Source organism: Wyeomyia smithii, chromosome 1 (assembly GCF_029784165.1).
Source record: "Wyeomyia smithii strain HCP4-BCI-WySm-NY-G18 chromosome 1, ASM2978416v1, whole genome shotgun sequence".
NCBI lineage: Eukaryota > Metazoa > Arthropoda > Insecta > Diptera > Culicidae > Wyeomyia > Wyeomyia smithii.
The window spans coordinates 60066707-60172476 of NC_073694.1; the positions used below are offsets into that span (position 1 = coordinate 60066707).

The 105770-nt window shown below is 40.0% G+C and overlaps 6 protein-coding genes and 1 long non-coding RNA gene across 14 annotated transcripts; 3 read left to right on the plus strand and 4 right to left on the minus strand.

Moving 5' to 3' along the window:
* Nucleotides 1-15832: 15832 nt before the first annotated feature.
* LOC129716774 (uncharacterized) lies at nucleotides 15833-19726 on the minus strand. The gene has a single exon (XM_055666611.1). It carries the CDS (start codon nucleotides 19724-19726, stop codon nucleotides 15833-15835), a length of 3894 nt encoding a protein of 1297 aa, XP_055522586.1.
* Nucleotides 19727-23677: 3951 nt separating this feature from the next.
* LOC129725037 (tetratricopeptide repeat protein 17) lies at nucleotides 23678-26840 on the minus strand. Its single transcript, XM_055680423.1, has 4 exons — nucleotides 26430-26840; nucleotides 25433-26340; nucleotides 24190-24280; nucleotides 23678-24120 (listed from the first exon to the last, which is right to left on the minus strand). The coding sequence occupies exons 1-4, from the start codon at nucleotides 26547-26549 to the stop codon at nucleotides 23851-23853; spliced, it is 1389 nt and encodes a 462-aa protein (XP_055536398.1). The 5' UTR covers nucleotides 26550-26840; the 3' UTR covers nucleotides 23678-23850.
* Nucleotides 26841-39282: 12442 nt separating this feature from the next.
* On the plus strand, nucleotides 39283-55137 carry LOC129722514 (ubiquitin carboxyl-terminal hydrolase Usp2). 6 transcript variants are annotated; one of them, XM_055676012.1, is made up of 11 exons: nucleotides 41604-41810; nucleotides 43748-43842; nucleotides 48109-50537; nucleotides 51577-51775; nucleotides 51837-51983; nucleotides 52044-52266; nucleotides 52328-52480; nucleotides 52543-52715; nucleotides 52785-52937; nucleotides 52993-53071; nucleotides 53132-55137. In XM_055676012.1, exons 3-11 carry the CDS (start codon nucleotides 48138-48140, stop codon nucleotides 53199-53201), a joined length of 3597 nt encoding a protein of 1198 aa, XP_055531987.1. In that variant the 5' UTR covers nucleotides 41604-41810; nucleotides 43748-43842; nucleotides 48109-48137; the 3' UTR covers nucleotides 53202-55137. The 6 variants fall into 6 exon arrangements, with proteins under 6 accessions (XP_055531958.1, XP_055531993.1, XP_055531977.1 ...); XM_055675983.1 differs by lacking the exons at nucleotides 41604-41810; nucleotides 43748-43842 and adding an exon at nucleotides 39283-39982; XM_055676018.1 differs by lacking the exons at nucleotides 41604-41810; nucleotides 43748-43842 and adding an exon at nucleotides 39288-39982 and having other exon boundaries at nucleotides 48109-48806.
* A 7643-nt stretch (nucleotides 55138-62780) lies between these two features.
* Nucleotides 62781-65247, minus strand: LOC129716775 (ras guanine nucleotide exchange factor R-like). The gene is made up of 2 exons (XM_055666612.1): nucleotides 64304-65247; nucleotides 62781-64261 (listed from the first exon to the last, which is right to left on the minus strand). Exons 1-2 carry the CDS (start codon nucleotides 65245-65247, stop codon nucleotides 63124-63126), a joined length of 2082 nt encoding a protein of 693 aa, XP_055522587.1. The 3' UTR covers nucleotides 62781-63123.
* A 10252-nt stretch (nucleotides 65248-75499) lies between these two features.
* Nucleotides 75500-78020, plus strand: LOC129730806 (uncharacterized). The gene is made up of 2 exons (XR_008728924.1): nucleotides 75500-75862; nucleotides 75925-78020. It is a non-coding gene; the product is annotated as an uncharacterized LOC129730806 (long non-coding RNA).
* On the minus strand, nucleotides 77711-82987 carry LOC129730799 (transcription initiation factor TFIID subunit 3). The gene is made up of 3 exons (XM_055690378.1): nucleotides 82609-82987; nucleotides 79219-82553; nucleotides 77711-79157 (listed from the first exon to the last, which is right to left on the minus strand). The coding sequence occupies exons 2-3, from the start codon at nucleotides 82551-82553 to the stop codon at nucleotides 78011-78013; spliced, it is 4482 nt and encodes a 1493-aa protein (XP_055546353.1). The 5' UTR covers nucleotides 82609-82987; the 3' UTR covers nucleotides 77711-78010.
* Nucleotides 82988-88565: 5578 nt separating this feature from the next.
* Nucleotides 88566-96907, plus strand: LOC129727895 (3-hydroxyacyl-CoA dehydrogenase type-2). Of its 3 annotated transcripts, none has more exons than XM_055686179.1 (3): nucleotides 88566-88981; nucleotides 95854-96018; nucleotides 96087-96907. In XM_055686179.1, the coding sequence occupies exons 1-3, from the start codon at nucleotides 88973-88975 to the stop codon at nucleotides 96678-96680; spliced, it is 768 nt and encodes a 255-aa protein (XP_055542154.1). In that variant the 5' UTR covers nucleotides 88566-88972; the 3' UTR covers nucleotides 96681-96907. The 3 variants fall into 3 exon arrangements, with proteins under 3 accessions (XP_055542154.1, XP_055542137.1, XP_055542146.1); XM_055686162.1 differs by lacking the exon at nucleotides 88566-88981 and adding an exon at nucleotides 92654-93214; XM_055686171.1 differs by lacking the exon at nucleotides 88566-88981 and adding an exon at nucleotides 93271-95417.
* The last annotated feature ends 8863 nt before the right edge of the window (nucleotides 96908-105770 follow it).

Genomic DNA, 105770 nt, shown 5'->3' on the forward strand with positions numbered 1-105770 from the left:
TAGCCCAATCGCATTAACTAATAAACAATTAATTAAACAATAATAGCCTCAATGACCAGCGGAACAAACACAAAAAGAACATTCATTCGGGTGCATTTTTCCGGTAGTTTTCAATTTTACTATGTCTTCTTCGGAAATGACCCCGTTCCCCGCACTTCCTATCCCAGACGGGTTTCGGCCTGCTTCTTCAAATCGTACAACACGCTATCGCGGGACACACCAGCCGATTAGGAGAATTGCATGTTCCTCAATTCCCCTCCCTTACGAGGTGGGCTCATATCAGGCTGTTGAAGGCTGCCGTGCGGCCACAACTCGGGCATATCATATTTCTCGCTGGCTTTCTTTTATTTTATTTTCGGAATGGGATTTGAGGAATAACTGACGACGGTTCCCTCGGTGCGGCGAACATCCTCAAGGGAACAGGTGATTTTCTAATGATATGGAAACGACTGTCAATCGATATGCTTTGGTAAAGCTTGGACGGGGAAAGGAGCTCACGAAATTTTATCGCTGGTCGTTGGCCTTTGAAATGAACTGAATATGTCCTAGAAAAAAGTGTGGTACTCCACCAGCACGGTGCATGACTGGAATTAGGTTGCAGGAGACTACTTTCAACGTCAAATAGCACGGTTTGAATGTACACTGCATCCTGCTGCGTGAGGATCAACTGAAACGTAAACTCTACTGATCTCATCCTACCAAAGCAGTGCTAATACAAAGTTTTTCTACCAAATGTTTTATCGTTTTTGTTTTCTAGATGGAACAATCAACCAGTAAGACGAGTATATTATCGATATTAAATTAAGGGTTGAAACACACATATAACTATGCAGGACAGTTACTCAAACCCCGTCATGTGTAAGTTTTTCCCGAGAGTGGAGTCTCATTTTCACCAGGTTTCCCTTTCCAGTGGAAATCAGGCAAGCAAGTCTCGGGTGCATTCTACCCGTAGACAAGTTGCCGGTTACTTGGGTCGTATTATCAGGCCGAGAGGGCCTTAGCGGAACCTTCAGTCAGTGGTAGGTTTTCGTTACGCGTCGTCGTCGTCGTCGTCGTCATTGTAGGTGGCTTTTGGGAGGCTTCCTTCACCTGAACCTATTTCGATGAAGGTGAGCGCTCCGGGTATAGGGCAGAGAGAGAAAAAAAGGGGGCACACATGGTCGCTAGCTGCAGAGGACACTTCGGCTGGCGGTGCGTCCCTTGCTGAGGCATATGCTTTTCTATGTTTTCCCTGCATGCAATTATAAAAAGAAGGAACCACGGAATTTCAATACCCAGTGGTCGTTTGGACGTTTTCATGTGATAACCGGATTCTCTGGACCGTTTGGAGTACTACTCTACCAGCGGAAAGGATAGTATCCTTCGCAGTCATTCGCCTAGCTGCCAGAGACCTGACAGGATCGGTAGAAGAACGCCGAGCAGCGACAATCGAAGTGGTGTGACTTCAAACCACATTCATTAAACTTTCAACGGAACCGATTGTGAGTGAAGTGTGTTTAAAGTGTTGCATTGGGCATTTTGCATATTTAAATATTACCGCCCCGGCAAGTGGTTATCGAGAAAATGTTTGTGTTTCCCGCGTGTGGATCGATTTCTAAACGCTGCCATATCCGAGATCCAGATGTCGTTTCTTACAGCATTAATTATGCAATTATGACGAGGCTGAAGCTCCATGTTTGAGCTTAGAAAGTGATACGTATATCCATCGTTTTGAGTTCTTGCTCTATAGTCCCTTTCCTTCGCCCGGTGTTCCAGTTTTAAATAATCATCAACATTCTATCAACGAGTACGAAGAAGAATCCACTCTAAAATCAAGTACCGCATTCAACGGAGTGAAGAAGTGCAGCGAAGGTGTAGAACTTGTAGAGGTGTAGAGAAAAAAAACAGTGAATGCGTTGAACCTGAATCTCATTGCAGCTGCTGACCACTGCACAAGATTAGATTATGACTCTTGTGCGTGTGACAACGGCTATTGTGGGCATTCCTAATCGTCCATGTCCTTTGAGGCAAAGAAAACGTTCATCAACTGCCAAAATAATGGAGTAGAACTGAAAGAAATTCTATGGAATGGAGTGGACCTCCGGTTGAGTCTAAAATAGTAGTCGGTAGCTGCAATCAATGTTATCAAGTCTTTCCAAGTATGTACCTCTTAAAGCTTTGTCGTTACAGAATGTCCATATGATTGGGTCATTCTACATCTGATTATTGACGAAAAGAGCAATTGCGATACTATGATTGGTGTATTGTTAATGAGGTAAATAAAATGAATAAAAAGTTAGGTTGAAATTGCAATAGAACCGACGATGTAATATACACATTTTTTTACATCACCTGAACACTGCGAAGGAAGAAAAATGAAGTACTGATTAGGAGCGCGAAAAGTCAGAATTCGAACTTAAATAATAATAATAATGCGCTGAGTAAAACAATGGTTCGCAATGAAAAACTGAAAAACAAAATCATCAAAAAACAGAAACTTAAAAAGCATCAGTCCTCCAAACTTGATCAATCGAAATATTAGGCTTAAAATTGTTGATATTCGATACTCTAAAATCTCCAAGTTTACTTATGTTTCCTTAATATAAGTCGTTTAAACAGCGGATTCTAGGTTCAACGTTAGTTCTCTATAAAATAAAATTAATCTAGTCTAATAACTTCACGAGAGAAATAGAAAAAATCGAATCTTTATCGAAATTATCGAAATCAGAGAAAAAAGGAATAAGGGGCCATCCACATTCCACGTGGACAGATTTTTAGCAATTTCGACCCCCATCCTTTTCCGTGGACAACTACCCATAAATTATAAAAAAATTGTATAGACCGTGTACATTACGCAGAAAACTCATTCAAGGCCAAAAGGAATTGAATCCACAAATGGCCGACTTCGAGCCACCATTTTGAATTTTCAGAAGCACAAGACTCGGTAACAGTTAATGCTTTTTTTTTAACAGTTAATGCGTCACCTGAAAAAACGCTATTTTACGTTTGCTGCGGTGAAGCAAACATAAAATGTGCTTGTGAAAATTCGAAGTGGTGACTCGAAGTTGACCGTTTATGCTTTCAATACCGTTTTACCTTAACCATTTCTGGGAATGGTGTTAGTGCGTCAGAGTGTCGCATAGTAATTGCTCGCCGGGTTCATCGCTATAACGTTATGTTCACGAGAAAACTCATCTAAGTCTCTGAAAAAGTTATCTGTTCTAGGGGCACCAAAATTCACAGGAATGGTTATGAAGCTATAATCTTTCTTTTTTTTTTAATTTAAGCGCTAAGGCTAAACCTGTGTTATCTTGAAAAATTTTGGGTGAATAACTTACTTTTTTTTCGATCCATTTTGATAGCATCGGATTTGGTTTCTTTTTCCTAAAGTTGTCACTTTAGATATATAATAAACAGATTCATTTTAATTCTTGTTGCCGATTCCGGAATATATGTGGTTTTAGAGCAGATTTCCAAGAAAAAGTCGTGTTTTACTAGGATGTTTCTTTACCTTAGGCGTTTGTTCAGATTGTCCATTAAATATCAGACAGATCGGATTTAATTTCCATCTAAATGCTCGATTATATCATTTTCGAGGAAAAAACAGACCTTACCTTACAAATACGCTTTGCTAGGAACTGAAATCGAGCGCGTAAACCAAGTCTTTAGACTTAGGGGTTATTATGGATTCCCAGCTAACATTCAAGCCTCACATTTCGTTTACCATCGACAAAGCCTCTAGAGTTCTGGGATTCATCTTCAGGACCGCTAAGGAATTTACAGATATTTACTGCCTCAAATCGTTGTATTGCGCAATATCTCGCTCTATATTAGAGTACTGCTCGGTTGTCTGGACCCCTTATTACAACAATGGCGTGGAAAGAATAGAATCAGTTCAACAGCGCTTTTTGAGATTTGCTCTTCGTAAACTGTCATGGACGGATCGTTTCCGCCTACCAAGCTATGAAAGTCGCTGCTTACTAATACGTTTGGAGCCTTTGTCTGTCCGTAGAGACACGGCCAGGGCGTTGTTTACCACAGACCCGCATAGACTGCCCCGCTCTTTTGAAACAAGTGAATATAAACGTGCAACCTCGTGCTCTGCGAAACAACTTGATGCTGCGATTACCTGCTCAACGAACTAACTACAGCATTTTTGGCGCAATAGTTGGTCTCCAAAGATTATTTAACAGAGTATCCGCTCTATTCGACTTCAATTTATCTCGAACGCTTTTTCGTCGGCGATATCGTTTATATTTTTCAAGATCTGACTAGTTGTAATGTCATATTGTTGTATTCCCGTTTCGTTATATGCAGAGTGAATAGATAGAGTGGCGCAGAGAGAAATTCAGTCAAAACAGCAACACGTTTTTTTTATGTATCCACCAAAATATTTTTCTGGCAGCCCCTTTTTGCGCAAGTTTCAGTTGACTTCAACGGTGTGTTGTTATTGTCAGAGCGAATAGATAGTTATTGTATTCAGTGCTGATAAAAGTCATTTTCCCCAGCAAAATTCTTCGAAAATTACAGCCAATCATTTTCAATTTTCACTTTCAATGATCGCAGCACTCCTTCAGATACACTAGATTTTCGTTCTAGTAACGTGCTGTTATACTCAGATGAAATAGATCGCTCGCATCGTTCACGGTTACGGAATAAAATTTGACGACAAATCCAACCAAATGATCTTCACTTCAAATCGAAAAAGAAAAACAAACAGTCCACTCAACCAAAATGAACCTCACCGAAACACTTTTTCACTGACACTGACCGATGCCTTGACAATCTTCGTTAACTGATAAACTGATTTTGTTGTCTTACTTCCATCGCATGAAATACAATGAGGTGTTTTGACAGTTCACTTCCATGCAAAAAGCGGGAAGAGAGAACTCAGAAAGGATTGTAAAAGAATAATGTTGAAGGATGCTTTTTTTCAGTTTCACTCAAGAGTGTCAACAAATAGCAACCCTGATTGTATTTAAATTTAAAACAAGTTCATTTGATAAAGTTCGATAGAGATAGATAAAATAAAGTGCGTTTTGTGTAATAACAAAAAACAAAAAAAAGTAAGGAATGTGAGTTTTTTTCGGTTCCCGAAGAATCCGATTGTGAGGAAACAGTGGTTGGATTTCTGTTGTCCCAGCAGACTATTTCATTGACGAAAACACCCGACTTTGCAGTGTAAGTAAATTAGAAAATAATTACAAGTGATGAATAAATAGTTTTTTTTTGTCGTTCTGAACAGCTTCACTTCAATTACGAGCAAGACCTGTACGTGGCCACAGCCGGCGGGAGGCTAAGAGCTATGCCGAGTGTGCTCCCGGTTTTCCAAATTGTGCCGGATTTCAGTGAAACAAACCAGGACGATTGCATGGAAGAGGTTTGTTTTACTTTATGTGTGTTTATGTGTTGTTTTTTCGTACTTTTGTCTAATTGTTACCAGGAAACGATTCAATCAAATAAACAAAATGAAAAAAAAAATTCAATTTATGAATAACTTTTTTTTAATGATTACCAATGTTTGTTTACTTTGCTCGTTAGGTACAGCGTTTGACGGTTCGTTTGGTTTTTCTGGTTTCAGACTCTGCGTCACTCTATCTTTTCACTCTGGTTAAATGTATTGACTCTCTAAAGATATTTTTTTTATTGTTACACAGTAAAAAAATAACATTTCTTTCAATGTACATAAATGGAGCATTGGAAACCATGTAATATTCCGTGTGGCATTATATTCACATGCAATGTAAATGAATATATTGTTAATTTGCATGCATATTTATATTAAAAGCTATAAGTTTATACCACTTAACGTACAAATTTACATTTTTTTAAACGATTCTGTATTGTGCATTATTAACGGTGTGAAATTACATAAGTTTTTCACTTTATGTGCTAGAAATCCTTATGTGCTTGCAGTTGTATTAGTTGTAAATTTCATATTTTGGTACTGTGTAGCTTTAAGTTACACCATTGAGGCACTTGCTCGCCTGTTGGTAAATAGACCAAATAAATAAATAAATAAATTTATTTTTTTTACCGATTGTCAATCTTGGTTCGCAGGTGAAATTAACCCCGCTATTAAATACTTTTCGAAAGTATTCAAAAGACACATATTTAACATTCAAAGGTTGTTTCATGCGTATATCGGAATGTATGTTATTTTTACGCGAAATTCAAGATGCATGCCGAACGATTTTGTTTACGTTTTTGACAGTAGCACCAGGTTACAAAGCTGTATGCCTTGTTCAGACTACGCCGAATATCATCTGATATCGCCAGATGATATCGGATATCACCTGAGGTGTTCACAATACAGTCAGATGATATAGTTTGACATTTGCTTTGGAGACTAAAAAGAGAAGAAAACAACAACAGGTCAAAGCAAAAACAAGAAAACAAGAGCAATGCAATTAAGATAAAGATGTCAGCTAGTTGGCTCGCACCAACGCGAACTCTCATATGCAATTGTCAAAATGTGCGGGATGAAAAACGCAAAAGTAATTCCTTCCTTCTTACTCGCATGCAACGCGAATTACGAAATTTGTAGGGTTGCGTCAAATGACTTTTTGCCGTGTTGCCGGCTGCTGCAAATCTGGTTCTTATGGGTTTTCGAACATGATATTTGCGATATCATGTAGCCGAGGTGATATCCGATGACAGCTCGATTGTATGGGATATCAGGTAATATGGATGGTGATATAGACCGTTCCGATAATTATAAATACACTTACGATCAACCGTCATTTCAAATAACGTGCAGTATTTAACCAAACGTTGGCTACGTCCTGTTGTTTACATCCAAAAGAAACAGATGCTGTCATTTTTTTTAACATTTAGTGCGAAATTTTGAAAATGCGTGGCCTTTCTCCCGAGCAAAGAAAGCGAATTGTGCACAAATGGGGCACCGTGAATAGTCTTTCTATAAGAAAATTAGCCAGAGAAGAAGGTATTAGTATCCATGATAACTTGACTATAAGAGTCTGCCAGGACCGCAATTTTATACATCACCGAAGGGAAAGGATGTCCCTGGACCAGTGAAAGCCATTTACACCGAAAAATTCGGCAAGAAGGTAATGGTTGGCAGGCCATTTGGGAATGTGGGAAAATATCTCGTCCATTCATTACGAATGACACAATGAATGGTAAAATTTACGTGAAAGAGTGTATGCAGAAAAGGTTGTTACCCATGGTTAAGCAGCATAACAATCCTCCAATCTTTTGGCCCGATCTTGCTTCCTGCCATTACACTAAGGATGCACTAGGGTGGTATAAAACAAATCACATATGTCCCAAAGGAGATAAATTCTCCAAACTGCCCTGAAATTCGGCCTATTGAAACTTTTTGGGCTTTGACCGAGGCAAAGCTGAGTAAATATGTCAAACCAGCGGACAATGTTGAAAAATTTAAAAAAGATTGGCTTGAAGTGGTAAAAATGGTTGGAGAACACACTGTGCAAAAGCTTATGAGTAGTGTTAAGAGAAAAGTTAGAGTACTCGCGTATCCTACGAAAAATAATCCCAACTCGAATTGAAACTGGAAAGAAAACACTTATTATATATATATATATTTCAGAATAAAATGACCCGAAAAATCCTGTATATTTTGTTTTATTCAAGAAAGAAGATGTATTTATAATTTTCGGAACAGTCTATATGACCTCGATAGCATGAATTACCTGATATCAGGTGATATGCGGTGTAGTGTGAACAGGGTAGTAATTGCATTTGACCTAGTGCCGTGCTACCATAAAACTTATGGGTTTTTCAAAACACATAAAGCGCAGATCAAGAGTAGGATTTCTGGTTTCAGTTTTGTTAAGGTATCGTGATAAAGAAAGTATTCTAGAGAGGCCGTAATAAAACCAGCGCATTAATTTTTGAGCTTTAAGAGTTTAAGAACTGCCGTGATATAACATTATGACGTACATCCATTGGTTCAGTTTTTTAATACGGCCCAGAAACGAACGGGTTACTTGTCACTTTTGTATTGAAATGGTGCATACGTCATTTTGTTTTCTTGATTTTTTGCAACGTACGAATAAGTAACAACTAAAAGAAAGAACCCAAAAGATGGGTCTTCGACTAACAAACAAATTGGCATAAAAACCCCATATTTGAAAAAATGGCGCTTACGTCAGTCTGCGAGATTACGGCAGTAAAGAACTTACCACAGTAGAATCCATTATCATCAGGAAATGTGTAAGTCGCCGAGATACTGCTCGATACACCATGTCATATTCTAGAATCGAAATTTCACGTAAAATTCCCCTAAAATCCTAAAATAAGAGGCGTAGTGCTAGTTGCACTAGATGATGTTCAAACCTAGCACTAGATAAAAAGATGCAATGGCCAATCACTTGGTGCTTGGTCAACCTTTTTTTGTACAAAATTTAATATAATTCCACCATATTATCAAGGCGCTTGTTTCCTTTGGAACTTTTATAGTAAAATTCACCCAATATTATTAGAAAAATGATATTCATTCATGGAAGTAAGAGAATATTTCATATACATGGTATGGGCGCCGAATTCATAGAATTATTGGGGGCGGGGTGGGGCAAAAGAGTTTTGAAAAAAAAAATTTATCTGATTCTAGATATATATTGCCTGAAAGTTTTGCATGCGATGCGTCTTTACGTTATGGGGTTGTATACCTTTTTATTGTTCGAAAATCAAAAATTTTTCTATTGCATTATATTTAAATGCAACTTCTTGAGAACATTTTCACAAATTTTCGTAAAGATCTGAGCAATAGGAAAAAAGTTACCGCTATTTGAAGCGCGCCTCGTCACGGCCACATAAGCTAAACTTGAAACTTTATACACGTGATACACAAAGTTTAACCACAGACAGACAGACGTCCAAGAAAGAAAAAATTTATCGAAAATTCCGTGTAAAATTTCAAAGAGAATTGCGTTAAATACTAGCGCCGCCTGGTGACCTTATCGCTACAATACATTTTTTTCGCCGGTGTAAAAGGCTGGTAGCGCTATCTGGTTACGAATTGTTTCTACGCAAATCTTTACACAAGTTTGGAACTCTGCTTGGACGTCTGTCTGCGGCTCAACTTTGCCGGAAAATGTTTTTTAATGCAATTTTTAGCGCTCGAAACATGTTTTTTTCGGGAAAAACGCTCCCGTTTGCACTGAAAACAAAATACTTATGAAAATGATCGTTCAGATACCCGGCACACTTCTAAACTAATGAAATATTATGGGGTGTTTGATTTTAGTTGATCTGCTGGGTCTCAATCGCGAACACCGCAAACCTCTGCAAAAAACAGCGTTTCGGGGAAACGGTCATTACTCTACACATAACTGGTGGTTTTTGTCGTTGTTTAACAGAACTTTCAGAAAGGTTTTTTCTTTTAAAAAATAAAAAAGGTGCTAAACGCTTAAAAAATTTTTCAAACTTTTTTTTTTTTCTCGAGCAAAAAGGTATATAACCCCTTAAGTGATGGGAATGGCAGTTTTGAAAGCAACTATCAAAGACCAAAGTTTTGCAAAATGGTGTGAAGATTGTGAAGTTTAAAAATAACAAATAAAACTATCAGGTAAACCGAAAACAGAGGCGCCAACTTTCTAGAAATATTGAGGGGGCAAAATGATGCATTGCCCCTCGAACAAAATATTGTGGGGAGGGGAAAAAAGGGCTATGCCCCCTGAAGTTGGGGCATATGTGTACATGAATTGACCTCAAATGGTTTAATGATGGTTTCAAGTTCTATCAAAGATTGAATTCATACAATTTATATTCACATTTTTTGTTTCTGTGCTCGTGATTACCTGCATACAAACGCAGGTTTTTTATAACCTCAAGTGATTCTTTGAATGACATCTTAAAATTTCTTTTATGCCATTAAAGTTCTCATTCTGTGTTAAGTTCTGTGTTAAGTGTTATTCGATTTCAATAATTCGAACACCATTAAACTGGAAAACTTCTGAAGTTTTATTTTCTGATTACAAATGTGGCCTAGGTCACCGGGATTAGGAAATATTCCTGAGTTCCGGTAGGCATGTCAAACCTGCTAATTTTTTGATGGATTTGGTAATGGGTTGGCTGATATTTATTTGCATCATTGGCATAGATGACAAAACACCTTCCGAAACGATTGGTTCATCAAGATTCGGAATCGGCCAAGAACTCATCGAGAAATGGCTATTTTCCTTCCGGAATTCCGTCTGACACATCTATTTTCTGGATTTTTCATCGGGAATCTTTCAAAAGGCATATTTTTAAATATAGGCTCCATTGGCCACTTCCGGAACAACCTGTGTGCCCTGGAGGAACCCGTAGTGGGAGAATTTACATTTATGCAACGGAATATAGCATGCGACACCTCCATCTAAAGAATTTTTCATCAGAAATCATCCAAAAAACATATACCTGAATACAGACGGCATTGGCAACTACCGGAACAATTTAAATGCCCCGGAGGAACCTGGAATGGGGACAATTATATTTCTAAATCAAATGTAGCGTGCGACACCTCTATCTTTAGGATTTTTCACCAGGAATTTTTCATAAGACATGTTTCTGAATACAGGCTGCATTGGCCACTTCCAGAACAACCCAGATGCCCCCATGGAACCCGTAATGGAAGAATTTACATTTCTTCATCAAAACATAAGCATGCGAAACCTCTATCTCCAGCATATTTCATCAGAAATCATCCAAAAAAATTTTAATACAGACTGCGTTGGCCACTCCCGGAACGATCCACATGCCCCGTAGGAACCAATAGTGGGGACATTCACGATTCTGCATCAAACATAGTATGCGACACTTCTATCTGCAAGATTTTCCATCGGGAATGTTTCAAAAGCCATAATTCTGGATATAGGCTTCATTCGCCACTTCCAGAGCAATCTTAATGTCCCGGAGGAACCCGGAATGGGGACCTTTATATTTCTGCAAAAATACTACAAGGTATACAGCTCTAGGGTTGTATGAAATTGTGACGTGGGACTAAACACTGTAATTAGAGGATTTTTTGTTACAACATATACAGTGTCTGCAGACAAAATCAATGTGTTTGCTCAGCGACTGGAAATAAATTTTTGAGATATATTCAACAACACTCGAATATTATGATATATTTGACAATATTTGACAATATTTGACGATATTAAGCCTGTAGTATTTTTTTGTGCAAACAACATGTATTTGACAAGGCACAAGCATATCGTGCTTGTTGAAAAAGCACCAAGAATTTCTCGTAATGCGTCAAAGTCAGAATTAACTCTATATCCTCAAAATCCAAATCCAATAATACTTACGTTATCATAACGAATGGTTTTGTCTTATTTAACTCTGATTTAATCAAATATATAATATGGATCTTACTTTCAAAATAATATGGAAGCCCTTACAAAGCTTCATTAATTGGCAAGCATAAGAAGATATTTTAAACAAAATTATTAACAAGTTCCAGCAAAAAATCGTAGCAATCACTATTTCCATTTTTGTTTTTTGCTTGACAATTTCTCTATTTGCCTACAACTGCATTCGCGTATGACGATGACAACTTATATACGTTTATTATGGTAAAGCTTGGAATAATAATATATCATCTAACAATTTTGAAATGTAAAAAGAGATTCTTAATGAATCTAAGTAAATAAACCAAAAACTCACAAGCATTTGCAAGTTCTTACTCTTCTAGAAATGTGTATACTTTGGAATTTACTCCCTCGATACTATCCGGTCACGATTATAAGTAAATATCAAAGATAAAATTAAATAAATATTCGTTGCAAAAATGTACAATTCTTGTTGAGTAATTTATTTATGAGATAAACTTCCAATCACCATCAACAGCAGCATTGCAGTTTTTCCTCGATTGCACACGAATAGAAATGTACGAACAAAAGTGTACCACTGCAATACGAATAGTACCGCTGCAGTACGAACAGTACCGCTGCAGTACGAATAGAAGTGTACCGCTGAAATGTACGAATAGAAGAGTACCGCTGCAATCATAGACGAAGAGAGACCTGCGGTTCTTTACTCCACTGGTACTGTTGCTTTTACCGGCATGTTTTCTTTCGAGACATCAGTTTTTATTAGATTCTGGAAGCAGGTTTAGAAATTGCTCAAGAATAGGGATTGTTTCAAACATTTCGAAAAACTTTTACCTTCGAAACATCATATTAGTCTAAGCTCATGGAAGCAGAAATAAATTAACCTATTGGGACGGGGACATTTTAACCGAATCTTCTAGCTGTGCCTTCTAGTGAAGAATGTAGTCGATCGCCGCCTTCGGCTGCGTACTTGACTGCCTTCCGTCGCCTTCTTTTGGCGAAGGCGCTGGCAACGCCGTGTTGTATCATTTTCCGCTTGCTGGTGATTCTAGAAGTGTGTTGCTTTATCTTTTCTTCCAACAAACATAAACAAACATGAATTGGGTGGCATAACGACAAGAAGATTAGCACACGGCGGTGTTCGAGACGGCGTGATTGCGCCTTTCGTGTAGACGAGCGGAAGGTGGTAGATGCTAGAAGGCACATTAAAAGGTTTCAAGAAGGTACAGACAATTTTCGTCAGGAAGGCGTTGCCACGCCGTGCGTGTATTCGGGCCTTAAGTTTGGCAATGCAATAGCAACGAACCGATCCGTTGCTATTGGACCAAGTGTTGCTTTGTTTGTGCCGTTATCCAAGACAGCAGCCAAAGTGAAAACAAACTGCGAATTCGTTTATCAGACGTTATTGATTCGATACCGTCCAGTAGCTATCGTCCTTGGCAATGACGCTAATGTCTGAAGACGTTAGCGACATCGTCGATAACTATAGCAGACAGTATCGTTATCGGCGTTTACGATAAGTTATCGATTAACAACCCCTGTATATTACATATGTAACCTAACACAAAGAACGCGTAGATTCAGTCCAAAACAATTCCTTTTATACGCTCTTCGCAACCTGAATTGGATTGCATTTCCTCTGCCATCCTATGAAGCACATTGCATGCTCAAAAATCAACAAACACTTAAACCACAGAGAACAGACGTTCATCTTATTTTCAAAAGATGCGTCAAAACTTGCAACCGTCATTTAACAGTAAGTAGTAATGCCCCCGCTATGTGGCGCTCGCATCACTTAAAAACCAAGCACAGATATCGATAAAATATAATATAATATATAATGCAGTGCAACTGTGGCACCATAAGACAGATGTCGTTAGTATAATAATGTATTTGAATTAAAATTTGTACACACGCTTTTCAAATTCCTTTATATAAACATGAATGTCTGTTCTCTGTGCTCAAACTAAGTCGCGAATTTGCAATGCTATTCTTCGTATAGACTCAGCTGCATTAATATCACAAATCAGCTTTTATGGGGCCGTTCCTAAACCACGTGGTCATAAAGAGGGGGACGGGGGGTTTGTAAAAAGACCACGGGAGACCACGCACGAGGGTGGGGGGGTTAACGAAATGACCACGTGGTCTTTTTTCCTGACTTATAATTTATTGTTACCACCAAGTCAAGAATGAAGTTCATGCATTTTAGAAATATAGAATGTACTGAAAGTTTAATATTAGAAATGTAAAAAATTTAAGCGAATTTTTGGCACTTGACAAATGAAAAGACCACGTGGTTAAAGTCGCAAGGGGGGGTGGTTGGTCAAAACACCACGAAAGACCACGGAGGGGTACGGGGGGTATAAAAAGTGATTAAAATATGACCACGTGGTTTAGGAACGGCCCCTATACACCCTCACGACATCTCAGAACAAGAAAACTTTTTTCCGAAGAACAAAGCATAACAAACTATGCAAATTATAAGTAACAATCGTAATGAAATATGGTATGCAGTCTACATTTGCTTCATGTTTTCCTTAATTTGTGTAAAGCTACCGAATCTTTGTTTAAATGATATTTTTGTGATACAGTTGAGCAAAATCATTTCAAATCGCCTGGAAATACGCGAAAATTTAATCGATCATTTTTGATCTGAATGAAACTTTGCACACGTATTTGGCTTAGCAAACTGAGCATTTTTCACAGGTGGAGAGATTTTTTACACCCATGAGTTACATTCTAAAAGGGCGTATGCCTTTTGGCATAGGTTTTATTCGAAGCATTGTAGCCCAGAAACCGTTGGTTGTATAGAAAAACTGTCTGAGAATGAGTTGCAGGGAATTAAAAATGCATCATAAAAAAATTAAAAATAAACATTAAATTTCAATTTAAAACAAAAAAAGTGTATTTTTTTTTATTTTTTTTACAGAAACTTGACGTTGATACGCAACTTTTTAAAAAAAGTCCAGGATGGAGAAATGAAAAATAATTTTTTTATGGTAGATTAATTTTTTTATAAAAATTCTAATTCAAACATTTTTCAAAATATTTGTATTCTGATGATTTTAAAAGATGCAGAGAGTCATTTTGAATCAAAAAGCTCTTGGTAGTTAACATTCCAAAGACATTGGTTTTCGAGTTATTTCTAATTTAAGCTCAAAAAATTATAATAAATACACGTTTTTCTTAATTTGTCCATGGTTCTCCAGCAAAAACCATACGTTCATTGGAATGCTTGATCAAAAATACACAATTCATTCTTTGACAACAAAACGATTAGGCGAACGGTTCTCAAGAAAAGAGTTAAATGTTCTAAGTGATATAAATATATATGTTAACGAAAATGTTCAAATGGACTGTATTATCACGAGTAGTATAAAAACACATCCGAGCGCGTTCAATACTCATCTACTTCTGATTTATTCATCCTCTCTCTCTCTCTGTCGCATTAATGATCTTACACTCTAAGTTGAATAACTCTAAAAACTCTAAATTAAATTAATGAAAACGCTCCAACATCTTCCCGGCCATTGAAATGAGAACATTTCAATTAAACCCTTTCTTCTCCATCCATAGGTAACAAACATATATTCTTTACAGCTCGTTTAATCGTCGAATCTTTTGTACGCAAACTAACAACTCGAACGTGACCATCCCTGCCAGGATGTAGTTCAGTAATTCGCGCCAAATTCCACTGCAATGGTGGCAGATTGTCGTCTACAAGTAATACCAAAGAACCCACTTGAAATTTGTGAATCTTGAAGTCCTTCTGTCGCTGTTGCATTTCCTGAAGATAATCATTTGACCAAGTTTTCCAAAATGACTGTTTGATGTTCTGCAGCATTTGCCATCGCGAAAGTCTACCAATGTTGAGATGTGCGTAAGATGGCTCAGCAATGGCTTGGAATTCCCGTCCAATAATAAAGTGCCCAGGTGTTAAAGCGGTAATGTCATTAGGATCATCTGAAGAAGGCGTCAATGGTCTCGAGTTGAGAATCGCCTCTATCTGCACTAAGACCGTGCTGAACTCTTCGTATGTTAAATTATGTGCAGCTAAAATTGGTCGTAGATGAAACTTTACCGACTTTACCCCAGCTTCCCATATCCCTCCAAAATGAGGGCTTCGGGGAGGGATAAAAGACCATTCAATGTTTCGTAATACGCAAAACTCGTTTAATTTTCTCTTATGCACTTCTGTACCGAACAAATTTGCCAAATGATTTAACTCATTATTGGCACCGGTGAAATTGGTTGCATTGTCCGAAAGTATTTTTCGTGGCAAACCTCTTCTTCCTACAAATCTTTGCAGTGCTCCCAAAAACGCCTCCGTAGAAAGACTCGAAACGGCTTCAAGGTGAATAGCTCTTACGGCCATACACACAAATAAACACACATATCCCTTCGTCAACACCGGCTTTCTAATAGAGGCCAACGATTTTAAATTAAAAGGTCCAGCGAAATCAATTCCAACAACTTCAAAAACATGACTTGGCTGCACTCTATACTCCGGTAAATCACCCATCAACTGCGTGGCTCGTTTTGGACATAATTTATAACATGGTGTACACTGGTGTATAATCTTCCGAATCGTAGCCTTTGCCCGTAACGGCCAAAATTGCTGTCGAATTACTGCAAGTAATGAACGTTGTCCAATTACTTCTATGCAGGTAACGAATTAAAGCCAGCGTGACAGGATGTTTCTGTGGAAGCAACATTTGATGCTTGCTATCGTAGCTAATAGCAGCATTTTTAATGCGTCCACCTACACGGAGAATCTTATCATTTTCGTCGAAAAAAGGATTTAGGCATTTCAGTGGATGTTCAAAATATTTCTCTTCCTTCAAAGCCCTTATTTCAGCAGCGAAGCATTCATTTTGAACCAGTCGTACAATAAGTAACATCGCTCGGTTCATTTCGTCAGCTGTAAGTAACCCCTTTGTAAGGACTTCTCTTCCGCTCCTGATATAATCGGTATAACGAACAACGTAGGCCATGCTGCGCTGCATAATCGAAAATCTGCTGATTGTGTCAAACATTTTCATTCTCTTTGGCTGTCTCGAACATACAACTGTTTTTCGAAGCTCTGGTAAATCTACATCGGAAACTAAGGGAGGCAACGATAGCTCACAATCAGCCTGATTCAAGATCGATGGACCGCTCCACCACATCTCAAGATTCGGTAACAATTGCGGTTGAACACCACGCGAAATCATGTCTGCGGGATTCGATTTGGAAGGAATGTAACGCCAAATGTACTCATCAGTCAGAGATTGAATCAACTTCACGCGGTTAGCAACAAAAACCTGTAATGCTTCCGGAGATTTTTGTATCCAGCACAGGACGATTTGTGAATCACTCCAGAGAATAATGGAGGAAAACTTCACTTCCAGCGCTTCAACTATTTTTGCAACTAAGCGGGACAACATCAATGCTGCCTGCAACTCCGCTCTCGGTGTTGTAAATTCTTTTCCACTCTTCTGTTTTTTCGGTAAGGTACGTGACTTACTACAAATTAGTTTCATTTTAGCTTGGCCGTCATTCATAATTGAACGTGCGTAGAGGCAAGCACCGTATGCCAGATCAGACGCGTCTGCGAAACCGTGCAGCTCTAAATTCAAAGGTTTTCCACTCAGTACACAACGTGGTATCTTGATGCCTTCAACATGTTCCAGTTGATCACGAAACTCTAACCAGAAGCTCGCAAGTGCGTGTGGAAGCACTTCATCCCATTTTAAGTGAAGCATCCAAACTTCCCGCATCACTAGTTTCGCCGTCGTCAAAACTGGACCTAAAAAGCCGAGTGGATCAAAAATCCTCGAAATTTCGCTAAGCAAAATTCTTTTAGTTAACTGCGATGGCTGCGACACCTGCATCTTGGGCAAAGAAATCGTAAAGTTGTCGGTCGTTGGCTCCCAAGCGATTCCCAACGTCTTCATTAACATATTGATTTCTGGATCGTTGATTTTATTAATTGTTTCTCGTTTGTCCTCAGGTACCACTTGGAGTACAGCAGAAGAATTCGAGCACACCTTATGAACATCGAATCCACCACTATGCAGCATATCCCTAACCTGCTGCAATAGTTCGATTGCTTCTTCTTCCGAATCAGCCCCTGAAAGCATATCGTCGATGTAGAAAGAATTTTTTACTGCCTTTGCCGCCAGCGGATATAGTTGTTCCTCGTCATCAGCAAGCTGTCGTAATGCCATTGTTGCCAGAAACGGCGATGAAGCTAGTCCGTATGTGACCGTTCGCAGATTATAAATCTTCAATTGGTGGTCTCTAGATTCCCTCCAGAAAATCCTTTGGAAACAAGTATCATTAGGATGGACCTCTACCTGTCGATACATTTTTGGTATATCAGCACTCAACGCATATCGAAACGAACGAAATTTCAGAAGGATAGATATTAAATCATTCTGTATGGTAGGACCAACAATTTGCGCTTGATTAATTGAAACACCACTCGATGATTCAGCTGAGACGTCAAAAACTACCCGTAACTTTGTTGTAGTACTCGTTGGCTTTAGCACACACTGGTGTGGGAGGTAAAATGCATCTGAAGGCATTTCGTCAACCGAAGGTGTAATTTCTGCCATATGATTCATCTGTTTGTACTCTCTCATAAAGGCAATGTACTGCGTCTTGAGAGATAAATCTCTGTCCAATCGTCGTTCCACAGCCAAAAACCTTCTCTTGGCCATCTCTCGAGAATTGCCTAACTGTTCTTTAGCCGAGTTGAAAGGCAGTCGAACAACGAATCTGCCATGATCATCACGTCGATGTGTATCCAAAAAATGTGCAACACAAGCATCTTCCGAGGAATATTCATTTACCGGCCTCTCATCGTAAGAGTCGAAATGCCAAAATTGTTCAAGCAACTTACCCACATCGTTTTCTGTTAAAGTTCCACATAAAGCTTGCCCAACACCAACGTGATTGGTTGGAATGACGCCGCTAACAATCCAACCGAGCTGAGTTTCCTGCACTGCCGGCATATGATCTTCCAGATTCAACTGTCCACCTTTGATCAACTTGAAGAACAAACCAGATCCAATCAGGATTTCGACCTGACCGGGCACATTAAACGATGGATCCGCTAACTCGATGTTATCAGGAATCTTCAGTCGCGTTGGATCGATGCATTGTACTGGAAGTTTTCCTGTTATTTTATTCACCACCAAAAATTCCAAGCATGGTGAAACATATTCATTTATTCTGGATTTGATTCGAGCGTGTACCTTGAACTGAATCGTCATTCGATTACCACCAATTCCGATAATAGTGTAATTGCTTCGCTTCTGTTTTAATCCAAGTTTCAACACAAGTGCCTCGGTGATGAAATGCTTATGTGAAGCTGAATCTAGCACAGCCCTGCATGTTGATGATTTAGTACCAGGGCCAATGATAGTCGCTACCGCCGTGGCCAGTAATGTATCCTGTTCATCTTCAACGCTCGAACATAAAACAGAACCGGTAGTGTTTGATGATGCTGATGACGTATTGGCTTCAGAATTAGCTTTGGGAGCTTCTTTTTTCGTTGTAGGATTTGTCTTAGGTTCAGTTTCAGTAGATTGTGCGTCTTCGGGATGTAGTATCGTGTGATGACGTTTAGCACATTTTTTACAGTTATGCTCTGATTTACATTTACCGGTTATATGGCCCTTCTCAAGGCAATTGAAGCAGGAACCACTCTTGCGAAGGGATGCATATTTATCGCTAAGATTTGCGCCTTTGAATAATTTACACCTCCACAACTCATGATCTTCTCTACAATGCGAACACTTCCCAGTGGCAGCCACAAGACTATGTATCTTAGGCTCAGCCTTCCCTATAGGACGAATTTGTTTCACAATTTCGGTTGGTTTACTGCATCGGCTAATCTTCTCATAAACACGGCACCGCTCTTTTAAGAAATCCATTGTAGAACTGTACTTCGCCAAATCTCCCTTAGTCTGACTAAGTTCCCAAGCCTTTCGCGTCTCGATGTCGAGTTTTTTCGATAAAATGTTTAGCAGCATTACCTCACCAAGACCCTGAACAGGAAGCTCTAAGTTTTTCAGGGCGTCAACATGTTTACAACACGTATCAATAATTTTGCGCAATGCGTTCGCATTTTCTTTGATCATTGCTGGCATGTTAAAAATCGCGTCGATATGCTTGTCGACTATGACCTGTTTATCCTCATATCTCTCTTTCAGCGTTTCCCAGGCAGCATTATAATCGTTATTGTTTATGATGTCCTGGTCGATAATGCCAGCTGCAGCTCCCACCAATGCGTTCCGTAAATGGTACAGCTTGATGGCTGGTGTTTCGGTGTGATAGCGATCCATTACGTTCTCAAACATATTTTTGAAAGCAAACCAGTTTTCGTATTTACCGTCGAAAGTTGGTAACGGAGCCTTCAATGGTGGAATATACGGCTGAACATTAGCTGGTAACATAGCGGCTTTGTCGATTTCACTCTTCACCGCCGCTACTTCAATTTTTTCTGTTAACTGCACAACAACATCGCAATAAAGTTTTTCAAATTCAATGAATCTCATTTCTTCTGAAGCTCGGGTATCTGCAGTAACATTAAGACTATATATCTGATCCTGTAATGCGTTATATTCGATATATGCACTTTCCACCATTTTCAAATGTAATTGCAGTAAATGCCTGTTTTTCGGTTCGTCCATTTCTGCGAGCGCCACTAATACACGCTGGACTTTCCTTTCAACTGTTTCTTTTTTAATAATAAGCACTTTTAAGCCGTCTTCCATTTTTTTTCGATTGTCCTTTTCTTTTTGTTGGTTTAACTGGTCACTAACTGATAACGTTACCGATGCTCCAGCTCCGTTTTAACCGTTGTTTTCAACTTTATCTTTCTTCGGTGTCTTGTTTTTATTTTTCTGGTTTGGTGTTCGTGCGGTCGCCATCTTTTTTCTGTTCTAGAAAGTTCCAACAATGTCGTCGTTTCCGCTGCTGCGAAATCAAAAGGATTCGTGGCTTGACGCCATTTTGTTGAATTTAGTTCACACTTCTTTCTGACGAAATAACACCTTTTTATAACGAATTCACGCTTTCCACGCTAGGAGAGGTGATCAACATCACTTTTCTCGATTCTGACCCTTATCCGGCGGAGTAGGACCAAAATGTTAACGAAAATGTTCAAATGGACTGTATTATCACGAGTAGTATAAAAACACATCCGAGCGCGTTCAATACTCATCTACTTCTGATTTATTCATCCTCTCTCTCTCTGTCGCATTAATGATCTTACACTCTAAGTTGAATAACTCTAAAAACTCTAAATTAAATTAATGAAAACGCTCCAACAATATATAAGAATCAAATATTTATTTTCGAGTTTTATTATCTTAGGAACATATTTTTTTATGACATAGATACTTTACAGAACTAGTTTCACCTTATATTTTATATACATCAGAAGTAAATGATTCGTCATCTTTTGAAAACAGCTTCGTTTGTATCTTATTTTTTGAAATCGGAACAAAAGAGTAATACTTTTGTGTGGCAGCTGTTATTATAGATTTTTTGAAAATATTGCTCCATTCTGTTACTCCTTGTTCATATTCTTTACATGATACCCAACTAAATGACATTTTTGATGAATTTTTATTACTTTTCTGGTTAGACCAATCATAAAATTCTTTTGCGCTTGTTATGGGATGTTCATGTTCTTTAGCTAAACTTGAATTTCCTGCCATTCGTTTTAATATGCCACCAATTGCAACGCATGGTCCTTTAACATGAGAAGTCACAAAAAAATGCCACTCTGCATCGACGTTATATTTTGTTTTGAACTTGCAAAGTTTTTTTCTATTTTTATATTGTGGGGACATTAATATCAGACATTAATATCGCTTTTTTCAACTCTATTGTTGTTTTCAAAAAACTCATTAATTTGGCAATGGACACCTGAACCACAACAGTATCATGATGGAGTACTTCCGATGTTATGATGAAGCTGATATTCTTAAGTGTTCCAGAATAGTAAACAACGAAGGGATGATTGGTGGCTTGACTATCATTCCAATAACTACACGAATCACAAATTGATAAAGACGTATTAAAATGAGCTTGACTGGTCAATATTTTTAATTTTGCAATAACGTTTTCGTTTAATTTGCGTAAGCTTGATGAGCACCGATGATCAGGAAAGGGTTTACAGCATTTGGTCTTGGTGTATGCCATTTTCACTTTATTCATCTTCACAAAATGCGAACTGTTACTAACACTTCTGGAGAAGTGCAATCGTATTTGTAAGCGAAAACAGATATTATAGGTAACCCAGTAGTTATTGGTTGCGTACTTTACAAACAGTTATAATTAGTAGACAAGCAGGTAGTGTTGCACGACAAACATAGTTTTTTATAAAACATTCGGCAAGGGGGAACGTGTAGGTAGGATAAGGTACAGCGCTTGAGTTATTTATCCAATCGTTTTGTTGTCCAAGAATGAATTCTATATTTTTGATCAAGCATTCCAATGAACGTATGGTTTTTGCTGGAGAACCGCGGACAAATTAAGAAAAACGTGTATTTTCCTAAATATTATTAATTTTTCGAGCCTAAATTAAAAATAACTCGAAAACCGATGCCTTTAGAAAGTTTACTACCAAGAGCTTTTTGATTCAAAATGACTCTGCATCTTTTAAAATCATCAGAAAACAAATATTTTGAAAAATGTTTAAATTAGAATTTTTATAAAAAAATTAATCTACCATAAAAAAATTATTTTTCATTTCTCCATCCTGGACTTTTTTTAAAAAGTTGCGTATTAAAGTCAAGTTTCTTTTAAAAAAATAAAAAAAATTCAACTATTTATTTTTAAAATTGAAATTTAATGTTTATTTTTAATTATTTTGATCAAAAAAAAATTTTTTTTGTACAGTGTATTTTTTTATGGTGCATTTTTAGTTTCCTACAGCTCATTCTCAGACAGTTTTTCTATACAACCAACGGTTTCTGGGCTACAATGCTTCGAATAAAACCTATGCCAAAAGGCATACGCCCTTTTAGAATGTAACTCATGGGTGTAAAAAATCTCTCCATCTGTGAAAAATGCTCAGTTTGCTAAGCCAACTACGTGTGCAAAGTTTCATTCAAATCAAAAATGGTCGATATTCGACCATAGGTCATTTGGCGCGATCTTGCTCAGTTATCATTTTTACTTCATTGTTCAGCAGGAAAAATCGATGAAAAGTTTGATGATTGAATTTACAAGAACGATGAATCAACCACGAATTGAATTACGTTGTCCATTGATGTGAACTTTCGTAATAGAATATATTGTCGAGAGGTTCGTCACAACCTCTTTTATTAGACAATTGATCTGCTGTAAGAATGTTATTAAAACTGATGTCTTGAAGGAAAACCCCAGTAGCACATACAACAGTACCGTACCGAACTACCGAGCCTTGTTCAAAAATTGTTTACCGTGGACTTTTTGCCAAAACTTTTGTGCAGTTTAGTAATATATGTACAATGCGCTTGCGGAACGCTTTTTGTTTCGACGCCATTTTGAACAGAACAGTGCATGCATAAACAAAACAAAAAATACTGGCATGTGAGGAGATAGAGGGAGCTTTTTAATAAATATTCTCATTTCTCTCTGAGCGTGGTTGTTGTTTGAATATGAGCACAAATTCAAATTTTCCGTTGTTTTAAAATTCTTATTGTTCATAAATATTGGAAATAGAATAGATTTTCAATTAAAACTACTTGTAGTAGAATTGAACGGAAACCTTTCATAAACACATTAACCAATTTTCATCAGGATTTGCGAAAGTGAAAATGAATTGTATTTTTGTTTTGGCATTTTGAGCCGGAAATATTCAAATAATATTTTATTGATAAATTTGCAGTCTAGTTTTGCAATTTTGCGATAATCATGTTTTTTTTTCGCCAACGCTAATCCAAGAATAAATGCTTGGAATAACCAAGACTGTCTGAAAGGTAATACAGACATAATTAGTACGAAAAGGTTTCGCCAATAGAAGGACGCCTAATTACTTCCCAAAATAAAACTAAATCCCCGTTACAATTTCAGTAACATGCTTGCATAATCTAATAGTCAACATCCGAAGCAGTACTAATTGGCCAATAAAAGGAATCCCGCCAAGCACTCCTTCCCTGCCGCTGCTTCTAGCGCCGGCATCCAACCCCGCTCCATCCCGAAAGTGGTCACGCGAAGAATTTCAAATCACTCCCGCAAACGAAGTCACGAGACACTAAGCAGCTCGTTGAATAACTTCGTTGCATTAGAGAGTAGGGTTTCCGAAAGCAACAAGAGAGGAATCACCACAAGTTGCCATGCACGAAACCCCTCAATGACAGCGCAGGTGCCAGCAGGGACTAATCTCATTAGGGAAGACTCGCATCGATTGATTGTGCTTTACACCGTTAAATTCTGTTATTTTTTCATGTTTTGTACGAACCATTGCAGTTGATTTCATTTTTATGTTTTATTTAAATAAGAAGACAATAGTTATACTTTTCTATAAAACAAAGCAACGTGGAACACGCACAAATTCACCTTGCCCACCCACCCTGAAAATCTATCAGAAGTGTTCGACAAAAATTTTTTTGTAGATACCAAGCGAGTTGATTTTGTACGTATTGATGAGCTCCTTCTTCAGGTCCACGTAGTTGTTCAGTATTTCGACGGCGAAGTCCTCCATCAGCATCTGCACGTCGGAAATGAAGTCACAGCTGAGAATCGGTTCGCTCTTCTCCTTCGTCATCCGCGTTGTGCAGATCTGGCTACGCTGGATCAGAAAGTCGACCTGTTTGCTGTACGCTTCGTCGAATACGCGCGTCTTGAGAGGCGCCTGAAAGATAGAATTGGACATTTTAGGCTAAGGTTTTCATGTGTTTATCGTAAGGCAATGTATTATTACCTGTTCCCTATCTAGTTTTTCGTGGTACTCGTCGAATTCTTTCTGGAGAGACCCGTACCGCTCTAAGCCCGGGATTATATCCTGCAGCAATCTACAGGAAAAAAATAAGATATAAATGTTAGGTACATAAATTGTACTGATATTTTTTACTTTACACATTTACATTCTACCAGCAATCTCTATTTAAAAAAAAAGAAGTGTGTTATAATTTTCTGGGCCCGTCTAGAGATGAGGCGAATTGGAGAAAGGACGCACCTTGTAATGAATTTGGAGCGCGCCTCTCCAAATCTAATAGAATAAATTTCGACCTTATTTTTAGCTTTCAGTATGCAAGCAAATCCAATAATACTTCGAATGCTTAAGCGTTACGTTGATGCAAAAGTTTTGCGTCTAGTCTACTTACTAAAACCGTACACTACATAAATAGATCGAACTAAGACAGCTTCTTAGGACTTTGACCGTGGTGCAGATTCTCCTTCTATGTGCTTCGGAGTTCTGCCGTCTTTTGCAGCTATCGATACTTCAATTTTCTCTCTTTTATAATAAAACCTTTAGGACCCTTCGTTATTTTGACTAGCAAGATTCTTTGATTTTTCGAAAGGTTTCTGTTTTTCGCACGTCTTGTGATTTAGAATCTGTTGATTGTATTTGCAATATGTTCATCTAACATAAAAAATATAAATAGGTACCATTTATTTTTGAATTCAATTTTCTAAATTTGATATTTGTTTGTTAGTTGAATTCCATTCTTGTCAATTTGACTTTGTTGAATGTTGACTGTATGACTCTTATTGATGACCTTTTAATATAATCTACACTAAACTCATCTATTATAATTATATTATTGTTATTTTTATCGCTTTTTAAAATTTTCCTGTCCGTTTCTCTTGAAATTCTGATTTTCGTGCCTTTTGCAACTTTCACTTTTTGCTCCCTCCGGAAGCTTTCATGTCGTTTGATATTTCGCCTTACTAGATTCCTGATATTCGATTTGTTCTTTTTGTGATTCTACGTGCGTAACGAAATTCTACCACTCAATTAATTACATTATGATATTCTGCTTTTTAAACACATTCATGTGTTCTTTTCTCTTTCGATAATTTTATGAAATGTATGATTGTGTTTTGAGAGATACTCTGTTGTAGTTTAATTCAATCCGTAATTACTTCGATTATTTCTATTTTCGATTATTCTAATCATTTACCTCCGTAACCCGATCTAACCGCTGAAATAAGCCACATACCTTTCCATCGTAAGCAGGTTGATTTTGAGATCTTTAAAACAATTGATCGACTTCTTGATGTAATCGTTGTGCTCGGCATACACCGAGTCTAGACTTTCCGCCGCCCGGTAGGCCTCGAACGAGCGATTAAACTCGGACAGTAGCATGTAGGTGTTGCCCAGGGCCATCTGATTTTCCGGCTCGTTCGGTTCGTGGTCGACTGCTGCCCGCAGTACTACCAACGAGTCGTTTACGTACTGTGATCGCTGCAAAATCGTGCCCATGCTTAATAATGGGATATCCTTGTATTTACGAGGCGCTAGAACGATCGCTCGGCGGACACACTCCATGGCTTCCCTACCATTTCCTTTCTTGCGCCAATAGTACGATGCAATCGTGTGGTACTTCCATGATTGAGGATTTTTACGCAGATCGTCGGCTAGCACCTGTGGCGACTTCACGGAGGGAACGTAGTATTCTAGGGATTTAAACATTTCCTCCGGAGCCATTTTAAGCTGCGTTCGGTTAGCGACCCCGTCCAGATGATCGAAACTGGCCACACTAAAATCAAGCTTCATATAGTCTCCGCATTTCGGCGAGGGAATCTTTTCTTTCACATCGACCGCGCGGGAGCTGATAGCAGCGCCGGCAGCAGCTGACCCTCGGTCTGGAACCGTGATTCTGTTAATGTAGTTCATATTGATGATCGTACTGAGAATGTCCGATTCGTCCAGATAGAAGTTCGGTATGCATCCGATCTTGTTCGTTAGATCGTTCGTGTACGCATCCAGATTGTTCATCTTCGCGGTGAGATTTGACTTAATCGCTAACAGTTCGCTAATAATCAGATCTATTTTCTGCTTGTACACATTCTGGTTGAGAAATGCGATCAAATCGTAAGACCGGCGTAAGTAGAAAGGCGAGGTGAGCTGCAAAAGCAATGCGATGATGAGTCGAACCGTGTTCTAAATATAACTAGCCAACATCTTTGGCCTTTGACTTTTAGTTTCAAACCTACCTGTGGTATGATTTGTCCATTGGTGTTCAGCAACCAATGCGTACTGGCCTCGGTGTTGTGATAACAAATGCTGTTCGCAAGCACAAGCATCAGCAGATTTAGAGATAACCTTGGTATCATGACTTCCTATCAATTGGAAATGTTGAATTCCTACACATTGATTCGCTTAGGTAACCGCGTAACCCAACGTCAATTGACACCAAACCGATAAGTGAATGATACTATTTATCAAGGGATAAAACTAGATGCCTCTACTATAAGTTCATAAGTTTGAATTCACTGATGGGTTTTATAAAAATATGTTTTTCTTTCCTTCTTAATTCATGTTGATAAAACTAACACTGGCACTCTGATAGTGAAGTTGACAGCCAACCAAAGAAACAGGTTTGTTTTCATATTTTGTAGTGTATATTCTTATTAGAAACGAGGGGTCGACTACTCGCAGCGCGGTGCAGGAAATACACGTGATTTTCTTTTCTTACACTTCATCAGAAAAGTGGCTATTTAAAATATAAAAATCACCTAAAGTTAGTTTATTGGCGAATCATCGAAAAAAGACTACTATTTGAAGATTTGTAGAATATTGTCTAATTGGTAGAGTAAAAGCAGGAAAAAGAGAAGCATTACTTAGCTTAGAAGATGACTCAGAGATGTACGCCGGACTCTGGTTGTGAATCATCTGAAACAATCGGAGTAATATTGAATAAATTAGAGTTACTCCCAAGCAAAAGAGTAACTCAAACAAAAGTGAGTAAATTTTAGTTTCTCCAAGTTTTTCTGAGAAAACCTGGAAAATAAAGAGCAAATCTGAGTAACTCTCGTTTCTCTTAATATCCATCTATAAATTTTTTCCCCACCGCGAATATATGCATGAATGTTGTTCGGTCTCACCATTCATATATTTTTCATGTTCTCAAGGTAATCAAAGATGTGAATCATCTGAAAATTTCGGAGTAATATTGAGTAAATTAGAGTTACTCCCAAGCATAGGAGTAACTCAGATAAAAGCTGTTTCGCCCCTCGAATAATACTTGCTATACATTTCAACTTTGTTGAACTTCGTTGATTCCTCACGGAAAACAAAATCTACCCAACCGGAGGGTACAAACTACCTGAAATGATGTAAACCTTATACAACTCATGTGTTGGGTAGTTTTGCAATGCGAACGCTGAGTCATTTCAACCTAATTGATTTTACACATGCTTTTACTCAATGAGGGTGTTTTGACGAAAATTCAACATTGAGTAGTTTGAACCCAATATTGGATGAAAAATCAAACTGGTTGAAAAATTCATAACACGCGTGATTAAAATAATTTCTCGGAACTGGCAGAGATTTCTTTGATATTGGTAGTTTTGGTTTTAAGTTGGTGATTTTAAGTGACGAACGTGCTTCTGTTCTTTTGTTTTTAAATGATAACCGTCAATTGAAAAGAAGATAAACATTGCATTGTGAGAATGGAGTTAGAAACGGAGGCGCTTAAAGAAGAAATTAATGAAGCCAGTTCCCCCAAATTGGAAGGTACTTGAGAAAGTTTTGAGATAGATTTTATAGATTATTTTTCAATTATCCGCATTTTTACCTAATATTAATTCAATTGAATGAAATTAACTGAAATCTACCCAAAGTATAGTTTAGAAGATTGAACTAAACGTTGGGCATTTTTGACGTATTATTACTCTTAAAGCTATATACCTTCTATTGAATTAATCCGCAACTACTCAAAATTGGCTTCCTGCACGGAACGACCCGTTGAGTTAAATCAACATGAAAATTGGTACTTTTCGTTTTCCGTGCTGGTATATTAGTTAACCACTAAGGGTATCTTCAGCGGTGGTTCAAATCGTTGTTCTGTTCTATTTTTTTGGAACAAACTCAAATTCACTGCTGCACCGGTGGTGTATATTTTGTTTTATATCAGATCTGAATTGAAAAAATTTGAAACTGGTATACGTTTTGGTCTATTTTTGTCACTTTTTGAAACAAGAAATAGATCGTTCTGAAACCCTTTGTACGCTACCAACAGGTGGGTAAAATGTCATATTTTAATTGAATACTTCATTTTTAGCTATTTCCATATAAACGTTTTGCGAGTGTTGGGAAATAAACAAAACAAAGATTTGTCATGACAATTCACAATATGTTTTTGTGGTTTTTCTAAAGAAGAAAAAGAACAGGTTTGTCGTTTTTGGCTTCAAGGAAACCGACCAGCAAAAGGGGGAATTCTGGAAGACCATAACCGCAGGTTCAACTAGTTGGTTTGCAACCATCAGCTACCAGGATGACAAATATGTTGGCTATTTGTTAATCGTCTTAATTGTAGTGGGGCTAGAGGAAACCTTGAGAGGCCAGAAAAATGTTCATCGAAGACACTAAACTGAAAACGTTCAAAATGCTGGGGTGACATTGCGCATTTCATTTCGAGCAACTATGTTTGTTATGTTTCGTTTTCGTATTTTTTCAACTTTGTGGGTTAGATAAGCCGCAGGACAAATGACAATGACAGCTCCTTTTGAGCTTGAAGCATAACTGGCAGTATGTGACCTACTCGAAAATAGCGAAAATCGTTCGAATCGAGCTGCGCAATGCCACCCCAAGCTTGTTTCAATATCCTCAAAACCCAACCAACGTTTGAAGAACTGCAAGATTTTGAAAAATTGATGAGACGAAAACGGAAGATGAACATCTACGCGATCAAATATTTTTCGCTATCCTCCGAAGCCCTACTTGTACCAGAAATTTTTCGATCCTACCAATCCATCCTGAGAAATATCTCAAACGCTTGGGTCAAACCGTCAAATCCATAAAGTTTTGTGGATATAAAGTGTCTTGCCAAAGTAATCGTTTAATGTGCGTAAAAATTATCGAATTTCCGTTTGTTAAATCTTGAGCTAAAACAACAAGATATACAACACCGGTGCGAAGAACGAAAAGTTTGTCTATATTAGCTGGTTCTATTCAGGTTTCGCTGGTGTAAATCTAGTATAAATTCGTTTCAAAAATCGATAGTCAGTATAATTGGACTTAGTCAAATAGTGATATATAAACTACTTAACAATTATCTATCTATCTGCTAAACTGGTTGCACTGCCCGCGCAACTAAGTAGAACATAACCTAGGACAGGACGTGACAAGAGAAACCAAAAATCACCCAAAGTTCTGTCAAAGCGGAAGCCCTCCCTGATGGTCGATTTTATTAAGCGCACTGTTAAATTTCATTATTAGTCAGTACGTTTGGCCGTGCCGCGAAACCTATCGATATTTTTTGTTTACACTGTTTTTGCTTACCAAGTGAATGAACAGCTTTTGGTTTAACAATTTTTTGAAACTTTTTCATACACTAGACTGTGTAATGCTAGGGGCTAGGGACACTATTGATATATTGCGAAATATTTCCAATATTCAATATTAAAAAGTATTTATCGTTTCATTTTTAGGCACCCCTCCATCTATATCATAGCTCATTGACGTTACATCAAGCGTTACATTATCGTTAGAGAATGCCAATTGACAGATAAACGCTAAATATCAAAATATATCAACCAATATCGTGTAATCACAGACTAACAGACATAACACGTCGAACAAACTTTCAATAAAATCATCGTTTGGATGATTCCAGTACTTTACGTTAGTAACACTAGCACCATCTGCTGTCGTGTTCGCGCTGCGTCATGTATTTCGACATCAGCACCAGCGTTACTGCATGCATCAAATGGGGAACTACAAAATATGTATGAGATTGCATGACAGCGCCCCAGACGACGTTGTCGCGCGATGACTGTTATTCGATTGAAAATTTGAAATGAACGTTTTTGTGACGATGGAGCTAGGTTCCAGTGTTACGTCTGTTAGTCTGTGGTGTAATATTATCAGAATATTTTGCATGAAAATAAAGGTGTCTAGACCCTAGGTGTAATGTCTATAAAAATCAACATTCGAAATGTTGTTCATGTTTTTGAAACTACGTATGATGAAAAATAGTAGATTCATTTCATGGAAAGCAAGAGGAATCCGAAATAAGTTGAAATTATGGCTAGTTTAAATACATTTCATATACATCTTTAAATCAATTGAAGATTTAATGAACTAGCATTATCAAATGAAATAAATAAAATTGAAAACCAGAACATAGAAAATTCTTGATATTGATATTTTCTTTATTAAACATTTTTAGAAACACTGCTGAGCGTCGTGCAGAAAAATCACAATGTTTTATGAGGGCAATTTTGAATGAAAAGAAGAATAACTAGAAGCCACTTGTCACGTCCTGTCCTAGAACATAACAAATGAATCTATCTGACAACATGGTTGTTCTGTCACAGTTGATTCTGCTCTATTGCTATTGGTGGAACGACAGAAAAGAGAATTGTTTACCAAAACAGTGTTGTTGTGATAACCTCACAAGTATGGCGTTAGTGCGCGAATATAAATTAAAATTAATCACTGTTTATTTTCAGGTAATTCAACAAACTTGGCGTCATATTCTTCAACTTTGATTATCCCAAGATATCACTCAGTTTGGACGGAACACCCATTGAGCAATTGGAGAATATTTGCAATGTTTGGAAATACATGTTGTGTTTCCGCCTGCGTATGCTTTATTCTATAATCCGGTTAAATTGCTTTTTGGTTATATCAAACAGTACCTAAACGCTCTAAGTTCGAAAACAGTTCAAATGAGTTATCAATTGTCTCTCGAACATTTCAACCTATATGATTTTACAAAAGTGTTCAAAAAGTGGTTCGGAAATCAGGTGTTGTATTTGATGCCAGTATCGGATTGAACGCAAATTATAGATGGTTATGTTAAATACATAACAATTATACTAAATGGTAAACTTAATTTTAGTTTTTTATTTATATACAGTCGCCGTTCGATAACTGCAAGACTTTTAACTGCATCACTTTTTAACTGTAAGACCGATAACTGCAAAGTTGTGCAACAACTTTGCAGGTATCGGACCGCAATCCGTCAAATCTGATGTCAAAATCATATTTGACATAGAAGTGACAGATCTCGCGGGGAGATTCTAAATGCATTCGAAAATGAAAATTGTTGAATCTCTAGAAACATTTCAAAGGACTCTTTCATTTCTCTCGATTTTTTTTTTCGATTTCGTTTACTTGTTGTCTATTCATTCTAACTGGGAGATTATAGATCTCCACTTAATATCAATGAATATCAATATCAATGAAGCAAAATCACCATGTTATGTGCTTCACTTTCCGTAATTATTATAAAAGAAAAAAAAAATTTCAGAGTAGGCAGTGTGACTTTGCCCTCGTATCCAAGTGAGTTTTAAAACTTGCTTGCACATTTATTTTCGGTTTGCACGTAAACCCTACTAACAGTGCACTACACTTGAGTTGGATTTGAGTTTTAATCCTGCATAGCAACAATTGCATAAAAATCGAGATGCGATGAAATTAGCACCGCGTCTGCTGCAACAGTTTGTTGCATTGTCCTTTTAAAGCATAAATTCGATCTAAAAACAAAACTCATCGCGTTACATCATCGCCTGCATCGCTGGATACATCGTGCACTGCATGCATTGCACGCATTTAAACTCAATCGATCAGAGTGTGCGGTGCAAAAAAACTCAAACTATCGAGAGGAAGCAGATTCAAGTTGGATTCAAATCTGGAAAAGTGTTACTGAGTTCAACTTTGCACGAGTTCATGCCATCACTGAAAAATATCTTTTGTGTATTGTTTGGCTAGCTTTCACTCAAAATATTTTTAAGTTTACTAAAGCGGGGAATGTATGCAGTTTGCGAGGAATGAAAATGAACGGCAATAGAAAGTGTGACTTTAGGTTCAGAAAAAGTTTTTCCTCGTCCAGACGGGACTCGAACCCGCAATCTCTGTTGTCTCCGACAAGGCCAATTAAACTACTGGGAAAGGTATAACTAGTTCTAAACCAAAGTCGAATCACCCTCTACTATTGTGTTCCCGTATCTCAACACGCCACGATGAACTGCACACACTGCCCGGTGGGAGTTTATTTCTGTGACTGAGAGAGTGGTCTCTTCACGCACACTGTGTATAACGACTTATTATATCTACAGTGATGGTTTAAATCCTTACGAATGATAAGTCCTAATTGTGAAAGCAAACAAATCCTAACAATTAGAATTACAAATTTCTAACAGTGTTGAGAAGTCACACACATACTCATTATTTACTAATATTTATCATAAATACTTAAGCTACTAACAAATCCCCCTAAAAAAATATCTACAGCGACGCAAGCGATGAGACACTACAGTTGGTGGCCAAACTCCAAACGCGTATCACGGAAGAGCTCCGTTGGCTAAATTTACTTTACGAACTAATTTCATTTTTTGTCTTATGACTTACATTTTAAGTTAACTAAAGTGGGCAATGTATGCAGTTTGCGAGGAATGAAATGAACGGAAAATGGGAATAGAAGGTGTGACTTCAGGCTTAGAAATTTTTTTCCCTCGTCCAGACGAGACTCGAACCCGCAATCCGAGATACAGGAACACAATAGTAGAGGGTGATTCGACTTTGGTTTAGAACTAGTTATTCCTTTCCCATCCCAGTAGTTTAATTGGCTAAAAAACCTTACCGGAGACAACGGATATGGTCTATTGTAGAAACTGTGTTATAAAGAGATACGCAAAGAGAAAAGCAGTAAAAATAGCAACCCTTTGCTAATATTCTATTTTGAACAATTCTGGCAACCACATTTATTTTCGCATGACTTAAGCAGGTATTAGACGAAGCAAATATTTGCTATTTTTAATACAGATTTTATTTTGTGCAAATAAAAAACGTACCAAAAATAGCAAATATTTGCGTCGTCTAATACCTGCTTTATGCATACGCACTAGAAAGTGTAATCAAATTTTGAAACAATGTAAGGTTATATTACTGAGTTTCAATGCTCGTTCATACAGTTATTTAATTTTTAATTTTCAACGCATCACTCATTATATGAGTATAACGAACACATTTTATGTTGGAACCATAATTGCAGGGGATTCTCAGAATTTAAACTGATTGCAACTCACATTCTGTACGAAAAATAACACGCATGAGTTTGTTTACTTTGCACACTTGGAGCCTCGATTTGACGGTTCACTTGGAGTATTAGACCTCACTCTTTGCGTATCTGTTTAAAACACCGTCTGTAGTCTATTGTAGTGATGAACTCTATCTTCGCCTACATATTGGTTATGAAAAGTAGCAATACATTATGATGCGGAAATATGAATATCAAATTGATTAATCGGAAAGCTTGCCTATTTTAGTTTTCTGCTAGTTTTTGCAACTATTCCATTAAAAAAATACATACCGACATAATTGAAAACAAAAATGGTAGTGACGCAACCCCCTCTAAATTTTGGCATGTGTTGCAGTTATTGAACGGAATTCGATAACTGCAATGTAAACATGTTGCAGTTATCGAACGACGACTGTATTTTCCAAAATATTCTTTGTAAACATAAATATGAGATGTTTCAGTAAAAAGATGAAACTCATCAAGTTACTTTGTCATGTTTTCCATTCACAGTTCCACAATCTTTCTCTCTTTCTATTGACGAAAAAATCAAACATTGGCGTGAACGCATATAAGGTGACGCAGAGTGAATAGATAGAGTGGCGCAGAGAGAAATTCAGTCAAAACAGCAACACGGTTTTTCTATGTATCCACCAAAATATTTTTCTGGCAGCCCCTTTTTGCGCAAGTTTCAGTTGACTTTAGGGTTGTCGATAATAAAAATAGAATAGCGATATCTGCTTTATCGATATCAAAAACGGCATCGATATTCAAATCGATATTGCGCGCCGACATCGATATTTTCTTTTATGCATCAAGGTCGCTTTTTACGCGGATTCCGGAATTTACGCGGTTTTTTTTGCGCGGATTTCGGTTTCCCTTCACTCGGAATGCAGAATTAACGCTGGTTTTTTTAAGCGGATTCCGGAATTTACGCGGTTTTTTTACGCGGATTCCGGAATTTACGCGGTTTTTTTTACGCGGCACGTAACCCCCGCGTAAAAAGCGACTTTAATGTATATGTATAATGTGGCTTTCAGCAACCCGAGGGCATCGGCCTTGTTTCAAAGCAAAGCAAAGCACTCGACGTTTCGTGCAATAAGTACATCACCCGAAAATAATACAAAAGCACACTGCCACTGAACACCGATACTGTATGCACGTATGAACACTGCTTTTTTCGTGATTCGGTGAATCAGCTGTCAAATTACATGTAAAACTGATCCAGTGATCCAGCTAATGCTTGCTTCACTCGTGTTGAACGTAAACGTCAGTGATGCCACCGGGTTGGCTTTCTGTTAGGCCTGAAACAAGCTGAACGCCAACGTGAGCGATCGGGCGAGATTTTTGCTGAAGGTTAATAAACAGCCCTGAGTAGAGTTGTTCATTAACCTACGGCAAGAATCTCATCCGATCGGTCGCGTTGGCGTTCAGCATGTTTCATGCCTAAGTATTGAATATTCCGGTGAAGTGTTTGCTATTTCATCTCGTCCGTTACGACAGCGGGCCGATTTCTGATCGCTTTACGCAAGGTGCATTTTCCAATCAGATTAAACCGACGTTTCGTGAGCCGCGTCTCCTAATCGTCACTGATCCATTGACTAATCACCAGCCAGTTACTGAAGCATCCTACCTGAACATTCATGTTATCGCTTATGTAACACCGATTCTTTACTGAAATTCATCGATTCTGCCATCCCAATGCAACACCAAGGCATCGCATTTGATCGGTTTAATGTGGTGGTTATTGCCCCGAGAAGTTCCACACCCAAATTTCTGGAAATTCGCTCTAAGCATGCTGTCAATAAAAATGGAGATATGGCAACCATATTTCTGTCGAACTGCTTACATTTTCCCAGGGGGGATTTACTGCTGTCAAAATTCATATATGTGTGCGTTATCGCAGATCAACTCTGGTCCATGAAGTTTGTTGGTCCATGACGTTTAAAAGATTTCCTGTGTGGCGAGGAAACTTCATGATTTTCAGCTAATTGCAGGCTGCTGCCACCAAATTTCACTACGTAATGCAGTATTAATAAAAGATTTCCGCGATTCCTAGAGTTTTGTTAAAAAAGAACGTTACAATTCTACTAAATTTTACTTCAATCAAAACGACACAATCAAAACAACCGGACGCCTTGTTGCCAAATATGCTGGTCACGGTTACACGATATTTGACAGATAGATTCCCCCTGCATTTTCCATCTATCACTTATTGATTCTAGTACCAACAATTCTGGTACCTATACTTTTTAGTTGATTTGCCCTAAAAAAGCTGAAATAGAGTAAACGTCCTTTAATTGCTATTGACCTATTCGAATAAATATATTTATCAATGGAGAAACCAAGCCTTAACGTTTGTTTTCAGTAGAATGTGCACTTTCAATGAATAATTTAATAATTTTGATGCCATGATAAATTTATGATTGGTAGGCAAAATTTCGACGGCAGCACTCCCCTGATGGCAACCGAGAATATCGGACAGCAATATCGAGTCGCAATATCGAAATATCGATAATATCAAATGCACCAATATCGGTCAAAAATATCGATATTGCGAGGGGCAAATATCGATAATATCAAATATCGATAAAATATAAGCAACCCCCAAGTATGATGACAGTTCTACAAGGTATGCTATTCACGTCGATGCATTAGTATTAGTGATCGTTATGAACTTATTCCAATTTTGTATGAAATTTGAAATGATTTCGCGTTTTAAACTAAACTTATAAAACATACTTTCCTGAAAAGTTATAGAAATGATGTTGAAACATGTTTTATTTGTGGGGAATACATAAACATGCTGCGGTTTAGGTAAAATATGCTGTTTTTCATCATTTTGCCGGTAACCTTTTTGCACTTTTCGTTATTTTCTTGTACTCTAATAGCGCTTCTAAATAGAGTCACTTATGTTTCATACAGTAACAAAAGTCATGAGCTATGACAATGACTAAGATTATGCTCCAACTATTAGAAATATAGCATTTTTATATATTTTATTTCGACATATTGTCCCAATTTTTCACACTAAATCTAAATTAATATCGCTTTCTAGTGTGTTTCAACTGGAGATTCACTCTCCAACCAAAAAAATCAGATATAAAACAACATAAAACGAGAAATTTCCAAAAATGTTTTGAATTCCATACAAAACGCGAAATTTTTCATAACGAGATTTGTTTGTGTGCGTGGATAGACAAAAATGTAGCATACCTTGTAGAACTGTCATCATACTTGGAGCAACCCTAGTTGACTTCAACGGTGTGTTGTTATTGTCAGAGTGAATAGATAGTTATTGTATTTAAATTTAAAACAAGTTCGTTTGATAAAGTTTGATAGAGATCGATAAAATGAAGTGCGTTTTGTGTAATAACAAAAAACATAAAACAGTAAGGAATGTGAGTTTTTTTCGGTTCCCGAAGAATCCGATTGTGAGGAAACAGTGGATGGATTTTTGTTGTCTCCCAGCAGACTAAACAGCAGTTTAAACATTTTTGAAAGTTGCCACGACATCCAGAGAAAATTTATTGTACGATTTGTTACGTATAGACTGAGAATGCACGAGCCACGCAAAACCCGAGCTAATAAGTTTGACAGTCGATCCATGGCAGTATAGCTTATGTCGTAGTTTCTTGCGTATAAAACATAAAAAACTGAAATTGAGGCAAATAAACTGTTATTTTTTTCGTACTTTTGTCTAATTGTTACCAGCAAACGATTCAATCAAATAAACAAAATGAAAAAAAATCAATTTATGAAAAACTTTTTTTTTAATTATTACAATACTTTTTCCAACAAACCAAGCGAACAGCAATGTTTGTTTACTTTGCTCGTTAGGTACAGCGTTTGACGGTTCGTTTGGTTTTTCTGGTTTCAGACTCTGCGTCACTCTATCTATTCACTCTGGGGTGACTAGCGAACCTATACATTAGAGAAATGACAAGACACTCACCGTTAAGGCAACTGTCAACATCAAAACGGGCGAGCTGTATTATTTTGCATTGCCGTTATCCGTTTTGATGTTGACAGTTGCCTTAACGGTGAGTGTCTTGTCATTTCTCTAATGTATAGGTTCGCTAGGGGTGACGGGGATGGAACTGTGACAGTAAATTTTAACAATTTCATTTAAAAGCTGTTTAATTTTTCTTAATGAAATTATTAAAATTGAGAGTTGATGTATTTTAAAAATGAGTAACACAAAATTCGATTTCACCAAAAAAGTCGCTTTTTTACGCGGGTTGTTTTCCTCCATTACTCAATAACAGTACAAAATATCGACCTCGTTTCAATCAGGTTTTTCGTTTTAGGCCAAGAGTAGTCATATTTTTTTAAATCACATTTTTTGGTGTAAATACTGAAAATCACAAATACCCAGCAGTAAAAATACAACGTGAAGACCCCTTATTCATTTTGACCTTTAGACTGGAATATTTAGAATTATTGCTTCCAGGAAATAAAGTAACACTATCACTCTGCAACTTCCATCCTGCGAGCGAGTTGGTAACCTACAAAATTAATTGGAGAAAGAATTAATCGTTTTCTTCAAATATTTTTTGCAGCAATCTGAGAAAAAATAGTGTATACTCACTCAATATTTTGGTTAATCTGAACTTTGCAGATTTCTTCATAATAATAATCAGCCGTAAAACCTGCTCCTCTTCTTTCTACATCGAAACACGAAAAAAACCGTTAGTGAAGCACTCGTTATTTTGACAGTTAAGTTTCTCGGAATCTCGGTAAGAGTTTTTTTTTGTTCAACGAAATCTCGGTTAAATGATGTCAGGGTTCCGTGATTCGGTATTTTAGTTTACTGAACTCGGAAGTTATCGGTTTTACGGATTTTTTCGGTAAAAAAATTTACGGTATTCCGGTAAACACTTACGGTTTCCGATTTCTGAGTAATTTTCTTACTGGACAACGGTAAATTAAAATGTTTTCAGGTAGTTCGGTATTTTACTTTACCGAGAGAACATTACGCAGCTAAGTGTGTAGATATATGGATTCTGATACGCGATATCACATTATATCCGCTAAAGTGTGAACGAGGCAATATACTCAGCAAGAAATTCATTTATTTTCCCGCAAAATTAAGGTGGAAGTGTGTTGAAGCCACAAATGGTCGAATTCGAGCCACCACGTGGTCGACTCCGAATTCTCAACGGCATGCTCGGTAATAGTTAATGCGTAACATGTGAAAACTTATCCTTATGTTTGTTATGGTGCTAAAAACATAGGACAGTGTTTTCATAAGTAACGCATTGACTATTTCCGAGTCTAGTGCCAATGAAAATTCGTAGTCAACCACGTGGTGGCTTCCATGGGGCTTCTACACACTACAACCTTAATAACCATAAATGGATCATAATGCAACCGTAACCCAAACTAGTTGTTGGGCACGCGAAATTCGTATCGAGCATTGCGAAAGCAAATAATTATATTTATTAGCGGGATTTAAAGTTTGACAAGAAATGCTATAATATTCATGGGCAGATTAAGAAACATTTTGATAGCAAAGTAATTCATGTTATGAAACAACTTCGATTCGATTTTGTTTGAGTAAATTTGAGTAAGAGGTTGAACATCAAAATCGTTGTATCATAGAGTAGTCAGCAAGTTTCAGGTAGGCTTATCGCATTTCAAACCTCGTGAAATATTTCAAGCGTTTCACTACTGTCTAGTTGGCTGCTGAGCGTGTTAGTGCAAACGCTACCTGCTCGGCCCACTGCACTGCCCGCAAAGGGGAGTGGTATGCGTGGAAAATTCACCCATCGCATGTGTGTAATTTTTGTTTGTTTGACATTTCCCATTTTTCCTTATTTTGGCAGTCATCTCCCGTGCACCGCTCCGTTCACTAGTGGTTTCCGTGCGACGTCGACGTCGGTTCTGCGGTCAATTTCCCGCAACCAGAAAAAGACACACACGGGGTTCGGGCGTTTCGTGCTCCTCTCATTCGATCGCTCGATTTTGCCAACGCGAAATATCGATTCACACGAAAAAGTTTCGGCATTGCAAAACGTGAAAGAATAGAAAGCTTTAGGATTTTTCTTTCCTCGGCGAATGTTAGCCAACTGCCCCGTGTAGCAAAAATATCACGAACAATTGCAAATTTTCGCGTTATTGAGCGCACGTCGCCTTCGTTTTCATCATCGTCGTCGTAAAGCCTGTGTTTGGTAACCATTCAGTCGCCTTCCCTAACGAAGCAAGTGCAGGTTGCGTGAATCACGAGAGTGAAAAATAGTAGTCGAGTTTTTTTTTCAAGTTCAAATTTTCATTTGCTTGTCGCGATAGCAGCAGTCTCACAGGAACCAGTGAGTGAATTGCGTCAGAAAGAGACCAATTGTAGACGGGAACAAAGTTACGGCGCTTGGATAAACTTTTTGGTCTTCATTGGACCGTCAAGGTCTACGGCCAAATAAGTGGAGCATCGCCCCACCCACTCATTTCTACCACCCATCATCACACCCTCCTCAGGCGTGAAGCAGCAGCTGTGTGTACTATGATCGTTCTAAATTCAGACAGGTTGGTTCGTGTGTGGACTACTGCGATTTATTATCCGAACATTTTCTAAGCTTTCGGCGGTGCAGGTGCAAACAAACTGAACAATGTATATTTGTGGAAAATGCGAACATTCTGCGGTTTACCTATGTATGATGAATGAGCTTCTTTCGCGACTGCCATATTGACTTTCGTCCTACTCACACGGTTAATGTCGTGTCATCTACGACGAGGTACATAGGAAAACAAGCAAAACAGTTTAATCTCTCCAATTTTATATCGATTTTCGTTCGCGTGATCGTGTGTGAGATGACGTCGCGAGTGTCATGTGCAGGCGCGTGGGCAAGGGACGAAGGCCGTTGACATACTGGCGCGTTCTGCGTTGCGGAGACGGTTCGCCTCGCCGCGGGTTAATGTACAGCTCTACTTAGCGCTGTACATTAACCCACGGCAAGGCAAACCGTCTCCGCAACGCAGAACGCGCCAGTATGTCAAAGGCCGAACAATTGATCGATACGGTTTCGGTTACATTCCGGAAATTTGAATGAAAACCAACAAGGAAATTGCTGAACTGTTTTTTTACTGTATTTGAGCCTTTACTTAGTGTTATGTCAGCAAAGGCAAACGGTTTCTTGCTATTATAGACCGTAAGGAAAAGGCGCATTTAAACAAAACTTTGGTCATAAGAAGCGCAAAGAGGAATAATCCTATTAGAATTTAAAGCTCAAAAAAGTCGTTGAGTCGTTGTATCATGTGTTGAACGGATCACTCCATGTTAAGTTTTCTAGTTTTTCTGTTGTTCTCTACCCGAACGGTTTTTTCTCGTATTATTCCGTCTACCGTAGCAGATCGATTCAAAATTTAGATCCTCATAATCATCGCAGCAAATGATAGTGATAAATTGTGAAAAATATTTCCATTTTTTTCGCTATAACTTTTCGGTTTGAAATTTACATAAACGTGAAACATATACAAAGAATTCAATCTAAACATTTTTAAGCTTGGAAAATTACAACAAATTACATTTAGTGAACAGGTTTATTACTTAGGAGTTTTTCTACCTGCCAAGCTGAATTGGAAGACAAATCTTGACAATGCGATGTACTTCCGGTACCCGGATAACTGTCCCATAATGAAAAACAACATGTTAAGAAAACGGCGATTTAATATTATCCGTAAATTTTCTGATTTTCAGCTATTACATCCAAATCCAATGACCAGAACAGTTTAATGACACCACAAGTTTAACGTTTAAGGTGTAATTGGCTTTACGTTATATAACCTTAAAAAAAACAATATGGGACAAAATATTCGAGTATATTTCAAAAGTACTCGCATATTTTGTCCCATCCCGAATAAATTCAACCAGCAACCGGCAGTATCACCGGCAACGTAGATTGTACTACAGAGAAACAACATTAGCCTAGTTAATTGAATGACATACTCCTATACGCCTAAAGTTATCCGATATACACTAATCAGGAGCAAGATTATATGTTCTCAGTATGTACCACTATGTAGTGGGACTGTAATGCGGGTACTTTCAATATGGGACAAACACAACTTGGTATTTTTTCCATGTTTTTCCATACAAAAGTATCATTTTAGATTTTTTTCGGAAAATATGATAGCAATTAAGTCGATTCCCGATGATAACTCAAACGTGATAAAAATCAGTATGGGACAGTTATGCGGGTACCGGCAGTATACGTACCTAAAAATATACGCGTCAACAGACAAAGAAGTCGGATTTCCTGATGTTCGCCCTACAGACGGCGTTATAAACAGATACGCAAAGAGTGATGTCGAAAACTGCAAGTGAACCGTCAAATCGAGGCTCCAAGTGTGCAAAGTAAAACAGTATAGTATAGTATAAATTCTGTGAATCACGTGCAATTATGATTTCAAAGAAAAATGTGTTCGTCATGCTCATATTACTATGGCATCTTCAGCGGTGGTCCAAATCGTTGTTTTGTTCTATTTTTTTGCAGTTTTGTGACGAAATGGGATGAGGGGGGAGGTAGGGGGTCAAGCCAAGCTACATAGCAAATATTGTATGAAACTAAAAAAAAATATTGTATTTTTTCTAATTGCTCTTTTTTATCATCTTTTCGTCTGTTTGAGGTAATTATTATTACTTTATTTAAAAAATGTCATGGGGGGGGGGTTGTTATAAAGCTACGTAATTGTCTAGAGGGATGGAGGTCTGACTTTGTGACGAAATGCTACGATGGTAAAGGGAAGGGGCTCAAAAAAACCTAAAGAAAGCTACATCATTTATGGATGTTCCCTAACTTCTCGATGGGAGGTCTATTTTTTGCACAAAAAAGTTTTGACTCAAAATATTGACCAAATACAATAATTATTCACTTCAGGAACAAGACAAAAAAGCAAAGTTTAATTTCTTTGACACAGTTTTACCGCTATTCGGAACTATGAAGGTGTTGATATTTGCTTGGTTTTTGCATGAGCTCAAGCACGCTTTTGAACGGGCTTCGATAAAATAACTAGAAATCTTACTAAACATTTTTAAGCATTTATTTAGATTTATTTATAGATTTACTCATAGAGATTTTACTGAAGCCCGTTTAAAGGCGAGCTTGGGCACTAGAGGGTTGAGCTTCGCAATCGCGAATGAAATTGGGTAATTTTAGGTTTGTTTCATTTAGAGTTAGGCCGCATACAATTTCCGATTTCTCCATGAGGAAATAACGTACAAAATTGGTAAAAATATGTTTTCGGAAAGTTTTTATTAAGCTTCAAGGAAACAATACAAGAAAAATTATTTGTCTGCTGTTCTGATGAATTCTCGAACTTTTCGTCGAATACCTCCTTTAGTAGATATGAGTCTTAAGCCTGTAGTACACTCTTTGTCTAATGGTCAAATATTTGACCTTCTGACAAAGTGGTCAAATTAATTTGACATCATGGTTGTTGTTTGCCCGTGTTTGCCCCATGTTAAAATCGGAGAGTGACAAATAATTATCTTTGACCAAATTTTTATCTGTCAAAAAGAGACAAATATTTGACGCTCGGTCAAAGAGTGTACTACAGGCTTTAGAGTATTTTATTGATTGGAAAATTCCGATCTCCAATTTCCAATTAATAAAGTACTCTAAAGAAGGTATTAGACGACGCAATGATTTGCTATTTTTGGTACGATTTTTACTTGCACAAAATAAAATCTGTATTGAAAAATAGCAAATATTTGCTTCGTCTAATACCTGCTTAAGACTCATATCTACTACACCTCACATTAATTTCTACACAGTGGCAACATCAACCGTATCGGCCATTTTATTCCACCGCTTCGTCCTATCAACTGATGTTTTGATTGATTTTCCACAACTTCAATTTCGCTTGACTGTTTCCCAATATCTTTCGATGGGACGAAACTATGGGAAGTTTGGTGGATTAATCCTTTTTTCGATAATATCAGTATTATTCTGCTTGTACCATTCCAATACATCCCGGGTGTAGTGGCAGCTAGATTGGGTCAGAACTTCACGGGGCCTTCGTGTAACTGGATGAAAGGCCAAACTATCTCCTGAAGATACTTCTCCTTGTAAACTTGTTCATTCATATTTGCTCCAGTTATAAGGGGCCATCCACATACCACGTGGACAGCTTTGGGGGGGGGGGGGGTGGTGTTTGTGTAATATCCACGGTCCTTACAAAAAAAAAGAATTATATGAGCATTTGTCCACGGTGGGGGGGGTTCAAAATCGTTAAACATCTGTCCACGTGGTATGTGGATGGCCCCTAAAAACTTTTGTCTTCTTTCCACAGCTACAGATGGCTTGCCAAATCATCAACTTGCGGGCTAACTTAACCGCGAAAACAAATTTGAATCTACCTGGAGCATTCCCTTTACGGGTAGCAAGGTAAATTTACGATCCGAGATTTATCCAAAGTCCATTTTGACGTATGTTTCATCATCCTTCAAAATACAGCCGTTGTACTCTGTCAGGACTTGCTAGGGATGGGCGAACGGCTCACGAGCCGTTTTAATGAACCGGTTTTTAGAAAAGAGCGAAAGAACGAACGGCTCATGAAAAAGAGCCATGGTTCTTTGAGCGCACCAGAACTGATGGGTTCGCGCGAACCCGAAGTTTACCGAGAAAACACGAACTGTCAACGCTCGTGAATCATTGTGTTCATGTGAGTCGGTTCGGAACGGTGAGTGAGCGGTTCAGAGCCGCTCTTGCAAAAGAGCCGTGTCGCCCACCCCTAGGACTTGCTTGTATAACTTTCTTGCTCTGGTTTTGGCAACCAGGTTTGAGCGTCCTGTTGGATTGTTTGCTGGCATAATACGACCGTAATCCTTCACGCATACAGATTCGATGAACTGTACTATGTGCTGCATTGAACCTTTCCACCAAATCACGGAAGAAAACCCCAGGATTATTCCGGGCTGCCCTGATGACCTTCGTCCAATGTTGTTTGGTTTGTTAAGTGCGATCCTCTGTCAAAGTGTTCCGGTAACGTATTCACGGTCGATTTCGGTAGTTTGAGAGCCATTCCGCCTGACCATGTTGGGTTTTCAACGTAGGTGTGCACAATTTTTTTGTCTCTCGCGTTCCATCGTGGATAACTTTTCAACGCGTGTACCAATCCTGACGGAATTCTCACCACTAAGTAAACAAACCTTCCAGATCACAACGCTGTCATTAGTTTCTAGGCACGACAACTAGAGGTGCTGCAGTGAATAAAAGGAAACGGCCAAATACTAAGAGGAACAAACCTTAAAACGTTCCTCAGACCATTGCACGATTATGTCATCTACGGGATTTTGATAGTTCATAGAGCTCGCTTTTCCATCGTCGGTGCCTACAGCCAATCATTTTGGACATTGTGCGACTGTTGCAAGCTAAAGAGTTTCTCACCAGAAAAGACGAACTTCTGACTTGCGTGCCGCAAAAGTGTCAGTTAGGCTCTGTTGAGCTTCTTCTCCGTTGTAGCCACCATTACCCCGTGAACCTTGCGTTTCTTGTACGGTTTGTATCCCAGGACCTTTGTCAACATTATGTGGGTAGTCCTGATCGACACATCCAGGGCAGTAGCGAATTTTCGTATCGAGCGGTTCATTTTTCGACGAACCCGCTGCTGGCGTCGTTGCCGAACCCGGTCGCCCGGATTTCGTATGGTCTTTGGCCGAGCCCGTCTTCCGGTGCCGACAGATGGTGCACGGTAAACAAACAACAAATGACAGCAATTCGACACCATGCGCGTCAGTTAGCCTATATATGTAGCTAAAGCCGACACCATTATCAAAACACCGGATGCACATGTTATGCAGGTGCACAACGATGAAAAGTTGTATTCAAAGTTATTGAACACCCTGTAAATCAACAAAAATGGTGTTGGAACTGCAATAAAAATACGTTCATTATTACTGTTTTTATAAACAATTGCTTTTTCGCTTCAAATTCTGACACATTGTGAACAAGCTTCCTTAATTATAAAAAGTGAGGTCAATTTACTATATGGACTGAAAAGTCTAGTCTACTAATGAAAAAACACAGTTTTAATGAAAAAAACACAGTTTTAATGAAAAATTTGTTTCTTTTTTCGACATGGTCTCCATTTGAAGTAATGCACTTATTGTAGCGGTCCTCGTTGCCAGAGAGCCATATTTTCGACCGCGGAAACGGAAAATAGTCGCTCGGGGCTAAATCTGGCAAACACCGAGGGTATGGAACCAGTTCGTAGCGTATTTCTTTCAATGAATCAGGCGTGTCGCAAGGATAATGAGTGGGAACGTTGCCTTGGTGAAATTGCACTTTTTCTTCGTTATATGCGATCGTTCTGCACTGCTTCCAACGTCCAATCGATTCATTAATGTACGATAATAGTGTTAATTGATTGTTTTGCCATGTCCAAGATATTCGATGAATATTGTTTCTTTACCACCTGATTGTTTTCGTAACTAGCTCGCTAAAATTGACTAAGTAGTCGTTTAGCACGACTTGACATTTTTTTAGATATTTTCCAGAGTAACTGCCTCACTCGGCTTTCCTAAGCGTGGTGCATCAGTTAAAGAGATACGGTCACGACGAAATTAAGCAAACCAATACTCTACAACTGAATTAGCTGTTTTTGTTTTTTTTTTTTTCAAGCTGCAAAGTGTATGTTTGTTTTCAAGTTGCAATGTGTAGTCCGGGACGGTGTAGCTACACTGTCTACACAAAATTTAGCTACGCCATCTCTGTGTCCGCGAAATTTGAAAATGTCTTACCGCACAATCAGTAGCGTTGGCGGGTCGAAAGTCACCTTTTCAAATGGCATCAGGTCAGTTTCAAAGGGTTTGAGCATTAGTTTTCAAAATGCAGTTCTAGGACGAAGAAATAACTTTGAATGTTGTTCAGAATCTTCGAAAATGGCGTATTCAAAAAATTTCGGAGTGCAGTTTCAAACATGGTCTAACCCAAAGATCTCTTTTCGCTACGCCCCTGTTACCACACCTAAAACAGCACACACGGGCTACCGCGAAAAGGTGGGTAACTATATATTTTTTTGCTCTGCGAATAATTCCCTTGTCCCTTCGCAGCGCACTAATTAGCGTTTATTAGTTTCGTTTCCGAGTGAGTGAAGAGAGGACACAGCTCGGTCGGGACAGAACGCAGTTTTAAAGAGCGCCGTTTTCACTTTCCACGTGCTGCAACACTCACCCACTCCAGCAGGCTGTGAATTTTATAATACGCTATGGTTTGGCTGACATAGACAAACATACTTTGCCACCCACTGCTGACTACTACGCTCTTGACTTCGCTTTTTACTCTCGCGTGGCGCACTCTGTTTGCTGCTGCTGTTTTGGTATTGAATTTTACTGGAGAGCAAGAGCGAAAAGCAACCACCAGGCGAGAGTAAGTGAGCGAACGGTCGGCACCAGGTGAATTGGTACTGCAGAGTGCCGACTCCGACTCTGGCGGTAAAGTCCGTCCGATCATTCATAACATAACACTTCGGCCCTTGCATTCCGCACGTACGCGTACGCGGTTGCAACGTGCAGCAGAAGAAAGGAATTCCCTCCACTAGTGCCTTTTCTTTATCTTGTGTGGTGTGGCTGTGTGCGCTCTCGTTCGCTCGTAATATAATTCAAATCGGTTCGATAAAAAGTGACGTCTAAAAATAACCCCGTTCGAAAAAATCGGCGAAATACGTCAAGGAAAAAATCTATGTTACTGCTGCTGCTGGTGTACCGCTCTGCCGCTGATGCCACTCACTAAGCACCCCAGGCTACGGTTGGCTGGTAGTGACTTTATTTGTGCTGTTCATGGCCGTGAGCGATGATAAAAATTGCCCGAATTCTCACGCGCCCATGTCAGCCGAAACGGCCACCAGAAGAGTGGAGAGAGCGGAAAACATCACATCAGTCGAGCCGCAGCGCAGCAAACATGTGCGATTTTTGCACCGTGTTAATCTAGACAATATTCGAATAGTGTGAAGTGTAGTTCCTAATTGTTGACACCTGAGTGACGCAATAGTTTGTGGCTCTAGCTGGACACTTGCTTGTTACGATAGTACCGACGAACGGGTGCACACGTACTCTTGTCTGTGGTGTCAGCCAAGGCTAGCGCGATATAAAGTGTTAAATGTGGTCCGCTGCTATAGCTTCCAGCGGTGACGTCAACGTGAAGTTTATTGTTTGCCTACGCGGCTGAGTCAGAGCCGAACCATCGGACAGTTTAATGGTGAGACATTTGGAATGTTATGCATGGTTAAACGCATCCAAAGTATATATGTTCGATATGTTATTCGTGGATAAAAATACGACCGAATTTACCTATCGGTGCGATCCGACCATTCTCAAACAAGCTTTATTGTGTTTATTATGTAATCCTAACGTTGGTTTTGACAGCAATTGCTATACCTTCGTAGAAGAAAAGTAAAACAATTTCTTTTAAATAGTACAACAAAAAAATGGATAAGCGGTTGGTTGAAAAACAATTACCAACACCACCAGCGTGGCCATCGTCTTGCTTCCACAGTGTCTAGAAGTTGGCACGTTTATGTTAAATCGATAATTTTTAGCTCTTGCGTCTACTACTGCACATGTCCCCGACGTAAACAAAGAAGCTCAATTGCGTTTTGTTCGTTTAGTTTCGATAGACGGTATGCAATAAATTTTCTTTCTGTTCTACTTGCAGACCCAAACTGAACCATCGCAGCGTCTAATATGCCTGTGATATCAGCATATTCGACCAGTGGTAGCAGTTACATCTCTCCGTCGTACCGCTACAGATCGAGTTTTAGCGATCGAAAGAGTTACACTACCAGTAGCAGCACTAGCAGCAGCAGCATCTATCGGAGAAGTTCGTACCGCTATGACCTGCCGCCTACATCATCCGCCTACTCATCCTATCGGTCGGACCGTACAACAGACGCTGAACTATCGGCCTCACTTTCAACGCTCGACACCAAAGATACTGCAGTAGAATCGAGCACCGCACCTGTCACTACAGCAACCGCAGCCACAGTTAACAGTAGACCCAGCCGTTACTCGACGACCTACAGCTACAGTTCACTTAGTTCAGCCCCCGGCCGAGACTACAGTACACGCTACAGTTCGCGCTCGTCCGATACGCGTTTCAAGGATCGGGACAACAATTGCCTCTGTACCGGTGGTGCAGGATCATCCTCAAACTACATCTCAAACCTTCGCAGCACTGCCCTGAGTGGTGCCGAACTTTATCAGAAATACAGTGTCTCGACCTACAAACCAAGCAGTCTAGAATCTCGTATCAGCGCTCGAACAACGGCCGACTCAGTCCACAAATCACCGACCAGCATCGTGAACAGTACGAGCCTCAAGGCAGCCTCGCCAACAGCAGTGGACATAAGCAAGGTAAACAGCATTCCCGCTAAAGATAAAAATAGTAACATCAACGTTGCCGCCGTTATCAGCAATAAAAATAATCCTACTAACACTAGTAACAGCCTCACTGGTGTTGCCAATAACCCGCTACCAGGCACTAACTGCAAACTTACGACAGCTAGAAACACCGGCACTAAACCGGAAAACCTAGCACGCTTTCACAATAGCCATCCCGAGACGCCAGCCGGTGTAACTGGCACAACTGTTGTCACTACCACAACCACCACAATTACTACCACTACCTCTTCCACATCCGTATTACTGTCATCATCGTCATCATCTTCGGTGCTGTACGAAACGGCTGCCGTCGGTGTCAATCTTGATGCGACGCGATCACGCAAACCTGGTTCTGTACCTGCAGTGCTGAAAAACACGCTGAACAAGCTCAGACCATCCGGTGGCAAGCCTCCGGTACCAAAAAGTGCATCCACCAGCAGTAGCTCCAGCGATCTGTCCGCTGCGCCTTCCGGTGGACGCAAGGAGCTGCTTGGTCTGTCCAGCTATCGAAATCAAAATTTTCTCAAGCACGAGTGCGATCTGGTCAAACGCGAACTGAGCAAAAGTGCCACAGAAATTGCTTTCAAAAAAGGCTCTAGCCAGCCCCCGAACAAACCGGTCGTCGTTGGATCTGCAGCAAGCCTGCTGAGCAGTGCAGTCGATTCCAAAGATCGATCCTTTTCCATCCTTTCAAAACTGGACGTTTCCAAAGTGAGGCAGCTCTTGCCACCCGTTTCCAGCTCCAGTGTAGTCTCGAAAACCGATCAGCCCAAAGATCATGAGGATGATGACATGAAACATCACCAACACAGCAACCAGATTGCAACTACCACCACCACCATCACTACTACAAGCAACAACAGATCACAACCATCTAGTGCAAAGCCGCCCTTTACCACTTTTACTAGTATCTCTGGCGTGGAACTAAAACCCATCGATCGACCGGCAGTGTCGACCATTCTGCAGAGTACTCAAAGAAATGATACTTCTCTTTTCAAATCATCTCCATTATCGTCGAATACCTGTACCAACAACACCACCTCCACAACTACAACACGGACTACGACTATCACTACAACTGCAACTACAGAGTCGCTAACAAGTGCTTGTATGCCATCATCATCGTCCACAGTACGCACTACAGCTTGTACTTATCCTACCACTTCTCGTTCCGCCACCGACGCCGCCATGAAATCGCTGCACATCACTACCGAACTGGAGGAATCCATTACACAGGCCACCATCAAGCTGCGTCCGACCGTGAACGGAGCGAGCAATGGAGCCGCCGGAGGCCATCGGCTCATAGCGACCGTGTCCTCCACCACGGACGACATGACCGACAACGATTACCATCACGTAACCGCTACGATACGAATCAAACCAAAGTCTAGCATAAGTCATCATAGCACAAGTAGTAGTAGCAATAGCAGCACCAACGGTAGTACCGCCAGCATAAACAACATCAATAATAATAACAACAACACCAATGCAAACAATGGCAACAGCCAGGGTAGTAGCAGCGATGATGAGCACGAATTCCCCAACGGGAACGTAAGTAACCACAATAATAGCAAAAACAACAATGGCGTCGAGGGTGCCGGGAACGAAGACACAAGTGACGACGATGTCAACGAGGCTGCAGTTGGTACCAATTCGGTTGAAAAAGAATCCAAAGTTAACGATGATGATAGAAAAGTTTCTTACGTAAGTAATCTAACGCTCTCTCTCACGTTCTTTCTTTCTTTCTGATATTGCGTCTCGCTCTCTCTCTCTCTCTCTCTCGTCGGTCGTCTGTCCCTTCCGGTTCATGAGTTCCCTTGTCTTTTGCTTCGTACCTCAGCACACAACACTTCGAGCTAAGCAAGATGGAAACAAAACACTAATTCTATTAAACGTGGCCTCTGCTTTAATTGTTGTTATATATTTTTAAATGGTCTCTGTTGAACTGTCCTGGGGCTGGAACTTCTGAACTACGGTATGTTGAAAAAGTTTATTCACATTTCTTCGAAGAGTAACTTTATTGACAATTTTTTCTCTTCGAAGATATTTCTGCTCGGAACTCACTTCCGTTGATACTAGCTTCGATGAATGCTCTGAATCCTGAAGAATGTCGCTTATTCTGTCAGTGAGTTCTAGCTTTTCCACGCCGGAAAATCGTTGCAAGTATCCGCATCCGCCATTTTTGTTTGTTGGCTTCAACACCTTTAATTCCGACCACCATCAGACCCAAATTACATTATATTAGTCTCGTCTGACCAAACGACCTTTTTCCAGGAGTTCAATTGTCTGATTGTTTCGAACACTTAACCAAACTTTTGTGGGGTTTTCGATAATTCAATGCCAAATAACACTAACTTCAATTATTCTAAATGCAATGTTTACATTCCAAAAAGTGACATGAGCAACTAAATACACAGCAAAACTTTTTTAAGCATATTTGGGTGGATTAACGTTTCTTACATACTGTAGCTCACCCCAGAGAGGACTTCTAGTAAAATTCGGCCGATCTGTTGCCCTGTCAGTGTTACCTGTACTAAGCCTAGGCGGTGTTCGTAATCTGCTTTCCAAACCATGTCCCATATTTGGTGCTGAGTGCTGCCTTTCAAAGCGGCACCTACGCTTCTCATTCCAACCTAAAAATAATCAAAAAGCGATGCAATGCACGAGCGACTTTACCTTTCACCCAGTTCGATCTGATCGACTGCTTAACGATCGTTCAACGGTCCTCCAACTTTGATTCTAGCTGCGTTCCGGTACGGCGTCCAAGAGCATCCATTCGACAAGTCCAGTCGGTTATCGCAGTCGCGACTATGATTCCGGCCTTGGCAGTTACCGGTCCGGGCTGGGCAACTCCAGTTCAGTATCAGCCTCAGTACAAAAGCCCAGCTATAACGATCGAACTAACGGCGATGATTCAATAAGTGGAGGAAGTCGAAAGGAGGGTATGTTAACTGCGGCACCAATCGAGTGGATGTTTGTACTTTGATTCCTTTTTTTTTCTAGGACTCTGTGGTCTGTGGAATATAGGTAACACCTGCTTTATGAACTCTGTGATACAGTGCCTAAGTCATACCCGAGAGCTCACCAATTTTCTCCGAATGCAACCAACATCGGAGCGTGGTACGACGAAAGATCATAAAATTCTTGCCGGTAGGTTGCTGCCCATTTGCATTTCTGATATCGGTTCACATATTTGATTCCTCCTCTCAGAATACACCAAACTAATCAAGGACATGTGGAATGGAATAAATCGCAGCGTCAATCCATCGGAGCTAAAATATGCCTTCTCCAGCAAACATCGGATGTACTCTGGATCGGCCCAGCAGGATGCACAGGAATTTTTGCGGTTCTTCATCGATTCGCTGCACAGCGCCCTGAACGTCTCGATCAAACGGGAACCTATCTCTAGGGAAATCGAAGATGATGACTTGAAGTGAGACCATCAGTTTTGTTTTGTTATTTGTTGTGCTATATAATTTTTCCGAACATCTCAGCAATCGCGTCAAGGCCACCATGATGTGGGAATGGTATTCCAAGGTGGAGAACTCCATGATAAAAGATCTGTTTGTGGGACTTCTTCGCAGCACCTTGAAGTGCACGGTGTGCAACAGTGCCAGTGTTACGTTCGATCCATTCTGGGATCTAAGGTGAGATGCTGCATTCGCTAGTTCCCACTTCTGGTTTTAATCATCCTACTTTGCGTTTACAGTTTACCTCTTCCATCTACAAACTCCCGGTGCAAGTTGGAGAACTGCCTTGACATGTTTGTCAAAGAGGAAGTCATGGACGGCATAGACCAACCTACATGTTCCAAGTGCAAAACCCGGCGAAAGTGTACGAAAAGCTTCACCATTGAACGGTTCCCCAAATATCTCGTGATACGTAAGTTGAATTTTTTCTCCCATTACAACAATTTATTCTCACGGAGTGCTAATCACTCGAACATCGCAGATTTGAAACGCTTCTCGGAAACCCGGTGGAGCAAGCTAACCAACGTGATTGAGTTTCCAACCGGCGAACGGGAGCTCAATCTGCAGCCTTACGCTTCCGAAGACAATACAGCGCCGGTGTACTACTCACTATATGGTATTTCCAACCATATGGGTAAGTGTTTGTTAAATTGTCCGTGACTGGCAAGTTTAAAATTGAATCGTTACAGGATCCACTGCTGGCGGCCACTACGTTGCCGTCTGCAAGCACCCGGTCAGCAAAGAGTGGCACGAGTTCAACGATAATTTGTGGGTTTACATAATGTTTGTGTGCTTTGGGTAAAACGATAACGTGTGCTTTATTTCCAGTGTGAGCGAAACGTCCGAGGGGAGTTTAGTAACATCCAGTGCCTACGTATTATTCTACGAGCGAGCATAACTAGTTTAAACGAGAAAAAGTTTGAAAGAAAGGGGGACATCGTACGCAAAAGCCGAAGGAGAGCGCGTTAGAAATCAGAGGCCTAACACACTATTTTTGGGGTTAGTTTCCTAAAACATTCGCTGCGGAAAGATTGTTTCGATAGCAACGGAGAGATGTTGCATACCTTCGTCATTCTTTCGTCCGCCCAAGACGGACTTTAATGTAGCAAATTTCCGATTTGTCGAGGCATGTGTAATTTTCGAGGACATGAATTCTTCAGTCATGCTTCGTGCTTTTGTAATTCAAAACATCATTTGACAATCCTCATACAAGGACGACATTTACAGATGTCTCCAAATCATTGCTTCATGTTAATTTATGCATGGTTGTTCTGATATAATGCCTCACGAAAAAGTTCACGTTTTATGAAATTTATACTAAAAACCCTCGTAAAGGTGAAACAAAGTTAACTATAGAACGTCGTCATCCGAAAAGAAAACCACTTCAGCATTGTGACGAAAAACCCTAACTCAATTTTAATACACAAATTGTAGCAATCCGAGCGAATCCTTCAAAAACGTAACCAAACAAATGAAAGTACCGTTTAAAGTTGCACCAAACTACTGAGTTTATTCAGCTTTTTACGCGCCATTAAGGCGAACGCTATATTGCAAACATCGTGATAAAAACCCTTCTGACAAGTCTGTTTACGTCAATTTGAAGTCATCATACATGATTTTATCAAAAGAAAAATATATCTGGCAGCACTGATGTTGTCAATTCTTAATAAATACCAAAACTAACGTATCTCAATACGAGATGTTAGCATAATAAGAATATGCACTATAGCGACCGCCAATGCACCATATTGAAGCTTGATAGCTTTTCAGTGCACTTTTTATTTGTGGTAGTGACTTGAGAAATCCTGCGAAATTCAGTTATTCGAACACTGATTGTGAGGCACATACCGGTTCCTAAGCTCCAGTTCGCAAGTTCCAGTTCCATTACAAACATTTGTCAATTTCAATTGGTGATATGAAGAAAAACCGACGCAGCAATGAACGAGCCCAATGCGATTGGAAATCCGCTCTCTGCACCAGGGCATAAATACTAGAAAAAAAAAGACTACCCCTCAATATAAAGCCGAAGATTGAACCGATAGTCGAACAAAGAAAGAATGTTTAGCATGTAATTACAGTTAAACGAAAAAAAAAAACAATTATAACAAAATCAAACAAAAGTACACCAACTAATAGTTGAAGTCAATAGAAGCAGACTTGATGTTGGTACAAGATAAACACAAGTAGGAGGGTTACAGTTTGTTGTTGTGGTTACTATCGGAATTCCAGTCCATCGACTAACCTTGTAAGGGGTGTATCAATTGAGTTTACGAACCACTGTCTCTACTTGCGTTTATTTTACCACACATCGATCAGTCGAACAGATTAGAATTCTAATATTTATTTTACTATTTATTGTAGAAGATGAAGAATACAGACTTTAACAAACACACAGAAGTAATATTTATACGTAGATGTAACGTGTTGAGATGATAACCAAAAAAAACATTAGTTGTTGACCGTATTTTGTTTTTAATACTGCAGACTTCCGGAGTACTAGGAGCCGATTGTTATTAATTTTATTTTCTATTGATAAAAACAACAAAACTAACTTTTCTAGCCACAGAATCTCAAGAGATTATGAATCTAACAACAATCTGAAATCTATTACTGTAAAAAAATACTTGATCGGGTTTAGTAACCCGCTGGTGACAGAAAAAGGCAAACATTCGACGAAAAAACACTTTTAGAAGACAAAATAAATTTTAGAATAAAGAAGAAAAAATTATCCAAATCTCCGAGACAACGGTCGATGTGCCTCCCGTTCATCGATCACCCAATTAATCATGGTTGCGTTGTGTTAAAATTAAACAATTAAGAGAGACAGAAACATCGGACTTTTTTTGCTTTAAAAATGATGACATATTTTTCCGTATTGGTTTAGTATAGAGTGCCTGTATAATAGATGGACAGCGTGTCATCCTGGATGGGGGCAAAGTGTGGTGCATCTCTGCAAAGATTCCATACGAACGAGCCATTGACATCCCTATATCGAGTAACAGTGAATGACAATGAACTCATGCTCTGGGCTCAAATCCATTTGTACCCGCTGTCAGCTGCCAGATAGAGGTGTATGAATAGTGGCGGTGATACGCTATCTCGTTTACACATACGTTGAGATGTTAGCCTTTGGAACATGACGCGATGCCATAAGGCTACTTACAAATAACAAACGTCAAACAGCTTACTCCATCTATCAAAGGTGGAAGCTTGTTATGAAAGTGGTGGCAATCACATCGCTACGAAGACATTGTGTGCGTATGTGAAGATCCTGCCTGTGCGTTCGGATTGCATTCGTATCGCCAGCACACACACACTAGCATTCGTCAGTTCCACTTTTATTCAGAAAACTGCGCTGCAAAACCGAAGCTATAGAAGTGCTCAAAAGAGTGTGTGTGTGTGTGTGTGTGTGTATGTGTGTGTGTGTGCATGTGCGCGTGCGCGCGCGATAGTGTGTGTGGGTGTGTGTGTGTATGTACAACTTTTCAATCTCACTCGATTTTCTCAGAGATGGCTGGACCGATTTCCACTAAATTATTCTCAAATGATAGGTCCAGTTGCCCAATAAAACCCTATCCAATTTTATTGTGATCGGAATTTTAGTTTATATATTATTTATCAAAATGTGAAAATCACGAAAGCTCATTATCTCAGAAACACCACAACCGATTTGAACAAAATTTGTTTTAAATGAACGGGCTACCTAAATGACTTTTAAATTTTATACAGATTGGACATGTTCGAAAGTTACGGAAAGAAACATGTTCTAAGGGCATCCTTAACGGTGCGCTTCTATACCCCGTTTGGCAGCGCTCTATCATCACTTCATACCGTACCGGTCGCTGCTAAATGCGCTAGAGAAATAGTAGCCGAGCATCCGGGAAGCAACGCGCTCTCAAATTTAGCGGCCCGATAACAGCGCTGCTAAAGGTTTATGTTGGATGAAACGTCAAATTGAGAAGATAGCAACGACCGGTGTGAAAACGGGTGAGTGAGCAAAATAGCCGCGCTGTACACAGCCGCCATAACAACTCAAATAGTACCGCACTGTTAAGGATGCCCTAAAGGCTATTTAATCTCACTCATGTTTCTCAGAGATGACTGGACCAATTTTCATAAAACCAGTGTCATATGGAAGGTCTGGTTGCCCCATCAACACCCTAATAATTTCGTTTCAGCAATAGGACTTTTACTTTTTCTGTTATGTTTAAAAATGTGACATCTAGCTATGAAAAGAAACATATTCCGAAGACTACCCAAACTCACTCACTTTTCTCAGAGATGGCTGAACCAATTTCCACAACATTAGTGTCAAATGAAAGGTCCAGCTGCCTCATAACACCCTATTGAATTTTACTGTAGTCGGACTTTACGTTCGTATGTAAGGTGTTAAAAGGTGAATAACATGAAACTTCATTATCTCAGAAACTACACAACCAATTTGAACAATACTGATATCAGTGGTATAGTTAAGGCTTAACTGATAAATTTAATAATGATTAAACACGTGGTTCAAAAGTTGTGCAAAGAAAGTCTTTTTTTTAAGCCAAACAATAATCACGTTGTCAAGATGAATGGGGTTATTTTAAGTTTACCTGACAAGGTTAAGTACTTGGAACTAATTTACGATAAAAAACTAAGTGCATCAAATATACGAGATGTTTATGTCCTCTCATTACCAGGAATTCTAAACTTTGTTTAAAGAACAAACTTTTGATTTACAAATAAATTTTTAGACCAGCAAAGCTTTATGCTATACCGATCTGGTCAAGTTGCTGTTCAACAAAGAAAAAATCGCTCCAAAGGATTCAGAATTAAATTCTGAAAATCATTTTGAAACGTCCTCCTTGGTTTGGTACACTCGAATTACATAGACTTACTGGTGTTGAACCAATAGAAGCTATGTCAAATAAAATTATTAACAATTTCCGACAAAAAACGTTGCAATCCTCAATTGCTACGATAAGCTCTCTTTATAGCCAATAAGTTAGTTGTAAGTTTACTACACCTTTTTTGACAAGTAGGTCTAAATCCCTACGAACGATAAGTCCTAATTGCAAAAGCAAACAAATCCTAACAATTAAAATTACAAATTTCTAACAGTGTTGAGAACCCTTGTAACAATATTGGTTTTATCAAAGTTTTAAAGCGCTCAAAACAGCCAAAACAGCGCTATAGAACTTTGATAAAACCAGTTTTGTTACTTGGGAAGTGATTGGACATACATACTCATTACTCACTAATATTTATCATAAATACTTAAGCTACCCTCCCAGCTGGTCTCGAGGTACGATGCTGGCCTAACAAGCCAGTCGTCGTAGGTTCGAGTCTCAGCTCGGGAGAGATTGTTAGTGTCAGTAGGATCGTAGCGCTAGCCCCGCAATTGTCCTGTATACTTTACAGTTGGCTACGAAGTCTGTGTATAACAAAACAGAAGGTCGAGTTCCGAATCGGAATGTAGAACCAAGGCTTTGCTTTGCTTACTTTAGCTACCAACAAATCTCCCTCTTTAAAAAAAAGAAAGTCATTTTAGAAATAGAAAAAAACTCCTACTATAAAAATTCACCTTATATATTTAAAACATATTTATTTCATGTTATTTGCATGTGTTAATGTATGTTCATATGTGTTTGAAAGTTAGAGCGCGTGTAAAGAAGTGGAAGCCTAATGCCTTGTTCAGATTACGCCACATGTCACCTGATATCACCAGATGATATCGGATATCACTTCGAGTATTCAGACTACAGTGAGATGATATGGTTTAACATTTGCTTTCGTAATTGAAAAAAGAAGAAAACAAAAACAGGTCAAAGCAATAACAAGACAACAAGAGCAATGCAATTAGGATTGAGTTGGCAGCTAGTTGGCTCACACCAACGCGAACTCTCTATGCAATAGAGTGTTTTAGGGGTATGTATATTATTTTTTTCTTTTGATAAGAAATGTCAAAAGAAATACATATTTTACTGACTTTATTTTAATTGAAACACTACCGCACGTGCTTAGTTCGAAAACAATTATTTGGCATCTTTTTCTTACTTGCGTTGTAAATCGCGATGCAGTTGTTTTATTGCTCGGCAGATTTGCCCTGACGCAGTGGAAAAAAGAAATTCGCTATAAGACATGTCTTCACATTTGACATTGTTGCGATTTTCCTCAAGCTGAGAGAAATCGTTCCGTTTACCTGGAATCCGCTATCAATACGCAACACATACCAAATGCTAAGGACGAGTCTTTACCGGTATATCCATTGAACTCAAATAAAAGATTTACAATTGTTAGGTGCGACAAAGGTAAAGTTTACGGAAGTGAGGGAAGGCTTAAGATAAAGACTGGTGTCATGATTTACTTATGTCTATTGGCCATACGTACAGTTTGTGAACCTATCTTGCTACTCTCTTACACACTAGTAACGGTGGGGGCCCCGTGACTCTGCATTCCGCATCAGCGGCCGGCTCTACCGCCCTGGAGGGCGGCTCGCGCGTTGCCTAACGCGCGATGACTCGCGTCTGCTTTCTAGTTGACCGCCTACAAATAAAAGGCCCTCTGACGAAGGCCTGTGTTTGCGGATGGGTGCTCAAACCAGATGCCCACACTGATGCGCCGAATTCTTTTTTGTTCCAGACCGGTGGACGGAAGGACACTACCTCTAGTGTTGTGGTCCCAATCGCGTTGGACAACTTTGTTCTCGGACCGTAATAACAGGGTTATTCGAGATTGTCACGTGGTTCTAGTTCCGCAGTGCACTGTGCGCGGACGTTTTTGTTCTTTATTCGCGGTGAACCTTATCGGAGCGATCTGAATTTCCTGTGGCTGACTTATTTTGCCAATTTTGGGTCACTTGCAATCGGTCGACCGCCCGGTCACTATTGTTCGACTGTGCTGGGCTATTATACGTTCCGCGATTGGTTCTACAGCCGATGAGTGCTGTTGTAGTGCGAGAGCGGAAGCAGTTCGGTACTTAGTTATTCTCATGTGTGAGAGATCGAGCTTTTTAGCTCTAGATTGGCTGCATTCTTAGTAATCCGAAAGTTTCATTGGTGTGCACTCAAAAATTGTTGCGGTATTTTTGTCGGTATAATCTCGAAATGTAACACAACATCATACAAGTGGTGACGAAATTTTTGCGGAGGCTTGCATCCGCAAAAATTTCGTTTGCCTGCTGATGTAAGATGTTGAAAAGGCTGATCGGTACTAACTCTATACAATCTCGACCAAATGTTCCCCAGGCTGGACATCGATGATTGCGGCTTTTGTGCTTCACGGTATTTCAATCAATACAAATCTTATTAGCTAACGGTAATTGCTTCCTTACTACACCTGTTGGCGCCAGATATACAAAAGGGTTGTCCCCGCTGATGTAACTAAGCGGAATATTACTAATTCTAGCCTACTGTCTAAATCTACGGTTGATCGCATCTTCAACATCTGTGTACGTTTATTAGTTGGGCGCCAGAAATTGCCTCGAGAAAATACATATTAGAGACGTAAACTTTACTAGAATTGAGTTTGAGCTGTGTATCATTACTATCTTCTAGTGTCATGTGACGTAGTATTGTTTATACTCAGTCCTTAAATGGTATGTTGAGTGTTTGCGTTACGGGTGTGTTCGCTCGGAAGATTACTGTTGTTATAGGGGGGTGTTTCGTGACTACTGTTGCTGATAGGGTTTCGATATGATTGTATGGGGCCTCTAATCAGTGAATAGCATTCAATTCAGGGGCGTAAACGCTCTTCGTCGACAGTTTAACTGCGTGCATAGCTGGTTGAGTAGATGATCAATCTGGTTTGATGTCCTTTAAGTGATAGACTCCGATTCTCGAAGTTTTAATCTCTTCCAATAGGTAGTTGTTGCAGCCTTGAACTTGTCGTACAATGCATGGTATGAATTTTGCTCCTAACTTCTTCGTGCGGTGCTCCGCTGCCTGGGATAATTGAAACGAACGTCTCCAGACAACATCCCCTACGTTGAAGCTTCTGTTTCGCGCTCTTAGATCGTATCGCTTTTTGCTATGTTCGTGAGCTGCCCTGATTTTGGCGATTACAAATTGTTGAATGTTCTGTACTGTCTTAATTCGCGCCTTTTGTTCCTCCTCGGGATTTTGCAAAGCGTTAAGCTGGGCCAGTGGATATTGGTCCGTAAACAGGATGTGGTCGCGACCGAAATTACAATAGTACGGGCTGCATCCCAGCGTCTCGTGTTTTGCCGTGTTAATAGCACAAACTACCTGCTGAATATGTAAGTCCCAGTCTCTTTGGTCCTCATCTAAGAGCGATCTAACACACGTAATCAGCGTGCGATTCGTTCGCTCTGCAGCATTACACATCGGTGTGTAAAATGCTGTTCTCATGTGGATAATGTTGTACCTCTTTAGCAGTGACTGAAATACATGAGAGAGGAACTGTGAGCCTGAATCGGAGACTATGATCCTTGGCGTTGAGAAGCGATGAAATACGTACTGTTCCAGGAAAGTAGACATCTGCTGTGCATTCGCTGAGCGAAAAGGCTCCGTGATGACAAACTTAGTCACCCAATCGACGATGACCAGGAGAACGGTATTTCCCCTTTTCGAGCGAGTCAGAGGGCCGATGTAATCAATCGAGATCAGTTCCCATGGTAGTTGTGCTGGTTTTGTGCTTCCTAAGGTTGGTGTTAGCGTGGCATTAGAAGCTTTGCTGGCTTTACATACCTCGCAAGATTGCACGTATTTACGCACGTCTTTCGCCATCTGAGGCCAGTAACAATCTCGCTGTATGCGATTGAGTGTGCGTTCTGCACCAAGATGCGCTGCTGTCGGGATGTCATGATTGCGATGCATTATGTCTCGCCGTTGATGCGTTGGGATCACTTTTTTCCATCGATGACATTTACCTCCCGATTCGTCCTTTGCCGTGCAGTTTTTATAGAGTTGCTCTCTTATCACCTTGAAATCTGGAAAACTATCGGGGTTCGCCTTGACATCTTCCGCCAGTTTATTATACCATACATCTGAATGGGCTGGAATTGATGAATCGATCATATCTATTATCTCCACTCGACTCAGACAATCCGGTACGACGTTTGAACTTCCTTTGCGATATTTTATGTCGAATGAATAAGCGTTCAAGCGAAGAATCCATCTAGCTAGAAGCGGCGTAGGATTTTTCATGGTTTTCAAATACGTTAGACTCGAGTGGTCGCAGTAAACAGTGAAGTGCGTGCCCTCTAAGTATCCTCGAAACTTTTCGATTGATCGAATGACTGCGAGACACTCTCGTTGCGTTACAGAATATTTTCGTTCGGACGAAGAGAGCTTCTGCGAAAAGTAGCAGATTACTTTCTCATCTCCTTCGACGTCTTGGGTGAGTACGCCTCCAATTGCAAAGTCACTTGCGTCGCACGCAATCGCGAAGGGTTTCGAATAGTCCGAGGTCGCCAGGACCGGCGCCGAGATGAGATGGCTCTTTAGTGTCTGAAATGCTTTTTCGCATTCTTGTGTCCATCGGAATTTGATCTTGGCTTTCGTGAGTTCTGTGAGTGGTGCTGCGATTCGCGAGAAGTCCTTAATGAAACGGCGGTACCAGCCACACATGCCGATAAAACGTTGGACTTCTTTCTTTGTTGTAGGGGACGGAAACTTGCTGATTGCTTCTATCTTCTCCTCGTCCACGTGCCAACCTGTCACGTCCAGAACGTAACCCAAATATTTCAGGCTTTTTCTGCCGAACACGGATTTTTCCGCATTGATTGTCAGCCCTGCCCTCTCCAACCGTTTTGCAATTTCCTCCAGAAGATCCAAATGTTCCTGTAGTGTTTTGGTAGCAAGCACCAGGTCGTCAAGGTACACGAAAACCTTCGGTTCGAGGTCAATGAAAAGGTGACTCATGACCCGCGAAAGAGCTTGACTGGCCGTTGATAGTCCAAATGGGACCACTGTGAATTGAAAATGTCCACGTTGCGGAATTGTGAAAGCGGTTTTCTGTTTAGATCCTTCTTCTAGCGGTATTTGCCAAAACGCAGACTCCAAATCAATCGAGGATAGAAAGGTCGATCCACTTAGATTATTCATAATAGAGGCTATATGTGGAATCGGATAAGCCTCCTGCACTATGACTGAATTTAATTTTCTTGCGTCTAAGCATAGTCGCATGGAGCCATCCTTTTTCTTGACTGCCACTGTAGCACTATTCCACGGACAGCAAATCGCATTTTCGATGACGCCTAACTCTAACATCCTGTCCACTTCTTTGTTCAAATTGTCCAACACGAATTTGGACATCGGGTAATGTTTCTGCTTGAACGGGGTCGCGCTTCCTGTGTCAATTTTGTGGTAGTACAGGCTCGTCCTTCCTAATTTGCCTTTTCGCTGTGAAGTCGGAAACTTCTGAATTACTTCCTTTAACCGCTGCTTTTGCCGTAACACCGCACACGGTTGCTTTTACGCCGAAGTGCGACCAGAAGTCCATCCCTAAAATGCAGATGGAAGGCATCGTTTCAACAAAAAGCACGGGTAGAACACGGCTCCTGTTATTGTAGAAAATGGGCACTTGGGCGAAAAACGATACTGAGTGGGCTGAGCCGTCTGCTGTTTTTACTTCCCCCTTGACGGGAAATTGCTTCAATCCTAATTCGTCTGCTATTTTGCACATTGCACCTCCCATCAGACTGCAGGTAGCGCCGCTGTCCAGGAGCCCACGTATCTGTCGACCTAAGATGCTGATGAATGCGTATGGACGGTTGTCGCTGTTGTGCGGATTTATTACGATCGATTCTACTTTACTGAAAGCAGGTATACTTAAGAGTGAAGGGATGTCGGTTTGAATGGAAGAGACCCCGCCCTTCATTGAGGGTTCTCCCAACTGCGGTTTCCCGGATGCTGCGGACCATTTGTCGAATCTAGCTGTCTCCATCTCGAGATACATGCTTCGCAATTGCGAGTGGTGCAACCTTTTCTTCCACAACTGTAGCAGAAAAGGTAATGTTTCGGGTTGGGACAATTTGGATAAGTGTGACCAGGTTTTTCACACTGCCAACATATGATGCTTGGTGTCCATTCCCTTGTACGTTGCTCTCCACTAGTTGGTGGATGTGGATTCATTGCGGGCCTTTCTCTAGAGTTATTCTGTAAACGCAGTGCGTTCACTTCCTCCACATTGTTAGAATCTACCTCATTACGTAGAGCAATATCGTGTTGAAGCATTTCGCGTTCTAGAATGTCCCGCGGGTTCAAATTTTCTTCTAGTTCCGAGCTGAGTTCCATTGAGTTGATTTGTGCTGTGTAATGCGGTTGCCGGTTGAACGATGGCCGGTTAGGAATGTCCATCCTGTTTGTCCCCGGACGCTGTTCTGGTTTGTTCCAAAGTGAACGATAAGTTGTAGCAGATCTACCTCGCATGGAGTAAGATCGCGACACTTCGAAGTCTTTACAGACTGTGACTAATTCTCTAACTGTGCTAACTCTGGAGGCTGCTGCTATAGGGGTGTAGTCTGAATTTAGGTGAGATTTTACGATAAATAGTCTTTCTGTCTCTGAAATTGCTGGCTCTACAATTTCGAAGGCGGCTACTAGGTCCCTGTAAAACGTGGTGAATGATTCGTTTGGGCCTTGAAACCGCAAATATAAGTCTTGCTTGATGATCTCGGAATAATTTGGTGGTAGAAATTCCTGTTTAATTTCCGATTTGAACACCTCCCAATTGGTTAGGTGCAAGTAAGATCGTGTGTACCATTGAAGAGCTCTCCCCTTCAGCAAATGCTTGATAGAACGCAGGAGGGTTTGCTCCTCAATTCCTTCGGTGTCCGCGTATGTGTTTACTTGGTTTAGGAATTCGCCCAATTGTATGATATTGGGTTGACCCGCATATTCGAAAGGCCATTTGTGTACTGGTTGTGAAAACCTATCCGAACTTTGTGCTTGTCCACTAGAGCGTGGTGTGTTTGGTCTATGTTGTGTTCGCAAGAAACGCATAAAATCATTCCTGAGATCATGAGGTAGCTGATCTACTCCTGGAATTGAATGCAATAGCCCTGGTTCCTGTTGCCTATTCAAATCTAACGAAGGATTCGCTGTATCGCCTAACTGACTGAAATTTTGCTGCTGTTGTTGTAGATGTCCCATCTGGTTTTCCAGCTGTTGCCGCTTTGCTCTTTCTTGTTGCAAAAGATGCTGCAGCTCCTGTTGCTGCAGTTGCAACTGTTGTACTTGCTGTTGATGCATCTGCTCCTGTTGATTCTGCCACTGTTCCCACTGATGACTATCGTGCTGTTGTTGCTGTTGCCGTGAGAGCAACTGTTGCTCTTGTTGCAATTGCAACTGCAATTGGTGCAGTTTTCGCCTTTCGTCTTCGAGTTGATGCTGAAGCTGTTGGTTTGCCTCACGCTGCTGCTGCATCAGAATTTGTTCTGCCGTTTGCTGCTGCGGTGGCTCCTGATTTTGAATCTGTTCTTGCGTTTGTTGGGATTCCTTCATACTTGATTGCAGTTGAGGATTCTCCAGTTTTTGTAACGTTTCCGCGTCACTCGCAACGTCACCCGCATCGCCTTTTACCTCTGAGTTTGTGGTTGGCTGATTCATCAAAAAGTCTTGAATTCTTGCTAACGTTTGCTTGATTTTAGCCAACGATTTGTTTGCATTTGCTACGATCAAGCTATCGGTAATTAGGGAGAGACGAAGCTGATAAGGCATTAATCTCGATCGGCACATCTTCAATTGTTCTGCATTGTTTTGCCTGATGGCCATTTCGACGTTTAACAGAATATTTTGTAACCTTGCTTGGCATTGGTAAATATTATCTACGTCGGACATAATGTGACTAGAAGTTGTCGGCAAGGAAACCGACTTGTTTTTTAAAACTTGACGCAGCCGTGTTAGTTTTCCTAATTTGTCCTGTCCTTTTGTCTCCTTTAATCCTCGTATCCTCCACTCAAAGTCCAGCTCATCGTCTGCCAAGTGCTCGAGCTCCATGGCTAACTAGCGATTGCTATTTCGAATCTTTACTCACTAATCACTTCCTCGATCACTTGCTACCCCCTAACGCATTTACCTTTATGTCATATAGTCTTCAACTTATGTGGGTTTTTAGGTTGCGCGCCAATGTTGCGATTTTCCTCAAGCTGAGAGAAATCGTTCCGTTTACCTGGAATCCGCTATCAATACGCAACACATACCAAATTCTAAGGACGAGTCTTTACCGATATATCCATTGAACTCAAATAAAAGATTTACAATTGTTAGGTGCGACAAAGGTAAAGTTTACGGAAGTGAGGGAAGGCTTAAGATAAAGACTGGTGTCATGATTTACTTATGTCTATTGGCCATACGTACAGTTTGTGAACCTATCTTGCTACTCTCTTACACACTAGTAACGGTGGGGGCCCCGTGACTCTGCATTCCGCATCAGCGGCCGGCTCTACCGCCCTGGAGGGCGGCTCGCGCGTTGCCTAACGCGTGATGACTCGCGTCTGCTTTCTAGTTGACCGCCTACAAATAAAAGGCCCTCTGACGAAGGCCTGTGTTTGCGGATGGGTGCTCAAACCAGATGCCCACACTGATGCGCCGAATTCTTTTTTGTTCCAGACCGGTGGACGGAAGGACACTACCTCTAGTGTTGTGGTCCCAATTGCGTTGGACAACTTTGTTCTCGGACCGTAATAACAGGGTTATTCGAGATTGTCACGTGGTTCTAGTTCCGCAGTGCACTGTGCGCGGACGTTTTTGTTCTTTATTCGCGGTGAACCTTATCGGAGCGATCTGAATTTCCTGTGGCTGACTTATTTTGCCAATTTTGGGTCACTTGCAATCGGTCGACCGCCCGGTCACTATTGTTCGACTGTGCTGGGCTATTATACGTTCGCGATTGGTTCTACAGCCGATGAGTGCTGTTGTAGTGCGAGAGCGGAAGCAGTTCGGTACTTAGTTATTCTCATGTGTGAGAGATCGAGCTTTTTAGCTCTAGATTGGCTGCATTCTTAGTAATCCGAAAGTTTCATTGGTGTGCACTCAAAAATTGTTGCGGTATTTTTGTCGGTATAATCTCGAAATGTAACAACATCTTCTTCTTTTTCTTTTCTCTGCACATTTGGCATCCCCCTCATAACACGTGAACCAGGGTTATATTTTCCACAGGCCAGCAGCATTAATGTCACTTTGTGCTCTGTCAGGGTTATATTTTCCATAAGTCAGCAGCAGAAATTTCATTTTTTGCTTTATCAGGGTCACTTCGTGCACTACATGCCTGCTGTCGTTCATCGATTAGTATAAAAAAAAGCTGGTATTTTTTTTAATTAAAACCCCCTATTAAGATAGAGTAGCAATACTCAGAGGGAGAGATATGTGGAGAGAATGTTGTGAGCCAAACGAACATGTCAAAATCCGACCCAAACGAACAAAAATGGTAACACATCGAGAGGTAATGCAATCAGGTACAATAAAGGATATATTTATCTTCAAACGTTTATCATGTTCTATTGCTAAACAATGAATTGAGAATGCTTCAAAATTGCTTTATCATTGTGTTTTAACTAATGGTTTACAAACCTTCTATACGATGAATAACCTTAGTTTCCGTTTGCATATACTTTTTTTATTTTTGAGAATAACTTTTTTTCTTAAATATGCTTAACTCACGATGTATGGACGAAATGTAGCCAAAAATGCTGCCTTTCGCAAAAAAAAACAGCTAAATGGGTTGTTTAGCTATTCACGGGCTTCTGATTTTTATACATCAGCTAAAAGAGTGTAATTTTCTTAGCAAAACGTGATTTTTCAAAATGAAGAATAAAAATCGCTCTTAACCGCTACAATGACAGTTTTTTTTCATAAGATTTGGACCACTGCGACCATTGTTTTGATCTTTTGTGGTATTCCTCTTCTTTAATGTAGGTACTTGTGGCAGACATATCACTATTGATAGAAGTAATCGTCCTTGCAATATCGCACCCTTTCTCCCAATTTGGCACTGAATTTCGTATGAAATGTTTTACCTTATTAGGATTTGCAGGCAAGACCTCGGAAGACCATAGTTCCTTTTTCAAAGGCTCTTATTCTGCGTATCAATGTACTGCATTGGCAGAGCAAATGTTCTGCGGTTTCACATTCGACAAATCTCGTCATCTGACATGGTACATGTGAAGGCTTTCAATGCGTTTAGTGATGCTTGGCATTCGGAAAAATTGCATATATTGGCATGCTTATACCACAGGCCTCCCCAGCTGGTCTCGAGGTACGATGCTGGCCCAACAAGCCAGTTTTCGTAGGTTCGAGTCTCGGCTCGGGAGAGACTGTTAGTGTCAGTAGGATCGTAGCGCTAGCCCCGCAATTGTCCTGTACACTCAACAGTTGGCTGCGAAGTCTGTGTATAGTAAACAGAAGGTCAAGTTCCGAATCGGAATGTAGCACCAAGGCTTTGCTTCTATACCACAGACAGACGTCCAAGCAAGAACAACATTGATCAAAATTTCCGTGTAAATTTTCCAAAGTAAATTGCGCTATAAATCACTTGTACACTAGCGCCGCCTGGTGACCTTATCACTACAATACATTTTTTTCGCTGGTGCACGAGGCTGGCGGTACTGGTAGCGCTATCTGGTTACGGATTGCTACTACAAAAAACTTTACACAAGTTTGGAACTCAGCTTGGACGTCTGTCTGCGCTTATACTTCCTAGCCAAACAGATTTGTGCACATTCAAAAATTGCAAATCTTTCAGCCTCAAACACTGTAGGCCAACGACCAATTGGTATCGAAATACTCATTCCTGGACCATTCATATACAATGACAGTTGGTACATAAAGCTTTCTGACAGCTCAGTCACGCACATTAAATTCAGGTTGTTTGCCTCATAAATGACTCTTGCTTAACTCTATCGGGATTAAGAAAATCGAAATATGCAGTCTTTTTTGAGTTGCTCGGTACTGGAAATCAAAAACAGTCATCGTTCGATAATTGCAACATATTTATATTGCAGTTATCGAATGCCGTTCGATAACTGCAACACTTGACACATTGCCATTGCCAAAATTTACCATTTTTGTTTTGATTAAATGATGTCAAAATGTGTTTTTCAAATGGAATAGTGGCAAAAAATAGCAGAAAGCTAAAACAGGCAAGCTTTTCGATTAATCAATTTAATATTTATATTTCCGCATCAGAATTTATTGCGTTATAGTAACTACTTTATAACCAATATCTAAGCGAAGATAAAGTTCATCACTACAATAAACATTTACGAGACATTTCTAAACTCAATTCATGGATGAAGTTTTAACAAAAAGCTTGGAACCGCTGACATAATGCCGCCAGTAAAAGCAACATCAATGTCAGCAAGACCCGTGACGCCTGTCAGTTCGTAAAACGGTCTATTAACCATTAATGCTAGGTCACAAAATATTTTTTGTGATCTACTATGCAATAAGGCAATCCACGGGTGACGTTTCACTGCTTGTATGTTTGTGATTGTTGCTGAGTAGTGAAAGCTAGCCAAACAATGCAAAAGGGATATTTTTATTCTCATAGGAAAGTGAACCGCATAACATGGTGATTTTGCTTAATTGATCAATAGTGGAGATCTTTAATCTCCCATCTAGAATGAAGAGACGACAAGTAAACGAAATCGACAAAAAAAATCGAGAGAAATGAGTCCTTTTGAAATGTTTCTAGAGATTTAACAATTTTCATTTTCGAATGCATTTAGAATCCCCCCGCGAGATCTGTCACTTTAATGTCAAAATATAACTTTGACATCAGATTTGACTGTTTTCTGTTTTCTGATTGGTAAAGTTGTTTATGTTAACCCGTTTAAATTTCTAAGCTCAACAACTTTGATGGCCAGTTGCAGTTGGAACATTGATGCTCGACCGCATGTTTTTGAGTAGTACGGATGTTCTTAACTGGTGGACTATTGAAAAATATTGAAAGTGATTATATTCGCACTGTTTATTCAAAATAACCATATATTTTTACTATTACGAAAGAATTAAAGAAAAAAAGCATATAATAAGTGAAAAAACGAAATAAAGGGGTCGTAAGACCTAACCTCAAAATGAATATGGATCCTCCTGATCCCGGAACTGCCGGGGGCGGTGAGATAGAAAGACACTATGAAAAATATGAATATCGGCATACAGATGTTGCACCATATCGATTAATAGCAGAGCTAAATGATCATGAGAACCGAGAGAAATTCACCAATAAACTATCGTTGGGAAAAGTTTTATCTAAAACTAAGAAATATAGAGACAACGTGATAAACATGCGACCCCTAGGACGGCAAAAATTACTTGTATTTGTGTAGAACTTTACCATTGCAAATCAATTACAAGACGATAAAACACTAAAGGAAAACAATTATAAAATCTACATTCCCCGCAGTTTTATTTCTATCACTGGCGTCATTACTGGAGTACCGAACGATATGACAATACAGGAGATAAAAGAAAACATAACCTGCGAGGTACCAATCCTCAGTATCTACAGATTGACCCGTTTTGTAGACAACCTCAAAACTCCTAGCAACAGAATCAGTATTACGTTCCGTTCAAATAAACTACCAAGTGAAGTGAAATTGTACTGCTGTATAAATAAGGTAAAACCATTCATGAACAAACCGATACTGTGCCATAATTGTCTACGATATGGCCATAAAACAAATTCTTGCAGATCAAAACAACGTTGCCAAACATGCTCCAAACAACACGAGGGCATGGAACGAGGTAACTGTACTAGCGAAAAAACGTGTCTGTATTGTAAAACGGAAGAAAAACATTGTACAACAGACGTTGACAACTGCCAGGAATGGGTGCGACAGAGAAATATTAAAACCATAATGGCCAAAACTAACTTGACATACCTCGAAGCTAGAGAAATGAATCCTACCTTAACTCAAAATCGATACGAACTATTAAACAATTTATCAGAATTCCCGGCCATTACAGACACATACTCCAAAATGGTGGCAGGAAATTACAAAACCAAAGATGCGAACCAATATCGCACGCAAAAAACGAAACGCACAATGGAGGAGACGAATATTACCGACACAATAACAATCTACAACGACAAGAAAAAAAAGACTGAACCTAAGAGAGAGGAACACGGTGTAGCTTTGTTCAACAGATACAAAGCTACAGACTTTGATCGATGGGCACAACAAATCGAGAAAAACTGACAACAAAACATTAATGAACAAATTTACAACACGGAGACACCCAGAGTATTCGAAGGTATAAATAAACGACTAGAAATGCCACAAGTTAACCATAGTACAGGAGATAAAAGGCAAATGAGTCAACCAATGACTTTTACAAACGAACAACATAAAAGGGTACAGAACTAAAAATATTCCAATGTAATATACAAAGAATGACAAAAAACAAAGACGAATTTTCTAGGCAAATGATAGTTGAAAAATATGATGTAGCGCTTTTATCGGAAACATGGAGTAAACATGGAGAAGAGAGAAAATATAAAATTACGAACCACTTCACCTTCCTTGATTCCAGAGACGATGGATATGGAGGGGAGGCAATTGTCATCAGAGAACAACTTAAATCCAGAGAGTACATACTACCTAAATTCAACAATATACAATGCGTGGCAAGAGAAGTTATCAGCTTGAACATGTTATTCATTTTAATATATATATATATATATATATATATATATATATATATATATATATATATATATATATATATATATATATATATATATATATATATATATATATATATATATATATATATATATATATATATATATATATATATATATATATATATATATATATATATCTCCAAATATAAACACAACAGACTTGAAAGATAATTTGAAACTATTACTAGACCGGTTACAACTACATCGCAAAGTGATAATCGGAGGTGATTTTAATGCGCACCATTTTGAGTGGGACAAAAGGAAAACAGATAGAAAAGGTAGTATCATAATGGAATTGGTAAACGACACTAACTTCCTAATCCTAAACGATGGACAGGTAACGTTTGTCCCGGCAGAAATTAACAAACAGCCCACAGCAATAGACCTTGTTATAGTCACCTCAGGTATATACCCTGATACCAAGATGAAGGTGCTGGAATACGGTATCGGTAGTCGACACCTAGCAATAGTAACGACAGTAGCGATAAGCGGTAATATACGAACCAAGTATTTTATGAACAGGAAGAAAATTAAAGAAGACGTCTCAAAGATGAGTATTGATACGATAGACAACATAGGAGATATACAGTCCCAGATACGAACTATTATGCGACAAGCCAGACAAAAGAATACACACGAACCAAAATTTTGGTGGAACGAGTAATTGGAAAAAGCGTGGACGACAAAAAAAGAAGCAAGAGCAAAATTTAACAGAACCAGTGGAATTACCGAGCTATTGGAGCTAAAAAAGGCTGAAGGGAAGTTTCTAAGAGAAAAAAGGATCGTGACACAGAATAAATTCAAAGAGTTTGCTAACTCAATAGACCCAACCACGCCGTCGAAGATCATCTGGAATAGCATCAGAAGATTAACCGGCCGAAGCAAATGTAAACAAGAAAACATACTCGTTCACGAAGATGTAAATCTTGCTTCAAGATTTTTGGATAAATACTTTCCTCTAGAGGAAATAGATGGCTACAAAACGACGGGGCAGTCGGCACACGACAACATTCTGACACGAGAAAAATGGGACGACTTTCTCGCTAGAAAAAACCAACAGCAGCTGGGTCAGATGGAATATCATATGAAATGATGAAAATAATGCCTGAAAAGGTACAAAACCTAATTATCAAAGAACTAAACAATATATGGAAAACAGGAACGATACCAGAAAGTATGAAGACCGTAAAAGTTATAGCTATACCAAAGCCTGGCAAATGCCCAGAATCGATAGACGGAGTAAGACCGCTCTCAATGATTAATTGTCTCAGCAAAACACTAAACGCAGCAATATTGGTAGAGTATCACAAATTCTTAGACGAACAAAAGTTGCTACCAGATTTATCCTTTGGGTTCCGCAAAAAGCGATCAACTACGGATTGTCTAAATTTTGTTTCTAACGAGATCTTCAGAATAAAAAATATAGTTTACTGTAGGAAAAGAATGCATAGAGCGGACGATCAGCAATGGCCTGCCACAGGGAGATGTTTTATCTCCCACACTCTTTAACATGTACACAAAATCTCTACACGCGATACAAGTAGAAGGAGTAACATTAGTCCAATTCTCCGATGACTTCGGATCCTGATAGAAGGTAAAAATATCGAGGAAGTGAAACAACGAGCACAAAATTTTATGGATCAATTTGATGCGGAGACCAGAAAACTTAGCCTAGAAATCAACCCGAATAAAACCAAATCCATACTGTTTCAAGCAAACGATAAAGAACTTCAAATTGTAGTGAGAAATGAGGAAATAGAAACTGTCGATCATCATAGGTATCTTGGAGTCCTAATCGACAAGCATTTTAGGCTTGGTAGCCACGTACGCGATCTAAAACAGAAAACTATAGAAAGACTCAATATGTTGAAGGTGCTAAGTGGAATACGACACGGTGGACATCCTGAAACTATGAATTTGATATATATTGGACTAATACGAAACTTTCTAGAATACGGCGTTACAACCAGGGGGGATCTATCTGTCAAAAATCGTGTAACCAACATATTCGGCAACATGGTGTTTGTTTTGGTTTTTGTTCCTTTTGGTCATGAAATTGATCGATGTGAAATATTATAGAATTGGAATGTTTTTCATCAAAACTCGAGAAACCGCGGAAAACTTTCATGAATGTTGTTTAGCTATTCACATTTTTCCCCCATTATTGTTCATAGTTACAAACATCATGGACCAACAAACGTCATGGACCAACAAACGTCATGGACCAGAATTGATCTGCGATAACACACACATATATGAAATTTGACAGCAGTGAATCCCCTCTGGTTACAACATACAGTTCGACTACCAAAAATAATCTCAATTTCCTACATACATTGAATAATCAATGCCTACGTAAGATAACAGGTTGTACAAGAAGCACTACAATAAATACATTACATGCAATCGCAGCGCAACAACCTATGCAGTTTCGAAGAATTTACCTAGCAGGTAAATATCTGGTTAAAAACTGTCACCGCAACACACCAGTTTGGAAGCAGATAATCAAATCGATGAACCTATCAGATGAAACAAAACGATATTCGTATTTAGAAACAATTTCACAGGAACACAGTGATATTTTCCGCAATATGTCCAAGGAAAAAATAATGGAAACTGCTGCACAGTAACAGTCGAACTGGAACTCAATCATGGAGTGTGGAACAAAAAATGCACCTCAAAAAAAATTCTTAAACAACTAACGCTAGGACTAATACACGGAAAGTATGCTGAAAAACAAATAGTATACACGGATGCATCCAAAAATCACGATTTCTGCGGCATAGGTCTATATCACGAAAAAAGCAACACGAAATTATCACTTAAACTAAGAAATAATGTATGTATAACGTCAGCTGAGCTGCAAGCGATTTATTTAGCGTTACAGTTCATTAAAAACATCGGATTCCAAATCGGGACTGACGTTGATAGAAAATTCAAAACACTACGATGTTATCGATGAAATAATTGACAGCATCCTTCAAATGGCAAGAGACACGAAAACAGTACTACAGTGGATACCCGGTCATGCGGACATGAAAGGAAATCAGATAGCAGACACATTAGCTAAAGCAGCGGTGAACCAAGAAACAACAGTTGACAACAAAATTCTACTCAATGACGCGATATTATTATTTAAGAACTTAGTAGAAGAGAAGACGCAAGAGTGGTACGTTAATTATACAGCGGAACAGGGCAAAGGAAAAAAAATTTTTGCATTACAAAATTACCTCAAAAGAGATCCCTGGTACAAAAATTACGGCTTAACAACAGAGAAATTCGGGTATTGAATAGAATCTTTTCGGGGCATGATTATTCGAAATACGGACTCTATAAAATGAATTTAGAAGCTGATTGCTCATGCGAAACGTGCAATCAAATTGAAGATGCTAAACACATCATACTGAACTGTAAAAAATATGCGGATGCAAGAAAAAAGTACGGACTAGACAATCTAAACAGCATAGAAACATTATATGAAGCAAAGAACGTTGAAACGATGAAAAATGTTGTACAATTCCTAAACGATATTGAAAAGCTACTCTAAAATCAAGATTAAAACTTCGAAAGTCAATTGGACTTTAACAAATAATAGTTGGCGATATAGCGGGTCGACGCTGTGCCATACGTCAAATGTAACAGCCTGAAGACTGGGGTGACATTCAGAGATGCCAGATATACAGACAAATCTGTATTACACAGACTTTCTGTGTTGCGATACAGACACGCAAAAGCCTACAGATTTTATACAGACATTTAGTATAATACAGATATTACACAGATATCTGATATTCTACATAATGGTTTTACCAGTATACATAAAAAAACGAACACAAAAACCAAAAGTTACTGTAGCCGTTGCTGGAAAAAGTGAACTAGGAACTGAACACTTTGCTGAACATATTAATCTTGCGTTTTTGAGAGTGAAATCATGACAACGGGAATCGAGTCAGGCTATCGGGGTTTTTATCGGCCCCGTGGGCACTAATCTGCCTGTTTCGCCCCCAGTAACAAACAGCTGATTGTCTCGATCGATTGCCATGCAGGTTATATTGGTAAAAAGACCGTTTGTTCTATTCGGAGCAATATCCAACGTTGAAGAATTGCTTAAAATGTCCCAAACCTTGAAGGTACTATTTTTATAACCGCGAGACTTCTGCCATCATGTATCAGTTTAGCTACATTACGACGAACGACGATTTTTATCACGGGAAAGACTCTTACTTCTATGTGTTACTTAGATTTAAAAGATAAATTAGTTATCGATTAATCTACCAACTATGATAGACTCGAAAAAGAACAATCAAAACAAGCAATAAAACAAAACAATCTGACAGGTCGACAAATAATTAGGTATCAATGTATCGGTAACTTTTTTTCGCAGCGGTATACAGACTTATACAGACATTTTTATGGATTATACAGACTTGCCAAAAAAAAGTCTGGCATCTCTGGTGACATTGCGCATTTCGTTTCGAGTAACTCGAACAAAACTAAATGATCGCTGGTGGGCGTTATGTTTCGTTTTTCGTATTTTTTTGAATTTGCTGGTTGGATTAGCCGAAGGACAAATGACAATGACAGCTCATTTCGAGCTTATAGCAAAACTGGCAGTATGTGACGTACTCGAAAATAGCGAAAATCGCTCGAATCGAGCTGCACAATGCCACCCCTGTTACATGCTAGAATGAGAAGAAGAAGAAGAACTTTGATGGCAGAAAAAGTGCTAAAAGGCGAAAAATGGCCTGTGCTGTAATATGCTGCCAGCGAACAAGAAAATATTGCCCGGACATACATTTTTTCCCGGTTCCAAAGAATGCCGATGCCAGAAGGATTTGGCTTCAACGATGCGGCATTTACGTTAAAGACCCGATATCAAAATTGTTGCTGACCAAGAGAATGTATGTTTGTGATAAACATTTTGAGGTAGGTGCACTCAATTTTGGAACAGTTAGTAGAATAGCACTAAATTTTCTTATATTTTCTAGCCGGATGATTATCGAATATTCAATGTGGAATCGAAAAATCTAAAAGTACGTTTCCGGTTGTATTCAGACATTCTACCACACAAAAACCTGCCGCTTGAATGCTCGGGTGTAATCTATTCGTTTTTGAGCAGTGACGCGGATCCACTTGAATTTGCTGATGAATCAGAAAGAGGCTCAAGCCTTGAATGCACGGCGAAGAGTATCAAATCTCCCGATAGCTGACTAGCCCAAAATCGATTGAAGCACTTCGAGTGATCTTTTGCTTCACTGTCGAAGTGTGATGCTCTGTGCGGAAAACCGAGTGGCAACTTGTCACTGTTGCCAACAAGGTTTGAAAACTTTGAGCAGCAACGTTAATGCCCATGTTAAAAAATTGGTCAAATTTTAGTTTCTTGCATTCTATGAGTTGCAGAAAAGTGCTGTGTGGAGACCAGTTTCACTATGTTTATTAAAAAAAGAACGTTTTTATCTTTCATATTAGTTGTATATTTAAGTCTTTTAAACGTTTGACTTTCCCTGGGCTTGGTGGTTGAGCTCCTATCTCGGGTTCTTATAGCTTTACGGAATCCTAAGATGGAGTCACAAAACTATTGTATGAGAGTTTTGACAGCCCAAGGGCGCGTGCTCCCGGGTGGCGGATGGGAGCTAAGGGAGATGATGAGAGTCAGATACCTATGTTGTAGTCTTTCCTACTCTGATCTCGGCAATCTCCTATGTGAGAAAGTTTCTTAACAATATCAACACTAAAGAATTTTTCTCGCACGTGGACCAGACCACTTAGTGCAAGCTCTTTTCTTGTCTATATCCATGAATGCATTACAGTCCCACATGATACTTCGTTACTTATTAGATAGAATGAATTAATGCTTTTACATTTTTCTGGCAGTGTGACTCATGCATTCATGGATGGACTGTAGTTAAACGTGAACTTAAATTCTTCACTTTTTACTGTTAGTTCCATGTGCAAAGTTGTATTGTTATATGTAGTATTATTTAGTAAACGTGTACGTGGTTTCTTTATAGACTACATCGTTCATATATAGGTACATTCTTTTTCACTTTTCTTTTTTTTTTTTTTTTAATAACTCACGATTTTATTCCGAGTTTCATAATGAAACTTCGAGTTTAGGTGTCTAGATAAGTGTTGAATTCACCAACACAGCGAAATTTGATCAAGGAACCACAGTTCTTCGTTTCAAAGCTAAGTATTATTTTATCATGTTTGTTTTTGTCAATTGATTAGAATATGTTGTTATTATTATGTTCTGTTTTTATTTTGATTATTGTTATTATTTCAATTGTTACGATTATCATTGGTATTATCATTATTTTTATTAGTATCATCATTATTTTTCAGCATAGTAAACTCAACAAACAAACAGACATACATTTACACATACATACATTTACACACACACGCACTCACACTTACACACACCTATTAATTATTCAGAGATCCTTGCCTTTCCTTATCCTTCGGCAGTTAATTGACTAGTTATAACTCAGGGGTCTTGCCAAGATGCTACCCTAACAAGACAGTATTTTTGCAACTTGCCCAGGGTTATTCTAGTTAATTACACAGAATTTAATTGACCAGCTAGTTACTGAGGCTGTGATGCCAATCCTTTCATCACTGGTATAGCATGAATGGTGCCTCATAACACCAGTGACCCGGCCCTTGGCCCCCTTCTATTCCTCACAAATACAAATACAAAAAATTAAACGTTTGACTTTCAAGAGATACTTACAACATCTTGGTGGTAAACATCGATACAAAGAAAGTAAATTATAAATATTTGTTTTTATTTGAAACCCTAGTTGAGAAATACAGCTACAGTTTTAAATGTTCTACTGCAAGATTGAAAGAGAAATAGTAAACTGTTGTTCAACATTTAACTTAGCCTTACACTATCAAAACCATTACAACCCGGTTGATACTCACATCAGGTTTATTTTTCGAAACAGCACCCAAACTGTAAGCTTTAGGTGGACTTTACATTGAATATTTTGTTCTAGTATAACTCCAGACATCAACATCAACATTATGAATGCGGTTACATTGATACGTGCAAAATATATCAGCTGTTCAATCCTTAGGATTTTTCTTGTCTTTCTTCTTTCGTTTTCGCTGCTTTTCATCACCGTGCGATTCCTGCTTCTTGCCAATGCAAACCCGACAGTACCAGTCCTCGTTGGAATCGGGCGGGACTTGAATACCAACGCACACCCAGTGGTACCAGGCGTCGCAACCGTCACAACCAATCATTGGCGTTCCGTCGTCGACGCGGCCGCATGCCGGGCAAATCCATACCACATTCCCGTCGGCATCCTTTACGTTAACAGGAGCACTCAGTGGCGTGGGCATCGTTACGCCTAAGCTAACGGAAAGACTGCTGCTGCTGCTGGCCCCGCCACTACTACTGTGGCTATGCGATTTGGACGATGATTTTGATTCTTTCGTTAGCTTTCTTGATGAATGTGGCGTAGAATCCCCACCTACTGATCCTAAGGTGGACGACATCGAGTGTGACTGTGCCGATTTGAAGCCAGGGCCGGTTGAAAGATTATGACTTGGTGTAACGGAAAACAAATCGATCGAATCGGGCAACGGTTGAATGCCTCGAGGTCTCGGTTTAACAGTAGCTACCTCAGCCATCCCCCCCATCTTACTGGAATGGTCAAGCGATTTGGTTAGCTTGGTGCCTTCTTCTTCCTTGATCTTACTCTTGGGACCGGGTGTTTTGGATTTTGGAGGCCGTGTAACCAGAGCCGATATGCGTGCTAATTCCGGAGATGCTTCGCGTTTGACCTCTAATTTTTCCTCTTTCATCGAACCGCCCAGATCCATCGAGGGGACGTCCGGTGTGTTGGACCGCGGAGACGGATTGGCACTGGAGCCTAATTTGAGCATCAGTTTGGGAACAGCACCGTCCCCGTGGTCACGGGGTTCCAAGCTGCTGACCATAGTCGCGGTTCCCACCGGAATAGAGGAAGCCCCCGCTAGAGTGTCGAGTGTTGCACTACGATAGCCCCCGGTTCCTTCCAGGGCGGCGGCCGCAGAAACCCTTTCCTTTGCTTTTCGTTTTTCCTTTTTGAGCTTTTCCTTCTTTTTCTCTTTTTTCTCCTTCCTACGGAGTTGTTCCTGCAGACCTGGTTCGTCGGACGGTACACTACTGGTGTCAACCGGTGCAGAATCGGTCATCGGTACATCCGAGTGTAATGAATGGGAAGATCTGGAAGAAAGCACTTAAAGTTAGTTTAAACAATATTAATCAACGCTTTATGACAACTCACTTTGGCCTCTCCCGATCGCGATCACGGTTCTTGTTTTTATCCTTTTTGTCCTTCTTTTTCTTGATCTTGCCCTCTTTTAACCTTTTGTCCTTTTTGTGTTCCTTGTTTTTACGTTTTTCTGATTTGTCCTTCTTGTTGCCGATGTCGGTCCCCGAGCCGGCACCCATCGCGGCCATCGTGACGGTTGATTGACTGTTGGTGTCCGAATCGGAACCGATAACAATCGTTTCGCCTAGCGCAATCGGTGCTACAGATGCTGTTGCTGGTGCTACTGTGGCCAACGGTTGATTCAAAGCAGGTGTTATTACCGTTGGGGGCAGTGAGTGCTGCATTGGTTCCGCTGGTATGATGGTTGTTGGTGGAATACCCGGAAGATTAGAATCAAGCATTTTTGATCCAAGCATATGTGGTACTGCCGGAGCGGAAACTGGAACGGTCGGCGGGACAATGGATTTGGACATTGGAAATTTCTGGATGACTGATTGAGCCGGCATGGGATTACAGATGTTGGTGGTTTTTGTGGACAGGTTCAGAGAATGCTCCTGAGGCGGCGGCGGAGGCTGATGTTGGATGGGAGAAGGTCGATCCTTAGGCATTTGTCGCCGACTTGGATTTGGTTTGGAACTAAGAGAAGTAATTGGTTCGATTTGAAGCGATGGCGGCACGAGTGGTGCAACATTGCAGGTGCTTTTCTGCAAATCCAGTGGCGTGTGGGCAAGTTTTGTTTCCGGGTCCAGATTGTCGTAGATGTCCGCTGTTGTCTGGGGCTTAGGTGGGCGTGGGTAACGCAGTAGATTTCCAATATCGAAACGGGGCGGTATTGCAGGCATTCCGAACGGTCCCGTCGGGAAGAAAGACGGTTGACCGGGGAATGGATTAAATAGCGGGTTTTCGGGAATCAAACCGGGTCCCGATGGAAGCGGGAACATACCGAACATGGGATTACGAACCTGTGACGACAGCAGACCCGATGGCATTGCTTGGTTCAGTAGTTTTGTGTATGAAGAAACTGCATCATGCAGAGGTTTCTTATCAATGCCAGCAGCCGACACGGGAGGTTGCTGATGTTGCTGTTGTTGTTGAAACTGCTGCAGTAAGCTTAGTTCATTCAACAACTGAGCGTTTTTAGCCTTTTTCGGGTTTGTGGCGCGAGGCTGTTTTTGTCGCTGCCGTTTCTTTTTCTCTTCCTTTACAGGAGCGGGCAGGCCAAAATTTGAAAAATCACCGAACAGCTGTCCGGGGCCTGCGGATAGTTTGCCGGAATCACTCATCCATGATGCACTAGAACTGGAACTGGACTGCAGCTTGATGTCTGGCGTTTTCGGCATGTTGGACGGGGTTTTCGGGGGCGAAAATTCTCGTGAAAACGAGGACATTAGCCCGATACCGGAATGTTCCGCAGAGTTCATGCTGATGTTAAACGGCAAATCCGGCGAAGAGAGAGTATCCTGGAAAGGGAAGTTTCCAGCAGTCGATTTCGGGAGCCTTTTCTTGTTCATCGGCGTTACTGGAAATTGCGGTTGGTGGGGAGGGCTTTTATCATCGTCGATTATAATGATGGGACCTTGATTTGTGACGGGTGGAGCTCCGGGGGAGGTATCCTTTTTGGCCACCTTCTTGAATATGTTCAGCTTATGTTTCTCCGGGGAAGTGTTTTGCAAAACGGGTCCGCCAGCGGTCGACGAAGGACCCGGAGATGGAGTTATCTCTAAGCTGGGATGCAGCTTCTGCAGAATGTCCAACTGAGTCTGGGCAGAATTATCCGGAAATGTTTGTTTCTGAGGAGTCATCTGTTGCAGTTGTTGCTGTGGCGATGCAAAAAGCGATGGTTGAAACATTCCTGGGAGTGGTTTCTTTCCTGGGGACGGGGAGAACATTTCAAGAATACTCTGAGCGTTGAGAGGTGCCGGAAATTGTTGCATCTGTTCTAGGTATTGTTGCTGTGCCTGTTTCTTAGTAACCTTTGTACGCTTGGGCTTCGGGAGTTTTGGAGGGGTAATTTGATTAGACAGTGGAGAAAGTTGTCCTTGCATGGAGTGCGGTGATGGAAACAAGCTTCCAATGTCCATAGCAGCAGGATTTAATACCATGGTAGGGGGAGTCGTTTGTTTAAGTTTTGCCTGTGCAGGTTGCCTTTTCTTGCGGGGCACTTTCTCCTTTTTTACCTTTTCGAACGGCTTTACTGCTGCTACTGGTATAGAAACCTTCTCGGACTCCGAAGGAGGCAGCTGTATTTCCGGTGGTTTAACGTCCGGCAACGGCGTCGGAGTTTTCGGTGTATGTTCCGGTGCTGTCAAAACAGGCTTTACATCCTCTGCCTCACGATTCGGAGGGGGAGCTTCGATCACATTAGCGGCTGGAGTTACCGGTCTACTAGCAGCCTCTTTTTCACTTCCGTCTTTCTTTTTCTCAACTTTTTTATCTTTCTTTTTTTCCTTTTCCAAAGGCTTCTTTTTAGCTTTTTTCGAAAATTTATCATCCATTTTCGCTATCGGCAGAGCAACCGGAACTGGAGGCGGGGGAGGTGGCGGTTTTGGTTTTTCCTCCGGAATTTCCGGAACTTTGGAATCCGGTAGCTTTCCTTCTCGAGCCGGGGAAATAAACCCCGAAGTCGTCATAATCACACTGCTTATTTCCCTTGTCGGTCGACCTTCCTCTGTAAGAGGTCGGGGTTTCCGCACCGCTTCACCAGTCAACCCTTCAACACCAAACTCGGGCGGACGTTTAAAGGTTAATTCCTCCTGATTTTGACTTGTTTCCATAATCGTTATTTCTTCGGCCGCTACTTCTTCAAATTTTTCAACAAAATCACCCATTTCGGGTTTCACATCTTCGGACGGCACCGAGGTGACAGCCTGCTGCGCCTCTTCTCCCTCCAAAAGCTGCGCCTGCCTCATCTGGCGTCGGTTTGCCTCTTCGAGTTCCTCCTCCGAATCGACCAACATCGGAGGCATATGCTCGGGTATGTGCACCGGTCGGGACAGTACCTCCTTGCTGCCAGGCTTTAGAAAATTCAAGTGACTATCTTTCGGCAGTGGATACTTCGGCACCTCAAACGGCCGAGTAATCGGATCCACAAACTGCAGATACTCCTGCAAATCCCCAAGATTGATACCCATCTCCCGATAGGCCAACGCAACATCATCCAGATTCGGATCGGTTCGATTATAAAGTTCAGCGTAGCGATGGGTCAACCGGGTTATGTCCCGCATATACTGATCCAAGATATCCATCATTAATTCCAGCGGCGTCGTTTGGATCGAGTGCCAGCCAATTGTCTGACATACCTGGGCAACCACCACCTTCAGCAACTGATGCGTGTACCTTTCCGCCATCTAGAACCGATTTTAAATTTACTATCGGCGAACAAAATAACTAATCAAACACTACCTTCAAAGTCTAATTTCATTCGGACTCTGTTATCATCCGTCAAAACAAGCCGAGTTCGCGTTGATCAATCAACCTCACTCTCACACGCTCACTCACTTACTCACGGTATATTTTGCTATCTCGCACGTCTCTTCCACTAGCGAAGGAAGCCAAATGACTAGCGCATCGTGTGAAAAAAATTTCTGTTCAAGTTTATCGGAACATCGCACATATTTATACCGCTAACTAATGGTTTTTCCAACACCGGGTACTATCCGGAACAGATTGTAACTATTTTCAGTCGGTTCTGAAAACGTTTTGTGGGTATATTTTCAATTAACAAACTCTGCCGCACGTAGACGAACTTTTCGCTGGCAATGAATTACGTTTTTGTATCTGTGTGTGAGTATTTTGCAAAATGCGCTTTGGTGTGACTTTTCGTTACTTTTGGTGCGTCGTGATGATGGATGAATAGGTAAGAACATTTTTTTTAGTCTGCTAAAATATGTTGGTGACTTTTCAATCGGTCGTAAGCATAATTCACAGCATTGGAAACAGTGAGTGATTGAAATTTTTACCATTTTGCATTATCATACTTGTGACAAAATAACTCATTCGTTACGTGTTTTGATAGAATATCAATATTATTTTGCTTTTACAGCTTAGAAATTATTTAAACTAAGTTACACACTTTCGGATAGAAATTCAAGAGGTTTTACAAAGATTCTCATAAAATTTTCTAACTTACTGACATCGTTGAATAATAGGGGGCTTAATTTTAAAAAATACCTGTTTTTATACCAATCGAGGACCGACCATTCTACGTAATTTGTCTAACCATTCTAAGTAACTTGTCTTAGATCGAGTTTTCTTTCTTTTTTAAATTGAAAATTATATATTTTTCAAATTTTCACTAACTGGTAAGTAGTGCACAAAGTAATATTGCTGTTTCTGGCCTATGGGCTGGGCCAGATTAATAGTTGTGGGGATCCGGGGGCCCAGTAATATGTCGAGGCTCCTTTTTCTGTTGGTTTTGTCTAAATTTTAGTATTTTTAAAGTTTCACGAATTTTTTTTTTGATTGAATATATTTTTTCGGTAATGGATTGAGTTGAAAAGCATGAATATTTGTGTTATTTCATTCTGCTAAACAACAGATTTTAAAGCTGTTTAAACTTTGCTGGGTTTTATTCAGGACGATTATAGGGATACCATCCGTCCTGATTTAGCAGGACATGTCCTGATTTTGAGATCATATTTGGGCGTCCTGATTTATTTTTCATATTCTATCATTTGTCCTGATTTTTATAAGACATGCAATTATCTTCAATCACCAAGCTCATATTGCAAGGCACAAGTCGGTAAGGTTTTAACAGAAACGTGAATGTTGCCTGATATAAGAAATAGTTGGAGATTGCCCAGTATTTATTTTTTTTTCACTTCTGGTTGCCAGTTCAAATTCGTCGCTGGTAAAAATAAAAACAAAAGGACATTTTTCTCCGATAAAAATCATAAAGTAACATTTCCTGAGGTAAAATTGTAAAATTTGAAGTGATGACCGTTTTGCGGGCTAAAGGAAATAAAGGGGCCTATTACAGTCAACAAGATGAGCAGCGAGTTATTCGCCTGACCAATTTAGATATAACAGATGGTGAGTCGTCTGGATCTCGGACGAGTCTGCGAAACTGCTCCACTCGGCTGTCACCAGCCAAATTTCATACGCGTTTCCTAATACAACATTTTGCTCGTCAGTGGCTCTAGGCGATGCAAATTGCTCGCCTCGTTACCTGTAATCGGTCCCAAAATCAGGAAAAATCTGCATTATTTTTGAAATATCTGGGAGATTAGACATTAGACCTGTCTATCTTGATACATGTTCAATAATGTGGATAATTCAGATAAATTTCGATACCTGACCACACAACGCTCACTACGTAAATTATTTCTTTGTTACCTGAGTGAAGTGAATAGTGTTAAACATTTGACAATTTTTATATTTAATTTTAAACAGTTTACGTGTGCTGAATTCTTTGGGGACATACAAATTCCTGAAACTTCAAAGTTGCTTGATAAAATTGGATCGTTCGAGATACATGTTGAATAAATTAACAACCGAATAGCATTTTTAAGTGCAAATCACATACCACCAGTTTAAACCAGAATAAAAATAATTTGGATCAAATTTGTGCCGAAAAAATAGATGTCCTGATTTGTACTTCTGACCAGATGGTATCCCTAAACGATTATGATGTTAAAAATGAAATTTTTATTCTATTAACATGATTGCATTTTTCCATCGATTTCACTAACGATTGTTATCTGATGTATTGTTTATGATTCATTTTCCTATCTCAATCCCATGTAAAATTCAGGCACTGAATCAGGCAATGAAATTTCATCTGGTAGCTAGTACGCAGCTAAAAAGAAATCATAAACCGAAAGGGAAAACAAAGTTCACTTACTGTGAACACTGCTGTGAAGCAAAATGTTACTTGTTTTAGCACGGAATAATGAGCGCTGACATTATTCAGATACTGAAAATATCAGGCAGTTGGTTGGTCGTCTCACACCCAGCGATGCCAGATTGGAAGACATTTTGCCTACATTCAAAATATTTTTCACGTTATAGTTACCGGAATATAGTTCACTATCGTTTTCTAGTAGATTCTACGTGATTGTCATTTGAGTTCATCATGGCCTGGTGAGATGAATTATCCTTTCAAACTTATTGCATGCATTTCATGTGAGTTTCACGTAGAATTCATCTACTGGTAAACGACGAATTTGCATACCTGAGTGATTTATTACGCAACATATTCTGATAATTTCTCAAACCCGTTTCCTAGCTCATAAAAATTAGAGAAATAAATGAAAGTTGTACATTTCGTAAAACGCGATTGCTGTCAGATATCTGTCAGACTCAGGTATGCAAATTCGTCAAATCGTAAATGAATAAAACAATATAAAAACTGATAAATATTACGACATTCCTAGGGTTTGTTATTAGAGATGGTCGGGTTCCGGGTTTTCAAACCCGAAACCCGAGCCCGACCCGTACCCGACGGGTTCGGGTCGGGTTCGGGTTTGAAAATGTCGGGTTCAGGTCGGGTTTGTGTATGAAAACCCGAAACCCGACCATAAAATCTATAAAATCTCGGGTTCGGGTTTCACAATTTCGGGTTTGGGTTTCAAAGAAATAAAATTTTCGGGTCCGGGTCGGGTTCGGGTTTGAACGAAAAAAAAAAGTTTCGGGTTCGGGTCGGGCTCGGGTTTCGACCGAAAAAAAAATTTGGGTTCGGGTCGGGTACGGGTTTGAAAAACATCAAACCCGACCATCTCTAATTGTTATTGTCCGCTGCAGCTGTTTTTGTTCAGGTAACTCTTTCACCTTTGAACTGAAGCTGTGTGAAACCTGTAAGCTCAAGTCTCGAGTTTATTAGGATTTTTCGAAAATTCACTTATTTGCAAACGACCTAGAAATTCTGTTTTATGTTCAGAATTAGACAACAGCTTCGTCATTTTGATTTCTGGTTCGTTTCGCACAAAACAATGACAGAAAATAAACAAGTATAGGAACTTTCACGTAACAATAACGTGGAAAATATTTTGAGTGTACGATGAAAACATCCATTTTTGTGACAACAACGTGAAGACATTGGAGAAAACATGTAAAGATATTGAAAAATATGTGAACGACCCGAATTTTGCATTAGTGCATTAGTGGTGACCTTTTTTTGCTCGACAGTTTTCGATTTTCTGGAAAGGGCTTCGGGTAGGAAGGCATTTTTTCGCGGACTATACATACTTTTGAAAAAAAAAATCCCTGCTCTCACACCAGATCGCGGTGAACAAGTGTGTTCGAGGGTTCTAGAGAGAAAGGAAAAATCATGCGCTCACTCACGTCAGATATCGTTACTGTGCACAGTAACACAGTCATGAAGCATTCTCAGCTGTCAATATTCCGTTTGGTAAAAAGGGCAAAATTTCGTAAACCTCTTTTCTTTTCAACTGCGTACCACGCTTATCTCAAGAACTAAAGCTATATTTAGAGTTCCAAGCGAAGTGAAAATCTCATACAAAATGTTCATTTTTTCACGCTCGTGAAAAATGCAACCTGCAAAAATTTCACTTCGCTTGGAACTGTAAACAAATTCGATCCAGCGAAATCGAAGGTTGTGGATCTCATCTTTTTCACTGGGGTTTACTTTTTTCACGCATGCAAACGGTAGTGAAAAAAGCAGCAGCAAGCGAAAACTTGCGTGCGTTTATATTCTGTCAATTGCAGCCAAATTTCATTTCGCTCGGAGTGTAAACTCGTGAATTTCGCTTCACTTAAACTGTAAACTGCTGGCTGGAGAACTACCTGCGTGTTCCACAAACGGGTTTTCACGACAGATTTCGCTAGCGAAAATTTACGCTTTTTCACTTGTCAAATTTTTCACTTCGCTTGGAACTGTAAACTATGCTTAAGCAGTTATCTTTTTTCTAACACTGGCGTAAACCTAACGAAAACAAATCTAGGAAACAATTTTTGAACTATTTACTACAATAGCTATCTCTCTCTTTTTGTTTGTAGGTTTTATTCTTGGTCTTCATCTTTTTATTCTTTCATTAGTGTCCGTTTAAGGGGTTATATACCGAAAATTTAAACTTCTTGAGAACATTTTCACCGATTTTCATAAAGATCTAAGCAATAGGGAGAAAGTTAGCGCAATTTGAAGCACGCCTCACCACGGCCGCATAAGCTAAACTTGAAACTTTATACGCGTTTATCTCGGAATGGTGTTTCTCAAAAAACGACTTTGCCGTGTTTACGATTGCGGTAAAACTACTGAATCGATTTTCTTCATCTTTTTTTAATGTTCGTTTTTAAATACCCTGGTCGTTGAACGATCGTTTTTTGATACATGAAGTTCAACTTTGTCGAAAATAAAATTTTCAATGCAATTTTCAGCGCTCAAAACATGTTTTTTTCGGGAAAAACGTTCCCTTTTGCAATGAAAACAAAATACTTACGAGAATGATCGTTCAAATATCCGGCACACTTCTAAACTAATGATTTAAAATGAGTTTTTTGATTTTAGTTGATCTGCTGAGTCTCAATCGTAAACACCGCAAACCTATGCAAAAATACACAATAATTTTTTTCTTCAAAAGCTAAGTAGTAGAAATAAAATAGGCAGATGCTTTTCCCGAGCATGAGGTTGAAAACGTTTCATGCAGGGGATTAGTGTGACTGTCAAACTGCTCACATTATCCATCTCATAGACCTTCCTATCTGCGCTAGTATTAGTGCTCGATTTCACTAATACAAGTTTTATTTTTGGTTGCAAATAATCAACACGCTGGTGGTAACAAAAAATTTTTATAATTGCCATTGACTTATTTTCGAATAAATATGTTTATAAATAAAAAAAAAAAAACAAGACTTAACGTTTGTTTTCGGGAATGCAGTTCGTAACAAACTACAACAAAAAACTAATTTTGGTTTCTATTATTTCTTGGCTCTGCTAAACAATTGGGTTGTTTAGCTATATCAGTTTTATATATCATCTGAAAAATCTGCATTTTCTGAGTAAAACGTGATTTAAAAATGATGATTATGATATAAATATTATATATTATGATATAAAGTTTTAAAAAATCACGTATTGCTCAGAAAATTACACTCTTTCAGATGATATATAAAAATCGGAAATCCGTGAATAGCTAAACAACCCAATTACTGTATTTTTTTACTGTGCCTATATTATATTATGATATAAATATTATGATATAAAGTTTTAAAAAATCACGTATTGCTCAGAAAATTACACACTTTCAGATGATATATAAAAATCGGAAATCCGTGAATAGCTAAACAACCCAATTTCTGTATTTTTTTGCTGTGCCTCATTCTACAATACAAACACAGCTGCCAGCACTGGCCCTGAATGTCACCGAATCGCGATAACCTCTTCATTTTGGCCTTCTCTCCTCATTCATTTTGGAGCTGTCGTGTGAGTCGGTTGCTAGTTCGCGAGTTGTATGTGCGGTCGAAGTTCTCTTAGCGGTTTTCTTCTTGCTATGTGCGTTACGTAAGCCTACTCTCTCTTTCTGGCGAGTGAGCTTCGGTGCGATTGGGCTGGTATATTGTGTGCGCGAGAACGAGAAGATTGGTGCCGGAAAGTGCGGTGGTGGAGCGCTAGTGTTCTTTTTATATCGCAGACGGAAGAATGCATAAAATCCATTTTTCCCAACGTGAAGAATAAAAATTGTTGCATTTAAATTGAGAAGTGATTGCCCAATCGTGTATCCCAGCGTTTAGATCGTGTAAAAAGTATTCAGCAAAGCGCCGAAACGAACGAGTGGAACAAATCGGATTTCAGATTTCGCTAGCAACGACGATGCTGAAGGTATAACAAAAAAATCAGCGGATTTGGAATGTTGAGCCCTGCATAATAGTAAAACCAGTTGTGAATCCTGCTGAAAGATAGTGTGTGCGAGAATAAATTCGAGCATTTTCTTCCTTGTGATTGCGAGTCCGAGAGTGTGCTTCCTCCATCTTGATTTTCATTGCTGCTCGGTCGAGAGCCGATCCCTTTCCACCTTCCTGCCTAGTCTACGCATTAACTCCGTACACTTTTCTGTGTATTGATCGGCAATATCACACAAACAGACAAATGGCCTAGCGAGTGAATGTGATACTTGAAAAAAGACGAAAATAACAAATTACAAACGTCAGTGGAAGAAGTCAAGGAGAGAAAGAAACCAGATTCGGTGGTAAACAACCATCGATCGATCCTACGCCAAACCTTCAAGTGTTTAACGAGTTTTGCTCCCGTTCGTGGAAAGTACTGGTCGCATCGGGCATAAATAGTGGTGGCATCGTATGCGTGAGTGAAGTTCTTGGCGACTTTTGCAAACTATTGACTGAAGAACCGTGCCGTCGAAGGAGGATCGAGTGAGCGAGAGAGCATTTACAGTTGAAGTGAGTTATTTTTGCTTCGTTTTTGTGTGTTATCAATGGTTTGTTTTTTTCTTTGCTCCGTAGGTATCTGGGGGCAGAAAAAAACCCAAAGTAACTCTGGCGTGATGAAGTAATAACATTGATCTTTCCTAATGCCTTCCACCGTTGCAAAAGTTGAACTTTAAAATGAGTGTGATCACCCTTAGCAGTTTGGTCCGATTGCTAAATATTGTCTGTGTTTATGGTTTCCTATATGCACCCTACGTGTACCATAATTGATAATCAATGTTTCATTCATTTAACTTTATGATCTTGCAAAACAATTTTGTGGATATTTTTATGTTTTCTGTTTTAGTGATTGTTATGTACTCTGGAATTTAAACACTCGTAATTGCTCGGCAGATCTCTCAGTTGGTCTCGAAGTACGATGCTGGTCTAACAAACTAGTCGTCCTATGTCCGAGTCTCGGCTCGGGAGAGACTGTCAGGGTGAGTAGGATCGTAGCGCTAGCCTCGCAAAATTGTTCTGTACACTAAACGGTTGGCTGCGAAGTCTGTGTTTAATAAACAGAAGGTCAAGTTCCGTATCGGAATGTAGCACCAAAGCTTTGCTTACAGACGGCAGTACGAATCGTTAGGTAGAAGTCCTTAAGTTCGTCGTGCAGTATTGTAAACTCGGGTTTTCAACCTGGAATTAGTGATTGGAGGTATTTCAAAATTCTGCAAGCAGTTCGGTTTTTGTCGTTATTATACTGAAATTTGAAAAGCAAAATCAACTTGGGAATTCGATAATATCACCTCTTTACTGCAGTTTCCAACGAAAGCCAACGGGAGGCAAATGGATGTAGGATTTAAAGAGGTTTAAGTTCTCTCCTGAATCATTTCAAATTCGCTTGTCCGTTTTGGATTGTTAGCCATATATATCCCTCAAAAGATGCTCAAGATATTTGCGCGCAACATCGTTCGATTCCGTCACTAGCCACGGCGACGCAACCCTTCCTTTCCGTTGCAGTCGTGGAGATGCAGAAGTAAACTCGGTCTCCGACAACAACGACTGCTACAACTCCTTCCTTAAAATTTCCTTTTTCACTCTAACGATCGTAAGGAAGTGGCCGGTGCCGTTATCGATCTATACAAACGGAAGCTACTGGATTGTTGTATATTGAAAATGGTAATCTAATATCAAATTGCCATGTACGTGGTTCTCTGTGCAACTTCACTAGCTCAGATCGATCACGGAGGAGCAACTACGAAAAGTACCATATCGCCTGCAAAACCCATAATCACCGCTTCTGAAAGAGCTCAAGGTTCAACACACCGTTTTACTTGGTATTCAACAATACCGGACCCAGGATGAAACCATGCGGTGATTGAGACGTATTTCTGGTCCTCATGTATGGTGTAAATCAGCACTCGATTCTGAAAGTAATTTTCTAGAATCTTGTATAGTGGCATCGGAACCCTAAGGCCTTGGCCAGAATGGACACGAGCGAGCGAGTCAATTCGCCCTGCCGTGGTGCTTTAATGTACAGTTAATGTTTCTGTAACAAATGGCGCCACCAAAGAACCTCTCTCTGGTATAAGATTATTGGATCAGAAGATATTTTGAGTTTTTTCAGTTCTGTATGATTAAGAATACCCTTCTAAGCAGCTCAAACCAATCATAAGTTCAGTTCTTGCAGTAAGTTGTAGATTAGTTTCGTAATCAGACAATATTAGCCTGTGGTCAGATGGGGATCTTCATCTGATATATGCCATGTTTTTTTGTTCTCTCGGAGACAGGGAAATTGCGGATTCGAATCCCACCTCGTTGAGGTATATGTATTTCTTTTCAAGTCTGAAATAATAATTTCAGTTCATTTTCTGCACTTCTAACTACATACACTGTCTGCTTTGCAGCACGTAGTTTCAATATTTTTTAGTAAAAAAGTAAAACGTTATGATTTCATGCATTTCAAAAAGCAATTTCACTCTCAAAAGACAAAACACCAGGGGAAAAAGATCGATCAATGTTATTCTTTTAACGCATATTTTCTATCTCTAAATATTAAACAACAACCAATCTAACATATTTTCCGTCCTTCCGTTTGTAACCTTACCGGACACCCAGGAAACGCTACTGACGAAATCCGCCTCTCCCGTGTAATTAGGAACAACGATGGATTCGGACAACGTAGGAGATTCAATGGGCGTTGGAATGGCCGTTCTGGTCGTCGAGGAAGAAGGCGAGGAAGCGGTCGAGCTACCGCTGGAGGACGACGGCACCTTGTCGCTATCGACTTTGCAAGCCCAGTTCTACGGGGCGTGCGGCCTCAAGTACCGTAATCCGGAGAATAAAGCGATCCGTGGTGTGCGACTGAACGATAACAAATTGCATCCCTTTTCGCCGGAACAGGGCTGGGGCAATCACGTTTACATCTGTGTGTTCCCGAAGGAGAACAAACGCAAAAGCGATGATAAGCTGGAAAATTCTACACCAAAGACGAAACGTATTGAAAACAAGTACCGCACGACAACGGATTTAATTGTGCTCGGATTGCCATGGAAGACGACAGAGGAAGCACTGCGTGAATATTTCGATTCTTTTGGGGAGTTGCTTGTGGTTCAAATCAAGAAAGATCCCAAAACCGGTCAGTCCAAAGGTTATGGATTCATTCGTTTTGCTAATTTTGGGTCACAGATGAAGGCCCTGTCCAAGCGACACTTGATTGATGGTCGCTGGTGTGACGTCAAAGTACCCAGTAGCAAGGATCAGATGCAGCATCAGATGCCAAGCAAAATCTTTTTGGGACGTGTTACGGAGGAAATGACCGCTGACGATATTCGCGAGTACTTTAGCAAGTACGGCGAAGTTACGGATGTATTTATTCCGAAACCATTCCGAGCGTTTGCGTTTGTTACGTTCATTGATCCTCACGTCGCTCAAAGTCTGTGTGGGGAAGATCACCTGATTAAGGGCGCGTCGGTATACGTATCGACCGCTTCGCCCAGACCGGAACACAATCGAAACCAGCAGAAGAATCAGATGGGTGGCGGCAACATGTCCAACTACGACGATCGCGGACGTGGGTCTGGTGGATCGGATTACGGAGGTCCACAGTCGCATTCGAATATGAACAGTAATTATCACCACGGAAATGGCGGCGGTGGCGGTGGGTACAACAATCTCCCGAATCAGCCTATCTGGAACTATAACGAATATTCCCAGCAGAACCGCCAGAACAACAGCAACATGGACAATATGCCCAATCTTCAGGCGCTTGGTTTAAACTCGACAGGCCCTGGCCCGAACGGCGGAGGCCAGGGAAACGGAGCTGGGATTCACGGGGGTCACCACGGTTCGAGCGGTGGGATGGGTGGCAACCATCTGAGTGGGGGAGCTGGGACGGGTGGAGCGGCTCCGGGTGGGAATAGTGGCGCTCCCGGAGTCATCGGGAACCACGGTGGCCCAGGCGGGGGTAATATGAATTTGAACCAGATGCCCATTAATCCGGCCATCATTGCTGCGGCCCTCAGCCAGTGGAGTTTGATTGGAAACCAGATGCATAACAATCCGCAGGGATCAGGCGGCCCTGGTGGACCCGGACAACAGAGTGGCAATGCATCCGGTCCGGGTAATCCATCCGGTCCTGGTTCTGGGGCACCTGGAGGACAGGAGTATCTACCGTGGAATGGATCAGGTAATGGAAATGCGGCCGCCGGAGGTCCTTCTGGAAGAGGAGAACAAAATCGACAGTAGAACAGTAGTGACAAGTTTTCCTCTTCAGCTTCTATGCACACTTTCATTGAGATACACATACCATTTACACACACATACACACTTTAAAATTGACACATGCGATAGAAGGTTTAAAACAAATAGACTTCATAGTTTGTTGCAAAGTTTATACATTTTTGAACTAATTTTCGATTCAAAACAAACCGGGACAGATGTTTTAGATACGAAAAACGTTAAAAAATAACGGAAATGAAAATGGACGATGGCATGCGTTTTTTATTCTCTTCCTATTTTAATCTTCTGGTTTAAGTTTTAACCATGCGATTGTATGATTGAGATATAATTAACTGTACATTTGAACAATGTGTGTTTGTTGTAAGTTATCGGGAACTTGTTCACGAAAAAGAAATTGTCTGTGCACATGTATACAAAACGAGTTGCAGTGCTTCAATGCAGGCACTAGCACTCACACTCTATTTGCTTACATTTGCACATTCGGTCTTTTTATAAAGGTATTTAAATATTGTACTATCCCGCTGCAAGCACACATAACAAAATAGTCGTTGTTATCAGTAAAGCAGTTACCAATTGTCCAAAAGAGACACATACACGTAACAGCACCTATGTATCTCGTCACTGCGACTGTAACCGACATGAAACGATACCCTTTGTGCCTCAAGGCAGTGCTCGGCGTAAGGGAAATTTGTGCAGAGAGATAGTTTAAGAACTAAACAAACGGAGCCTCGCTAATGAGAGAAAACGAGAGATGGTAGTGTGGAGTGTACGAGAAGTGGCGACAAGTAACAGCGACCGCGATCGGCAGCGCATCGGAAATCAAAAATGAGTCGATATGAGAGTGTTTCTTTTGTGCGCGCCAAAAGCGAGCGAGTGAGTGAGCCACGCTGCCAAGAGAACGGGAAATCATCGGCTCACATGCCATGAACGCAAGCCGATAAAGCAGTTTAATTTTTATCTTCAATTCATACATAATATTTACACCCATATAATTAAGTAAAACAGAAACAGGAAGTAAACAAACTAGAACGTGGGGAAAACGAAAACATGTACTATGTTAGCATGTTAGAAATTATCAAGCTAGGAAGGCGAGAAAGTCCTACTATACCTGCTGCAAATTAACTTCGGATTGATTGATTGATTGATGTGAGTGTTTATTAAGGTGTTCGTTCTTTTGAAATACTTTCATTGCATTACGATACTTCTTATAGAATATACGAAAACAGAGCATACACATAGCGAGAGAATATGAGCAGTAGCAAAAACAAAATATTCTTTGCAGTAGATGTTAAGAGAAATCGAATTAAATTCATTACAACCTTACTTATTTTCTAATATAATGCTATTGATATATAAAAATGAAACTACAAACTATAATAAATTATTATATGATAAACAGCAGAAAGCAGATTTGGTGCGGTGGAAGAAAGATGAAAATGAGTAGAAAAAAGTAAGAATTATGAATGCGTTGGCTAAAACCTGTAGAGCAGATTTAAAAGTGAAGAAAAAATATTACTGTATTTGTTTGAGTGTGTATCTTCTCCCTAGCGCGTACATCCCCCCAGTAATTAGAGCAAGAGCGATAAAAGCGGTAAACAAAAATGAACAAAATAACACGAAAAAATATGTGTAAAATTGTATGATGGATGTTTTCTTTTTTAGCGTCTCTTAATTTTGATATGTTTTAATCCAGAGCATCTTGCATATTGAGAAAGAAAATCCTTGTTTTAAGTAGTTACAAGTGGTTTACCACATATTGGAACATCACCATCTAGGTAAAACTTGTTTTTTTACTGACGAAATATTTCCGCTAGTTTTCTTCAAAATTTGTCGGTGAAAGGACCTATTAAAAGTTCCACTGTTACCGATCCGTGTGGTGCTTGTGTTGATTTGGGGTATGATTTCTATATCACAAAAGGGTAGCGTGTTAGTGAAAGCGTAAAGCAAATCGATTGATTATGATGGTTGATGTAAGTGATGATGATGATGAACAATAGATGATAAACGTGAGTGATCTTTTATCGTTGTTGACGATGATAATGAGATGCAAGAAGTGACGATATTTTTGCGGGACTGCGCGGGACGAGAGCGAACGATTGCGACATTACCTGAGAAGAATGTGAAATGCGGTTGAGATGGAAGTGCGAGATGTAAGTAACTGATAGCGTTTAAAACACTAAGCAGCAGCAAACTTAATTGCAACCTTCTATGTTTTAACCCTTATGTTCGGATTTACGTTTACATTTTTATTCCTTCTTTCTAGTGTGCCTTCAATCTTTTTTTCTGCTTCCCTGCTATTAGAACATACCAATGGTCGAAACGTTTGAGTTTACTTCATCCTTTTCTCCATATTTCACGAAAAAAATCCATTCTTGGCTGACCGAAATGAATGAAAACCCCCATAAAACTGCGGTATGGAAAGTCAAGATGGAAGCAGACATCTTTTTATTGCGAGTGTGATTCACATTTGTCCGTTGTGTTTGATTGTGTTGTTGCTTGTGAATTCCATTCTCTGCATTCGATACGACTTCACCAATAAACACTAATGAGACCATTCTATTTCAATTTGTTGTCTAATTCGAACAGAACGCGGTAGCTCTGGTGACTGGTGGCGCATCCGGCCTGGGACGTGCAACAGTGGAACGCTTCGCCCGGACTGGAAGTAAAGTGCTGCTCTGTGACTTGCCTACCTCTAAAGGTGACGAAGTTGCCAAAGAACTGGGGAACAATGTCGTCTACGTGCCGGTTGATGTAATGTTTGCTTTGAATTTTGCCAATCGTCTGACCTAATATTTAAACCTACGTTTTCATCTCAACAGGTTCTCTCCGAGCAGGATGTTACCAACGCTGTGGATTTGGCAAAAAGCAAATTCGGTCGGTTGGATGTGGCAGTCAATTGTGCCGGTATAGCCGTTGCCGTCAAGACGTATAACTTCAACAAAAAAGTGCCTCACAAGCTGGAAGACTTTCAAAAAGTGCTGCTGGTTAACACAGCCGGAACGTTCAACGTGATTCGTCTATCAGCCGGTCTAATGGGTGAGAATGAACCCAACAAGGATGGACAACGTGGTGTGATCGTGAATACAGCCTCAGTGGCAGCATTCGATGGTCAAATTGGCCAGGCGGCGTATGCTGCTTCGAAAGCCGCAGTCGTCGGAATGACCCTTCCAATTGCTCGAGACTTAAGCACGCAGGGAATTCGCATCTGCACAATCGCGCCAGGGTTGTTCAAAACACCCATGCTGCAGGCTCTGCCGGAAAAGGTGCGCGCATTCCTGGCGAAAACCATTCCATTTCCTCAGCGTCTCGGGGAACCCTCGGAGTACGCTCAGTTGGTGGAATCAATTGTCGAAAATCCGCTACTCAACGGTGAGGTCATTCGTTTGGATGGCGCTCTGCGTATGATGCCTTAGGAAGTTTGTGGCATAAGAGGTATTTTTGACCAGTGTTACGCAATTAGACCGAAAACAGATGCATTTACTAGTAGTTAGTTACCGAGAGACCGGTCGTATAACGATCATAGCCTGTTGTAATGCCACGCAGTGCATTGTTATTAGCTTTTTTTTAAACATCTAGGAGCATGTATCATTGCCTGGTTTGGAATAAAGTTACATTTGTGAGGTGTGAGGTTTTATTAAAAGTACCGGAAGTTTTGCTTGATGTGTCAAAGGTGAACAATATTATTCGATCGTTAGCCAAAATGAAACAAGTTACAACTAAGGAAAGCGTTTTTTAAAATTGATGAGGAAGGTGAAATCTTCCCCCTGAAAAGCTACGTGCTCATTTCAGTTTTCGCATAATGTAGGTACCCCACTAAGGTCTTCGAAGCAAACGAGGTTTTGTTAGTAGCATTTCTGCGAATTTCTGGTAAGTGTCGGAATTAAACATTTCAAGCGGTTATTACTGTATAACCACACGATGGATTACAATAATTGATATGTCGTTCTACTCATCAGTTACTCAAAGTCACTAATATGATTTGTACTAATAAATCTGAAGGTTATTCCACTGGAACGGCTCAGCAGGCATTGGACAGTGTTTGGCATAAGAGTTTGATAGCCTAAATGTCCAATTTCATTTGACATCACAAAAATGATACAAAGTTACTTGACTGACCGCACTCTTCAGGTTAACTATTTCAATGGTAAATCTGATAGATTACCTGTTAGAGCTGGTGTACTTCAAGGAAGTATCTTGGGCCCAGTCTTATATAATATTTTTATTTCTGATTTTTCTAATTTACCACCAGGATGTGAGAAATCTCTGCTTTGTGACGATACATGGATTTCCGTAAAAGGAAAAAGCCTTCGTGTCATATGCAGTCAACTGCAAAAAAGTCTAGATATATTTTCTTCATTCTTGCAGAAATGGAAGATTTCTCCTAATGGCAATAATCACGTTGTTAATCCTGTAGTGTCCAAGTTAATTTTCAGAGGGACTTCGAAAAACTTAATATGAATCTTTATAAATCACCAACGAAAATAGGCGCTTTTTGGATCTCTGTTTCGCTACTGTGCGCTGCCAAGCCCCTGAAGTGACATTGGCTCCTTCTCCGCTCGTTAAACACGTCCTGGATCACCCGACCCCGCTGGTGTCGGTCCATCAGAAAATCTCCTGTGCCGAGTCCACAGCACCGACATCCGTTTACTACGATTTCGCCCGTGCCGATTTCGATAATATCAACGTATTGTTGTCTGATATCGACTGGAATACGGTTCTGGACACAGACGACGTCAATGCCACCGTCATTGATCGACATGTGCCGAAAACAACTAACTCCGATCAACAGCGATTGCCCTGGCTGAACACTACGCTACGACGTCTAAAATCAGAGAGGAAACCGGCCTTGAGGAGGTTTTCAAAATACAGAACTCTACCTCTACGGAACCACTACCTATCGATCAACACTCCCTATAAAAAGCTAAGTCGTTCCTGTTTTCGAGGCTCCCTTCGGAATGTCGAGCGCAAGCTCAAACGTAACCCCAAATCATTTTGGAAATATGAGCAATTCTCGCTGAAACCAGGCCACTAGGTGCACAAGGTCCTTCAAACTTGATATATATGCACATAGTTGTTAGAAATAGAGAAAAAATGATAATGCCATTTCTGTTTGATCCAATTTGTTGACAACTTGGTCACCAAGGGGCGAAACAGTTTTCAGAAAAGCTGAAATTTTAGCAATTCTTGTTGTATTATTTGAGCTATATCTCTAAAATTCGTTATGTAAAGTACTACAAGTAGCACTTTTCTATAATGATAGGGCTTTCATTTGTAGTGATCAGAATTTAGACCGCCATCTTGAATTTGGCCGCCATCTTGGATTATATCAGAAAAATGCAATTTTGACCGTGTTCGCAACTACCGATTTTCGATCTGAGACCAGCATTGGAAAGCTGAAAAAAAAAATGCTATAAGATGCAAGAAAAAAAAAATAGGTGAGCATCAGTGTTAACCCATCAATTGAACCTATTTTCCTAGCTGAGTTTCAAAATATTCAACGTACTTCGCGCGATCAACGTAGTAACCTGTCTACTGAGACCAAGTGGATGCACATGTTATAACCCTACTAGCTCCATATATCATAATCGATTGATGCTACAACTAGTACTCCACTACTGTTTTTTTTTTAGTTTAGTGGGAATAATGAACACAACACTAGCATGTTTGATACTAACAAAGTGATGGGTTTTTCATTACTAAGCAATTCCACAAATAATGTCCCAGTTTTAATCTTTTATTTATATTGTCAGTTTTGATTTGGTTGAAACTTTGCATAGACGTTTCTATAGGCAAAAGATACCAATTTGTGCTACTGGTTTAATTGTTTGGAGCACGACTCATTTTTGAGAAGCTATTGAAAATGCTATTTCGGGAAGGTATTGATGATTACAAATATTTTTAGGGCCAGAACGGTTTGTTTGATCGGTATGACGTCTTCGATAAAGTTGTAGATAGTAGATAGTAGTGCTGAAATTTCAGCTTTTCTGAAAACTGTTTTGCCCCTTGGTGACTGTAGCGTTCAGCAGACTTTATGTTAATAAAATAAATGAAATGATAATAATAAATATATCAATACCTACTTGAAATCACCTTGTCCCGTATTTCATGCGTTCCGAACATTCAGCCTACTGTGTGAACTTATTTCCGAAAGGGAAATTACCAATTGACTGAAGGTGGGGAAGTTGATTTCGCTGGGTATAAATAGAAGCTCTCTTCACTCACGCTGGCATTCTTGTGACACACTTCAATGGAGACACATCATCAGGCAGCAGCAGAAGAAGGACAAAGCGGAAAACAGGACAGCAGTATGGACTGTGAGCAGCAAAAGCGGGATTCCATTGCGATGGCAATTGACCGCCTGAAGCGGCGAGGACCAAGGGTAATCGCGCAGCCGAAAGAGAGCTCGGAACAGCAGGAAACTGGACAATTTGTGAGGCCCTTGCCTCCGGTTCACGACAGTGACCAAGGGGTCAACAAATTCAAACAAACAAAAATGGCATTATCATTTTTTCTCTACTTTTAACAACTATGTGCATTTATATCAAATTTGAAGGACCTTGTGCACCTAGTGGCCTAGTTTCAGCGAGAATTGCTCATATGTAAACGAACAGCGAAAAGACGGCGGCCTACCATCAAGCATGTTCTTAGACGGTGATACAGCGAATAGTGTCGAACAGATCTGCCAACTATTTTCGCAGAAATTCTCTAGCGTGTTTGTAGACGAAAGGTTAACGACGGACGAAATTACTTCTGCGACGGCACGTGTTCCTTTTCTCGGTCGTGCATTGACTAACATTTCCACGGACGTTAGCATGGTTACATTAGCCGCCTCGAAGCTTTCATATCCGTTGGGCCAGATGGCATACCGTCCTTTTTCCTGAAAAACTATCAGTAGTCTGGCTGCTCCAATGAGTAATCTCTTCACTAAATCCATCATTTCGGGTGTTTTCCCCTCGATCTGGAAATCGGCATACATGTTTCCAGTACATAAGAAAGGAAACAGAAGGAACGTTGATAACTATAGAGGAATTTCAGCGCTTTGCTCTATCCTGAAGCTTTTTGAGCTCAGCGTGTTCGAACCCACTTTCTCGTTCTTCAAGCAGTACATCGCAGACGAACAACACGGTTTCATGCCTAAGCGATCCACGGCCACGAATATCTTGACGCTTACATCTTACGTAATGAACAGCTTTGACGACCAGTCTCAGACGGACGTTATCTACACTGACCTTTCCTCCGCCTTTGACAAACTGAATCACGAGATCGCCGTTGCGAAGCTTGAAAAGCTCGGCATTGGAGGCCCCCTACTACTATGGTTTAAATCCTACTTGACTGATCGGCGTTTAGCACAGAGGCGACGCGTGACTAAGTGGGCTACCTGTTCAATCAACATTTGCAACACTGAAACAACAGTATCGTGATAACAGTTTCGAAAACTTTTATCTCTCTACATTTATATATATGGCAAAAAAATTCTAGGGTCTATTATGACCGCGAGTTTTCCGATAATTTTCTCGTAGAATAATGATATCTGCATCATTTCATAGAAAAATCTTTATCCACATTTATCACATCATGATTCTCAATGATCGGATTTAGTCGTAAATAACTCTTGATCCGTCGAAGAACTAGAAAAGTTCGCTCGACGGATGGCGTTGTGATATGCAATGTCAGTATCATTCAGGTTTTGTCCGATAATTAAAATTATGTTTATGATCTTTTTGCCTCTAAACTTTCGCATGAGTAAAAACCTATCTTTGTTTATCAAATCTTAGTTCAATGCTAAAGCGTTTCCTTTGACGATTTCAAAATTTTAAACTAAAAAGAAAGCAGCGCGTAAGAAGACAAACGTATACTATGCGGACTATGCGAGGTTCAAGTTTTCGAATGAACAAAATGGGTGTACAGGTTTGAATGAAACTATACATCGACGGAAGAATTCCACCACATTGACAGAAATAATGAATGAATTTGCTCGTTTTTCATTTGCACTACGAAAGCTCTGAAGATGGATCTGCGAACTCTCGCGGCCACGTGGTCTCTCTCAAATTTCAATGACGTCGAGAGAAGAAACGGAAAGGCATAACGAAACAGATTACCAGAAACTGAAGAGAGGTGGTGTGTAATAAATGTTTTCTCTCGCTGACATCGGTTTTGTTCAGCAGAAAGTTTGAACCAAAAATGTCATTTTTACGCGAGGCCTCGCATTAGTAGTGGTGAGCATAAATGACTGCGTCTACCCTGCCGCACTTGAAGGTGCAGAGAAGTGTTGAACGACGGTTAGTTCAGGTGAAAGGTCTGAACAAACGGTCGTCATTATTGCGTGTGGGTTGCGTTGCGTGTGAGTTGTATGGCGTAGTCTGAAGTGTAGCCCATCAGGTTACATTCTTCACGGTGCATAAATTTCCACTACGTAGAAAATAAAATAAGGATGTTCGGGATAACATTGAAATTACAAATAAATTACCTTCGATGATTTTTCATCCACTCTACAAATATGAAAAAATCACTTTTTTTCTGAGATTGTCTACCTGTCCTATGAACAGGTTGAACAGGTCGACGAGACGCCTCTGGTTTAGCAGTGAACATCGACAGAGTTTCCTCGAATTTGTTTTCCGCTAACTCCGGCATCCCTCAAGGTAGCCACCACGGGCCACTGATTTTTCTTATTTACCTGAACGATGTCAACTTCCGGCTTCAGGGCCCTCGATTGTCCTTCGCTGACGATCTGAAGCTATTTGCAAAAGTGAAGGTCCCATGCTGCTGCGCACCAGGAGCAGTTATCGATTTTCGCGAAATGGTGTGTCGACAATCGCATGCAATTGAACGTCGACAAATGTGAGATTATAACGTTCTCAAGGAAGCTTAGCCCAGTGAATTTTGATTATAAGTTATCAAATACACCTCTACGGCGCACAACCTGTGTTAATGACTTGGGAGTACTACTCGACTCCAAACTCACATTTAAACAACACATGACTTTCACCGTTGACAAGGCCAGTAGGGACTTGGGATTCATAATGCGCATTGCAAAAAATTTCAGCGACATTTATTGTCTAAAATCTTTATATTGCGCTTTGGTACGATCTAGCTTAGAATACTGCGCTTCAGTGTGGAGTCCCTACTACCTGAACGGAGTAAGCAGAGTCGAGGCAGTACAACGACGCACAGTGCGTTGAATGTATGGGACCGCGGGACAAAAATCAAAACAGCCATTCTAGTTTATTTTTCAATTGGTGTGACACGAAAAATGTTTAGTACCGATGAGAGCTACTATTTGCACAATTGACGCATGTCAAATTCGTTATAGCAAAAATGTCTCAAACGCCATTTTTTTGTACAGAAGCATAGAATGATAATTTCCCAAGAATATTATCCATTTCGAGATAAAAGGCTTGAAAAGCATATAGAAATAATTTCTAGGCGATGAAAAAGTGACCTAAACGCCATCACATTCAGTTTTTATGATTATTTCTATTTAATTCTCTTTTAATTGTGTTTATTTACGGTTTACTGTTGCAAAACATCTAGACATTGTTAATCCAGGAATCTTTTATGTGTTTTGCCCATAAAATACGTGTTATACATAAAAGTAAAGGACATAATAACGACAAATTTCTTACTCTTGGTTCAGAGGTATCATTTGCAAACGCGAATTTCGGTTGAAAGAGCAAACTTGAGCAATGGCAATCACTTCCAAAGTTTGAAGGACATTCCAAATAAGAGAAAAAAGTGAAATTCAGAAAGGTACTTTAGGGTACTTTTTTGACAATCGATCTTAAATCGAAAGCGTCTTTTTTCTCTAAGCATAAATGAACATGACTAAGAAGCCTTTAACTTCCAAATGCGCTACGTTATGTCTCAATAGTAACATGTGAAATGCAGTAGTTACATGCCTCCACCGTTGCCATTTTGATTTTAACATGAAAAGATATAAAGTATATTAAAAAATTAATTTGAAAACAAAGAAAAAATTTTAAAAATAACGTGTCACTTGAATATTTGAAACCACTTCGCTGTAGATGCGTGCCGTAATCGTCTGAGTGAACTTGGGAGATTAATAATATCATTACAGTATGTCTCAAACATGTATGAAACATACCAGCATATAGAAATGGTTCAATAAGAAATCCACTATTTTGATTTTTGTCTATGGAACGTTGCACTGTGCGACGGTTCATTCGCTTTGCTCTCCGTAGACTACCGTGGACTGACCCCTTTCAACTACCAAGCTACGAACAGCGTTGCAGGCTCATCGATTTTGACACCCTGCAAATTCGTCGGGATGTGATTAGAGATATATTCATCTCGGACTATTGACTTCACGGATGGATTGTCCGGCGATTCTCGAACAACTTAACATCTATGTCAGACCACGTGTGTTGCGAAATAGCCTGTTTCTTCACTTCCAAAGTAGGCGAACAAACTACGGTAGCTTCGGCACGATAACCAGTCTACAGCGCCATTTTAATCGTTACGCATCATGTTTCGACTTTGACGCCAGCCGCGAGATACTGAAGAATCGATTCTTAACATTAGCACGTAGCACTCAGATTAAGAAAATCAGTTGGGCCACAAGGCCTGTTGATGTATTTTTTACAAATAAACAAATAAACATTTTTTAGGTATTGATTGAAGCTTTTTAGAGGTGTAACTGAAGACGGTCTTAAGGTGGCCCTAGAGGGTTAAGATGAACGGTGCAATCTTAAATTGGTTTCATCAAGTTAAATACTTTGGGCAAATTTATGATGAAAAATTTACGATAAGATCGCGCATGGCGCTACGTTGTGCTTATTTTTCGCCCTTTGGTATCACGATGGGCAATTACGGCCCAGAGAGAAGTTTTCTTTGCACACCACGAAACGCACAATCTTTACTATACTAATAATTTATTCTACTTGTATTTACAAACGGGCATTGAGAATATCCAAACAAAGTGCAATAAATATATAATATGTTTATATTCTCTTATCAACAGAAATTCAAGACTTTGTCTCGAGACTAAACCACAGACAAACAGACGTGCCACTCGATGACGATTTCATCAACCAGAAAAATAACGATAATTTTGAAATTTTGCTAAGTGGCCAATAATGCCGCTTGCGTCGCTATAAGCAAGCTAGGGATGTAACGGATATCCGCATCCGCAAATGCGGAACATCCGCATCAACATCTGCATCCGTAATCACATATAGCATCCGCATCCGCATCCGCATCATACCATGCGGATATTGAAAAAAATATTGCTTCATAAAATATTGCAGAAAAATTTTCCTTGGTGTATTTACTGCTCGCCCAAATAACTTTTGCACTAGGGAGGGGCATGGTTATGTGAAAAAAGCAAAATATAACACAAGGGGTGCTACGGATATCCGCATCCGCATGAGTGTAACGTTTCGAATAAGGACGAAGATTTTTCAGGATTTCGCTCGATGAGGCACGTCTGTTTGTCTGTGACTAGACTGTCAATTCACAAACAAATATTTAGACCAGCAATTTCATGGGCGCAACTAAGGCAAATTTCTAGGTAGGGCAACCGAAATTTTGGGGGGGGGGGAAGGTCTTTAAATCCGAACTATCGAAATGAAGATTTTAACCACTGCGTCAACATCTACCTCTTAACAAAGCTGATTCAATGTTGAGCAGAGCTAAGCATGAGAATCGATCTTGCATACTGACCTTACAAAGCCACCTTTGTATTAAACTCAAGAAAAAAGTATGTAATACAATCATTCGGCGAGAAATTCTAGGGGAAGGCTGAAACACTTCTGAGGGGGGGGGGGTCTATAGACCCCCCTAGCCCCCCCCCCGTTGTTGCGCCCATGAACAATGTTATATGTAGTCCTCATCTGGACAAGTTGTTGTATAGCGATTTAATAGGAGTACCCCGAACATGTGGTTTTGGTTGAAGCCTCTGCAAAGGAGGCGGGGACTAGGAAAGCAACTGAGCCTAATTAGGTTCATACCGATGCCCTCTCATTCGTTGCGATCTGCTCTACGAAGCCGATCAGTAAGCGAATTAGGCAGTCCTCGGGGGAAGCGGCTCCCGATAACGTGAAAAGCACTTGGTGGAGCTATACTCGCAAGCAAGGAGCATCGACCGGAGCGGCGACTGCGGAAAACTCATGGGTTATCGTGGTAGGAAAAGGCCACCAAAAGAGTGTCAAGACAGAGCGGCTACAAAACGTCCGCCGAAGGTCAAAAAGGCTCTCATAAATACTCAAGAGTGACGGGTCTAAATACTCTCGTCTTGAAGGAAATGAGGAGCGAAACCCAACTTAAGGATCTAGGGGCAGATGTGTGGAGCATCCGTCGATCTCGCACTGGCGAGATGATTATTGAGCTTGAAAAGGATGCGAAAAATAAGGGCGCTTCCTACAAGGCGGTAGTCGAGCAGGTCCTAGGCAAAAATGTGCAGCCTAAAAACCTGAACAAAATCACCGAGGAGTGCGATGTTGCGCAAGTGCGGGGTGGAGGTGACTACAGGGTCAATCCGTCTCCGA

Bases quoted from the DNA above. Each gene is read 5' to 3' on its own strand.
- LOC129716774 (XM_055666611.1), bottom strand. From the start codon at position 19,726: ATGTTACCAGCTAATGTTCAGCCGTATATTCCACCATTGAAGGCTCCG.
- LOC129725037 (XM_055680423.1), bottom strand. From the start codon at position 26,549: ATGATACCAAGGTTATCTCTAAATCTGCTGATGCTTGTGCTTGCGAAC. The intron at 26,341-26,429 runs GTAGGTTTGAAA...TTGCTTTTGCAG, and splicing joins ATGGACAAATCATACCACAG to CTCACCTCGCCTTTCTACTT. The intron at 24,281-25,432 runs GTATGTGGCTTA...TTTTTCCTGTAG, and splicing joins AACCTGCTTACGATGGAAAG to ATTGCTGCAGGATATAATCC.
- LOC129722514 (XM_055675983.1), top strand. From the start codon at position 48,138: ATGCCTGTGATATCAGCATATTCGACCAGTGGTAGCAGTTACATCTCT. The intron at 51,984-52,043 runs GTAGGTTGCTGC...TCCTCCTCTCAG, and splicing joins AGATCATAAAATTCTTGCCG to AATACACCAAACTAATCAAG. The intron at 52,716-52,784 runs GTAAGTTGAATT...CGAACATCGCAG, and splicing joins CCCCAAATATCTCGTGATAC to ATTTGAAACGCTTCTCGGAA.
- LOC129716775 (XM_055666612.1), bottom strand. From the start codon at position 65,247: ATGGAGCTCGAGCACTTGGCAGACGATGAGCTGGACTTTGAGTGGAGG. The intron at 64,262-64,303 runs GCATTCAATTCC...TCATGATCTCAG, and splicing joins CAACAGGAACCAGGGCTATT to GAATGATTTTATGCGTTTCT.
- LOC129730799 (XM_055690378.1), bottom strand. From the start codon at position 82,553: ATGGCGGAAAGGTACACGCATCAGTTGCTGAAGGTGGTGGTTGCCCAG. The intron at 79,158-79,218 runs GTGAGTTGTCAT...GCTTTCTTCCAG, and splicing joins CGCGATCGGGAGAGGCCAAA to ATCTTCCCATTCATTACACT.
- LOC129727895 (XM_055686162.1), top strand. From the start codon at position 93,134: ATGCATCCGGTCCGGGTAATCCATCCGGTCCTGGTTCTGGGGCACCTG. The intron at 93,215-95,853 runs GTAATGGAAATG...TAATTCGAACAG, and splicing joins TCTACCGTGGAATGGATCAG to AACGCGGTAGCTCTGGTGAC. The intron at 96,019-96,086 runs GTAATGTTTGCT...TCATCTCAACAG, and splicing joins TCGTCTACGTGCCGGTTGAT to GTTCTCTCCGAGCAGGATGT.